Source organism: Vanacampus margaritifer, chromosome 1, assembly GCF_051991255.1.
Source record: "Vanacampus margaritifer isolate UIUO_Vmar chromosome 1, RoL_Vmar_1.0, whole genome shotgun sequence".
Classification (NCBI taxonomy): Eukaryota; Metazoa; Chordata; class Actinopteri; order Syngnathiformes; family Syngnathidae; genus Vanacampus; species Vanacampus margaritifer.
The window spans coordinates 11003196-11122614 of record NC_135432.1 but is presented as its reverse complement, the minus strand read 5'-3'; the positions used below and the strand labels follow the sequence as shown (position 1 = coordinate 11122614).

The 119419-nt window shown below is 42.4% G+C and overlaps 7 protein-coding genes and 1 long non-coding RNA gene across 16 annotated transcripts in view; 4 read left to right on the top strand and 4 right to left on the bottom strand.

The window, feature by feature from the left end:
- Positions 1–21116: 21116 nt before the first annotated feature.
- Positions 21117–44964, bottom strand: LOC144040076 (uncharacterized). Its single transcript, XR_013289629.1, has 3 exons — positions 44807–44964; positions 24411–24535; positions 21117–21216 (listed from the first exon to the last, which is right to left on the bottom strand). It is a non-coding gene; the product is annotated as an uncharacterized LOC144040076 (long non-coding RNA).
- On the top strand, positions 41740–47214 carry LOC144040070 (insulin-like growth factor-binding protein 6). The gene is made up of 4 exons (XM_077553869.1): positions 41740–42240; positions 42655–42689; positions 43234–43353; positions 44828–47214. Exons 1-4 carry the CDS (start codon positions 41910–41912, stop codon positions 44939–44941), a joined length of 600 nt encoding a protein of 199 aa, XP_077409995.1. The 5' UTR covers positions 41740–41909; the 3' UTR covers positions 44942–47214.
- Positions 47215–49921: 2707 nt separating this feature from the next.
- pip4k2ca (phosphatidylinositol-5-phosphate 4-kinase, type II, gamma a) lies at positions 49922–58975 on the bottom strand. Its single transcript, XM_077545698.1, has 10 exons — positions 58578–58975; positions 57741–57838; positions 57572–57668; positions 57065–57214; positions 54478–54624; positions 54079–54117; positions 53860–53973; positions 52452–52719; positions 51315–51418; positions 49922–51189 (listed from the first exon to the last, which is right to left on the bottom strand). Exons 1-10 carry the CDS (start codon positions 58746–58748, stop codon positions 51109–51111), a joined length of 1269 nt encoding a protein of 422 aa, XP_077401824.1. The 5' UTR covers positions 58749–58975; the 3' UTR covers positions 49922–51108.
- A 2621-nt stretch (positions 58976–61596) lies between these two features.
- ackr5 (atypical chemokine receptor 5) lies at positions 61597–64780 on the top strand. The gene is made up of 2 exons (XM_077542671.1): positions 61597–61644; positions 63336–64780. Exon 2 carries the CDS (start codon positions 63359–63361, stop codon positions 64439–64441), a length of 1083 nt encoding a protein of 360 aa, XP_077398797.1. The 5' UTR covers positions 61597–61644; positions 63336–63358; the 3' UTR covers positions 64442–64780.
- A 1882-nt stretch (positions 64781–66662) lies between these two features.
- Positions 66663–73471, bottom strand: zbtb39 (zinc finger and BTB domain containing 39). The gene is made up of 4 exons (XM_077554804.1): positions 73334–73471; positions 71220–72302; positions 70660–70998; positions 66663–69121 (listed from the first exon to the last, which is right to left on the bottom strand). Exons 2-4 carry the CDS (start codon positions 72276–72278, stop codon positions 68183–68185), a joined length of 2337 nt encoding a protein of 778 aa, XP_077410930.1. The 5' UTR covers positions 72279–72302; positions 73334–73471; the 3' UTR covers positions 66663–68182.
- Positions 73472–75879: 2408 nt separating this feature from the next.
- Positions 75880–102431, bottom strand: agap2 (ArfGAP with GTPase domain, ankyrin repeat and PH domain 2). 9 transcript variants are annotated; one of them, XM_077571944.1, is made up of 19 exons: positions 95524–97678; positions 91251–91309; positions 90832–90919; positions 89525–89610; positions 89310–89445; positions 87703–87837; positions 87490–87608; positions 85665–85811; positions 85452–85526; positions 83968–84072; positions 82885–83062; positions 81198–81308; positions 80638–80772; positions 79813–79872; positions 79455–79606; positions 79197–79287; positions 77855–78077; positions 77487–77739; positions 75880–77415 (listed from the first exon to the last, which is right to left on the bottom strand). In XM_077571944.1, exons 1-19 carry the CDS (start codon positions 96626–96628, stop codon positions 77209–77211), a joined length of 3465 nt encoding a protein of 1154 aa, XP_077428070.1. In that variant the 5' UTR covers positions 96629–97678; the 3' UTR covers positions 75880–77208. The 9 variants fall into 9 exon arrangements, with proteins under 9 accessions (XP_077428070.1, XP_077428104.1, XP_077428112.1 ...); XM_077571978.1 differs by lacking the exon at positions 95524–97678 and adding an exon at positions 102392–102431 and having other exon boundaries at positions 85452–85811; XM_077571986.1 differs by lacking the exons at positions 79813–79872; positions 95524–97678 and adding an exon at positions 100636–100957 and having other exon boundaries at positions 81198–81300; positions 82880–83062.
- A 13-nt stretch (positions 102432–102444) lies between these two features.
- On the top strand, positions 102445–110879 carry tspan31 (tetraspanin 31). Its single transcript, XM_077571996.1, has 6 exons — positions 102445–102636; positions 105038–105205; positions 105278–105358; positions 105991–106131; positions 106374–106490; positions 107674–110879. Exons 1-6 carry the CDS (start codon positions 102574–102576, stop codon positions 107746–107748), a joined length of 645 nt encoding a protein of 214 aa, XP_077428122.1. The 5' UTR covers positions 102445–102573; the 3' UTR covers positions 107749–110879.
- Positions 110880–116447: 5568 nt separating this feature from the next.
- Positions 116448–119419, top strand: part of marchf9 (membrane-associated ring finger (C3HC4) 9) — a 21575-nt gene continuing 18603 nt past the window's right edge. Inside the window, exon 1 of the mRNA XM_077571884.1 lies at positions 116448–117746. Within this exon, the coding sequence (XP_077428010.1) occupies positions 117402–117746 (345 nt within the window). The 5' untranslated portion in view covers positions 116448–117401. The remainder of the gene's footprint in view (positions 117747–119419) is intronic.

Below are 119419 nucleotides of genomic sequence, written 5' to 3'. Positions count from 1 at the left end.
ATTTAGTAGCCCAACAAAAAAGCCGCATTTACAGGAAGACGTGAACATTTAGAGCAAAGACTTGATTGGGAAGTCTAGCTGTGCAGAAACCTGCCTGACTGATGTGGCTCCGACTTCAAACCACAACAGCGGAAAGCATTTCCCCATCCAGCAAGCGCCGGAGAGAGGACCACAAGCAAGTCTGTGCTCCGTCACTAGGGGGCGCCCTCTGCCATCCGGAGAGATTGTCAACGCAGTGTGGTTTGAGTGCCACAGAGAACCTTTGCTTATTTTTCTTGGCCAGTGTCAAATGAAATGAAGCAGAGCAAGGGTGTCGGACCTCGGCGGTGACAGCTGACAGAGCGCACTGCGTAGGATTTACAATCTTGTGTTGGCGTCAAGGTCGCCTGATGAGGCGCTTTGATGATGACCATGACATTTACAAGCCAGCGTAAGTCTTGAATTTCGATAGCTCTTGGCCCTCAGTGAGATCTCACGTTGGGACCGAAGACATGTCTAAGGTTTTGCGATGGCCAATCGGGCGAGGTCAATCCCATTGTCAATGTCCATTTTCTAAGAATGAGGAACCGAGGTACTTAAGAGGTGATGTATTCATAGTAGGATTGTTGGTTGTTTACTGGCTGTAATTCGGTCGACATGATGACCTTAGTCTTTGTTCTGATGAAAATGAGTTACTTTGAAAATGTGAGGCCGCAGAGACTTTGCGTGCGGTCGTGTGAATGACTGGCGCCGTTTTATTGGTCAAATGGAGTCAAAAGACACGAGTGAATCCATTAGATTGGCAAATCTGAGTCATGTGGCAAAGACCAAGGTATCGAGTCATTAATAGATTAACGTAATGTGGTTCAGTTAAAGGAGAAGTCACTTCCACCCCCCCCCCCCAAAATATTTTAACAATAGTATGTTTTAAGCAGCACCACTAGTCTAAATACGGTATTCTGGTTAATACTTCATTAGTGGAATATGAGCTAAGCAGCAAAATCCAGCCGTTTTTATCAATATCAAAAGGCGGCCATTTTGCCACACTGTCGCGTGACAATAACGTCACAGTTGCTCACGTCTCAGGTAACAACCAATCACAGCTCAGCTTCAGAAAACAGGTGAGCTGTAATTGGTCGTTGCCCGAGCCCTGAGCAACTGTGATGTCATCTTCACTCGACGGCAAGTGGCAAAATGGCCGCCCCCAAAGGTGGAAATATATCTGTATATGTTCTGTATATCATTCTGTGGGGTGACATTATGGAACAGTCTATGTGAGAACTTAAAAAAATGTACACATATAAATCAATTTAAAACTAAATATAAAAGTTGTGTATTTACGAGATACAGACTTCATATTTATGTTTACTATGGTTTGGGTCTTGTATTTTGTTATTGTTGGCTTTTTGGATCTAGGTTGTACTTTACTATCTTTTCTGTGGATTTATAATGATGAGCTCTCGGAATATTTTATATTAATATTATGGAGTGGTTTATCATTAGTTACTTTTGTTATCCTCAGCAATATATTTTCTATTTATTTACCATTGATGTAAACTAAGAAAATATGGAGAAGGGAGGGGATGTAATAAGTCTTGCGACCCACTTCCTTTTGAACATGGAAAATCATTGTTAGGTGCGCTTTGTTGAATTTTGCTTGTTTTGTAGCTATTTTATTTTGTTGTTGCATGTTATTATTATTGTATTGTAACTCAAAATAAAAATGGCTAGATTTTGCTGCGACTTCCCCCTTTTAAAGGATCTTTGTACAGTTTGTCACTTTTTTACTCGAGACTGCCACCTCTGGCCAAAAGCGTAACTGCAGCATCTGTGTCAGGCTCGTTCATGGTGCGCGTGCGAGTACGTGCACGATCTAAAAGCGACAGCCACAGTTGACAAAGGGAGATATGACTTCAAATGAGGTAAGAAAAACTCCGCCCCTCCCCTCCTTAAAGAAACTGTGGTGTGCAGGCAGGGTCCGCACACTCTACTATAAAGGGAAGAAAAAATCTGATAGATGCAGTCAGAGTAAAATAATCAGGGCTCTTCGGATTTATCTGGGCATTGGTGAAGCATGCATGATGTAGAAAAAGCTTTAACATGACCTTTTTAAACGGCACAATGAACCTTTAAGTAACATTTCTTCTAAACATAAAAACAACTCAAAAGTAGGTTGCATTAAAAATATTTTGACAAATATATTACTTGAAAAATGACTTAAGTAAATGTATCACGTTACCATCCACCTCTGAACACGAGCGTCAGTAATCGAAGGTGGCATTGGCACGTTTTGTGTTGTGTTTGGTGAAAGTAACGGTCTCATTCCATGCGAAAATGCCAAATACGGTTTGTTAGCTTGTGTGTTACGTATTGCCTGGCTGGGCGGCAGCGTTAAATAGATGGCGACAGCGCTGATGTCAGTCAAGTCAATTTGACGCTACGTGTCTCGACTAAGTCGGCCAAGTGATCAAACATTATCCAGCTGTTATGAAAAGAACATCAACGTTCATACAAAAGGGCTTCTTTCCAACTCGGAGAGCAAACACAGACGCGCTAAAACAACAAGTCAAGCGTGTGTCTCACATCTCAACATTTCATGCACCACCCACTTGAAAAGGAGAGGCTTACTTGCTATTGTAAGGCAAAATGTCGTCATGCATTTGCAACAATAACGGCAACGTGGTGCTATGGCACACGAAGGGACTATTAAACACACACACTCGCACTAAATTGTGGCCTGACACACTCTCGACACCCTCGCACACGTGCAGCCCCGCCTCTGATGTATGTCAGGGAACAATGCATTGTGCTGAGTAAATATTGACAAATGGGAAGATTTTTTGTTCTCACCCACTTAGTTTTCAGGAACACATGCGCTCACATCAACTCGATGACCCTCGCGGCCTATGAGCGCCAGCGTGCAGCACCGCTGGCGAGGATATTTAATACTGCCGGGACATATGTGAGTGCCGTGCCGAGTCCTCAGAACGGCATTCAGTTGAACAGAAATGCAATACAATTGAAGACAAACGCATGTCATCGCACTTCAAGCGACACAGAAGCTGAAACAGCCAAAATGAAAAACAAAATATACAACTGAAAAAATCCCAACCGATGAAAGCATGGATAAGAAAGAGCATGGCTGAAATAAAACACTCATATCTCAAATCCTCTTTTCCCACTGAAATGAATGGAAATGCAATCAGACTATTCCAATTCAGTTTTTTCTTTTAAATGTTTTTTTTTCATAAGAAACGTTGCATTCAATAATATCGTACTGTATAAAAACTTGCAGTAATAAATTTGTTCCCGTCCACATAATTTGCAAACACAGAAAATATGAGTGCAAAAACCCACCACAAGTGTACCTAATGTATTGCCCTTCCTTGTTCTTCTTTCTTGCCGGTTGGCAAAGCAAGTCAGAGAGGGGTGTGAAGAAGCACAACTGGCACCATCTAGTTTGGGGACAAGCCACTGGACCAACTTCGAGAAGATCCGCTCTCTTGAACAAAAATCACATTTCTAACTCAACATGCTATTTTTGTAATTCTTACAGATTCTTTGACTGCCAAACGTTTTCAGAAAAGGGATGGCATCAGTGCCAGCCGATTTAAGCATTTTGACTGATCTTTCAAGGTCCACAGAAAATGTTGTGTTTGGACTATGGAAACACACATACTACCAAATGAAAGATTGAACTTTGTTTCTACCTTGTTCCGTTTTTCAGTAATCAACAATAGAAAATGGTTAGTTTCACCCAAATGCTCTGTTTTGAAACAAAAAACGGAGAAATCAAGCTTTTTGTGAAACGATGTTATTTCATGCACTCTAGTGAATTTGACACCTTTTTTTTTCCATGAATGATGCCACAAACACCTAAACAGTGCTTTACTTCTGTAAAACACTACCACCAACAATGAAAAAGTGTTTTTTGATAGCAAAATACATTTATTTACATTCAAAAGTGTAACAATTTGACAAAACAATTTGGCAAACTATTTACAAATGTGTGCAACCAACCGTGGTACTATTTACAATTGTGTGGATGTTTCAAATACAGTTTTTGTTTTTCTAACACTCCCCTGCGTGCAAGTGGACGCAGCAGGATTTGCACAACAGATTCGTTTTACTGCGATGGCCCCTTAGCATGCAGACGCTACACTTTCTTGCTGGCTTTTTGTCCTTTGTCCATTGTCCTTCAGTTCCTATACCGGGTGGTTGATCCATCTTATCCGCTCCATTCATGGTGGCATCGTAGTCCATAACCAGTGTCTTCTCCGTGATCAGACTGTACCCACTCCTCCGATGAATATGCATTGGACTCGGGGCACTCTTCGTCGTCCGATTGAACGTCCGCCTGAGCGTGCTCGGTTGTGCTCCGCGTTTTCCGGCGTTAGCATCGCTAGCCGGTGAGGCTTTATGACGTGATCATAGTCGCCGCGTCAACGCTTCCAACTTCGGCTAGGGGCCAAAAATAGGCATTAGCCTAACTAGATCAGCTTGATACTTTCAGCACAGCTGGCCAAGGCTTTCCTCCACCCGTTTCCCCCGCCAAAAAAAAAAACACTTGGTGAACGTCTTTTAACGTCTTTGGCGCTCCTCCGTAGGATTTTACTAAACGTTATTTAACGTTTTTGGCAGTCAAAGAGTTAAAGTTGAAACCGTTTGGCTTTTTCTATTTATTTTATTTATTTATTTCATTTCAGAAAGCCTACACTACCTATAGATTTAAAAGTGACAACATTTGGTGATTTTCATACCTCAATTAAAAATGACTCACACCGCTACTGTGCTTTTCCCACCCCCGTCCACATAGCAATGTGTAATTTGCGCATACGTAGTCAGTTTCCCAGTAGAAAAGTCATTTACGCAAATAGGCAGATCGCTACGCAGCCTTTTTACGTTGCCGTATTATTCCGATGCAAACGTATGTTCGCACAGTGCATTTGTGAATTCAAAACACACTTAGTGCACAGCAAAGCAGTAAGATGACGCCACTCTGGAGAATAGAAAACTATTTTCACGCCTTCCTTTTGAGGAAAAAACTACCTCTTTTGAAGGATGGGAGACCAAGGCCTTAGCTAGCGGATCGTCAGAAAAGTAAGGGACAAAGAATTATTCGTACTTTTCACAAAGAAAGGTGCAAAAGGAAAGATTGGCTTTGTGGATGTGCTTCGATTAACTAACTGGCTGTTTCACTTGAAATGGTGTTTGGCATTACTAATGCTATTGCTAGCTTGATTTTATGAGGAATTAGGCTGTGTTACAGGAAGATATTCACTTTGTTACATTCTTTCTGGGCGTCCGGGCGGGTTTGAAATTGTCCATTTTTCGTTGTGCGGCAAATGGGAGGCGGAGTGCACCGCAACGTTTACCGTGGCTCGCAGACCGCGCACTGGCTGTGACGGTGGCCCACAACTTTTGAGTGGCAAGTGTTGAGCTGCCGCACCGGAGGCGATGGGTTTGTACCCCGCTTCAAGTAAAAATAAAAATAAAAAAGATTGTGTAGCAAAAAAATGTATGACTTGTTAGATATTATTAACATTTAAATTCTTTATTTCATATATTATACATTATTAACATTTTAATTCTTTATATTAACCATGCCGAAATGTTTTGTAGATGTGAGGTAGTGTAGAACTCAGTATAATTTGACCTTAAGCTGGAACATATTGTTTGGTCTAAAAAATTCCTTTTCAGTGTTCTGTGCGAAAACACACATTTGGTCCTTGAGAACAGAACACACACACCCCTGACCCTGACTCTGTTTTCGCCATCGCTCACGGAAAAGTACCCAGAGAGTATGTTTTTTACTACAAATGAAAGAGAGGCGGTCTGTTTAACTATAAGAAGCCATTTTACACACGGAAGAGACACATTCGGCACTCTGAAATTCCACCTGTTATGTGATGTTTGGAGTCTGTCACGATGTCCAGAGATCTGTTTTTTTTATTAAATCATTTTTGCAAAGGTGTTTTTTCTTACATTAAATCTGTCTTCAAATTTTGGAACACGCAAAGAGGACAAATAATTTTATTCCTCTTCAGACTTCAAAAGAGAGTAATGTTTTTTTGTTTTATTTTCTACCCATAGAGAGGAGGCATATGTTAAAATAGTTTGAATGCATGGCATCTTGTATCTGAGTATCAAGTATCTCGAGGTCAGGCTGAGTGTCCTCTTTTTCTAGGATACGTTGTACACTCGCTTGCCGACACACACATTTGTAATTAGGTGTGTGCGTCTCAATTTGCGACTGCCTGCCTACCAAAACCTAGAGCTCACTGCACGTCACTGTTCCTAGGTAAGTGATAATGTATCGACAAGCAGTGGAGGAATACAAAGCCTATTTTTTTACTTCATTTGCAAGTCAAAGCCCCCCCCCCCCAAAAAAAAATGGACAAATAACAGCTCGTGCCTGTACAAACTCCTAAGCCAAGTCACTCGTATCTGTAGGTAGCATCTAATTATGCACCGTCGCCACTAATTGCCACATTGCTGTTGGACTATGGATTTGTTAGGAAGTGGTGTTAAAATCTCGAAACTGCTGTAGGAACCCGATGTTTCTCACATTCAGGACATTCTAAACACAATGAGTAAAAACACTCCAACAAGAAAGACAGCACAGCAAACTGCAAACAATCAAGCAGACAAAAGAATAGAAACCAAGTGGAAGAGAAAAAACATTTGCAGAGGTAGCCCGCCTGCGGAAATCGGCGCGGTTCCTGCGGGTAAATATTTAGCAAGTTGTCATGGGACCCGTCCCCAGCACAGGATTCTGTTTAAACAATGTGAGCACAAGGAGGTAGACGCAGACACTGTATCATCGTAGCCCTCATGCGGGACCTTGTCACACCACACACTCTGCTAACAGTGTGGAGACACGCCGGATAGGCACAGCTTGGCTAAAAATAGTTGAGCGGGACTTGGAGCATGTCAGTAGCTTATAGTGAAGGTGAGTGGAAAACAAGCTTCACCAAATATATACATCCAAATAATGACAAAACATCCATCCTTCCATTGTCTTCCGCTTATCTGTTAGCCTACCCCAGGGCAGATGTGGCTATTTAAGTAGCTTACCGCCACCCTAGTAATAATGTGTGAGCGCACAAATAATGTATCCATTGTGAAGCGTCTTTGAGTGTCCAAAAAAAGCGCTACATAAATCTGATCCATTATTGCTATTATTATTATACGGGCTCGGGTCGCAGTGGCAGTATAGCTAACGCAGGGAAGCGCAGACTTCCTGCTCCCCAATGTTGTGGAATTTTCAGTAGCTAGGCGAGATGAATGAAACAGTCTGGAAAACAATTTGTCTTTTGGGTTTCTTTATATTTGAAGCTTCAAATATACACAAGTTTAACAGAGCAGCCTACAAGATAGTGGTCTGTCACAGAGTGTGCAGTAAATTATCATGGGAAGATTTTTATGCAGCCTGGTTAGGTTTTGGGAGGAGAAGGGAGGGTCAGCTAGACGGGAAAGCAAGCAGTCTGTTCCGAGCAGGCTTATCAGTCAAGGTCACTTCGATATTGCCTCACAAGATAAGATAAGATTCACTGATTGTCACACCCATCTACTGTAAATGGGCGAAATTCATTCTCCACATTTGACCCATCCCCTTAGGGAGCGGTGAGCAGCAGCAGCAGCCGCGCTCAGGAATCATATGGTGATCTAACCTCCCAATTCCAACCCTTATTGCTGAGTGTCAAGCACAGCGGTAATGGGTCCCATTTTTATAGTCTTTGGTATGACCCGGCCGGGAATTGAACCCACGACCTCCCAGTCTCAGGGCGGACACTGTACCACTAGGCCACTGAGCTGGTCATGTACAAGAAGTGAAAAGCCCATTGTTAAAGAAAATACAGGTGTCCACAACAGTATAAACTTATGTTAATACATGCTAAATAATGATTTTAAACACCAGCCACTTTGTCCAACTCTTCCTGGGGGATCCCAAGGTGTTCCCAGGCCAGCCGGGAGGATTAGTCTCTCTAGTTGTGTCCCAGGTCATCCCCAGGGCGTCGTCTTGGTGCAACATGCCAAGAACACCTCTCCAGGCAGGTGTCCAGTAGGCATCCTAACCACATGCCCAAGTCACCTCTCCTCTACATATCAAAGAACAAGACCCACAGATACTTGAACTCCTCCCCTTGTGGCAGGACCTCATCCCCGACCCGAAGAGGGCACTCCATTCTTTTTCGCATGAGGACCATAGTCTCAGATTTGGAAATTCTGATTCTCATCAAAACCGCTTCGCACTCGACTGCTGACCACTCAAGTGAGAGTTGGAGATTGTGGCTTAAATAAAGCCAACAGTACCACATCATCTGCAAAAAGCAGAGATGCGATGCTGAGGTAACTAAACCAGAACCACTGAACGCCTTGGCTGCGCCTCAAAATTCTGTCCATGGAGGTGATGAACAGAATTGGTGACAAATGGCAGCTTTGAGAAAGTCCAACCCTCATTGGAAACTAATCCGATTTCAAACTCTGACAGTGGTCATACAGGGGGCTGAACAGCACGTAGGGGTCCAATACCCTATACTCCCGGAACACCCCAAGTGTCAGTAAGGTGGGGGCTTTAGGACCCAGATGCGGGAAGGCAGAGGTGCAGTCCAAAAAAGAGGTTTTAATTTCTAATCAAAAAGCTAACTTCAAAGTGCAAAATAAACGGAACTAACAAAACATGAAGCTAAACATGGCAAAACAACTTAGGCAAAACTAACAGCATGACATGGATCCTGATAAGGCAAAGAGGTCAGCGTGACGTGGCGAAAGACTTACGACAGTGGCAACAATGAACCGACACAGACAGGGGGGAGACAACCGACTAAATACACCAACACTAATGACATAACAAGACACACCTGGCTGAGGGCACTGATTGGATGACACATGAGGGTAATGGGGAAAGGTGGACACAATCAGGGATCAGGGTTGACAAAGACACCAAACAAGGAAGGGCAAGTGACCTGAAACGAGAGGAGTCAGACTTTTCACAATAAAACAGGAAATGACAAGACAAGGATTAAGAATTGCCTTTATGATCCTATGTGAAGGATGGATGGAGGTGGGGCACAACCTTCAGCTGCGGGTGTTGAGTCATGGCACATGTGACTCATTGTTGGGGGATCACAGAGGCTGACAGGGTTAATGAGGCTTGCAGAGCATTCAACTCACTGCTTGTTTCTGACAGGGACAAAAAGGTACACATGACCCGTCGAAGAGCAAAACCAAGCCGGCGCGCAAGAAAAATGTCCACACGAGGTACTTGAGGACAAATCACTTAAATACCCGCCATATGAACGGCGGGAAAGTCAATGAGCCACATGACATGTGCTCCGGTACCTTCAAAAATATGCCAGAAATTAGGATAATACAAAAGTGTTAGTCATAATCGAAGATATATCATAATTTATCGTATTTATCATAATCGTTTATCGTGAGGGATACGATCCAGACCAGATCCACAATAAATGAGATCTGTCAAGTAGCAACGAAGTGTTCATTGTATTCGTTAGATAATATATTTTAAAGCTTCATGCCAGCATGTATGCATGTCAGGTGCTAGTATTATTTTGGTCCACTTGGGCTCGTCATCCTCACATTCTGCTGTAGTATCTGTGATGGTGAAAGTGTGTGTGCTGCAGTTTCCCAATCACCTGTTATCGATACCAATTCAGTCTAACGAGCAGGAGCAGGAGCAGGCTATATTCAATTAGATAACTATGTTTACTGCAGATATGCATGCAGTAACTTAAAGACATACTTTGCAAGTAGGCACATTGTACTTTGTTATCTTTTATTTTTAAATGATACCAAAAATTCCCCGTCTTTTATGCAGCCTTGAGCCTTCCTTCTTGGCTCGCACTTATTGCTACGTGAGTCAGCACTAACAGTCCGTGTGGTATAATAATCACAGCAAAATCCCATGAATAATCTGTGATCCAAGTACAATTTTAAAAAAAAATCTGCTTGTACTGAACCCACAAGAAGTGAACCACAATATATTTCGGGTCGACTGCATACAACTGTGAGTGGGGACAATTACTTTGGCCGGAATAACTTGTATTTAGATCATGAGATCAAATTTACAAAAACAAAAAATTAGTGTCAGGCTACAAGGTGTCACAGAAATGCTGCATTGGCTGGAAAACTGGATTTGGACTTTTAAACTCTGTCTGCCTGGGTCATATGAGCAACATATGCATTAGCTGTCACCAATCCAAAGAGCATCTGCATGCACTTCTTAGAATTTCTGAGGACTTCTGTGAAAAGCTCATCTGCGTGGAGGAGCCACGGCTCTTGGTTTTAAGTAGCTGGCTGAGAGCCCACTCTTTAACCCACTCGTGGCAAAGCCGATTTTACAAAAGCCACATGCAACATTCTAGACTCAAACCGATATGATTAATGGAGACCGCGCACACATGGGTACCAAAGCAGACAGACCGCACGCACCACGAGACCTTTGGGAGCAGGCTAGTGACAGCGACAGGCTCGTCCGCAGACCACGGCGGGGCTTGCCGCTCCCGCTGTTTTTATTTTTATTCCTGCCCAAGTGAAATCTGTGTAAGCGTATGGGAATACCAGATTGTAAACATCTTCAAATCATACATGGAACGTATAAAGGAAAATGTGTTTTGATACCAAATGTGGAGGTCAACTACATGAATGTAACGTGATGCCTTGAGATACGAGTTTGAATTCACTCATTGACCATGCTCTTAGATCAAATGATTTTTTTGATGGGGGGAAAAGTTTACTTTAACTAATTTGCTCCCCAAAACATATAAATGCGTTCTATTTTAAATGTTTGAAGTGTCCCAAAGACATATTTAAACGTTTTTCATGTTGTTGTTTTTTATGCTAGCGCATACAGAAGGCTTTGATGCAGCCTTTCAACTGCAAAGAACGGTTGAAGAAATGGTAGTTATTCCACAAACGGCTAGCAGGTGGCAGTAGCGCAAAAGATATCAACCAGGGCCATGTTGAAAAAAAAACTCAATTTCTCATAATTCTACAAACCTAATTCCCAAAAAGTTGGGACACTATACAAATTGTGAATAAAAACTGAATGCAATTATGTGGAAGTGCCAAATTTCAATATTTTGTTCAGAATAAAACATAGATGACAGGTTAAAAGTTTAAACTGAGAAAATGTATGATTTTAAGGGGAAAATATGTTGATTGTAAATTTCATGGTGCCAACAAATCTCCAAAAAGTTGGGACAGGTAGCAATCAGAGGCTGGAAAAGTCAATTGCACTTATAAAAAACAACAACTGGAAGACCAGTTACCACTAATGAGGCCCATTGGCAACTTGATTGGCGTATAAAAAGAGCTTCTCGGAGTGGCAGAGTCTCTCAGAAGCGAAGATGGGTAGAGAATCACTAATTCCTCCAATGTTGCGCAGAAAGATAGTGGAGAAATATCAGAAAGGTGTTTACCAGTGAAAAATTGCAAAAAGGTTGACGTAATCAACATCTACAGTGCATAACATCATCCAAAGATTAAGAGAATCTGGAACAATCTGTGTAAGGGTCAAGGCCGAAAAATCATACTGGATGCCCGTGATCTTCGGGCCCTTAAACGGCACTGCACCGCAAACAGGAATGTTTACTGTAAGGGAAATCACAGAAACGGCTCTGCAATACTTCCAGAAAACATTGTGGGTGAACACAATCCACCGTGCCAGCCGCCGTTGCCAGATGAAACTCGACAGTACAAAGAAGAAGCCATTTCTAAAGCAGACCAAGAAGCGCAGGCGTCATTTAAAATGGAGTGTGGCAAAGTGGAAACCTGTTTTTGTGGTCAGACGAATCACGATTCCAAGTTCATTGTGGAAAACTGGGGCGCTATATCATACTGACGAAAGAGGACAAGGACAACCCAGGTTGTTATCAGCACTAAGTTTATAAGCCCGTATCTGTGATGGGTTGCATGAATGCGTGTGGCGTGGGCGGCTTCCACATCTGGAAAGGCATCATCAATGCAAAAAGGTATATTCAGATTGGAGAACAACTTATGCTCCCATCCAGGCATCATCACTTTCAGACAAGATCTCGCATTTCTCAACACGATAATGCCGGACCACATGCAGCACCAATTACAACATCATGGCTGTGTAGGAAAAGGATCCGGGTATTGAAATGGCCAGCTTGCAGTCCACTTATTTCACTTATCGAGCATATTTGGCGCATCATAAAAGGGAAGGTGCGACAAAGAAAGCCCAAGACAGTTGAACAGTTAGAGAGACGTCTGTTAGACAAGAATGGGACAGCATTCCTATTTCTAAACTTGAGAAACTTGTCTCCTCGATCCACAGACATTTGCAGACTGTTGTGAAAATGGCCTTGTCCCAACTTTTTTGAGATTTTTTGACACCATGGAATTAAAAATCAACAGTTTTTCCTTAAAATGATACCTTTTCTCAGTTTCAACTTTTGACCTGTTCTCTTAAATATTAAAATTTGGCACTTCCACATAATTGCATTCAGTTTTTATTCATAATTTCTATAGTGTCACAACTTTATGGGAATTGGGTTTATAAATAGATTTGTGAATGGTGATTAAACTTAGCTATATCCTAATGCTAATTGCTGCAAAACGGAAACAGATAGAAAAAAGAGACTTTAATCGTTCTTTTGGTTATGATGTTATAGCAATAGTAAAAGCAAAAATAGCAAAAATCTGTGGGCCTTGCAAAATCACTCCAAATCCAGTAAAACAGTCTGGAGTGAAGGGGATTGCTTCTGTGAAAATGACTGGGAATGAATGAGTTAACAACATAATGAAAAAAATAATTCAACAGTTTTTGTCACACTTTGTATCAATTGAATGGCCTTTATGATGCTGACCGCCTTGGCCACAAGGTGGCAGTAAAATATAGACAAGACGTTCACAGACATACTGCACGTGAACGTCTGCACACTACAGACATCTCAGTTCGTCTTAGATCCTAGCAGAGGATAAAGAAAATATGACTGGCAGTAAGGTTAAATATGTTGCTGTAACGACTGTGTTCAAATTTTGGTTGCTTGAAGGGTTAGATGTCACGTGAGCTGCAGAATTTTGAACCCAAACGCAGACAAGACACAGGAGTTGGGAAATAGTGAGTCCGTATGAACAAAAATACAAAGTAACAACAGAGAGCAGGGCTGGTTTCAGAGGGCCTCAACACTTGTTTCCTGGAAAGTACTTGATTTTATAACATCGCCCACAAGACAGTCAATCATGGCTGCAGCTGCTTACGAGAAGTTAACGAGGGCTTGGCCTTGTCAATTTAACAGACATTCGAGAAATGAGAGCAGCCTGCGTGGATTAGAGAAAATCCAAAACAAATTCTAACTTGTGCGCCCACTTCTTGTTTTTAAAACATCATTGAAAGTATGTTGCACAATCATTCCAGTCTGGAAAAGAAACAAATAAATCATCTTAAGTCCCAATTTATTGAGATTAATGTCTGCGAAGATAATTGGACGCTTAAAGCAGTCATGTAGACGTCTTTGCCAGACGACGAATGAAAATAAGTCGACTGTGGTCGGTCGGGTGCCGCGTAGTACTGTTAAGCGTCTGATTAGCTGCTGCTGTTCCCACATGCATGGCGACAGCCGCATTCAAGAGCTCATCTCTTAGCAGCGATAGTGCAGGCGCTGATGGCCAGATTGGCAGGCTGGGTCACTTAGTCAAAGACTGAGCAGATAACGTTGGCGCATCTGCCGTCAAAAACATCCGAGACTTAACACGGGGAAAGATCGTAAAGTGAAGATTAGTCCCAGTCCACTTGTTTTCTCTGCTATTTCTTCACTTGAGAGTTGAAACTGGTACACTAACTTGCAGAAAAATCAAGAGTTTTCTAATGCTTTTGAGTGGCTACAGCTTTTTATTTTAGCTCTTTGATAAGCGCCCTTAAGCCCCCACCCCCAACCAACCCCACCTCGAGATGGTCGAATGTCAACAGATAGAATGATACTGACATTATGTCCCTCATTCCTCTATTTCATTCATTCAGGAGGAATCCCCCACACACAAAAAAGTGCAAAATACTTAAATACAGACCGAAAAATTGGCTAATTGCCAGAGATTGTCTGTGGTTTGAAGGCTACCTTCATTAGAAGCCGACCACTCAAGTCGAGATGCTTGATTCTTGACGTTCCGTCCTCGCTCCCCAGTGAAAATCTAGTTTTAGAGCAAAACCAAAATGCAAAATGAAATGTCATTTTTAAAAGCCCAAATACTAAATCAAAAATACATGCTGGCGTATGATGGGAAACTTTCACAAATTGATGGTATGTCCTGGTACGTAACCCCCAACATAGATAACTAACTATGAAGACTGGATGTCTTGTCCGTGCTGCTGGCCAATGGAATCGAACGTCCGCATGGGGCGGCCATCTTACCACAGTCACCTAGCTCCGCCTCTCTCATTCATTACTATGCGTTTTTAATTGTACATTATTTTAAATAACTCAAAATAGCGTTTGACCAAAAATCTACAAATTATCGAGCAGTTGGGTTTATAAGTGTAGTTATTATACTACAAACTGGTTAATAATTAATAATCCATATAGTTAACTCTTTTACTGCCAAAGACGTTAAATGACGTTCTGCAAAAACCTACGGAGGAGCGCCAAAGACGTTAAAAGACGTCCAACCATTTAAAAAAATAAAATAAAATTGAAACGGGTGCAGGGAAGCCTTGCGGAGCTGTGCTGAAAGTTTCAAGCAGGTCTAGTGAGCCTAATGACTATTTTTGGCCCCTAGAGGGCAGCGATGACTCTCTTTTGACAAGATCGGGTGGGCGTCAGCAGAAGACGTGAGGCAGGGCTAGAGTGTTGAGGGGACAATGGCTGAAGAAGCCATAATGGCGGTTGCAAGCAGCTCACGCTAGAGCCGTTTTTTTCAAAGACGAAAAGCATCGACCAACGATAAAGAGCACATTGATGACGACGATGATCATCATCGATGATGATGATGATGGTGACTCCGTGGTTGGAAGCATTGACGCGGCAGTAGAATACGTTAGGCGGAGCTAGATGGAGGAGGAAGCGGACAATGTTGCAAGCAGCTCGCAGTTGGGAATTTTCAACGCTAAAGAGCACATTGATGACGACGATGATCATCATCGATGATGATGATGATGGTGACTCCGAGGTTGACGGCGAAGTTGGAAGCGTTGACGCGGCGGCTATGACGACGTTATAAAGGTTCACGGGCTCGCGATGCTGACACCGGAAAACGCGGAGCACAACCGACCACGCTCAGGCGGATGTTCAATCGGACGACGAAGAGTGCCCCGAGTCCAATGCATATTCATCGGAGGAGTGGGTACAGTCTGCTACTTGCTATTTATTCCCCGGAAAAAAAGGCCGTCAAGAAAGTGTAACGTCTGCACGCGAAACGGACAATGAAAGTGAAAGTAATCTGTTGTGCAAATCCTGCTCCCTCTCCTTGCACGCAGGAGAGCGTTACAAAAAGAAAAACTGTATTTGAAACATCCACATAATTGTAAGTAGTACCACAGTTGCACACATTTGTAAATAGTTTGCAAAATTGTTTTGTCAAATTGTTACACTGTTGAATGGAAATAAACGTATTTTGCAAACTAAAAACACTTTTTCATTGTTGATGAAAGCGTTTTACAGAAGTAAAGCACTGTTTAGGTGTTTGTGGCATCATTCATGGACAAAAAGAAGTGTAGAATTCACTAGAGTGCATGAAATAACATCGTTTCACAAAAAGCTCTTTTTCTCCGTCTTTTGTTTCAAAACAGAGCATTTCGGTGAAACTAACCATTTTCCATTGTTGATTACTGAAGAACGGAATAAGGTAGAAACAAGAGAGTTCAATCTTTCATTTGGTAGTATGTGTGTTTCCATAGTCCAAACAACATTTTCTGTGGACCTTGAAAGATCAGGCAAAATGCTTAAATCGGCTGGCACTGGCGACATCCCGTTTCTGAAAACGTCTGGCAGTCAAAGAGTTAATAAATATCCATCCAGAATTATTACCATTTCATTAAAGTTTGTGAGAAAGCAAACCGCGTGTTAATCGTCAATTTCGAAGCGAGATAACAGAGTTTATGTTTGTTCAGATCACTCACCTTCGCTCACAGTCAATACAACAGACCAGACTGCCTGCCTGTGACAAGATGGCCGCCACGTCTAGTCTTTATAGATAACTATGACCCCCGAGATGGAGCGGGAATTTCTGTAATGCACATTCAATGATCCACTTTGTCCAAGGCCACGTTATGTTTTAAAAAGAAGATGAGTACAAGCGGTTGGGATGGATGGATGGAATGGAAATCTACATTTGATTTGTTTGACTTTCATTAAGGTGGTTGGTGACTTGATAACCACAAATCACCTAAAATTCTATTCAATGAGCAACGTTGCGGACAAGCACAATGAATGATCAGGTCATGGCATCCAGACGGAGTACAATTTGACATCAAGGAAACATGATCAGTTCAATTACACAAAGAAGGCCATTAGCGAAGAGGAAATGGCGATGGATGTTTGGAAAGCAAGCGGCGTACAAGGACAGATCGAGACGTCAGCAGAGGAAGACATCAAGGCATGAAGCTACCGCTCCAAGCCCCAAACCCTGTTGAGCGGCCAATTTTGTCTTGACCGCAAGCCTAACGATTCATCAGGCTGACTAAAGATTGTCTGATGCCCGACGGATGACTCCGCTCTGTCGCAAATCACAATTTAGACGAAACCACAGTTAAAAGTGCAATCTGACCAACACACTTGCATCTGATCAGGATGAATCAGACTTGGTCATCTTTCAGAGCTGTCTGCTTGGTGTTGTGTCACTCGTCCGATTCGAAGGGCCTCGTTTGGGTGCACTGTCGAGATGATGAAGAGAAACTTACTAGATTTCCAGATATAAGCCATCAGTGGGCCAACATTTTGCTTTGAGTTGCGAGCGCAAAATTCAGATATGACACCCGTATGGTGGCAAGGAACTTTAACTCACTTGACAGTAGCACATATACTTGTATATCACGATATATATTTCAGATCAAACGATAGTTAATTAGTGAATAAAAAATAAACATCCAATGTTAGAATATACACAAAAAACGCTGAATTTAAGTCATTTTATTTTAAAATATAATATTTAACCTTTAATAAGAAGTTACCAAAACTATGAAAAAGTCTAACTGGTCAAATTAAATAAACACCTTTTTAAATATAATGTGCTTAGTAGGGCTGGGTGAATCACCATATGTATTATTCTATTCTATTCTATTCTATTAATTGGATAACATGTAAAAACAATGAAATTGATTCAAATGGAATAAAACAACTATCAAGAGAACGTCTAGTAGTAAAAGCAAACTTCAAGTGTTTTTGTCACAGAATGACGTACACTCATATGTCAAGGCACTGCAATTTCATTTAGTAATGGCAATTGGTCAAACTTTTTTGATTACACCTGTCAATGACAATATGAATTATTAGTTTCAAATCAGATTAGATTTGACTTGACAGTCTAGGGAAATTTTTCTTATTCTCCGTCATCCTGCATACTTTCAGATGAAGTAAGAGACGAGAATGCAATCGAACGTGGCAGTTGACTCCCTCCCCATGAATTACGACGTGTTACGAAAGAAAAGAAAAAAAGTGAGAACAGAGCAACACCGTGAAAATGACGTGCGTTATGGTCAGCTGCGCACGGACGAATGAAAAGAAAACGAAAAGAAAAGTGCCGTCTTGGCAATTAGCTGACTGATGATTGGCTTGTCAAATTGCTTTCTCTGGCGAACGTATTGTCATCTGAAACTCTTTTTCAGAATTCAAAACATGTTCTCACTTTGCAAAAGTTCCTCAAATATGTTTACTCATCTGAAAGAGTGGATATAAAAAGCCTACACATCCTCGAGGCTAAGCCAGGCATTAGTTTCAAACGTTAGACCCATCAAAGTTACACAAGTGTTCGTTCTCACAAAACGCTCCCACTTTACCTTCGCTTGCAGTCTCTATATTGACTGAGGCCTTAAGTGGACCAAAAAGAAACACAGGTTAATCTTTCAAATTAATTCCAGGGATGTGATTTGACCAAAGTGAAATTATCTGAAAATTTAGCCGGGGGTCTGGGGGCCGCTGGCACCCAGCTAGGTCCAGGGCAGTGCCCTGGTGGGGGGACACGGGCCCCCCCGGAGCTCATGGGTTTTCCGTGTTTTCAAGTACTTTCAATGCACTCACATGACAAAGAAATAGACAAAACAACAGCATAAATTTTCTATGTATATTGAACTATCCCATATAAAATGGCAGTTTTGGTCAACTCAAAATCAGTCACATTCAAAAACATTGGACTGCCTTTGCTTTTAAAAACTATCACTGAGAATATCATCATATCTAACTAATGTGATTACTAAGTTAACACATAAATAATGTTGAAGAGTTCAAATTTCATGAACAAATAATTGTATCATGACCAAATGAAAAGTAACTCATATTAGAGCATACCACAAATGTCTTTGTTATAGCAGAAGATGTTATCTGTCGGAGTCATGTGCATACACAATGAACTACTACTAAAAAAATAAATAAATAAATAAATAAATAAATAAATAATTTAATTTTCTTTTGGGGGGGAGATAAAAAAAGCGGAATTCCGCGAATTAGCGGAAAAATCACATCCCTGTAATTCTCAAGGTGGCTCCCGGTCCACTTAAAATGTGATTTTAAGGTTTTGTTACCTACTACTCCTAAAACATCACATAACGTCCAGTGCTATGCCTGCAACATGCTTGTCTTTTGGTGACTCCTAAAACGAAGTCTGCAGGTTCGAGAGTATTCTCGACTTAGGCTCCAGTACTTTGGAATGCCCGACCAGAAGAAAATAGAGAGGCTACCTCTGCAGAAATATCGACTTGGAAAGTTTGGAAAGTCAATCAAATCAAAATTCCGAGTCAGGGAACAGATTGTGGACAAACTCCGTCTCAAGAGCCACTATAAATACTAGAGTAGAAAGGTCGAGTCGACCTCTGAAATTCATCTTCTACACTGCTGTCATCGGAGCAGCTTGCAAGTCCACGCAGAAAAGGTACCAAAAATATCATGTAGGCTGTGAATAATTCCAGATTTAAAAGTTACAAATGCGCTCTGGGCAAAGACAAGCATGGAGAGAAAGTTTTGCGTGTTCTGTTTGTGCGTGCCCACACAACCTCGTGAGTCGGGATTGGGAACCAATGCAGGTCTGTTTTTGTATCACTGGCCTCGAAACTCCAGATGATAACAGAAAGCATCTGACATTAGCTGATGATCAGCCTGCAGTGAGCACAAAACAAAGAATCTATGTGGATGTGTCAGAGCATGCTGGCACAGATACAACCGATAAAGTCGCTTGTTTGTCGCCGGGCAGAATACACAAGCTCGTCTGTGAAGCATGGCGGGGGTCATGTTGTGGCTTGGGCTCGTATGGCTGCTTCAGGAAATGAATTCAGAAGTCGACAAAAACATTTTGTCTGGCAATTAAAGCAGCAACACAAAGGAGTTTTCGGTTTTCATTGATTATGGCGGCAGCATATGGACAAAAGTGGTAGTGTTTTGCCTTGAATGAGGACCACATTTCCCATGAGGACCAGCGCATAGTCTCATGAAATCTGGAGTTGGTTTTACTGTAAATACATTTTTGTTTGCAGTGGCTGTGTGAAGGATAAATAGCAGTGAGACTATTATTATATTTTCTATGTTTTCTTTATACAGTGTGTGTACTGTGTATGTGTGTGCGTGCATGCGCTTGTATTCAGGGCACGGGTCCGAGGGCACAAAAAAATTGTTGCACCGGGGTCTATCCACAAGATGTTACGGGCCACTGCTGCCAACACAACAAAAGACTTCATCGGTGCAAAAAGTGGAAGGTCTTAGACTGGCCAAGTCAATCACCAGACCTTAACTCAATTGAGCATGCATTTTAAACAACAACAGAAAGAGACTGCAGTCGAGGTGTGGAAAAGCTTTTCAACAGAAGAATGCAAGCTTGCAGGCTTGTGGCATTTACTGCAAGTAAGGCTCATGATACCAAATATTCAATGTTATTCACTTGAAGGTGATAAAAGGAGAAGCTGCAATTCTCAACTTTTTATTCATCTTTTAATCTGAAACACAAAAGACTACAGTGTACAACAAAAAAATAATTGACCATGATGTTCCAATAGTTTTGGAGGGAACTACATTTTTATTCGAATTTTGAAGAAATGCGAAAATAAAACGGAATGGAAACGCTAGAAATTCAAAAAGGGGCTAAAAATTACGCTTTTAGAGGGGGTGGATTTTGAAAAGTATCCAAAAAAGGAAAATGCGAATTTTGGCGATGGAAACAGGTTTAGCGAATAACCACTGCCAAGACCGGATACACGTCACACGTTTTGACCGGATATTACGTCACACGTACGTTTGTAGTCCCTAAGCAATGTCGGACGATAAAGTAAGGTATGTTTTGGGGGGGGACGAAACAGAAATCTTTTTGGAATTAATTAAAGAAGCAAATATTAATGTTATTTTAGATGGAAAACAGCAAAGAAACGCAACGGTTTATCAAGAATTACAAAAGTAAACTCATACGCCGTCGTCTTCTTTTACTTTCAAATTACGGGTGGATCACATCTCCATGGTGTATACCGCCACCTACAGCGGCGGAGTCCCCTCTCAATATTCGCAAAAGAAGAACAGATGAAAACAGGCATAGGTCGGATGTCCGTTTTTGCGCATTTTCATTAAATTCGCTTAAAAAAATTCGAAACAATTGGATGGAAACCCGACTTATGTTTAACGTATTTAGAATTTAAATGATCATCATATTGATCCTTATAATTGAGCTATTTTAAAATACTTTAAAATATATATATTTTTTATCTGCACTGTAATTTGCACTGTATGCTGTTTTAGTAATTTTAGTAAGTTGTGTCTTTTTTTTTTTTTTAGCTGTACTTTAAATGTACTTTCGATCACTTTGCATCAGCTCTCGAGAAGTGAAACTGCCTTGCCTTCAATTGACCTAATTTGCTTTTGGTCACAGGATTGTCAGTGTGACAGTGGGAGGACAGGCTGAGTGAGGGCGAACCAGGACCCAGGAAACATCCATTAGTGCTAAGTCTTTAATCCACCAGCACACTCATTTTATTGAACAACTTGAGGGGTTTGTTTGTTTTTGTTACCCCTAAATTCCAGTGCAGAAGTGAGCCTGGATCTCCCTTTGTTCGGTGTCCTGGCAACCGGTCTGTGTACGGAACGGAAAGACAACATATCAAGCAAATGCGCAGTACATTCAAATCCGTAGGGGCTTATCTTTAGACGCATGGAGGTCAAGTAAGGTTTTCATTCTGCACTGGGGTCCAAAGTGGAACTACTAAAAGAGTTTTCACTAACACAGATACAGTACTACGCTTTTTTTTTTCTTTTTAAATAAGGAACACGTGGAAGCCGTTTTCAACTCAGATGAAGATTTCATTTCTTGTTAGAACGAGACAAACAAAACAAAAGAAGCTGCTGATTCAAACTCTGTCAGCGAGCCAGGCCGTGAGAAAGAGAAAACGCAATCTTTCAAACAAAGCCTCCTGTGCATTACATGACACCGCAAGATCGAGTTGCCGTGATGAAATACGGCTTTCTCAGGAGAGCAAAAGACGCAAAAAAGATGCAGAAAATGAAACCTTATCACACCGGGACTTGCTGGTGAAGAAGAAGCAAGAAGGCTTCTTAGGGGACAAACACAAGCAGAGTAGAAAAGTGGGGGAAAGAATAAGAGGCCTCAGGGAACTTGTGGGAGTGGCGACAATTACAATTTTTCCAGTGGTGCCTTGAGATGCGAGTTTACTTTGCCCCCAGACCACGCTCATAACTCAAAACCCTCCAAATCCCATTTCCCCATTCATCTTTTCTACAGCCCGTAATTGCAAACTTAATAACTACAAAGGATTTTGGTGGACATTTTATTAACTCATTCACTGCCATTGACGGCTATAGACGTCAAAAATTCATTTGAACTATTTCTAATAGTTTAACATTTTTTCCACTTTTGCTAACAAGAGTATGAAAACCTAGGAAAAAAAATACTGTACATTTAGAACAGATATAAATTTGTGATTAATCATGAGTTAACTAGTGAAGTCATGCAGTTAATTACAATTAAAAAAAATTAATCGCCTGACGCCCCTAATTTTTAATAATCTTTTCTTCTTTTTTATCGCGTCAGGTGATTAAAATTTTTAATTGTAATTAATCGCATGACTTCAATAGTCAAGTTATGATTAATTACAAATTTTATATCTGTTGAAAATGTATAATAAAACATTTTTCTAGGTTTTTATATTCTTGTTAACAAAAGTGGGACCATTTTTAAACTAATAGAAATAATTCAAATGAATTTTTGACGTCTATAGCCGTCCATGGCAGTGAATGAGTTAAGTCAGTCCACAAGTTGAAGTGGCCACCTTAACCAGACTCAACATTTTTGACCAAAAGATGGTACAAGTGATTGACAAAATGAGTGTTTTAGCTGCCTATATGGTGATGCTTCAAAGCAGTTTGGGGATTAAGCCACATTATGACCCATTTTGTCGACTCCCAGAAAATATTTACGCATTGACGGCCCCGAGCTGCCAGATGAATAACCTGCAAGTATGAACAGCCACAAACTAAATGCATGTGGAATTCATGATCATTATGTCATCATTTGAGGTTGTCATGATGCTTCATCATGTCGGCATGTGAAGATGGGCGGCTACCGTGCAGGTGAGGAGGTGGGCAGCTAAGCAACCACAAACTCGTACAAGTGAGAATCCTTTCAGTGTCATGTGACTGCACGTTTGGGACTGAACATAATGATTAGAAAAATACGCCTCCACTTTAAAAGTGCGGAATGGCAGACACTGTGGGGGTGGAGGGAATTAGCTCTGTATTATGCTTCTTGTTTGCGCACACCTGCACAAGTGTGCGTGTGTTCCAATTTGGGTGTGCGGGGTTTCACTAGCCAACCACTTGAAGGCCACACCTTGTGTGAACACTTTTAACATCATCAATCTTATTAAGAAAAACAACAAAACATTTGATCAAAAAAGGTCAAGTTAAAGATATATTCCACTCAATTTCGCTTTGAAAATCAGTTAATTTGTTATTTAAAATAATAGTTTCTAAGGAGAAGAAAAATCGAATCACACTTAATTCCAAAATGTCTTTACTGTTGTGTGTCCCAAATGCAATTTCAAGATTTGCAGCATGTTTGATGAATAATTCTATCTTTGGATAAAAAAGAAGTTTCTCCTTCCTTTCCCATGAAAACAACCGCAAATGCGTCCTTGTGTCTAAAGCAGTCCTTTTTACTTCTTTTACAAATCGCTGGCGTCGGGTCGAATCCTCGTACCTTCAAAAGTCACTTTTCAGGGGACAACAAAAACTGTAGGTTTGATCAACCATTAACATTGCGTCAGAGAGAGCAAGCCATTTTCAACACATTGGAATGGTCAATAATTTGAAATTTATTATTATTATTATTAATATTGAAAAAAATAGTTTTTGAAAATGAATGTCAGAGAAACGGTCCTTCTACTGTATGTCACGCAAGATATCTTTTTCAGTGTAGGGAGCTTCATGATGTTGTTGCAATGCACCAGAGGGATCTGTGCGCTGACGTGACAAGATGCGGCTGCCATTTTGCATTCGCAAAGAGCAAAATTGTAGCATTATTTCAGAGGTATGTCTGAATTTGCCAACGTGTCAGAACAATTGCATGACTTTCCCGTGAAATGTTGAAAGAGTAGTTGGGATCATTTGTGAGCTTGTGTCGGCAGAGTTTGAAGGACAACACATGAAAATGATGCAACTCGTACGGTTGCTATGAAGTTGTTTGTCTTTACCGTGCCGTGAGAAGTCAAATGTAATTGTGATTTTGGTTTCTCACGATCATGAAAGTATTACAATCAAAGAAAAAACATTCAACGCTCTGCTCTGTGTTGCTTGCAGCAAGTGTGTGCGATGTATATTATTTTGGCCTCCCTGAATGTGCTAGAAATTAATAATTGACAATCCAGTTGGAGTTCTACGTAAAACTAAACACACAATTGGCCTGTATTTATAAATGTCCCCTAAACAAGCAAAATATTTATTATTTTCTCATTTGATCACATTTCTAGTAAGATATCCAAATTGCAAAATATTTGATAACAGTTAATTGACGACATGCTAAAATCAATCGTGAGCGCAAACCTTTGCACACTTTAGTTGTCAGCAAAAATCAGCCAATGTTTTGGATTATTTTTGTTTTGGCTGAACTGCCAACAGTCATCAAGCAGGACAGCATTTGTCACGCCTCTTTCTCGCTTTGTTGCTGCTGAGTAATGGAAGCAGAGCCGAGTGCGAGCGAGACGTAGCCTGGAGCAAAGTGTGCCTCACTCTGATAACTGACAATCTCCTTACCTGGCTGGTCGACTTGACGGGGGCGAGAAACGCCGATGATGGTGCACAAGACTTGTTTTGTTGGGCTGCTGCCTGGGAGACAGATGGAACGTCTCCAGAGCCGCCCCGCCAGCTTCCTGTCACTCCTAATGGAAGACGAGAAAGCAGAATGAGTCTAATGGAGGATTACGGCCGCAGGCTTTCTGCTGAGGGCAAAAACTTCCCCTTCTGATGTCCAACTTTCTTTCAACTTTTAAATCGCATCAAATCATTTGGCTGCGGCCTCTGTAGTTTTCAGTAACTCACATTCTATTATTACAAGTGCTCCTAAAATGCTCATCGAAATTGCAGTTGAGAGAAATGATAAAACCTTGAGATATGAGTTAGTTTTTTTTTCGTACTTGCATCTCAAAGCATCTTTTCCCACTGAAATGAATAGGAATGCAATTAATCCGTTCTCCGCACTCCATAATACTGCACTTAACAAACACATAAAAACTTACATTAATTAACATCAATAAACAGAATTAAAAAGATTTCAACACTTTTTTGTCACACTGTATCGGTTAAATTCTGGCATGCCACCCTCGGCCACCTGGGGGCAGTAAAAGACAGACAGTACTGTTTATTTTGGTGGTATTATGAATTGCGCTAGTCTAGTTTAGTAAATTGCAGCACTGCATGTCCTACCGGTAACTCAAGTGGGATTCATAAACTGGTTCAATTTTTCTCAGTATATTATATTGTCAGTCTACATGTTGCTGAAACATTTGTGTCCGATGTGTTGCCTAGAGGGTTCCAGCACCACAACAGAGCTGTGAAGTGAGTCGACTTCACTGCCACCATAAAGCACTCGCTTCTCAAGTATGTGCTCGTAAGTCAAAAGGAAAAAAAAGGGGTCCAATGATGGTTGGCATCTGAAAAAGCCGGGTCACTCGTATCTCAAGGTAACACAACTGTGCTGTAGGCTAAAGCCTGAAAGCATGAAGGTGAGCTGAGATTTGCACTTCCAAAGCTTGAAAGCGGCAGCTTCCCACAAAGTCAAGTCCAGTTTGGTTTCACTGCATCGCAGGGCCCGACAACCACTGAGAAGTCCTGAAAGAAAAAATCGTCTTCTTATGAAATTAGCTGGCAGTTGAAACAAAAATTAGTCATGGGCACAACTCTGCCAATTGAATTTGGAAAATATGTCAGCTGGATGTGTCGTTTTGAAAAAAGTCCGTCCATTTGTGGCTCAGAAACGACCACTCACTTAACTCGGCTGCCTTGTCCATAATTGTGAAAATACGATCAGTGTTAGAAAGGACGGCGGTGCCAGAAAAAATGACTAACAATCCATCAGTGCTACGTTCTACATGGATTGGGAGGTGTGAAGTGGTTGACAAACACGCTGAATCAATCCAACGGCGCCACTTGACACAGCAAACAGTCCAAAATGACACAAACAAAAGCACAACAAATAGTGAGATCTTCAAAAAACAAATCACGTTCCAAGTGTTTAAAATGGAACAATCCGGGCAAATCGATCACTCTTTCCAAAACTTCAACAACATTCTTGCTCAAATGTGCAACGAATCAATGAAGATGTGCGCTAGCTATATTGTCGCATATTAAGAAACTCGATGGTGATCTGATGAAGTACCAAAGCAGCTCAAAGAAAAAAAACTCAACGGCTCATCGCCATGGCGATAACACTGTGAAGGAAAATCAGTCAGGCGACCGAGTCTCAACAGACTCCGCGTATGAACAAGACAATCAATCACAGGCTTCCTGTGACCAATCACAGCTCGTCGACTAGTCAAGTCAACATCTTCAAGTCTTTCACGATACGCACACACGTGCAGGTGTCATCACTTAGCGATCGCTCTGAGATTTCTGTTGAAAGTTGTGACATCTCCTTTCACTGACACGTCGTCACTCACTGGCTTTTCATTCACTTCGCTTAAAATCAGCGGAAATTTGGAATTGAATTGATAATTCTTCTCCTTAGATACAAAGCACCACAAGGCCGGGCACCATTCGACCTTAAATTAAACTAAAGCTAAGATGGCAAAACATTTTGTTTGACTCAAATGTGCGTATCGTTTCAATCAGATTCTGTTACGTAAATACACTATTGTATATAAAAAAAAAAGTTTAAAACATCACATCTGTTTGCTTAAGTTGGCCGCCATTTTTATGTCTTTTCACTCTCACGAGTGAAAACACACAAATATGATGAAGTTCACCAATTCCTGTCTGCTTTATTCAAAAAGATACTTTACTATTTTTGCAATTATCAGCGGTAAAAAGTTCATATTTCGTATTTGTCTATCATGAATTTGATAACGTCATTTATTGTTCATATACAACTAACTATTCATGATAGACAAAATATTAACTTTTTACGGCTGAAAATTGCAAATGAGTAAAGTATCCCTTAAAGAAAATCACACACTTTGCAGATATTAAGCAATGACAAGCTACATTTTCAATTTCAATAATTTCCAAAAGCATAATCATAAATGTCATCATCTACCGTATTTTCACTACCATAAGGCGCATCGTATTATAAGGCGCAGTCACAGTTACGGGTGCTATTTCTGTGTTTAACACACACATAAGGCGCACCACACTATTGGGCAAAGGCACGGTTAATTAAATATACGCTAGCTCAAAACATATGGTAGCATGCTATTATGCTAAAACATATGCTAGTGCTAGCACATGTTTTTAAAAAGGCAGCGAGCGGAACAAAACTGAGTTCGGTTGAAGTAACAGTGTAAACAGTGAGTTCAGTTGTACTAGAAGTATATAACAATTAGGGGCGTGCCCAAAAAATTGATTCTCATAAGAATCGCGATTCTCATTTAGTATGATTCAGAATAGATTTTATACTTTCTTGCCCTTGTTTGTGTGTGCCTTTATTGGGAGCACTGTTCATATTGTATCCGATTTGACCTCTTAGGGGCAGTGTGGTTGCATGCGGTCTGATACACGGTACACAGATTTTGGACCTTGGCCTTGGACCACCTCACTATTAAGCGCACCTTTGATTTTTTAGAAAATGTAAGACTTTAAAGTGCGCATTATAGTCGTAAAAATACGGTACATGTATTTAGCAGGTTTAGTTCCGTAGCTTGATATACTTAGACATAAAGCGCCTTGAGATGACTTCTCTTGTGAATTGGCCTATGGAAGCAAAACTCACTTGACATGCAAAGGTTTCCTTCCCATAATTCTGATTCTAATCATTGAATTCCTACAAGTCCCACAATACGATACCATACGGTATTTATACGTTACGTGTTTAGGTGTGGCATTGCCTGAAGAAAATCTGGACAAAAACACGTTGAACCAACACTTTGAGTTTCAGTATAACCACCAATATGTTTTTTGGGGGGCGGAAATTCCAAGGGGTTCTCCAAGCCCATGCGTCAAAATGTCCATGACTTTTGAAATTGGTTCACTTAAACTCGCCTAAAAACTCGACTTTAATGAAAGAGTTCTCGCAAAGAGGAGCAGTCTGCGTAGTAGAACTCTCCTCCATACCTTCTGGAACTCTCCATCACTGGATCATTTCCAACAAAAACTGTACAAATTTCATTCGTTTCACACGCTTTTGGATCTACTTTGTATAAAGCAGCCTTGGCTTTCCTGAAAGTCCACGGTAATAGTATTATAATAGATCATGTACTTTAAAATTGAATTGTTTCTTTTCTGAATTTATTTGTCATAGAGGATTTTAGAAGCATCTGAAGTACTACTTTCATGTTTGTTCTAAGATAATTCCACAGACGGTTGTTATTTGTTGCTTCACGTCGGAAACATTTGATTGCTTACCACTGTTGTTGATTTCAAAGTCAATCACGTACATACAAGTTTCAAAGTCAATGAAAAAGAAGGAAAAAAGAAGAGAAAGATGCAAAAACCCAAGAAGCAGGAAAGGAAACGGAATGAGGGTCTGATGATAGTGAAAAGCCATCCGTAATCAGAGAGCCAGCTATCCAAACAGGATGGCAAAAAGTCACTAGCGCCATTGTTCGCCGCGCATTCTGCGGTTTCGCACTTAACGGCGTGGCCTCATCAAACGCATACCAGTCCAAAAAGTCATTTATCTTGCCCAGATATTCTGTCAGTCGTCCCGGTCCGTGTTGACAACAGCAATCAACCGCGACGCTGATTACAACAACTTCATCAAATAGCAACCAGTAAAAAACGACTTTGTTGCTGAGCCGAGCTGCAGCTGAGGTGTTATTTATTTGTGTGGCAACAGAACAATCATGAAGTCATCAGGAAAATACTCGGGCTGGAAAGTATCGGTTGGAAACACGCGCGTGAGGAGAGGAGCCTTAGAACCCGCTTTCACATTGGCTGTTAAGAACCCAGTTCATACTACAAGTGGGTCAATTCCGATTTTTTTCATGTCAATGTAAACAGTGCAATCCTGATTTTCAGATATAAAATCGGGAAAGAATCCGATGCGGCTGAAGTCCAGATGCTCACGTGTACCTGATCAGAAACGTCACAGCTGGTAAACAAAAGGCAAAGGTGGATGAAGGATCAAAAAGCAGTCAGTGGCCAAAAGATGATGACCTGAAAATATTCAGTTAACAAAACGTTGGCTCTGTTTGAGCAAAATTCTTGAAATTGCCACAAATGTGTCAGGACTGAGATCGATACGAGTTTCCTTTAATAGATAAAAGTGAGTTGACAGCATTAGTAGAAGTAGAAATTCATGGATTAATTGACAACTAATCAATTATCAAATTCATGTACGACTGTTTTGGTCAATTTTGAATTGCTGAAAGCTTTGGTCTTGTTTGCCTTCACACGGTGCAAATCCTCTGAATTTCACCCCTGTCAACAGTCAATGAAATCTCAGATTTCTGTGGTCCCTCATGAAACCAGACTGATTATTAGGGGTGTGGCAAAAAAAAAAAATCAATTCTCATAAGAATCCCGATTTTCATTTAGTACGATTCAGAATCGATTTTAAATGCCCCCAAATCGATTTTATTTAAATTATTTCATACTGTCTTGCCTTTGTTTGTGTGTGCCTTTATTGGGAGCGCTGTTCATGTTGTACCCGATTTGGCCACTGAGGGGCAGTGTGGTTCCACACGGTCTGATACACTGTAAAGTTGTAGCCACATTAGAGAGTAGAAGGAAAAAGTCACGATCAAGTTATTCCCCCAAAAGTTTTTCTTTTCAGTGTGGAGCCGTTCTTTTGAGTGATAAAAGTGCCGCCAGTAGAGCACTAATTAGCATTAGCGAGTAAGACTGGAGTAGATCATTACAATTCCTTGCACATCTATAGATTGAAGCAAAAATCATTGTCAATCAAATAATTTTGAATCACAAATCGTTCTTAGTCGAAAATTGATTCTGAATCGAATCGCACACCCAAAAATCGGAATCGAATCGTGAGTCATTCAAAGATTCCCACCCTTACTGATTATCTTTGTGTAGGAACAAAATGAGGCCTTTGCCTTTTCTGAAGGATGGACGACACCGGGAACTGAATTAACAGATTAACGGATGATCAAAACAGTGGCTAGTTGCAGGCTGCAGCCCTAATCTGACGTTTAAAACCTGAGAAAACCATGCTGGCCAAAATCCCGTCAGAGAAAGATATGGGGTTCATTTACAGTCAATTGAAAAAGTATGCAGACACTTTAGCAAAGTTACCACTTCCATCTTGTGAGAATCGACACACTCAGCGTATTGGCTAATACGCAAGAGCGCTAAGAAAGAATAATCTCTTCAGAATTTGAAGAGGATTACTCATAGCAGTGACTGGGAGAGTCATCGTATACATTTATGAGCTGAAAGGAAAAAGAAAATTCCTGTTTAACCTTGACAAAAATGCGCTGTACATTCAGGACTGGGGCCAGGCCTTCTGGGGTGCCATCACTTCATGGGGAGAGCACAAATAGAAAAGTCCGTGTTAAGTTTCTGAAGCGAGAACATTGGGCGGTCCATCCTTCTCCAAATTGAAGTGACATGACAAAACATTGGCTGCCCCCATCCAACAGTTGGTCTACGCTATGTTGCCAGATATGTAAAACCAGCAGAAATACAATATTTTCTTTCTGCTAAAATTAGACAACATAAGATACTCCCCAAGTCTTTCACTGTAACAAAGTGAAAGAAAACACAAGAAGGTTTTCAGAGCATTCGGCAGAAAGCTGCTCAGCTCTTCACTTGCTTTCAGTCCTCATGAAATGAAATGTCAATGCTAACGACAGCCCAGCAAAGCAACATTATAAAAAAAATTCGCACCAATCTAGATTTGAAAAAAAAAGGTCAATGAATTGACAACTAATCCATAATCAAACTGATGGATAATTACCATATTTTTATTTATATCAATTAACAGTTTAGAGAGCTTGTTTGATTTAAATTTTGGAATTTCATCCTCTCAACCGTAAATATTTTCGGTAATCCTTCATGAACGCAAAATTATTATTTTTGTGTCATATCCAAATACCACCTTTGCAAACTAGGGGTGTGCCCAAAAAAAATTGATTCTCATAAGAATCTTGATTCTCATTTAGAACGATTCAGAATCGATTTTAAATGTCCCAAAATCGATTTTGTTTGTGTGTGACTTTATTGGCAGCGCTGTTCATGTTGTCCCCAATTTGGCCACTTAGGGGCAGTGTGGTTCCACACGGTCTGATACACTGTTAAGTTGTAGCCACATTAGAGAGTAGAAAGAAAAAGTCACGATCAAGTTATTCCAATAAAAGTTGGTTTTTTTGCAGCGTGGAGCCGTTCTTTTGAGTGATAAAAGTGTCGCGAGTAGCGCGCTAATTAGCATTAGTGAGCCAGACTGGAGTAGATCATTACGATTCCTTGAACATCTATAAATTGAAGCAAACGTCATTGTCAATCAAATCATTTGGAATCAAAAATCGTTCTTAAGCGAAAATCTAAATCGAATCGAATCAAATCGTGAGACATTCAAAGATTCCCACCCCTATTGCAAACATTTCCCTTGACTTTGGAAAACAGTCAACAGTTTTGTTGATTTCTTTGACGGATGTTACGGAGCAAACCAATAACTGAATCATAATCAATGGATGTTTGTGTATTTTCCTGCACTGTAATTTGACATAAAAATGATCCAATTGATCGATTAATTGAGAAAGTGATAAGTTTGTGGAGCTGTTGTCGTGATATGCTGCTCGCATTGGACGAAATAGTGCAAGTGGTCATAATGTTGCAATTTCTCGCAGCCTACTTCACCATCCAGAATTCCTCTGTATGAAAATATTCCCAAACTGTTGTGCAAAAACACTCGAAAATGTCGTCCCAATCCAACACCGGCAAGATCAGACGCAGGCAGGCGGGCAGGTAGGGATGACATCATTTCAAGCCGAGCCTCCAGCTTCGCCCAAACTTTAAAGGCCATCAAGTGCAAAGTGTGGAAAGGACTGACACCTGGACGATTTTATTAAGCGCAACACAAACAGCCGACCAGCGCACTCATCGCTCTCTGTCAGATGACATTCAACTACAAAACACACAGTACTGTCGCTTTCAAAAGGCATCACTCAGCACCAGCAACACAAAAAAGCTGCTGTGATTCATTTGCTGTATGTACAATATACTCCACTTGTAGATCGCAGCAACAGTTGGGACCGGCCGCGCACACACAGAGCCAACGCAAAAATATTTGATTCAGGCTGCGAGTCTGAAAGAAATTTCATTCGGAAAATCGAGTCACATTACACGTGTCAAACCTGACTAGCCCTCAGTCACATGCTACGCTAGGCTAACAGTATGCCCACAAATGAGGAAAAACAGAAGACAAACTGCATTTAGGAGACAAAAACTGCAGTCTGACTTCAAACGGATTTATTGCGACAGCTAATCCTCACACTAAGCACAGTTCTGTGTAAAAATCACAAACGAAGCATCAAAGCCTTTAAGATTGAACCCATCCAGCCCAATCTTTGTGAGGCGGGATTGAAACCAAAACAAAACGGCCGAGCAGTCGGGTTTACATAGAGCCTTGTCAAGAAAGAAAACACTTCATATACTGTAAATGCCTCAATTGGAATAACGCCAAGTGCATTGAATTGTTTAGCGCTGATGAACTGTCAACCAAGATAGCATTTAGCATCAGCTAAATGCTAAATGCCCCCCGACAAAGATTAACTAGTGATTGCATTTGGTAAGAATTTATTGTATACCTGTCATTGATTTTCTGGTCAATTGTATGAGTGTCCTAGTTTTTTTTATTTTGAAAATCCGGTCACCCAAACTAAACTTCAAGTGGGAGTGGCGATAAAGAGATTTTGACGAGATGTCGACTATTCGCCAAACTGCATCTTATTGTGAAGGGAGTCGAGTTGCTTTTGCTGCCACCATATGGCGCTCATTTCCCAAGTCTGCACTCACATCTCATCAGGCCGGCCGGTCACCTGTCAAGGCGCAGGCGGATTTTGAAAGTCGAAACGTGAAGGAATCCATCTTAAAAGGCACATTTTGCTCTAAAAGGACAGGAATGCGCTCGGCGCTGAGTCTGACAAACGAGATTCTCAAACGAATGCTGCACATGTTTGAAGGAGGTGAAATGGAGTCCACGTGAAAGTCCAGCCAGGAGAAACAGCAGAAAAGCCGCCCATGCATGCTTGGATCGAGGCCTGACCTTTAAGGGAAGAAAAGCTCCCCAATGTTTGACATAAGTGGACAGCGTGTGCGTCACCGCTGGAGAAATTCATAAAATCGTCACATACTTGCGTTGGAGCGGCCTGGCTTAAATGTCAACTGGACCCATCCAGCTCTGGATGTGACATCACATTTCAATACAAATGTGGTTATCTGGAAAACTGAAAAAACGCGTGGGTCGGACGTTGCGTTTTACAGGAAATGTCAGGCACAAATCGGAGACACCTCGCTGCCACCGTCGAGACGATACGAGCGCCGGGTCGAGTGAAGCCCAAGTAAAAGGCTTCTTACGATGCGCTTCATCATTTCACGTATGGCCGCTTGCAGTATGGAAGTTGAATAGTGATATTTGAGGGCGGGGTTTCTCACACCAAAAACTATGCAGTGCAAGGCGATTTCCAAAAGGGAAACCTTACAATTTTTGTCCTGTCGCTGTTGATTAGGGCTGCAAGTGCTAACAATAATTTTAATAATCCATTTATTTAGTGATTGTTTATTCAGCTGATTCATCTGATCTTTGAAAAATATTAGGGGTGTGAATTGCCTAGTACCTGACGATTCGATTCAATACCGATTAATCCCAATGCGTAATCTATAAATTGATTATTGCGATTGTTTTAAAACTCAAATTTAGAAAATACTTATCAGTAAACCTGTACATGTACACTGTAAGATTTGTATGAAAATTTATTTATCTGAAAATTCAGGTTGCAGTCTGAAGCACTGAAATCAAATATTAAGGCTTAATGAGAATCGCGCGCTGTAATATCGCAATATATTGCCGAATCGATTTTTTCTAACACCCCTAAAAAAATGTGTTTTCATTTTCATTCATTCATTCATTCATTGAAAAACATTATTTAAAATTGACATTACAGAAAATGCACCAACATAAAAAAAAAAAAGTCTCCGTTTTGGTTAACTCTTTGACTGCCAGACGTTTTCAGAAACGGGATGTCGCCAGTGCCAGCCGATTTAAGCATTTTGACTGATCTTTCAAGGTCCACAGAAAATGTTGTGTTTGGACTATGGAAACACACATACTACCAAATGAAAGATTGAACTCTCATCTTTCATCAGAAAAAAAAGTTTGTTTCTACCTTATTCCGTTCTTCAGTAATCAACAATAGAAAATGGTTAGTTTCACCGAAATGCTCTGTTTTGAAAAAAAAAACGGAGAAAAAGAGCTTTTTGTGAAACGATGTTATTTCATGCACTCTAGTGAATTGTACACTTCTTTTTGTCCATGAATGATGCCACAAACACCTAAACAGTGCTTTACTTCTGTAAAACGCTTTCACCAACAATGAAAAAGTGTTTTTAGATTGCAAAATACGTTTATTTCCATTCAACAGTGTAACAATTTGACAAAACAATTTCACAAACTATTTACAAATGTGTGCAACTGTGGTACTATTTACAATTATGTGGATGTTTCAAATACAGTTTTTCTTTTTGTAACGCTCTCCTGCGTGCAAGGAGAGGGAGCAGGGTTTGCACAACAGATTACTTTCACTTTCCATTGTCCGTTTCGCGTGCAGACGGCCTTTTTTTCCGGGGAATAGCAAGTAGCAGATTGTACCCACTCCTCCGATGAATATGCATTGGACTCGGGGCACTCTTCGTCGTCCGATTGAACGTCCGCCTGAGCGTGCTCGGTTGTGCTCCGCGTTTTCCGGTGTTGGCATCGCTAGCCCGTGAACCTTTTATGACGTCGTCATAGCCACCGCGTCAACGCTTCCAACTTTGCCGTCAACCTCGGAGTCACCATCATCATCATCGATGATGATCATCGTCGTCATCAATGTGCTCTTTATAGCGTTGGTCGATGCTTTTCGTCTTTGAAAAAAACGGCTCGACCGTGAGCTGCTTGCAACCGGTCGCCATTATGGCTTCTTCAGCCATTGTCCCCCTCAACACTCTAGCCCCGCCTCACGTCTTCTGCTGACGCCTACCCAATCTTGTCAAAAGAGAGTCATTGTTGCCATCTAGGGGCCAAAAATAGTCATTAGGCTCACTAGACCTGCTTGAAACTTTCAACACAGCTGGGGAAGGCTTTCCTCCACCCGTTTAAAAAAAATAAAAATAAAAATTGGATGACGTCTTTTAACGTCATTGGCGGCCCTCCGTAGGTTTTTACTTGACGTCTTTTAACGTCAGTGGCAGTGAAAGAGTTAATAACGTACCAGTTTTCCAAAGTAAAAGCACACACGTTTGCAAGGGTCTCATCTTTACAAGACGGATAACTACAGGAAACAAAGAATGTTTCGTGTTGAAAGGCTGAAATCTTATTTGGTTGTTACTAACATAACTATGAGATTCAAAAATCATTTCCAGTTTAATACATTTTGTAGCAACTTTATTTGGACGTACACCGCCATTGTTATTTACGTCGCAATGCATTCAGTGCTTAGTGACATCCGATCAATGTGAAACGCCTATAAAGAAAGCAAGGTAAGCCTTCGTAGCGTTCCTAAAGGGACGATCAACACTCTTGAATGCGTCTGGTGAATGACGAGAGCACGGCGTGGGGGGAGGGTGACTCTTCCGATCGCATGTTGTTTCTTTAGGAACGCTACAAGGCTTAACTTGCTTTCTTTATAGGCCGCCATTCTACGTCACTACGCATGGAATGCGTTGCGACGTAAATAACAATGGCGGCGTACGTCCAAATAAAGTTTCTACAAAATGTATTAAACAGGAAACGATTTTTGAAAAATGAATCTCAGAGTTATGTTAGTAGCAACCAAATAAATAATATAGAGCAAACTTGTCATGACAGTCAGGGGTTCCTTTTAAATAGGGGTGCACCGATCGATCGGCCCCGATTTTCTTAATTTTGGAAGATCGGTGATCGGCTGATCCCTTAAAAATAAACTGATCTATTCTACCAATCTAATCTCCCTCCTCAGAGGTCTGAAAAAGGCAGCCTCTGTCCTGTTCTGCTGAGATAACGAATGGGATTTTCCTTTTTATTTGAGAGAACTACTTCATGAGCAGTTAAAACAACCCATTTGTATTATTTCACTGATATTGTTCAATGTTTTCCAATAAAATAAGATTGGAACACTGAAGGTATATGTTGCTTGTAATGAAAAAAATAAATAAATCGGTATCGGCAAAAATCAGGATCGTCAGATCAGAATTTTTAAAAGATCGGGGATCGGCCAGAAAATTGTGATCGGTGCACCCCTACTTTTAAATGATTGCCAAAATAGAACAGTGGCAAGCCTCTGCAAAATCCCAAAGTGACAAGAATTTATTCAAGGGATTCTGACAAGGAGAAAACGTGGACTCGTCTGGTAATGTTGATAATTATCAGCATCTGAGCTGCAATGCTAGAAATCGACAGGACAAGCCCTCGATCAAGTGTGGAAGCATCTACGGCTGAGCCTGACTGTACCTCAACGTAGCAATTTCCCTTTGACAAAAGACGGCCGGCTACATAGCAACCCACTTCTTCCGAGTTCCCTTGGTAACTAAAGGGAATAAATTACAGGTTAGCATGGACAGCGCGAGAGTGTGTGTGTGTGTGTGCGTAACTTTTAAGTGAAACTGCATCGGCGTTATCGATTCAAACAGCATCACGCCACTTTCAAGTATGGACTGCATGCTAATTTAAGGGCAAAGAAAGGAAAACATTGTGATCGAGCACAACAGCCTTGCAATGACTCATCAGCCGTTCAGCAGACAGCAAAGTGCATCAATGGGCAGGCTGCAAACAACTTTGACATCGTTTTGCGTGCAATACACGGCAAGCCTATTTTGTACTTCAACATTTATGTCATGATGTCACAACTACAATGTATAAACAATTTTCAAAAATATATATCCACAAAATAGCGGAACACAAACCCAGAGCCCGCTTTATCATTTTTCATTCTTTACTTTTGTTGGATCTAACTTTGGCGCCCCCTAGGCTGGGACAAAAGAACAGCTTCGATCTGACAGGCAATGCATTTTATGCGCCTTGTCTGTGATTTGAATTCTGTTTTGAAAAAAGACGGACTCTTCGGTTGAGGCACTTGAAACTATTATTGCGGTATTTGTGAGTTCACAATTCCTAAAAAAAAAAAAATCTTGTATGGAGCCCACTGATTTTCTCCGAGCTGAAGTGACCAACCACAAAGCAACCGTGTGTTTGGGTGGGATATATGACGAAAAGAAGAAGCGCCGAGGTCATAGGAAACTAACAAACCAAACATGGTTGCACAAATGCATGGCCGCTGCAATTAATTCTGTTCTCGTAGAATTAATTACCCAGTTTCCTTTTCGAAAGAACCGTAAGAGACGCTTTGTACATCTTTTAGCTGGTAAATATGTTAGTGCTTTTTTTTTATTTATTTTTTTACCTTTTTAAGTGATATATAAATAAAATTGAGTTGAGAACTCCTTTGAATCAATCTGGCTCTTGCCAGGTTAGCATCATTGTTCGACGCTCAACTTTGTTGCTTTTACATCAGGCACTTTGTTGGCCAGCAAAGGAGCTAATAGGACACATTTTTGTTTTAATATTGTTTTTGCCCGCTATATTGTATTTCATGCTTTGCACACGGTTATATTGCATATTGTTGTTGTCTTATTACAGTTAATACTCTTTTTTTCTTTTCTTTTTTTTTTTACTGTTTGTACAATATTAAAACGTGCTGTAAATCAGTGGTCCCCAACCTTTTTTTCCACCACGGACCGGTTCATACATGTCCACAACTTTGGCGGACCGGCAACCCAGTGGGTGCTTGGCTGTTCGTCGGCTGATTAATAAAAGGCTACGACAACAAACGCAAGTCCACTACCATCACAAGGGTAACAAAACGCGACTGAGATCATTAGCATCTTGACACGTGTCAAGAGTCCGTCGTAAACAGAGAGAATCTGGTCACTTTTCAAAATAAAATATTTTTAAGCCTTGGCTAATCAATTAACCGGAAGTACAGTAAGTTGTTTTTTTTTTTTCAATTGTGCGGCCCGACGTGGCCCGGTCCAAAGGTGCCCGCGGCCCGGTGGTTGGGGACCACTGCTGTAAATGCTTTAAAAACATGCCTAGTATGTTTTAGAATAGTGTATTTCCATATGGTGAACTTCACTCGCAGCAAGGAATCTGAAATCCAACCCCTGAAATGGCGATGAGCTTACTGCATTGGCAAATTAAGAATGAAAAAAAAAAAATCCTCACTTCCGATGGGCTGCATAACACATGTGACCAGACCATGTTACAGGAAATACTGACCAACTGGCCCACGTCAACAAAATAGTGCAGGATGTGGATGCCAAAGTCACGTGGACAAAACACCAGCTGCCCGGGAATTTGATTTGCGTTAAGCGTGCTAAACAAAAAAAAAAGAGTGGCATGAAGGGCAATTTGTGAAAGGCGTTGATTTCGAAAGCCTTACTTTAAACACAATGCAAGTCAGCGGAATGGAGGCGGTTGGTACTGTGTTGACGCCGGTTGCCATGTTGACAGAAGTACAAAAAAAGAATGATCCTGGGGAATGTGGAAGCAGAGAGCCCCACTTGGTCTGCTGCTTGTCTCGGAATGTTCTCCAAGTATGCCAGATATGCGGACTAATGCTGAAGTCTGCAAACTGATGCGAACGTGTGTCAGCAGGTGATTTCAAGCGCCCTCGCCAAGATCAATACAACCTGCGGGCTGCAGCGAGAGCTGTCATTTTTGGCCCCGCGTTGCCCTGAATTCCAGCCGACCGTTAGGGATATCTGCTCCGCCGCGCCTTGGCGTCCACTCGGACCCCCCGGCATATAGAGAGCAGTGTGTGCGCACACCCCAACGCCTCGTGCCCATATCATGAGCACAAATACAATATGCGGGAAGAAATGGGATAGCGGCCGCATTACAAGCCAGTGTTGACGGATGAAACAAGAACGTCAATGACACGGCTGAAACACTTTCAGTTCACTTGGTAATGGTCAAGCTCGTCCATCTTGGGCAACTCTTCAAAATTTGCAAACACAAAGCAGGGGTGCCTTGACATATGAGCTGAACCAGGGACCTGTGCCTTTAAAGTAGCACTAAGGAACTTTTTTTTTTTTTTTCTGGAGAGCTCAGTATTGTTCAGTTCTGTAATTTTACCGATTTGACATGTCATCATCATTGCTCTCCTTTTTTCTTTTTTTCTTTTTTTGTATGTGGGTGATTATGTGTATGTGCGTGTGTGCGAGAGTGTGTGTATTCATTAGTTCACCTAAAACCTATTAACAAATCCCATATCGTTCACCTAAACCGAACACTTCCAGCCAGAGTCGTGAGGCCGTCAGGAGACCCGAGGAAGGACCAAAGAAAAGAAAGGAAAGTGAAATCCAGCACCGACCATTTTTCAGAATTTCTAAACCAACATGACCCAACTAACTATTTGATAATAATGTTTCTAGAAACAGAAGATCCAACGATTAACACTAAGGAAGGATGTTTATAACTCTTCTGATGAAACATCGACTTAAAACGAGTTGAATGGTAGCTTTGCCATGGCCTGAGGAGGCTAAACAACTTTGAGGAGGATGGTAGGAACACTGCCACACAAAAAACGACAAGCGCTGACTGCTTTATGGCATACGTCAGTTCCCCTTTACCCCATTTGTTACAAAGATGGGAGTCAATTTGAATATCAATGCATGATTACTGCTTTCCTGGCAGAAGCTGCAAAATAACTGAATAGTTTCTCTGAGGAAACAAAAAAAGAAAAAGGGAAGCTACCCGGATAAAAGGACAATCATCAACATTGGCTTTCACTCGCTGGCGTGAGCTAAAAAAACGACATAATGCGCTTGTCCTCATGGGTAATGTGGTCTTCCTTTAGGTATAACATTACCGCTTTTGTCCATATATGGCGCCGCCATAATCAACGCAAACTGAAAGTTACTTAGTGTTGCTTTAAGGGGGAGAAAATTGTATTGTTATATTGACTGTCTCAGGTATTGCTCCACTGTTTGTTTTCAAATTTCTGTTGCTTAAAGGGTTAAAACCCCCGGCTATCTATGCTAATCGTTATCTCTATTGCTTTTTCCCATTTTGTGTTTTAGTATTAAGGTAGCGAGCACATTTCTAAAGCAAAGTTGTTTGTTTTAAATCCATAATGTGTCATTTTCTTTGTTTTATGTTTAGTTTTGAATTCAACTTTGCTTACGTCAAGTGTGGGCTCATAAGTCAAAGCAAAGAAAAAAATTATTTTCCCCAAATTTGCTGAACAATATGGCTCAATCTTGTATCACAAGGCAGCAGGGTACAAAATGCTCTTATAAATTGCCCATGTAGACTTTGGCGAGCAAAAGATTTAGAGCTGCTTCTCCACTGGTGGGTCGCGGACAAAAGGTGAAAAATGACAGGGGTTCCTCGGTTTACGACGGTAGGTTGTCACGCGGTACAAAAGGTATGCTCTGCGTCATCTTTACTGCTTTTCATTGGATCGTTTGATATTTTTGGTCCAGCTTTGTTTTTCATATAAATATTTTCACTAATTATGACTACAATAGTATTGTGCTAGCTAGCATAGCTTCGTGAAAGACAAAGGCGGGTTCCTACTAGCATACGGAGACGTGAAATTACGCACGCGGATTTCGGACTTGCCATTGATTTGGAGACGAACATTCTTTTGACGGTCTTGCATCAGAAACGTTTTGGGTTGGAAAGGCAACTTCCAGTGACAGTTCAACAATCCCCTCACATCACCAAATTCCATCAGTGTTTTGATAGGAGACGTATTCCATTTCCTAAAAAGACGGCTGGTCGCACTTTCCTGAAGGATATCAGTGGCAAGATGTTCTTTTTTGTGAAAAATGTGATCACACACACACACGCTTTCAAAGGCTATTTTTGAACAACAAATGTGCTTAATTTTTTCTCATTTGTGCACAAATGTGTCGCAACTTGCCGGCAAGGGTAAAATGCTGCTCGCAGGGTCACAACGGTGGAAAAGTACGATTGTCGCGTTTGAAGAATGATGCGACGCTTCCATTTGCTTGACTTCTTCTCCAGCCACAAATGTGACATTATCCCACAGCCAAATGATGTGAGTATTGTGATGTCGGGGACAGCTGGAGCAAGCGTTTTGTGCTGGCATTTGGAGGAGAAAGGTGAAGGTGACACGGGTGATCCATGTTTGTCCAAAATAGCTTCTGCTATTTTTAGGCAGCAGATTGTCCATGGAGGAGTGCAAGCTGGCCTTAACAATTCCAATGATTACCCTCCAAGTGCAGCCACGATCCTAGATCTGGACTGGCACTCACTTTTGTGTACCAAATTCTGTTCTGTGTGCTAATTGACCTCATTTGGCGTCTGTCATTTTCTCAAGTGTTGCCACAGGGAAGGTTGCGCCTCTCTCTCGCTCTCTCTCTCCGACTGAGTGATCAGGCAGCTGTGCAACGGTGATGGAAGTGCGTTCAGATTTGTTAGCGTAGCAAATGTTCTTCCAAGAGGGTCCCCGACATTGGAAATAGTGCAGAATGAGATGAGATGAATATTTCATGTGTGGTTATTTGGATCATTTGTGAAAGGGACAGCATCAACCCCCTCTTCCTCTGTCCCTCCCTGCCACCCCCTTCCTTCACTCTCTCTCTCTCTCTCTCTCTCGCTCGCTCACTCTCAGTGAGTACCATCCCCTGAAGGTGTCATAGCTGCGCTCCCCCCTCCCTCCCTCCCTCTCTGTCTCTCGCCGCCTTTCAGATCTTTAAAAGCCGGCGCTGTGCCGAGTCTCTCTCGAGCTCCGTTCGTCTCCTCTGGCACCGCGGGGGACTCAGCCGGCAAAGCACCGAGGATAGCTTCTGTCCTAGAAGCGGTCGGAGAGAGAGCAGAGGGGAGCTCCGAGCTACGGCTTCAGCCACGTTTACCTGTCAGTGTGGACAATCTGAGAAATGCCTTTGCTTTGTAACTTGATTGTCTTATTGCTGATTGTACACTGGGGATCATGGACGGGGGCAAACCGTTTGGGCCCCTTCAAGGTCTGTCCTAGCTGCAGGGATCCTTTGGGGGCGGCCAGGCCCCCCAAGGAGCACAACGTTGCCGGCAGCACCTCGCTGTTGGCCCTGGGGGAGCCCTGTGGCGTGTACACGCTCAGCTGTGCCAAGGGGCTCCGCTGCATCCCCCTGCCCAGGGAGCACAGCCCCCTGCAGGCTCTCTTGCAGGGCAGAGGCGTTTGTGTCAAGCACAGCAGGACCAGTCCCACCGAGAGGCCCCACCCCACAGGTAAGAGACGTGTCATATACATGCATACTGTTCATATACATGACATGCCAAAGGCCATTTGGAGCTGCATGCATCAGAAAAAAAAGCTCCTGACGTCCGTTCCTGCTCTGCAGTGTCTGGCGTACGTTTAACAGACATTGGAGCTGAATGAAGTTTTGACCAAATAATCCGATGAGCCGCATTGACGCGACTTGCATGGCGTTCGGTGTCAAGGCGAAAGTGGCAACGACATCCTGATCGAGGAGACTCTGCCATCTGAGAAAGAAACGCATCGGTGGAAATGATCTTCCTCACTACTGACGGCCATCCATCCGTCTGTGGATCGATATGATTTCTGATAGCGTTTGAATTGTTTTGTGCAGACGGTAACGAGGGCGATGTCTAATATTGTTTCGGTGTCTGGTTTTCTGTCAGGTCCTCATCCTTCGCACAGCGGGGACATTGAAAAAGTAAGTTGTCCTCTTCTACTGCAACGTGTGATAAGTGACGGTGATTGACGGTCCCCAAATGATGCCTGATGAGCTCACACTGATAAATAGCAGAAGGATGGGTCCTTTTTGAAAGCATTGCTAACAAGGGGGTGTCATGTATTCATGCATGGCAATATGGTGTAAGATGATGTCTGCTGCTATGCGGCACAAATAATCACGCATGATGACAATCGGCAAAGTTTTAAGGTCACACAAAATGTAGATCGTTTGACCCCAGAGGCTTTTTGAAGGCGCATACATGATCACTTGGTCTGTTGCGACAAAGTGACACAACAAGCATCCAAACATGACCTGAAAAACGGAAGCATTGTGTAACTATATGATTATATAATATAATAATATAATATCTATATTTATAATAGGATTCATGGCATGTAAACATACTTTGTCTGCCTATGGCTGTCATGCGACGCACGTATGTAAACATGCGAACCCGCGCGCCGAAGCGGCTCTCCCGAGATTTGCCCCCTGGTCTCACTCTCTTGTCTCTTGCGTTTCTCAGGCGCCGTGTCGCAAACTGCTCAACAGCGTCCTGAGAGGCCTGCAGCTGACCATCATCCAGTCGGACCGCGACATATACATACCAAACTGTGACACCCGAGGCTTCTACAGAAAAAAGCAGGTAAAGATGCACGCCGGGATTGCCGGCAATGCTGCAAGTGTGTCGTCCGAACGCCGTGACTCAGCTTTCTCGCTGCCACACTGTGTGGAAGCTGCAGCTGAGAATTAACTGTCAGCTTCCTCCCTCTCACCTCTCAGACAAAATGATCGACCTTTCTTGAACCCAATAGGTGAATTTTGGATGTTGAAAAGATAAGAACAATGATAAATAAATACAATGGAAAGACGTAGGAAACAGTTGGGCCCACCGCACATCGAGTGATGCAGCTAAACTGTGTGCTAAATTGCCATGTCGCCACAAGACCTTTCACAACAACAATTACATTACCCCCGCCAAGTGGTACCAATAATGTATATTGTAAATCAGGGACTTGACTTGCTCCTAAAATCCTGATTCGCTAATCGTGTGCCGATGTCAGCAAATTACCTGAAAACTGAGAGCAACTTCATGGCAACTGATTCATGTGAAGGGAGGGCTACTGGTTTTCACTACGACACTTCTGAGGTTGCTTGAAGTTCAAACTACACGTCAATCGCGGGTTATTCACACTCAGGCTGCAAAGAGACATTATTGTCCTAATAGATTCAACTGACTATTATTTTTCCCATAAAGACATTATGAACCAGTTACCGCTTTGATCCGTAACATCAGTCAGAAAATCGGCCAAACTGTTGATCATTGTTTTCCAAAGTAGAAGCAGCACAAAATTCATTAAATTGCCACCGACTTGTCAGGTCTGAGACTTACACGAGTAAGCGGCCATATTTCCTTCCGTAAACAAACTGCAACGCGTGACTTAGACGTTTCTTGATATATATTCTTGTCTGTTCTTACGTTCTTGTGAAATGGTAAAACGTAATTAGTCGCGACCCAATGGAAAGTTCGCATAAAGCAAGAACGCACGGAAAACCCGCCGGATGTTGTTCTTGTCGACCATCTTAAAGGACACATGAGTTGTTGCTAGTGAATATTAGGCTAAGAAAATTTCCCAAGATACATTTCGTGTTGCTATAAAAGACATACGTCAGCGTGAATAACGTTCTCAAGTGCATTCTAAGGGAGGCTGGTCCAAATCCAGGTCCAGAAAGTAAAAACACTGCCACAGTTTGGCTTTAGCCCCTGATGCTAGCGACCTAGCTCCCTAGCAGGTAAACGAGCACCATGGCAGCTAGCTAGGGAGCTAGCTAGCTAAGGCCAAACTGTGGCAGGGTTTTTACTCTTTGGAACCTGAATTTGCCACCTCTGTTTAGCAAGTACACAAGACCATTCTCTGCGTTCTTCATATTGAAAAACGACCATTGTGTTTTGTGCGCATGCGTGTCACTTCACGGATGCATTCCGTTCCCATTTCAAGTTGCACTTTGTCATGGTACCCTGCAGTATGAATGCAGCCTAATGGTGTTGCGCACAATCACTAATGTGTTTTGGTGACATGTAATTTTCTCTCACCCACCTCTCCGTCCCGTCCTCTCAGTGTCGCTCTTCCAAAGGCATGCAGCGCGGCCACTGCTGGTGTGTTGACGAGCTGGGAACTCCGGTGCCCTCCCGCGCCAGCGAGGACGGCGTTGTACCGTGTGACGGGGAGTGAGAGCTGAGCCTGTGCTATCGTTCTGCGCCTGGAGGAAGACGAGGAGGAGAGGTGCTCAGGGAGACGGGAGCTTTAGCATGGGCTAGACTACATCCACATTGCCCGGACAGGAGGTAGCAAGGGAAAAAATACATTAGTTGTGAAGAAAGGCATATATAAGGTAGACTCGCAGCTCAGGCCTGAAGTCCAACTGCGTTGTCTGTAGATAACACTAGATGTACACGTTCTCCGCGATTCAAACTGTTCTGCCTCTTGTCCCGGCTTTCGGGTTAGATTTCTCTTTTCCTTTCTAATCGGGATGCACCAAAAATGAAAAAAAAGGAAAACCCAATTTTAAAAAACACACAGAAATGAGAATAACTTAAAAGCCTAAAAAAAAATCCTCATCTAGACCATTTTCTGCACTAAATTTGTCAAAGTGTGGGCTGTCTGGTTCCTTCTGACAGATGTGCACGCTTTGATGGCCACCAGAGGCGGTCCTCAACGGCCAGGCAGCCTTCTCGCCCCCAGGCCAATGGTGAAGGAATTTGGGGCTCATTTCTGTGCTCTGTTCAGCAGATGTGTCAGAATACCATGGCCGTCCATGGTGCACCTTGGTCGGCCACGGCGCCGTGACACACCACTACCACCAGCAGGATCTCCGCACCGCTCTTTTTCTTCAAATTTAATTCTAATTCTTCAAATTTTTGTCTAATCTTACCCCCAAAGCTCCAAGTCAGTTTCACACCGGTTAGCGCACCCAGTGCTCAAGCTTTAAAGCTTTTTTGTTTGCGTCACCAAAACATCCTGGTTCAGCCACGTTGTTTCTGTCACAAAAAAACGAAAATGCACTTTTGGGCCATTTTCCGTGACTGGATTTTTGGTGCATCCCTACACAGTACATTTTGTAGATTAAATTTTACTCTGAAAAAGACTATATTCGGCCCCAGTCTAAACAGAGCAAACTTGATACTGGGAAGAGGTAAAATATTCCAAAAATAAAAATCACTCTCAACAGTTGACGAACAATCACAGAACCTTCAGGTTTGGAGACCGCCAATCTAACCACTGACCGATGCCACTCATACTCTGTGTCAATATATTGCAGGTGTCAGGTGGAATTCTCGTACCTCAATTTTTGGTCTCCTTTTGGACACAACAGCAATATGTTAACTAGCAGTAATGCCATAGCTCAAGTGGCAGAGTGGCTGTCTCGCATGCTGAAGGTTGTGGGATCGTTACTCAACCCTTGAGTGTTTTTTTTGTTGTTTTAGTATTTTACACTCTCCCAAGTGTAAAGTGTACTCTGTTTATTTTTTAGAGTAAAATTTACTCTATGAAATTTACTGTGTACTTTCTACTTTAGAATAGCTGACACTGCCTGTGTTTGTTCTGATCTCAGTGGACTTAAATACTGTTACGCAGGTGATGTGACACAAACATTTGAGAATTGTGTCTCCCTCATCATCCTCTCTCCCTCTCTCCAAAGATACACTGATATCAACAATTCCATTCTCTAATAGTAGTAATTTATTTTTGGGTCTGTTCATTGCATACTGCTTTTAGCTTACAACTTTCCTTACCTTCTATATTTGTGTATGTTGAGTCTGAAGAGAAAAAAAAATAGTCCCTTGAAAATGATCCAGGATGCTTTATTTGTCAAGTGGGTGTGGTGAATGCTTGTTGGTTGATTGTTTGTAAATATGTTGAATTTTTGTGCTTGACTGTGTGATGTTCTGAAGTGGCAGACAAAAAATGTACGGCTGTTGTCCTTTTCAAAAAGTTGTAAGGCATATTTTTATACACCTCAATATATTTTAGATATGAATTATTGCTTTATTTAACAAACTGCAGTATATTGCCATGTATTTTTATATTGTTGACTGAGATGATTTTGTTTCATGTTGGTATAAATCTAGTGCAACTAAAGGGCAACTAAATTTATTGGGGGGAAAAAAAAACATCAGAGCTCACTTCAACTACTGTACATGTTTTTCTTTTCACTATTAATTTATGCCTTGTTGATTTTAAAACACAGAATGTCCATGAAGCCATTATGTTCTCTTAGTTACTAATACTCTACTTCTGATTTGAATAAAAGAAAAAAAAAGTCTTGCCAAAGTTACATAAAAAAGAAAAAAAATGGGTGTGTTAAGTGTGATTAGAATTGATCCATTTCTGACCAATCTTGTTGTGCCGATGTGTTACCGTGATGGATTGATGTCTGCACACAAAGGACAGTAAACCTAATGACAATAAGTACTGTATGGAAACAAATAAAACATGCAATCACAGAGTGAGTTTTTGCTTCCTGATACCCAGCCACAGAATGCAGTCGTGAGACATGCAGAAATGAATGACGCATACTGGAAAAGCACATTGATGCGTCATGCTCCACATGTGAAGGATTATTTCCCCTGCTTCTCCATACATGCCTGTTTCCAAGGTAACCCCATCCATGGAATTACCCTATCGGTCCAAGGATAATGCAAGGAAGGCCCTGCAGAAAATGATAAGAATTATTCCACCAGTGTATCTTTTTGTTGATTGCTCATCTCTGGAGTCTCTCTTGCTTATTCTTGCCTTCACATTAAGCACGAATGGGACTTGTTCCATTTAACTTTTGATGCAAAAAAACACTTCCCCCCCCCCCCCCCCCCCCATTATCGCCATTATTATTATTATTATTATTGTGAAGACAACACTGTTGACCCATCAACTGTTTCATATTCTAAAAGAAAAGCATCGCAACATCAAATTTTTATTCAAGCCAATGGTCACATGCATGGTTCTCAAATATTTTACCACAAGAAGCACTGCAGCAAAAAAATAATTAGCTCTTCAAGAACTACAGTGGCATGTGGCGATGTTCACGGCTATTAGTCAGAAAAACAAATTTATGAGCCAAACAGTGGCGTATTTTCCATTCAATTATCAGCAGACATAAATAAAAAGGCAGGGGGGAAATATCAGCATTCTTTTTACACACGTATTTGGTCAAAAAGTAGGTCATTTCTAGTGGTTTAGAGAGAATATTGCAATGTTTTACTGAATCAGAAAGCTACTCATTACATTACTAATTGCTTTGCAAGGCAAGGAGAAAAAAAACATGATTTTTCATAGTCCTATACAGAAATATGTTCATGTTTGAAAATGTCATTACCATACCAACATACTCCATTCAATAAATTTTACATGAAATATTTAAGGTCAAAATCTAGTTTTTAAATGTGATTTTTGGACTTTTTGTTTCATGGACAATTTCGAGGTTATGTCAAGTCAAAAGGGCGGCCTTATTCGGTGAAATGAAGCTCTCTGAAAAACATTGGACCTTCGATCCTTGTAATTTGACCTGTGAAGATTATTTTGATTTCAAAATGTGTTGAAATGTCGTTTGACTAACAATCTGCCTTGTTTGTATGCTAGTCACAGGCAAAAGCAAAGAAGCGGTTTGTTTTGACCGTGCAAAAGAAGCATTGTTGAAAATATCATAAATACCCGGATGTTTGGAATTGTTCATACAGGTACTGTATCTCATTTTATGTTGAATGTAAAATGTTTGATTTGCTTTTACCTTAATTTGTAGATGCCTCTACAATCTTTTTTCTTCTTTTATTTACGTGCCAAGAATGATGAGAATGACACTGTTGTAGCTGGCACAGTGAGCACAAGCTAGAGTAACTTTGCCGCCTGTGGTAGTAAAGCCAAGATCAAATCTTGTTCGGCCGAAAAGTTGTCCGGGAGTTTTGTACTTATTTTTACCCACTGTTGGTGAGCAATAAAGTCCGATGAAACTACAACTTTGGCAAGAGCGCGGCTAGCAGCTAATTGTCTGCCCCACAGAAACATCAACTGGTGTGCTCTCGTACGCCTCCTTCAGTGTGGAAGCGAAAGTTGTTTTGTTGAAATCCTGTCTGCCTCTCCGTGCTTTATCTGCTGTTTTATGCACACAGCAAAACTGAATACAGTATATAACACACAAGTAATTTAATACATTAGACTGACTAATTAGAAGGACAACTATTTAGATTAAGATTACCTGAGGACGTGGAGAGGAAAAAAAAAGAGGCTCCTGCGCTGTAGTACCGTAGTTTTAAATATAGATGGGGGTGTTGCACTCCGCTATTTTCATCTTTTGGCGAGTGGGTTGTGCAAAAAGACTCGGTCCTGTACTTGAACAGGACATACACATTTTCAGCCTATTTTTTTCCTTTTCAACAAAATAAATTATGGACACAATTGAATTCAAAAGGACCATTAATAAAGTCAGTCCTTTCATTGTTCCTAAAATCAATAAATAGGTCACGTCATTCAAATTCCAAGGCACATCTGGTTGGAATAATTCCATTCCTCTTTAAAATAATAATAGTAATAAAATAACAAAAACATCACCTCGCATCTCTGGATCATTTTCCCACTCACAAAGTTAGTTGTTCATGGTGCTTGTTTTGTTTATATGGCAAATAACATTGCTGTGACATTCGGCCTCTGCTGTCGTATTGCATTGCAATGAGCCAAGTACTGCTATGAGAAAGTATTTACCCCCTTTTAAAAATCGCATTTTTTGCAGTTTCCACACTTTAATCTGATTAGGGGGTAAGATTTTCAAATGAATGTGAAGATCAGACAAAAACATAAGTAAGCAAAAAATGTGGTGTTTAAATGGAAAGTGATACATTAAGAGAAACAATTTCCTTACCATTTTATTCCGAAAGTGTTCAAATGAGCATCTCTTGGCGATATATGGTCCAAGTGTGACTTTTCCAAGCTGACAGTGGTGGAGAATTCAGCTCTGCATGGGTGTGGGGAAGAAGTGCGAAGAATGGGGGGTGCAGCCAGACCAAATGCCCGGTGAGCGGTGGGATGCGCGCCGAAAACCCGCACATTTGCCTAAAAATTGAACTTAGCAAGGAAGTTGGCATACAGTACCTGGTAATCAGTCATAATAAGTCAGGACACTTGTGTGTTTTTTGTTAGTAGAATGAAAACCAGTTACAACTCTGACTTTTTTTGTAAAATATATTTTGGTCAAAATGCTGATTTGCAAAAATACATGTGTGCAATGGATGAGGCCTTACACAGAGTGGAGATTTCTGTTCACTTCCATGCCAGGTTTTCGGAATGCTGCATTACGGTAAGGCTAACTGCTAAGCTACTCAACTGCAGAATTAAGACACTCTGCAATCTGGCCCAATACATAACAGGTGTATTGCTAGATTTCTCCCACACAAAACAGCATTACACCATCTTCAATAAACTACCACTACGATATGCTTTTCATTCAAATCACATATATTAAATATTATAAATCAAATATGCATTTATTAACAAGTAGTGTAGTTCTTTCAAACAAATTAATTTCTTGCACTTGTGTCGCAGTCAAGTGCAAATTCTGCATGCACGAGTGAGGAGATGGCACACATTTGGCAATCACTGCTCATCCCTCATGCATGTCATTAGGGCAACTTAAGTCTGCCAAGTGGCCTCCAAAACGGTTCATTAGTCATCATTTGCTTCCAAAAGACAAATGTGACGCTCCGACTTTCTGGAATGTACGCCAGTGTGCCCGCAAACAACACACATGCACATTTTTCTACGAAGTCATTCATATTGTCTTCATCTACGGGCCGGTCGTTCTATTCTCTCTTTCCCACAAGTTTCGTTCATATTCCTTTGCTTCTATTAAGAGCAACCTTCCCAAGTTTGACACCGCTCCTCCTCTTCGCCTCAGTTCCTGGTGAAGCTGAAGATCATGGACTACAGCCGGGTTCAAGTGATGTTTTATTGGCTAGCTAGAAAGTTATTGCCCGGTTCCTTGACTTGAATGCCGGTTTAAGGACAACTACACTAAAAAAAAAAAAAACTAAAAAAAACAGCGACCTCTGGTGCCACAAAGGAAAATTGCCAGAAGGGCCACCTTTGGAGAGGCAATTCCTTTTCAAATGTAAACTAGTCTTTAATTTAAAAGGAAGAAACTGTAATTGAACACTGATCAAGTTCAGTTAAAGGTCAAGATTTTTCCTTTCAGAGGAATAGCGGGAGCAAAACTTGAAAATAAATACACTATATGAAGACGAAGCACGCTATGCTGTCTTATCTACACAATGCAAGTAGTCTTCCTTCATGTAAAAAAAAAAAAAAAAAAATGCCAGTGCACACTAATTTTGGTAGACGGTAAGGCATTCAGTTTAAGCAAAAATGTTGGAGATGAAGTCCCGGAATCGTTTGGCGTACTGCTCGGGGTGTACGGTGGAGATTTCAGCACCCGCCTGTGGCAGAGAGGCACAAGACCAGCAGGTCACAATTCAGCAAGCACAAAGCCTGACAAGCGCAACTGCTCACCCTCCTCCCCCCCTCCTTCACCTTCCTCCCTTCTGTCGCGTGTCATACTCACCCCATGTTTGACGGTCTTGGCTGCGTGAGCTGCTTTCTTCTTGGTGTCATATTGAGTCAAGACATCGATCAGACCCATGAAGTAGACCTCCCTCTGAAGGGCGCCTGCAACAAAAAGACAACATTGTGATAATGCTCATTTGTTTGGGTGGAGCTTCTGTGTTTGATGCGGAAAACTCTGTATCAGGGATAGTGCATATTAATAAACATTTTAGTACATATTAAGAGTTGTCAAACAATTAATTTTTTTTAATCAGATTAATCACATCTTAGAATTTTGATGAATCACGATCAATCGCTTAATAAAAAAGAGACTTTGTTAATCAACATTTTTTCCCCGCCAAATTTGAAGAGCACCAGGTTATGTGTTCATTCTTTTGACATTTAATGTAATGAGGACGTCTTCCACATTTTTTGATCCACTGCATACGCTCCTCCTCTTTTTCTAATCAGTTAATTACTTGCATAATTTAAAATGGAAAAAAAATGACCCCAATATTTTGACATGAACAAATATTCTAAATGTGATACGCAAACATTTATTAAATGCTTTACTTTAATGCATGCAATTATGTTTATTGCTAAAACACAGGTGCTACCTTAAAAGTAGCCACCCGCTGTCACGCTAAAGGATAATCTATGGTCAAAATGAATAGTGCGATTAATCTTATAATTATTTAATTATAAATGTATGATTAATGCAAAAAAAAAAGTTATTAATTAATCAATTAACACTTTAACTTTGACAGCACTAGTACATATGTAAGAATTAGCCAAAAAGCAATTTTTCGTCTGCAGTCCCGAGACAGATCAATCAAGTGTGACTGACTAATCAGCCAGCTGATTATCACGGCCGGTATTTGGCCTTTTCAAAACAATAAATCAGAGTTTTGCTGTTTAAATGCCAATATAATCTTATTTACTCATGAAACAGTTAACGCTGCACAGTATGTATTGGCAGGATGGAAAGAGCATACCTATTTGAATATTTGTTTTTACTAATTGGCTGATTAACTGGGTATATTCCAATAATTTTCTGCCAAATATCAGAATTGGTATCGGCCCCCCAAAAAACTATTATGGTCGGTCACCACTTTAGAATAATGACATACTACATCACATCCACACACGTGCTCACCAGGGCAGCTCCCGACAGCGTAGACATCCACGTAAGGATCAAACTCGCCAGGTCCGAGAGGTTTGCAGCAGGACATGTAACCGGCGATTCCCTCCGGAGACGTGCCGTAAGATCCCACGGCGGGGCCGCCGGGGGCCAAGCCGTTCTCCGCTTCCTGGTCTTCCTCATTAGAAACCTCTTCGCCTTCCTCCTCGTCCCTCTCGGCGCGGCCGACGTCGTGGATGCCGAGCAGCAGGCTGTAGTCCATGATCTTCAGCTTCACCAGGAACTGAGAAGAGAAGCGATGTGAAACTTTGGAAGGTTTCTCTGAACCCATTAAGGCCTAACGCGCCTGCCAAAACATGCCTCTAAAACTTATGGGGGACTTTAGAATCACTCCCGAAAACCTGAAGTTTTCCTGCAAAGTCAACAATATTGTCAATGCCTACTTAATAATTGGTATCTTAGCTCCTGAAACAGATAATTCCAAAAACATTACAGCGCTTGCACCTGTGGTGTTCACACAAAAGTTTAAGTTTATTATTTAAGTTTATTATCACAAACCTTCAATATATGTTTTTTTTAAATCGACAAACAACTATTGCATCTGCAGGTATATTTACTTTCAACACTGGAGCGCAGTTGTAATGTAATGTAATTATTCGTCATCTATTCCGTTACTACAAAGCCGTCGAAAGTTTCAACATCCTCATTGTTTACAAACAAATTTCTTAACAATACGCCACTGTCAACTGGTTACACTGTTTCGAAGTCCTCCCGCCGTCGTCAAACGGCATAATTTATTTCATAACTCCAACGAATCTGCATCAGCCATGAATGCTCCAATACAATTCCAAGACATGCTACGAGGCCCACGTCACCCTCTCGTGTATATTCTGATGCATTTCATCGGCTAAGAGAGCAAGAAGCAATAGAATATGAAAGGGAAGGAAAATTGTGGGGACGCGAGAGTAGAACTTCACACCACATTTTATGAGGCCAAAGATTAGAGCAGCATATTAATTAGGAACTCATTCACTGCCAGATGTTTTAAAAGCAGATTGTCAACAGCCATTCCAGAATATTTTGACTTGATAATTCAAGAGCCACAGAATGGTGTGCTCGGTCACAAATTATAAGCAACAAAACCTACCAAAAGAAGAGTAGACTTTTCTTTCAACCTAGTGTGCTAGTCAATATAGAATAAACTTGTCTTTAAATTGGATATCAAATTGAAATTACAAGAGTGAAGGGGAAAACAATTGCACTTAATACAGTAAACCTCTAGTGACATAAGCAGAACCCTGCTACTAATGGTGAGAAAAAAAACTCACTGCCCCATTTTTTCTCCAATGCTTCAGCTCTAGTCAAAAGTAGCTCAAGGACGCAGAGACGCAGCAAGGCATCACGTTTGCGCTGCTCGGCTCACCTCCACGTCCCGATTAAGTTTCTCCATGAACTTCTCCTTCTGCTCATCTGTGACGTACACCTTCTGCATGTTGTTCCTGAAGTCCATGTCCTTATAGGTGGGAAGCTCTTTACCCTGATGAATTGTACCATTGAAGCACAGTCAAAACATTCCGTGATTCAAACACAGTTCGTGATGATGAGAAAAGAAATGATCAGAAAAGTCAGGGCGGCTTTTTACTCGTTCTTTGTCGCTCGCTTCCCGGTCCACCAGAGAACCCTGCAGAGATAACAAGAATGAATCTCTGCATTGTTTTTAAACGTTTCACACCAAATACCAACAACAACAAAAAAACTGTATCCTATACTAACCTATCTGTTTGACAACTTGATTTATACAGCACTTTCACCAATTCTAGCTTTGTGTTAACTAAATAGACCCACAATTCACATTGAGTGGCACAATTGAGAAAAAAATTAAGATCGCTATTTCAGTATACATACAGCACTTTTGCCACTTTTGTTTGGTGGAAGTGCCGTGAGGTTCTTCTCATTTAAAACGTGTGCCTCGGCTCAACCAATGCTGGGAAAGACGAGCTTGGGGGCGGCAGTGCAAGCGAGAAGCAGAGTGTGTCCTCACCTTTAGGTCGTACTTCCTGTGTACCACCATTCTGTGGCTGAACATGTTCCTCATGACGATCAGGTAGGTCTCTTCGCTCTCCACGCTAACCCGGTACATTCCCAGGAACTGAGGCAGCAGGGTACTCCCGTGACACTTCACTATATGCTTGAGGGGCGCAGACAACAAAATAGGACATTCATTCATATCACAGCAGTTGATATCCTTGACAGGACAACCTCAGAAATTGTTGTTGTAGCCAACCCCCACAAATAAGTGTAAATATAAGCCAGGAAGGGGGAATGACTGCCTCTAAAAAAGCTGAGAGAATACTGACTGAACAAAATGGACTGTACAAAACAACCAAACACTGACAAACAAGATATGCAATTTCTTCTGCCAACTCACCATTATTGTCATGAGATTGTGTTTTGATTCGTTTTTTTGTTTCTATTTTCCGTGTGCGTGTGCGCATGCGTCAGAATATTCCAGTTTGGTCAGCCATCCCAGACAAACGAGTAGGGGGAATTTGCATGTCAACAAATGGCATCATACTCTGAAATAATAGAAGCTAAATGGCTAAATGGATGGAGAATCCAATAAGATGTTTTAAAACAAGCCTGTCTGATTTAACATAAGAAAAGTTGTTGATTTAGGGCACAATGTTAGTGTGTTGTCAAAAAATAAGCTACAGTAAATGTGGTGTGTAACCAATGTAATAATGGTACAGGACATAAACAAGTCACATGCTTTTCATCATGGAAGACAAAAAAGCGGTTCAGTTGTATTAAACTTTAAGTTTCATCTTTAAGAATAATATTTTTTCAGACATTACCTTACTATTTTTTATTTAACGTAACTTAGGCATAGTACATTTTAATTCAAGTAATTTTTGTTTAGTTTTTCTAGTGTTGAAGAGCAGCGTTGATGTTCAAAGTGTGAATAATGTTCCGGTGGATTCAATATATTCTTCAGGTCATGAGACCTCTGTCAGATTTTTGATGAAGACTTCCTTTTAACTATATGACTATACTTTAAATGTTAGTCAAGATGGTAGTCCGTGGAGAATGGAATTTTTTTGAGGTGTTACTTTTTGTAAAAAGTCTGGGAGCCACTATCAAAATGAACAGTGGAAAAAAGTTCCAATCAGGAACATTAAGGTGAACGAGACTTTGTGTATTTAAAAAATAATAATTATAAAAAATAAAAAAAAACAATCTTGGATGTTAAACGTATTATTAGTCACTGCAATCTCCTACAGACTACAACAGTGAATAATATTCAAATATTTAGGACAACTGCTCACACGTGTGGTGTAAAAGTGAAAAATAGCCTCTGGCATGTGCTCATTTGGGAAATTCTTTCACAAAAGTGAAGGTTACAGATGGAATAAGTAGGACATGCAGCCAGCAGGAGACGAGCAACGCTGGGTTCTCCTCACTGGGGAGTTTCAATATAGTGGCACCTTTTGCAATCACAACCAAAATAGGATGCATCGCATGTACAGGATTCATGTCACCTTTCCATCGACATTTACATTGCATGGACACCAGAGGTGGCAGAAGTCCTTGCACACTAAGTAAAACTACAGATACTTATGTCATTTTACATACATACAGTAAGTAAAAGTGAAATAAAGTACATTGACATGTTCTTAAGTAAAAAGCAAAGATGAATTTTTGCTGTCAATTTTATACACAATACCTGCTTTGTTACCTTAGCAAGATGAAATGTACTTTGCCCATTTATTAGCTTCCCTCTTTTATTAACTTACATAATGCACATTATAAGGTGGGATGGGAAAAAAATATGTTACATGTCACATTATTGTTTAAGAGCTAGCCAACAACAACAAAGTTTTTTCAGTAGAATATATATCAGGGATGTGATTTGACCAAAGTGAAATTATCTGAAAATTTAGCCGGGGGTCTGGGGGCCGCTGGCACCCAGCTAGGCTAGCTGGCGAAGCCCCCCGGAGCTCATGGGTTTTCCGTGTTTTTAAGTACTTTCAATGCACTCAACATGACAAAGAAATAGACAAAACAACAGCATAAATTTTCAATGTATATCGAACTATCCCATATAAAATGGCAGTTTTAGTCAACTCAAAATCAGTCACATTCAAAAACATTGGACTGCCTTTGCTTTTAAAAACTATCACTGAGAATATCATCATATCTAACTAATGTGATTACTAAGTTAACACATAAATAATGTTGAAGAGTTCAAATTTCATGATCAAATAATTGTATCATGACCAAATGAAAAGTAACTCATATTAGAGCATACCACAAATGTCTTTGTTATAGCAGAAGATGTTATCTGTCTGAGTCATGTGCATACACAATGAACTACAAAAAAAAAAAAAAAATCGGATTTTTTTTTTGGGGGGGGGGAGATAAAAAAAGCGGAATTCCGCGAATTAGCGGAAAAATCACATCCCTGTATATATATATTTTTTTTACGAGCGTGTGCTTTTCCGGTTGATTCGAGACCTAACCTATATACGCCGAACATCAAACAATTTGCTTACATAAGGCCATGGAAGTATAACAAACCCAATTTATAAGTGCACTGGCTGGTCTCACGGGCGGACATCCCGACTCACCTGGTGATACTCCGACAGGATGTTGTGCATGTCGGCCACGTCCTCGCCAGAGATTTGCTTGACGATCAGCGTGCGGTCGTAGGAGTTCAGGAGTAGCCCTTCTCCTTGGTCGTTGACGCTCCTCGTTGGGGGGCTGCGGGTCAAAGACACCTTGGAAGATTGGGGATAAAGACAGCCAGTTCAAAACTAAGACAAATCCATCTGTACATTTCAACATGTTTTGATGGTGAACCATACATGTCCAAACAGCTTTTAAACATTTTAGTAGACATAATAATTATAAATTGATTAATTTGTGTGTGTGCATGTGCGCGTGTGTGAAAATCCTGCTCGCCTCTTTTGCTGAGAAAAAAAGAAAAAGAAAAAGTAACTAAATGTTGATATCTGCCTGGTTATAAGGAGGAGCTTTTTCCCCTTTGTTTTGGCAAACAATGCTGGTGATAATGTGGAGGTAAAGCAATAACTGATCAGTCTATAAGTACAGAAAACTAACGAGAAGTTACCTACCTGATAATCCAGATCTTCTATACCGAAGCGCTCCCTGAGATTTCTGAAGACTTGAGGACAGTATTCCTTGAATTTAAAATGTCCAGGGAGATTTTCTCTGCGCCAAGAGAGGGAAGCATCATGATGTCATGTAACAAAAAGCATTACGGCCTCCATTGAGACGTCTTACTTGTTGAAGAGGTGGTTGTTCACTTTGATCTTTGTGTTGGCCTTGAAGTCATCAGGGAGCAACATGACAGGCACTGGAACCTGGTTCAGATCGTTAATCTGGAGAAAAATCACACCACTTTTCTAGTAAATTAAATAAAAGTGTTATTTACCTTGAAATTAAAAGCAGGCCTTTTTTTTGGAAGAAGTTTGTCATATACAAATGGGTAGTAACATATCTGATAACATGGCTGGGTTATTATAATCAGAGTTTATTGCTTAGGGTGAATTCATTCACTTTTCCCCCCTCTCTTATTGTTGCTTGAGTATTTAAAAGTGCATCACCTGTGATGTGCACTGCTGATTTTCAGCCTTTAGTCTAAACAGTAAGTGTTGTTTGTGTTGAATCAAATATTACTTTTGTAAACATCTGCGCTTACGTTGAAAAACGATCAACATTTTGAATTATTTCCTGGCATGTGTCGACATCAATTTATGGTTGTGCATTAATGAAATATTAAAGTTTTTCTTTTAACTTATTCATTGGTTAAAAAAATACATCTATCAATCGACCGTGGAATTAATCAAATTAATATCAGCCCTTATCTTTTTTACCCTTTGTTAGCAGATACTTTGTGTAAAATATTCCAGCGTTTTCTTGTGTAATTACATTTGATAATCGGATATTTAAGGAGATATACATTTAATTTTTAATACTTCGTTTAAGACCATAATGTACGACTATGAAGCGACAATGGTGAGCAAGATTTGCTGTGTGTGTGGAGCGCCTGCTAACATCCAAGCTAACAGTGCTAAGCGAGGTAGCAGCCTTAGCATGTTAGCTTAGCTTCCGGCTCACCGAGTGATTGACGCCCCACATGAAGACGCTGAGGACCGGGTCACTGGCTCGAAACACTTTGACCTTCTGCTGGACGAAGTGTTTCTTTTTCGTCTTGGTCTTGGGCGCCAGCACCACCATGGGACTGCTGCTGTTGGACGAAGCGGCCGCCGAGTTCCCCAGCGAAGCCATCACAGCCAGCCGCCGCTCAGCTAAACGAGCGAAGGTCAAAGGGCGAGCAAATGTCAGCCGTCGACCTCCTGACTAGCGTGCCACACGATGGATTTAAGCGACTTGAACGCACTTGAAGCTTCGACACAACTTCAACTACATCAGTCGTCGACATTCGGTCCCAATAAAGTTCAACCTTCTTCGTCTTCTTCATTTAGTTTACTGGTGGATTGCATCGCTTTCCTGCATACCGTCATCTACTGTTCAGGAGTGTGCATGGTGCACTATTGTTCAGGTGTTCCCTAAGGCGAGGATATTATTTCCAATTTCACAAGATTAGTCTGGAAATTCTCATTTATGAATTACAAACAGCTCCTTACTCATCTATAGATGCCAGTAATGTTTAGCATAAATGGTCTAAGGTGGTTGAAGGTCATTTTTTTGCCATTCATACAATAGAATCAGTCATGGTGAATATTTAAACTTTGTGTCCATTCAATTGCGCTAAATAACTATTTATTGCCTATTTAGCACACGTGGGGTGGGGGTGGTGCTCTTTCAAATGTCACTTATATGCAATATTCTCTGTACATTCTAAACACAATGTTTTTTGTCAGTAACATGTTTTTCCTTCTCACATGCTTTATTGTGATACTTGATGCTTTCATAATATTGTACATTGCTTACTACTGTAACCAGTAAGGCGCAGTCATTAAAGCACTGTGGATGTCTCCAACCCCCAGCAAAAAAAATAAATAATATACCTCAATGGGGGCGGAGTGGCTATGCCCATAGATCAAAACAGGATGCCCCTTCAACATGCTCCATCTACTATCGGCAACGCTCATGCCCCAGTTTGAAACCCAAGTCTAAAACTGTAGTTTTAGACCTTAAGAGAGTTTTAGACCTTAGTTTTAACCCTAGTTTTAAATCCTAAGAAGAAGAAAAACTAACCGAGTACTTTGAAACGCTGGCCCTAGTTTAAAACCTTGAACCAAGTTTAAAACCCCTTCTTTGCGACAGTAACTCTACTTTGAAATCTTAACCCGAATTTGGAACCACATAAAAGATCCATAACCTGCATTTTTTTGTGTGTTAGCTGAGTTGTGTTGGAGTTTGGAATGTGGTTGAGGACAAGGATGAAGATGAGGAGGAGGATGCGGAGGTCAAGGACTGTTATTTGTCTCATTTGTGTCAGAAGACGATTTCTGCTGACTGGTTCCTTCCTGTCAAACCAGAGAAGAGAACATGCTGACCGTTGGAAGTCTCTCATCACACACGCACGCACGAGGTTCCAGGCAGGATGAGTGACTGCTGAAGGGTCACCATGCAAGTCCCAAACTGCTGACGATTCCGAGAAGCAATAAGAACACCGCATCCACAGAAGCATCCATAATCTGCGCAAGACCTGGCCAATGTAAATCTTCCTGTGCGCTTTGCTTTATGACCTTTGACCGTCAACCAAAGTGCTACTGCAGTGAAAAACACATGCGTTGACACAACCCTGCTCAATAAGTGAAGCGCACATCTCGGCGGTGCGGTGCATTATGGGTAGCAGCACGGTGCATTATATTCATGGGTAGGCCGGCTACTTCTATATATTCCATGGAAACAATTTCATTTTGTTGACATGGCTTGGCTATGTCCCTATTCAGATTAGATCATTTGTATATTTTAATGGGACAACACTCAAAATCCACTTCAAGCACTTAAAAAAAAAACCTCAAAATGAATGCTGGCAACAAACGTGACCTCGAAGTGAAAATTCCCAAATTGGGTTCAAAGTGGCAATAGTTTGTACTGTGGCTGGCCACCGTTCGTCTCCAGCAATGTCGGGAGTTCACCACAGCTTCTCCTCGTCCACTGGAAAAATGCGAGCAGTGTTCTCACTTGAGCGCGGTACCACAGACAGACAGACAGACAGACAGATAGCTAATGTGATGCTAAGGAAGTGTTTGTGTGCAGGGATGTTAAAAGGGCCCCCTTCCTCAGCTTCCCTTCTCCCCAAACTCTTCTTGTCCCTTTCCTGCTATTGTTGTGCGCTAAGCTACGGCACCTGCGCTTGTGTTTGTCGATCAAATGTAGCTTTATTTCTTACCCTCTCAAATAACCACCGGTGTGCTGCAGGAAATGATTGCATTCTGCTCAAAAAATGATTTATTTACTAGTACAGCAAAAAGTGGTGGTAAAAGTATGTAAGCAGAAGTACGGCGTCAAAAATATTTGGGTTAAAGTAGAATCCGTTGTATGTAAAATTTAAACGCTCTAAAGAGTAGTAAAGTACAAATGTAAAAATTATATTATAGTGTCAATTATATCCTATTTTGATAACTTAGCACAACCAAATTTTTGTACACAAAACTGTTTCCCTTGCTTATTAACGGGATACTTGACTCATTTAGCCATTTTCAGCAATAAAAAGTTCATATTTATTATTATTACTATACCTTATTTGATAACGTCATTTTTAATATATAATCAATACCTTTATAGACACATGTTGACTGAAAATGACATCACAGGTGCTCAGAGCTCCGATTCGAGCAATTACGGCTAGCCTGTTTTCTGGGTTTGGTCATGTGACATTAGCAAACTGAGATTGGTTGTTACCTGAGCTCTGAGCACCTGTGATGTCATTTTTCAGCAGAAATAATGTGATAACTTCCTTATTTTTTCATGCATTATGTTATTCTGTCCTCTCAACCCTGAAGTTGAGTTGAGGGGAATCCACCACTTTGCAATTTACACAGGATGTCCTGTTAGATCTGAGTGTGCGTGTGCCAGTGCGTATGTGCGTGCGCGCGTGAAACTGGGGAGAAGGCCGAGCGGTGCTGGTGGCCAGCTCAGACATTCGACCACATCGGAGGTGCAAGTGTCACCTCAGGTCTGCAGGAGAGGAGGCATCAGGACCGTGCAGGTACGTCATGAACAGTTTCCTCTTGGGTGTGTGACATTAGAGGAGCTTGCAGGTTCAAAAAAAATGAAGGAAAATAATTCAAAACTTTGATTTCTGAATAATAGATATGACTATATTTATGCAGTTTTAACATAAACACTATTGGGATTTGGGGGGGAAATTACATAGATGAATTGCACAATTTTAAAACGATTAAAAGCCAAAGTAGTGCAGTTGGGTCTTTTGATTGTTTATTCTTAATCCAATTTTGCCTGCTGATGTTTTCAAATTACAGGTATGAGTCATTTCTTGCAGCTCTTGCATGTTGTTGCTAATTTGCGCAACGTCATCTGCAAAGTCAAGAACTGTTAGTTTGCTTTCCTTTTTCCAGGTGATAACAATTGTTGTCAATTGCAGTCTTCATTGCAAAATCTTTGGCCGGTGAGAACCGCAAGGGCAGACAGAAGGGGGGGGAAAAAGGAGTATTTTTCCATTTATGCTTTTGATGGGACAACTGGAGTTGGGATATATATTCTTAAAGATGTTGATGAATTTTGTGGGCACTCCATAGGTTACAGCAGTGATTCAAAAGTCTTTCTTGAAGTCGATTCTAGAAATTCTAGACTTTGCTCAATTCAATTTCTCAGTGCGAAAATGTGCTTAGTACAGGATCTGGCTGGCCTGAAGCCTGCTTCCTGTTCTCTCAGTTTTGAGTCAATTACAGGCTTCATTCAGGAAAAAAAAAAAAAAAAACTTTCCCTGACACAGATAGTATCCTAATTCCTCTCCAATTTCCACAATCACTAAGGGGTCCTTTTTTTTTGTGGTATTTTCACTATCGCTCCTTTTCTACATTGTTTGGGTACACATTCTTCCATCCATCATTTATTTGTCCATGTAGTGAGCTCTTTTACAATGGTTTTGCCACCAGCCTTTAGCGGCTCAGCTGGGACTCCATCCAGGCCTGGCGCTTTGTTATTCTTCAGCTTTGAGATGGCGGCCTTTACCTCGTCTTCTGTGATTGCCTTTGTGTTAATCGTTGGATCTTCTTTTTCTAGAAACATTATGATCGAATAGTTAGTTGGGTCATGTTGGTTTAGAAATTTAGAAAAATGGTCGGTGCTGGATTTCACTTTCCTTTCTTTTCTTTGATCCTTCCTCGGGTCTCCTGACAACCTCACGACTCTAGCTGGATTCTGAAGTATTCGGTTTAGGTGAATGGTATGGGTTTTTTTAATAGGTTTTAGGTGATCTAATGAGTACACACTCACACACACGCACATACAAAATTAAAATTAAAAATAAATGAATAAATAAAAGGAGAGCAATGATGATATGTCAAATCGGTAAAATTACCGAATGAACAATACTGAGTTCAAAAGAAAAAAAGGAAAGAAAAAAAAAGAAATTCAGAAAAATGTTCAGTCCATCTTCTATTTTGTGGCTCTTCAGTTGTTAGTATTTTTTTCATCTTTGCCTTTGTTTGGCACACTATTCTGACTTGATCTTTTTGATCCAGATGTTTCTTTGGCTGGTCTGGGAAGACTTTGAGATTCTGGCAAAGGAAAGTCTGAGCTTCCCTGCTAAAGTTGCTGCCCTGAAGAAACGGGATGGATGGATGGCGCTTTGACAACCACTAACAGACGTTTCCAGAAAACGACAAATGCTTCTCAGCGAAGATTCATAAAGGTCGGATTTTTTTGTTTCCACAGCCACTCACACGCATACGTCCACGATGAGCGGCCACGAGCACAACGCCTCGCAGCTCCCAGCCAACAACACACCATGGTTCGTGCTGGAGTGCACCCTGGAGCTGAACGCCGAGTACCGCCGCATCTGCCTCTTCCTGCTCTACCTGTTTGTGTTCGTGGTGGGCCTGCTGGAGAACGTGCTGGTGCTGTGGGTCAACTGGCGGCGGCGCCACTCGGCCAACGGCGTCCTCTTCTGCGTGCTCAACGTCAGCCTGTCGGACATGATGATGATCTCCGTGCTGCCCTTTTTCATGATGGAGGTGACGGTGGACCGCGTGTGGCTGTGGGGCCGCTTCCTCTGCAAGCTCACCAGTCTGGTGTACGGCATCAACTTCTACAGCAGCTCCTTCTTCCTGGCCGCCATGACCTTGGAGCGCTACCTGTCACTGAGCTGGCAGTCGGCGCCCGCCTTGTTCTCGGCGGCGGGCCGGCGCCGTTGGGTTCTCTGCGGAGGCGTCTGGCTCTTCTCGCTGTTCCTGGCACTACTGGAGAATATCCACGTGGACCTTCTGGAGTGGGACGAGCCGGGCTGCTACATGATGCCCGAGGCCAACTTCGTGGAGTGGTTTGTGTCGCTGTCCTTCCTGTGCCTGATCTTCCAGTTCCTGGTGCCCGCCTCGGTCATCATCACCTGCAACGTGTTGATCGCTCGCGCTGTGCGAGCGACGCCCGACGTGCAGGGCCGTCGGGACGTGTGGCTGGTGCACGTCTACTCCCTGGTGTTCATGGCGTGCTGGCTGCCCTACCACTTGGTCATGACGATGATGATCATCAGCGACATGGCACCCGGGCTGTTCAGCTGCAACGTGATCGAGTTTGTCTACTTCTCCTTCAGCGTGGTGCAGAGCCTGTCGCTCTTCCACTGCGTGGCCAATCCAGTCCTCTACAACTTCCTGAGTAAGAGCTTCCGCGACAACTTCATCAACGCCGTGGTCAGCCACCTTCCCCCGCAGCCGCACACGGGGACCACGCCCAACGGGGCACGGGGAGGAGAAACAACCGACGACAAGGGCCCGCGGCGTAAATTGAGTGACGTCAGCACCAGCCAGTCTGAAGTCGGGTCGTGATTGAAAAATGCTTGTCGCAAGTGGATTTTTGTCTCTTCAGTGGCTGATCAAACAAGTGATCGATAGATTCCCTCATGAAGGCTTGTTTGGTTATTCGAAGGCTCACGAATGACAAATTGTGGCCATGATATAGACAGAACGGCGCACAAAAAGCTTATTTTTGACCACAAAATACACTCACAAGTTTGAAATATTGGTGACTTTTGGGATGAACCTAAAATGCATGAAAGTGGACCGCTGTCATTTGTGGAGGTTCACAGCCTGACCACAAATAGCAAAAATCCATGAATCATTGACCCTCATTTTAACTGCCAGAATTGTTTTGTTTATATTTTCACGTTTCTATTTTACGTGAATAAAAATTGGAATAGGTTCAAAAAATATATATATTTGTTTTCAATTGTTATTTTGGGGGGTGGGGGGCAAAGAGGTGGTTTAAAAAAACATGACAAAGTAGCGGATTAAAAACAAAAAATTCATGAGCAGGGAAGGGGTTTCCAGGGAAAATCTCATTTTTGTCCTCTAAATTTTGTTTCTCAAAGATAAATAAACAAATAAGGCAAACGCGCAGAGAATCTGGAAAAAAAAATTAATAAATGGGACATTGTGGAAAATGGGGGAATGGGTTCCAAGAAAAAAAAACTGCAAACACGTGAATAAACGAATTTGCGGGCTTCAATATACTGTACGTATGTAAACCTTAATTTGGCCTTCTTGAAACTTGTGAATGCACATTTACAAGAATTCAATTCAGCACAAGTTGCTGTTGTCTAATATTTGAATGGCAGAATCATTTCAGTATTTTTAGTATTTCATAAGTTTTGCTTCCACCATATCGTTTTTAATGTGTAAGCCTAGTTACTTTTACTTAATGTGTAAATCTCGCTTCTTTAATTGGATGAAATAAAATTACATTTTAGGTTCATCTTGAAATTGCCAATGCCCAATATCACAAACGTTTTGGGAGGAATTTAACGATTGCTGAGAATTCAAACTTGTGACCACAGATGAGTGCCGACAAGCAAATAGAGCTCACCTAAATGCCATGCCTTAGTGGTAAAGCAAGCTGGCACTGAAAAGTCCATTCAAATGTCTCTCGCTTAAAAACGTTCTTTGCAATGTCAGCATTTTCCCCAACATGTTTATTCCTCCACGTTTCCATTCCTCCAGAAGGTGTGCTCCATTTGCTGACCCAAATGTCCAGTACAGACCCATTCCAACTTTGGAACCACAAATGAGCATTTCATGCGCATATTAGCATTTTGTCTGCAAGTTATCCCCATGTTGTATATTCAATTAGTGGTTAGCAAGGTTGGAATCGGGCTTTCCTGTAAGGAGTCGTCATGATTGTGATAAATGTCACGTCATAACATGATAGATTTCACATTATAAAATGATAGATTATAACAACGGGGGATTTTTTTTCCCTTTTAACATGACAAACGGTTTAACGTGATAAATTTAGGTTTTAAAATAGATCAATGTCACACTTCTGAGTGATAAATTTCACATTTTTCATATGGTCTGTTCCAAGTTCAAACATGATACATTTAACATTTTATCAATATTCGCATTAAAACATAACTTCAGATTTTAACTAAGTTATCGCAATATAATGTCGAACTTAACACGGTTAAAACAAGAGTTTTATCAAATTTTAATGTTAAAGTAAAACTTAGTATTTTGGTGTAGCAGCAATACACTTCCATAATAACGTTTTTTTTTTTTTACATTATAAAGGGAATAAAGTTGTTTTTTAACTCGATGATTCTACTGTGTAATGTATGTTTCCTGTCACATGGCCAGCCTCCTCCCTCCTGTAATGTATTTTCTTCTTATCCAAGCCATAAATTTGTATCATTTTGTCAATGCTTATTGAATGTAACAACAAAAAAGAAGTCCACATATTTTGCGGAAATCAGAACTTCTTTCTTCACTATTTTGGTCAAACGTAGCAAAGGTGTTATTTTACCAAGTTTTCTTCTGGTGCTGTTTTTTTGTTTTGTTTTGTTTTTTGTGACTTGCAAATGCGGAATTTGCCCCAGTTGACAGTTTAAAGGATAATCAAGAGGAAGATCTGGTGTTAGTACAAAAGCAGGAAGAGGATGACGGGATTTTACGAGGGCCAGGGGTCGCAGAAATGTGCCAAGTCATGCACTTGTTTAGCGGTGTCACACGATACGGTATTAGGAGCCAATCATTCCATGCATGACGACACTACTTCCTTGGTGCGTTGGTTCTCTTGTTGGCAATAAAAAAAAGGCATTTACAAAGAGACAATATATGTATAAAGGCATACAAAGTCATAAACAATGGTCACAGTATCATAAATATGAGGTAAGACTAATTACAAAGTGAACATGAAACATTCCAAAGATTTTTCATTCTTTGGGTACTTCTCAGGTATTATGCACACCAAATAGAAACAAATCATAATAATGTCATTCGTGGTGAGTTGGGTAAGAAAATGGAGCGCAGCGTCGCTCGAAAGAGAAGATACGTACAAGCAGAGGACAAGGGCAGTATCTCCAAAAGGTGCGTTCCATTTACTTACTCGGACGTCCAACTTGTTCTCAATGGGAACTACTGCATGTTAAGGGCAAAATTAGTATTTTGTGCGCACAATTTAGCTACACCGTGGCCACAAATTAATATATTGGGAGAAAAAAAGCTATTTTGAAGCCACAAATGAGTAGTTGGTCACCATATGGACACAAGATGCTCACCAAATGTTCACTTGTCATGAAGTTGCTGTGGCTCCATACTGAACAGTTGAGTGAGCGAATGGAGCGCACCTTCTCTACAAATGGGGGCGGAGCTACACAATGGGCACATTGGGCAGGGATTGTGATAGAATTTGATTTTGGACTGGCGATGAGTTACACAGACATTCGGAAAAGCAATCATTATAACCCAGATGCAGTAAGGGAGAATACGAAAGTACTACAGGCAAGTTGCCACAAACACATTGAAGTTTCTGTCAAAGGTGCGCTCCATTTGTCAACCCACACATCCAAGTCGTTTACGGATAAAACATTACCCTACAATTTTGTGTTTCACACACGTTATGCCAATTTTGTGGCCATAAGTGATTATTTAGTCAAATCCAACAGTGTGCTTGGTTTGGCTACTTCAACTTGTGGACCAAGATAGTAGATGAACATTCCCTTTTCCCATTCCTGTATCACTATCAAGGTTGAGTAAACATATAATCCTCACTTCAGCCGCCATCGTGTTTGAATGTGTCAGGCCACAATAAAAAAATTAAAAAAAAAACTTAATAAATGAAGTCAATAAACAAGATGGAGTCTAATCATTGATTCATTCTCTCGTCCTTAATCTAGGGATGCCCCTGAAACGTTTTCCATTGAGGGCCACATATGGAAAATGGACAGGGGAGGGAGATTTTTATATAGCGAAATCCAAATAGTTCTTAAAAGTCATTTAAAATCCATTTGTAGTGATTAGTTAGCCACATTTTATTTGCACAAATTAGTATTTTGTGGCCGTAATTTAGTATTTTGTGCCCACGTAATACTCCGTGGCCACAAAAAAAGTATTTGGACTACGTCATACTTAATCTGTCACCATAGCTAGATTAGCATTTGTACCTAATCAAGTGGCCACATTTTGTGCCCATTACATCTACATAGAGGCCACAACTGAGTATTTTGTGTCACATGACACCTCATGAAATGCAATTTCCCGAACGATGCCGACCCTTGCGTTGGGAGGAGTCTCTCAGGTCTCCCCAGATGGCAGCACTTCCTTGGAGTGGTCGTTGTACATGAATGTCTGCTCGATGTTGAAGTCGGGCGGCAGCCGGTCCTTGTGGAGCTCCATGTGCGCCGCCATCATCTTGAGCGTAGAGCAGTAGAGGCCGCAGACGGTGCAGCGGTACATAAGCGCGCCGGCGTGCGTCTTGAGGTGGCAGATCATGGTGGAGCGGCCCCGGAAGAAGCGCAGGCACACCTTGCACTGGTACGGCTTCTCCCCCGTGTGGATGCGCAGGTGGTACGTGAACTCCCCAGAGTGTGCAAAGCGCTTCCCGCAGTAGCGGCAGCGGTACCATTTCCCCCGTGCGCCCGCCGTAGCGGGAACTCCGTCCTGTCCCGCGTTCCCATTGGACAAACCGTGCATGGGTGCCGGGAAATATGAATCGGGAAAGGCGAGGCCTGTTGCGCTCCCCGAGGCTGAACTGGCGCTCATCTTTCCCAGACCTCTCATCTCCCGGGGTGAGGAGGACGATGAGGGCGGACCCTCCGGAAGCTGCTTGGCCTTACGCTTGCCTAACCGACCGAGACCCCCTCCTCCTCCCCCTTCCCCCAAAGACTCGGACGTGTGCTGGCTGAGGTGGCACAGGAAAGCGGATGGGGTGGCTAATGTCTGCGGGCACAGGAAGCAATTGAGCTCGTCCGTTCCCGAAAGATTTTCTCCCCCGACCGTCACCACTCGAATGTCCTCTCGCTCCCTGGCGTCCTCGGCGTGCGCGGCGAGGTGCGCATCCAGCAGGGGGCGCTCCACGAAGCAGCGGGCGCAAAGCGGGCAGGAGTAGACGGGCAGAGAGAGGTGGGCCAGGACGTGCCACAGCAGGGAGCAGAGTGAACGAAGGGGGAGCTGGCAAACGCCGCAGCTCAGGCTTTGGGCGCACACGTGGCTCAGCGCGTGTTCTCTCACCGTCTGGAAGCAGAAAAAACAAAAAAAGTCACATTGCTGGTGCGTATAGCAGTTTTCTAAGATGTTTGTAAGCATTTGAAATTGAGTTGTATGCTAAAAAAGTACCAACATACCTCGCCTCAAACAGACCACTTTTTTTTTTTGTACTGGTGTTTAACTCATTCACTCGCAGCCATTTTCACTGAAGCAATCCCCTTCGCTCCCGGCTATTTTACTGGATTTTGACGGATTTTGCAAGGCCCACAGAATATTTTGCTATATTGCTATAAAAACACGGGAACTACCAAAAGAAAGATTAGAGTCTCTTCTTTCATCCGGAAAAAAGTATATTTCTATCTGTTTCTGTTTTGCAGCAATTAGCATTAGCATAGAATACAGCTAAGTTTCATTATTATTCACAAATCTGTTTAGAACTGTGGATAAATTAGCTCTTTTCAACATGGCCCTGGTTAATCTCGTTTGCGCTGCTGCCACCTGCTGGCCGTTTTTGCGATAATTACTAGTGATGGCAAAATGAAGCTTCATGAAGCACTTGTGATTTTTTTTAAGTCCCCTAGATGGTGCTCTTGGTTGGAAGATGCAGTGGAAATTTAATACATTTCCATTGCACTAGGCTTTATATTTAAACCAAGAGCACCATCTAGGGGACTTAAAAAAAATCACAAGTGCTTCATGAAGCTTCATTTTGCCATCACTAGTAATTACCATTTCTTCAACCATTCTCTGCAGTTGAGAGGCTGCATCAAAGCTTTCCAGGCTCGGACTGACAAGGTAGGAGCAGCGGGATTTTTCCCGGTTGGCCGCCAGGGGGCGCTGTTTATTCCGGCCCGCAAGTTCGTTTCAAAAGCAGCAATTAAATTATGGACCTTTTGGCCGCTATTTTATGCAGAATGGACAAAACGCATTTTTTAAGCAAGCGTCACGCTTTTTCTCTCTTTCTCCTACCCTCGCCAGCGCCCGCTGGCCGACACTGCAGCCAAACAAGACACTCATGTAAAAAAGTAAAGTCAGATAGCAGAAAAGACTGAGAAAAGGCAATATTAAAGAAAAGGAGTGGACCTGACGTGCCAAATGCGTCCTAACTAGACATCGCAGAGCCCTGAAGTGCATGTGCCTGGAAAAGACAGCGTGCCTGCTGTGACTGGTTGTTACCTGAGCAACCGTGATGTCAATTTCACTTGACAGCAAGTACCAAAATGGCCGCCTTCTGATATTAACCAGAATACCATATTTAGACTAGTGGGGCTGCATAGAACATATTATTGTCAAGATTTTTATTTTACATAAATAAAATGAGTAATTATCCATCCAAACAATTAGTAAACTTTTTTTAGCCTTATTTAACCCCCCCCAAAAAAAATTTACGACCTCTACTTTTTGGAAATTCATCTCTTGTGGGTAAACATAAAAAATAAAAAAAAAACACTGTATAATTATAATGAAAATGTATTTTGTTTTTATCTTCATCTTTGGTAATTAATAATTTTCACTCAGCAGTTAATGCAGGCCATTCTAAACATTTTAGGAGAAGCAGAAATCACCTGGAAGTCCGTGCTGAGGCCTTTTGCGCACACGGCGCAGCGTAGCTGGCAGCCACGGCCGAGCTGCGCCGAGGCGCGGGCTGACCCGCCACGCCGCTGGTGGCGCAGCAGCTTCTTTTGGCTGCAGAAGTCCAGGCGGCACATGTCGCAGGAAAAAAGCCGCACGCCAACGTGGGCGAGGGTGTGGGAGACCCCGGCGGCGCGGTCCGAGAAGGAGGCGCCGCACAGCCCGCACTGGCCCGTCGGGTTCACGTGGCTCTCGGCGTGTCTTCGCAGGGCGGACGCCTCTGCAGGCAGAGGAGCCGCGCAGGCTTGACATGTCAGAACGTCTGCCGGAACCTGCACGGGGACACAAAGACATCACAAGTAGCGGCGGTCGTATGAGCACTTCCGACTGGGGCTGGGCCATACATATTGCGGAGGTTACGGTCCGAGTCGCCACCGTAATGGGCCAGCCCAATGAGTAGGGAGGGGGGAAATACGTTTTTTTCCTTTCTTTACTGTTCTAATGTTCCTTTTGACAAAATGTTTATGTAAAGATTGGCCAATCCAAATATTACCTGCTGGCTTGATTTGCTTCCATGGCCGTTTTCCACACAGACAAGGTCGTCTTCATCATCGTCATCGTCGTCCTCATCTCCCTCCTCCGTGAAGTTGTCATCATCGCTCACTTCGATGATCTCGCCTGCCAGCCGCCGCCACTGCTCCTCCTCCGTCTGACCGTTGCACGGCTCGGCCCGCCGTTCCTCGTTTCCCTGCCAAACCGCCAACTCTTCCGTGCCGCTCACTAGCACCTCCGAGGGCGAGGAGGTCCCCGCGCTGAGCCTAGTGAGAGAATCCGGGAAAGGGCGACAAGCGGATGGCTCCGGGTCGCTCGTCTTCTCAGAAACTGTCGGCCCACCTTTTACCGCCTCCTCAACTGTCTGCTCTTTCTTGGTTAGGAGTTCAGAACCCGCAGGGAGCACATCACTGCTTAAAAGGCAGTGTTCCGCTCTTTCGGAAGCCACTTGCCCATACCCTATAAGAGACTGAATGTCTTCAATTTTCAAGTCCGTGGACGCGGTCCCAGTGGGAGACTGGTGGTCGGCCGTGGCCGCGCCAGCTTGGACGTGAGGCGACGGTGCGGCGGCGGGAGTCGGAGCAGCTGACGAAGACAGAGACGAGCAGGACGCGGCCGAGGAACATACGGAGGAGCCCGCCGGAAGGTCTCCGGGGCTGCTGGTCTTGGCGTTTGTGGACACGGATCCCTGCAGATCCGGGAAAGTGGCGTGACACGCCTTCGCCAGCTCTCTCACACCCAACCTCTCAGCCAGCTCGTAAAGAACACCGACATCTATGAGATCCGTCAAGATCTCACCGGTGTACATGAAGCTCAGCACTTTCTCGAAGTTGGCCGGGGTAATAAATTCCAGCAAGACGGCGTCGGCGGGCACAGATGGAGTCTGGCCGAACAGGTTGTGAAAGTACGTGCCGGCGCAGGCCAGCACGGCGCGGTGCGCCGCAAACGTGCGCTTGCCCACTTGCAGGAACACGTCGCAGTAGCGGCCCGACTGGCGGCATTGGTTGAGCTCGGCGAGGAGGCAGCCGGCGTGGCCGGGACCCTGGAGGCGGATCCTCATCCCTGCTGCTGGTTTACAGGCCACCTGAAGGAAAGCAGATTATTTGCACAAAAATTCGTTTTTATTCAGTCGACTCCTTATTCACATTTAAATCCAGCATATCATGGGAATGTATAAAAAACGTTTGCGTTTTGTGCATAATTTCATCCCTCCCGCATACTTCAGCCCAGGGTTCTTAAACTGAGTTCCACGATCTGTAGCTTGGGGGTCAGCAAACTCATTTGCAATAAATTGTATCGCATCATTAAAAAAGTTTTTACCTATTACATATCGGGATTTATAGTTTTTGTGGACGACTACAAAAAAATGAGGATATTTACTGTTGAGACGTTGAAATTGACAACTTGTAGTTAAACAACGTCTCTAAATGATTAATCAATTATCACAATAGTTTTTGATAATTTGATAATCGATTTGTTGTCAAGTAATTTAACTGTTGCACCTCTAGAGTCAAAATCACTTTTCTGTCTGACGTTTCTTTCTTTTTTTTACAAAAAAACTTTTTGGTCAGAACCTAGTGATTATGGTGAAAAGAACCCTTGTTCTAGTGATGATTACTAAGAACGGGGGGCGGGGGGGCAGAGAACTGTAAAAGCAAGAAACAAACTTCCTAGTAAAACGAGGAGATCTACTCTGTTGGTAGATTTGGCGCCTATATTGTCACAGTCTTGAAAGAAGAGTCACAATGCTTTAAAAGGTCGGCAGAGAAGAATACTATTGAATAATTGTAAGAAATGCAAGGTGCTTTAAAGAGAACAATTGCATTTCAATGCATCTCAAAGGGGAAAATTTGATTCGCTGACGTGACGTCAGTGTGCTGCCGGCTGGTCCTCGTCGTCGTGCCGCTTCACAACGTCAACTCATTCACGTGCTAGCTTCAGTAGTTCACGTTAGATCATATCACAAACAAGACAGCAACGTGAATTCATGCGTGCAAGTGGGAAAACGCCGAAAGGTTACGCGTCATTACGTCACTTGCAGCGGGCGTGACTTCCATGGAGAGCAAATGTTTGTTACGCACGCAAACGGCAGCTTGTGTGCTTGCAAAAGCTTACCCAGTTGAGCAGCCATAGCGTTGTCGCTTGCTCGCTCCTCGATTGTGTTTACAAGACGCGCTAAAGCGCTGTGACGTCATCAACATTTTTACAATCTGTCTTCTCAACCGTGAGTCTCATGTTGATGACGTCAGCAGATGAACCACTCAGTGGACGAGCGTCCTCTTTAGGCATAACGAAAAATGGCACGATAAAATACAGCAGCGCCTCGCCTGGCATGTTTGTTGTTGCTGTTGTTATTTTTAAATTGAGATTTGACTTATTTCCTCGCCTGGAATGTTTCATTCCATGTCAGACGTTGCTTGGTCATGGGGCTGGCAATTAGCCAGTATTTGTACTGTTATTACCATTTATTACAATTCATTACAGCCACAATCTATTTTATTATAGTTAATAAAACTATCAAAATAACAAAAATTTAAGAAAACATTTTAGTTAACCAAATAAAATATAAACAAACAGTGCTTAAAAAAAAACATAACTTATTGCAACTGCATTTTATATTTAATTTTGCTGAAAATGTCCTTCATTTTCATGTTTGTGAAGTAATTTCATCGATGCACTTTCGGGGTTTATCCATCCATCCATCTTCTGTGGGCAGCAGCTTTAGCAGGGAAGCTCAGACTTCCCTCTATCCAGCCACTTCGACAAGCTACTCCGACGGAACTCCAAGGCGTTCCCAGGCCAGCCGAGAGACTTAGTCTCTCCAGCGTGTCCTGGGTCGTCTCCGGGGCCTGCCGCCGGTGGAACATGCCCGGAACACTTCTCCAGGGAGGCGTTCAGGAGGCTTCCGAACCAAAAGCCCAAGCCACCTCAACTGGCTCCTCTCACCGTGGAGGAACAGCGGCTCTACTCCGAGTCCCTCCCGGATGACCAAGCTTCTCATCCTATTTCTAAGGGAGAGCCCGGACACCCTGCGGAGGAAACTCATTTCAGCCACTTGTATCCAGGATCTTGTTCTTTCGGTCACGACCCACAGCTCGTGACCATAGGTGAGGGTAGGAACGTCGATCGACGAGTAAATCGAGAGCTTCGCCATTCGACTCAGCTCCTTCTTTACCACAACGGACCGATACAGAGTCCGCAGCACTGCAGACTCTGCACCGATCCGCCTGTCGATCTCCCGCTCCATCCAACAAGACCCCAAGATACTTGAACTCCTCCACTTGGGGCAGGATCTCCTCCCCGACCCGGAGAAGGCACGCCACCCTTTTCCGACTGAGGACCATGGTCTCGGATTTGGAGGTGCTGATCTTCATCCCAACCGATTCACACTCGGATGCGAATCGCTCCAGTGGGAGTCGGAAATCACGGCTTGATGAAGCCAACAGCACGACATCATCTGTAAAAAGCAGAGATGCAATGCTGAGGCCACCAAATTGGACCCCATAAACGCCAAGAAATTCTGTCCATAAAAGTTATGAACAGAATCGGTGATAAAGGGCAGCCTTGGCGTAGTCCAACCCTTACTAGAAACAAATCAGACTTACTGCCGGTAATGCGGACCAAATTCTGACACCGCTTGTACAGGGACCGAACAGCCCGTATCAAGGGACTCGGCACCCCGTACTCCCGAAGCACCCCCCACAGGGCTCCCCGAGAGACACAGTCGAATGCTTTCTCCAAATCTACAAAACACATGTAGACTGGTTGGGCGAACTCCCTTGCACCCTCGAGGACCCCGCCGAGGGTGAAGAGTCGGTCCACTGTTCCACGGCTGGGACAAAAACCGCACTGTTCCAAGATTTGACTTCCCGACGGACCTTCCTCTACAGCACCCCTGAATAGACCTTACCAGGGAGGCTGAGGACCCCGGTCTACCAATCCAGAGGCATTGTCCTGGATGTCCATGCGATGTTGTAGAGGCGTGTCAACCACGACAGCCCTTACCACATCCAGAGCCTATAGGAACACCGGGCGGCTCTCATCCACCCCCGGGGCACTGCCACCGAGGAGCTTTCCAACCACCTCAGTGACTTTGAATCCCGAGGTAGGAGAGCCCACCTCGAGAGTCCACAGACTCAATCAATCTGTCTGTTGCTCGGCCAATCAGTCGGTGGATCAATCTGGGAGCATGGAAGCGGTATCTTGCTCCCATTTTGTAGCGGGCCCAAATCCCCATTGTACGTTTGTTAGTTTTTTTCCTCAGAGGGCCATTTTGTGTCATAATGAGTCAATTTAGTTATTCAGTATGGCCATTGCACCAAATGAATCCAAATGTAACAGAAGTTACCAATACAACATTTTTGGGGGAAAAAAAGTTTATTTAATACTGAATACTGGGATTCGCACAACCCACAAAGTGTCCGAAATAACAAGGCTTCATTCGTCACAGTAAACTGGTGGAGTAGATCTACACAACAGGAACAGGATATCAATCATGGAATGGCTTCTCCTCATCTTCAGTCATTTTTGGATGTCCAAAATGACATTTCATGACGTAACATGGATGTTGTCATGAAATTATAATAAGACAATGAAAACAAAACAAGTGAGCAATTGCTTTAAAGAACAGCATTTAAGAAATCATTTACAAAACGGATTGATTGGTTTCCATTGTGTCTTTGTTACAGCGAATGTAGTACAGATTAATTTACAGTATATTCAAACACCTCACCTTAGACACCTTGGAGCAGTAACAGAAACATACATTGACACATTTCATGTTCCAAAGTATTCCGTCTTGGAGAACAACTTGTCCCAGCTGACCCCTGGCACTTCTTAAGCCAAGGTCACCGTCAACGGGTGGCAACAGGCACACGACGCCAGGCAGACATCTCGTAGCTTGGCGTCTTATTTGTCTAAACAAACTAAGAAAGACTTCCTCAGCGGACATGAACACATGAACAGATCCTCTCCTCAGCACGAGCATTCACCGCCAGCCGTATTATTGCACTTGTTCAAGAGGAAGTCCAACACAAGTAGGTCGTCGGCTTCAAAAAGTCGGGAATGAGGTCGACCGCGACCATTTCCGCGATATGGGCGCGTTCATCGACGCATGGAATGAATATTGCTTCAAGTGGTTTGATATGTTGCTCAGTCTTCCGAAACGTACTTCATTTGACTTCAATCAGTGGCGGGAGCAGGTCACAAATGTGCAAGTCAAAAGTAAGTCGCAAGTTTTAGCCTTCAAGTTTCAAGCAAGGCGAGGGTGGCCAGCTATTCCGCTTTGAAGCCCTGGCGGATTTCACCAACTCCATCGTTTCATCCCGCTGTCTCGATTTTTGCCAATCACACAGTTGTCATAGCGATTCATACAATAATTCAATTAAAAGGGAATTAAATGGTTAAATTCCTTCGTACTTTCTTATTCACATTTGCATTCTCACTCTCATCCACAACTAATCATGAGTAAGCGTGTTTTGTCTTCATACCGGAACTAGAACTACTTCCTGCCTCAGTGTAAAAGAATCATGGGAAATGTAGTCCTACTAGCTTAATACAGCGGTCACCCGTCAGACCCGACGCAAGCCCAGCTTTTCTGGCGGTATATTTGCAATGTTACAATAGGGGACCTTTGAGTTGCTAAATTTGCATGTTGCCATCCTATTTTTCCAGATTTTACCCAAAACATAATCTTTGAATCCAAACGTAAGAATCTTGGGTGCTCACTACGTTATACTTGCCGCATTACAGCATAACTTTCCTTCAAGAACAAAAAAAAATGGCAAACTATCTTGAAAATGTGCATTTACGTAAACACTTCAAACTGTCAAGGCATGTAGTTCAAGTCGAGTCAAAGTCGAGTTTTAGCCAAGATCAAGTCCTAAAACTGGTGATTTCAATCCGACTTGAGTCAAGTCATGTGACTTGCACCCCCACCTCCGCTTAATACTCCATCAGGGTTTTCAGTCACGGGGACGGCGATGGCGAGGCTACGGGACGAGTTTCCTGGAGCTGCTGCGGCCCAGGCTGGCCGTGCTGGAGCGGCGGGAGAGGACCGGCGTGGCCACGGCGGGGGAAGTCTCATTGGAGCAGCCGTGTTGGAGCAAAATATCAATGCAGCCTTTGCTCCCGCCTTTCCTGGCCATCATCATGGCCGTCCGGCCTTGGTGGTCCCTCGCTTTCACGTCGATTCCGTACTGCAGGTGGACAAATGACATAGCATGAAGTCTGTCCAGCAAAAGAAGAAGAAGAAGAGGATGAAACGCACCCAGATGAGGAGTTGCGTCATGACCGCGTCACCCAGCTGACAGGCGGCGTGCAGGGCCGTGCCCCCGGTGGGCGTCTGAGAGTTGATGAGCTCCTTGCTGCTGTGGGCGAGCAGCAGCAGGAGGCGCGGCAGGTCTCGCTCGGTCACCGCCGACAGCAGCCGCGCCGGCATGCCGTCGCCCGCCTGCGGCTGGAGTGGCGGCACGAACGCCCGTTGTTCGTATTTGGCACGAATCCACGACTCTCTCTCCTCACTTTAAAATACACAATAAAGACCAAATGCGCATCAATACACACAAAACAAGAAATATGGAAAAAGGGAAATACAGTATGCCACTTCTAGCGTCGGGCGCGAGCTCGGGCGCCTACCGCGAAGCAGCAGGCGTGGGCTTGGCCCTGCCCAGTGTGCGGCCCTCCCAGATGCTGTTGGCCGTGTGGTTCCCGATGGCGGACAGCACTTGCGTGAGCTCTCCGGGCCAGTCGTCCAGGTCCAGCGAGCGCACCCGAGACAGGTGAGTGCCCAGGTTCCGATGGATTCCCGAGCACTCTATGCAGATCAGCGCGCCCAGGTTGAGACTGGCCCAAGTGGGGTCTTTAGGGACAAAACAACATCAAAGTGTGCTAGTCGGCTTTTTATCATACAAATCAAATACATTCAACATGAATATATGAAATACAAGTAACTCTGCCTCACTTTCGATGAAAACTCAGACGAGCATTATGATAGTAACCTAATTGGAGAGCTGATTATTTTTTTGAGGTAGTACATGGTGTAAAAAGTTCCGTAACTCTTGCTAGGGCAATGCTCAATTCTATCACAGAATAAAGGCCTATTAACTCATTTGCTCCCAAAAACGTATACATATGTTCGATTATAAATGTTTTAAGTGTCCCAAAGACGTATTTATAAGTTTTTTTTAAGCTAGAGCATACAGAAGGCTTTGATGCAGCCTGCAGAGAACGGTTGAAGAAATGGTAGTTATTACAAAAAACGCCATCAGGTGGCAGCAGAGCAAAAGAGATCAACCAGGGCCATGTTGAAAAAGCGCATTTACCCACAGTTCTAAACAGATTTGTGAATAATGATGAAACTTAGCTATATTCTAATGCTAATTGCTGCAAAACGGAAACAGATAGAAATCTAGAGACTCTAATCTTTCTTTTGGTAGGTTCCATGTTTTTATAGCAATAGATGACGACATTCTGTGGGCCTTGCAAAATCTGTCAAAATCCACTAAAACAGTAGGGAGTTAAGGGGAGTTAAGCTTCAGTGAAAATGGCTGGGAATGAATGAGTTCAACAAGAGTGATTGGATGAACTAAGATATGCACATGACATAACAACTGCTTAGCAACTGACTACATTATCACATTGTCATCTTAAGGATCATAATAACTACATAAAACCCAAGAGTGACTAATATGGCTAAAACATCTCCACCATCACACTATAATCAAATGTGACATAGTAACCGCATAAGCATAATTACTGAACACGCATAATACACCAACATCATAACACAATGTTGTTCTCAGTCATGACGCTTTTATCTGGAATACATTCATCAATCCTTTTGCAATGTGCCTGTAGTACATTCTGGGATTTTTGGACGTACAGTTGTTGCATCACAAGCACTAAAGCATTTTGTGGTTGGATTGTGCACTTATCTAACTGAATGTTGGATTCAAGTGGACAATAAAGCTGCACTCACTCTGTGCTTCACAGTCCACACACAGATTGTTTCCTTTGGTGTTACGGATGGCCTGCAGTGCCACCGCCTCGCTCTGGCTGCTGCGTCGTGCCTACACGTGCACAAAAATACACACATCTAAATTAAATGTCAAATAATCACTACCTTTATGATTATATATTTTTGCTCAGTCATTATATAACTTCGAAAAATGTATGGACTGAGCATTGCTGGAAGTGTGTTTTCTTCCGCCACTGTACAAACAACTAGCAAGTGTACCTTGTTTCTGCCACTCTCACACGATTGCAGGCTGGCCAAGATCTGACTCTCGATGGCCGACACCCACGAGTCCCTCTCCTCCAAACTGGGAGCCTCAAAGTGCCACGTTTGTCCAGTAAACGACACAATGATAAAGTCGGCGTTTTCTTCGTCTGAAAGACAAACAATGGCAACGTCAATGAGCGATAGCCTGCGCGAATTCGTTTCGAGTGGGCCAGGCAGAGAGAAATGGCATGCGGGCAAGTCAAACGGAGGCAAGAAAGCCCACGTTGCTGTGACAAACGAGACAAATGAAGACATCGGGATCGGCGATGAAGATGTCAGTCAAACAGAGGGCAAATGTGAGCGCAAAGGTTACCTGTCCTGTTAATGTTTCTCAAGCTACCGAAGCTTTTTAGCTTCCACATTTTGCGCTTGGCTGCAGAGCGAGAGACCAGCACAGAGGCAGAAGACAAAGCAAAGAGAGAAAGCGCAGATGTTAAAAATAGAAGTCTTCAGAGAAAGTCACATTTAATTCAAGAAAAAGAGACACAGAAGTATTTTTTTTTTGTTTTTTTTTTTTAAGGATCATCTACATTTTCCAGCTAAATTTTCAGCTGGAGTTAGAGTACACCTGGATTGGTTGCCAGCCAATCTCATGGCACAGATAAGACAGCCACACATGAACAACTATAGGCAATTTAGAGAATAAGTGCGAAACTCATGACAGTTTCAAGGTATACTGCGGTTGAACTTTCCATCAGTTGTCAGTTCGGGCCACAGTGACATGAAGGAAGGAGGAAGGAGTTCCAAGTACGCCATGCATCACTCTAATTCAAAGGCAATGTTAATATATTATGCTGTGCTGAAATCAAGGTTTGCAATCAGGCATGTCTACAATTTGTCAAGTAAATTAACATGACTTTGTCTCCACCTTTAACGGTCCTCGGAAGAAAATCTGGGCCTGCCGTTCAAAATGAATTTGCTGCCACTCCTTCACAGCCTTCCATGAAGTTAACATGAATGTTTTGTAACGTGAGAGGAAGCTGGAGCATCCGCAGAAAACAAACGCAAGAATTGTGAAGAGCATACAAGTTGTTAAGAACTGTCAAGCAGACGTGCTAAGCATTCGAATTCCCTGCTGCTGCTAATTCGCGTCAACATATTTCCATTCATTGAGAGCTTTCGAAGTGCGCCGAATTACCTTCAGCCTGCCCGACGGCTGCGTCCCCTTTTTGATTCATGCTTTTCTTCCTCCTGTTCTTCTTGCGGTCACTCATGGGTGATGATTGGCCAGCATCTTTTCCGGAAAACGGTCCCGACGCCGCTTCCAGAGCATCTGACAGTTTGGGCATTCAAAACTTTAATCATTTACAGTTGTGGGAAATAAGAAAGTACAAATACTCAGACGCCTTTTTATTTTTACTCCCTACATTTGAAGACAGATTTCTGTACTTTCTACTGCTTGTGTTGTCAAAATAGTCTTATTTTTTTTTTTTGTCAACCTCTGCGGCCAGCTGTCTATCCTCCCCTGGCTAGCTCGCCAAATATTTTGCATAGATGGCTAAATAAGACAGAACCGGTTGGAGGTGGTGATCTGAACTTTCCTGAACATAAGAGACTATTTATACACGCTCAAAAACATATCTTGAAAACCGTGTGCTCCATCATCCTGCATGACAAAAATGTGGCATTTGAACACGTTTCGCCAGCTGTGCTTATTCGTGACCTCAGAGCAGATCTAGAATGAGTCCGTAGTCGTACCGACGCTTTGTGCTTTGGTGGATAAAGACGAGGGGCAGCGCTGAAGGCCTCGCTCTCCTCCAGCAGAGCGGTCATCCAGCACAGAGAGGGTGGAAGGACACAACTGAGGAACTGACAGACAGAAAGGAAGCGTCTTTACACTTGGACGGATTTCTGCAACGAGGGTTCTCAAAGGAGGAAGCGGTTGCTCGGGAGTTTGCAAAATCATTTGCAATAAATGCATCACTTCAAAAAAAAGTGCATGTCTACGAACATGGGCCAATAAAGCAAACAATCAAGCAATGTCTACTCTTTGCTGCTACTTTTCAGCCCGCGTTAGCATAGCGGCACAGGCTGGCTGGGGCGCGCGAATGGTGTTGACATTGCAGCTCCTCGCAGAGGATTAAGAATCCATGACTGTAAGTATGCTTAGAATGAATGTCTAAATGTGTTGTGTGTTCACGCATCAGATACTTAAAGGGATAAATATTGGTTTTCCATTATGTGTTAGGACAGGGGTCAGTTTTAGGCCAAATAATACATCATAATAATACATAGACGTTTACTTTCTTCTACTTTTCCTCTTCCTTTTTTGGATTTTTTTTGTGGTCATTTTTCATTTGTAGACTTTTATGCCTTTATGTCAAATTTCTGACATTTTTGGCAATTTTATGGACATTATAGTCATTTTTAGCCTTTCTTTCTTTTTTGAACATCCATCCATCCATTTTCATAACCGCTTATTCCTCACAAGGGTGCTGGAGCCTACCGCAGCTGGTTTCGGCCAGAAGGTGCCTAGGCGGTGTACACCCTGAAATGGTTGCCAGCCAATTGCAGGGCACACAGAGACGAACAACCATACACACTCAAAATCACACAGGGACAATTCAGAGCGCCCAATTAACCTGCCATGCATGTCTTTGGAATGTGGGAGGAGATCGGAATACCCGGAGAAGACCCACGCAGGCAAGGGGAGAACATACAAACTCCACCCAGGAAGGCTGAAGCCCGGAGTCGATTTTACGCCCTCGGCACTGGGAGGGGAACGTGCTAACCAGTCACCCACCGTGCCATCTTTTTGGGACATTTTATGGCTTTTTTTCCCTGCAATTTTTATCTATTAATTTTCTGACATTTTGTGGCTATTTTGTGGTAATTTTGCGGATTTCTTCTTTTGTTTTTGGACATTTTATGGTTACTTTTTGAACATGTCAATTTTTTGACGTTTTGGGCAATTCCAAAGACATTTTATGGTCATTTTTAGGGTTACTTTTTGAACATTTTCTTTTCTGCCTTTTTTCTCCCCATTTCTCTGACATTTTTTGGAAATTTTATGGACATTTTAAGGCAATATTCTGCTTGTCCTTTTTAGGTAATTCTAAAACTTTTCCATCTACCTTTTGTGTCTCTTTTTCTGACAATTGAACAATTTGGATGACATTTTTTGAACATTTCATTATTGTAAAAAAATAAAAATAAAAATAAAAACTAATTTAATCATTCATTTAAAGAATATTTTATCTAAAAATAACAATGAATATGTAAAAAAAAAAAAAAAAATGATAATTTCTACTTTCTTTTTTTTTAGCGATCCACAGGGAGCCGCGGGCTGCAGACCCCTGTGTTAGGATTAACATTAAGATAGCACACAAAAGGCGAAACAATGTACACTATTTGTTTAAAATACGGTAATTAAATGTGACGTTACCTGTACTGGTGCTCTCAGCAGCTGCCAGCTCCTTGCTTAGCCCATTGACGCCGGATGAAGCGGGGGGCACAGGAGAGGGTCCGGCGGGCGCCACGGCTCTTGGAGGACGTTTGCCGGGAACCTTCACCGTCACGCGCAGCAGATCGATTTCCTTTCCGTGCACATTCTGCATGTAGTCCTGAAATTCGCAATGTATTACTCAGCCGATCCACTTGTTCTTGGTGTGGTTTTGCAATATACACGTGTAAGTAGTATTGAGCTGTCTCTATATAAAGCAATATTTGGGGCTGAAAATGCAGGAAAATTCCCACAGTCTATTCACATCATTTAATCGTGTTTCTCTAGGCTGCACTGCTTCCGGTATGTGTTTTATGGATGTTGTATTTTTTATTTTTTTGTCCAATCATATTTCAGCCTCTACATGTTGGCATATCAATCTAATCTGCCCAAGGCTTTCACAGTCAGTAGGCCTGGCTGACGGAACATAAACTACATACTGGTACCAAGTTGTTGTTTTTTTGTAACCAATCAGATTTCAATTTCGCCACAAAGTTGCAGCAGCATTTTTCTGTCCTATGATTGGTTGGTCCATCGCCATCTACACTCATTACTACATTTATTTATCAGCACCTTTGGTTTTCCATTTGTATTGCTTGTTAAGTGCTCCAAATTTTTTCGTCATGGTTTCTTGAATTGTGCCGTGATGGTGGAATTAAGTCTGATTGGTCCCCCATAAAAAGGCACAGGATGTGTGTATTTATAACTTGGCTTAAGGGGGAATAATTCGACACTCCTTAGCAGCAGCCATCTTGGATGTATTTGAACTTTCTCCTTGTTATTCTCAAAGTCTTGTTTTGTCTCTTAAAGGGCTCATGACAATATTGCTTTACATGAAACCTATACAGTATAGCAAAAAATATAAATATAAATACAAACAAAAATATAAATATAAAGTTTGGGAACACAATACAGTTGACGATGACTTGATAAGTACAAAGCAACGTATCCAGGATGGAAACGTATTAAAGGTGAAGCAAAATCTGAGCGAAATGTCGATGCAATGTCTGGGTGGTGTCTTCTTACGCTGGAGCTGGAATGGTAGCACAGCGTGCCATTCTTGGACAGGGTGACGTATTTCTTCTTCCACTCCTTGTTCAGAGAGCTGCCGCTTCTCTTCCACAGGATGCTCTGTGGAAACACAACGTCTCTTCAGTGTCCCGCAGCAACAGCACAAAGCTCGTTATTAATAGAAAAGCCAGCGTGACAAGTTGATTTCATCTGCTTTTGTCAGATAAACGCCCCGATCGGTCTCGTCTTGTGAGACATCTTCACACAGTCCCTCGCGTTGCATTGCACAATGGTGGTAAAGAAGAACAAAAATAACATTGTTGTTCTTCCAAAAAAAGGTTTTGGACAAGTCACGTACGTGATATGTAAAGTTCGCCTTTCAGTCGTACGGTACACCCAAACACAAAAGTTTCATTTTTGTTTTCCTCCTAATGTATATTTATAACCTAACCAGAAAGCTGAATTCTCGCGGTCTTTGTTCATACATACTACGAGATTGGTCAAAACAAAACGTGCACAAAAGATGCCGCATCATCCAATCAGCTCGAAGTATTGTACAGAATGTCCCGCCTTTGCCGAGGAAATCACCGTGGAGCAGTCCCAGATTGATAACGTGACGAACTCCCTTGAGTGAATCACAATTATCAATCTGGCTACTGCCAGGTTAGTATATTTATGCACAGTGTTAATGTTGAAAACGTGCATTATATTACATCTGCACTTTAGTTTGTTAAAAAAAAATTTTACTTTATTTTTTTTTTAAAAACTGTTCTGTTGCATTTCATTTTTGAGTACAAATCATTTGCGTTTGATATTTAAGAACTGCTTTAAAAAACCTGCTTGATTTGGAACAATTTTTTTTGGGCTTTTTAGCTTATTGTAAGTGGCTTACACTGTTAAATGTACTTTTTAGGAATTTTCACTATTACATGTACTCTTTAGGAATAAAACTTTAATCTTCAGTGGGTCACGCAAACCCCATCAATTCAATATTCAAAATTTGGCCTATTTCTTCAGTTTGTATTTTTGATCCTATCCTAAAATTGAAAGATGAAAATGAGGCATTTTTCAAATTTGTATCCACTCATCCATCCATTTTGCGGGAGTGCTGGAGCCTATCCCAGCTAGCTTTGGGCAAGAGTTCGGTCGGGTACACCCTGGACTGGTCACCAGCCAATCACACACACTCACGTTCACACTTAAGAACAATTTAGAGTCCTCAGTTAACACTTTGAATTTCCGTTTTTTTGAAACGTGGGAGCAAACCGGAGTACCCGGAGAAAACCCACACAGGCAGGGGGAGAACATGCAAAGTCCACATTGGAAAGCTGGAGTTTGGATTCAAACCCACGATCTCTGAACTGGGAAACGAACGTGCTAAGCAGTCAGTCAGTTATCGTGCGTTCTTCATGTCAGAATACAAAACTTAACAATCAGTCACTTTTTGTGATTTGGAAACAGATAGCGCTAGCGATACATGTATGGAGTTTGGCACCAACCTGTTTGATGGGAATAGCCCGAGTGCTACTGGTGTCTCCTTTGGAATCAGCGGCTCTCTTGTCCGAGTCCCGGTTCTGAAAATAAAACCCAACAGCGGGAGTATGCGTGATGTCCTCAAAACATGCCAAAAGGTCAACAAGTAGAGCGCGGTGGCGTGAAATGACGACAGGTGTGAGATGGCAGCGGGCGCTAACGGCTAACAGCGGACTGACCTTGAAGAGCGAGGGTCTTCGGGGGATGCTCTTCAGGGAACGGGAGCTGCCGCCCCCCTCCCCGTGCGCCACCCTCAGCTCCCTGTGAGAGAGCACGGGGGTGGAGGGGAGGGAGCAGGCATACCCGCCGCTCACGCCGTTACTGACCTGAGAGGAAAAGTGGCAGGGTGCGGCAGGAGACGACATGATGAGAATGGAGGAAGACGCTGAAGGTGAAATGTGAAAGACAACTCCGGCGCCTCGGACGGCAGGAAGGCGGCGTGGAAGGCACCAATGACCTTCGTGGTTAGCCAAACTGCACAGTGGAAACTGGATGGCAATTTCCACCCGGACGATCGACACCCATAACACACGTGGTTGCCCCAAAGGACCAAGTGAGCAGCCTGAAGGCCACTTCTAAAAATAACTCATCAGTGACAAGACATAGTGATTTCCTACGAATGTTGATCATTTGACAATAGAAACACTTGCAAAGTTTTGCAGAAACAAAGTATCACATATTTCCTACCTTGGCAAATCACTGTTGGTAAATATTGTGACAAATTATTAACATGATCAGTGTTTTCACATAGATGAATATCACTTATTATTAATCAAATAGCAAGCGATAGGGACCCAACCGCCAATAGCTAAAATTCACAAATACTTAATGCTTATTATTAGGAATGCACCGAAATGAAAATTTGTGGTCGTAACCAAAAAACGAAAATGAAAAATGCTTAGCCGAAAACCGAAACGCAAAAAAAATTATACAAATTTTTTAATATATCGTTGCATTTATTATAATTAATTAAAATTATAATATTATTATAAAATATTTATTTAGAACTGGCATTTTAATTACACAATATAAATTGAAAATGCAATTACACCACAGACAATGGTAGCCTACATTAAACACCAAATGCAGGGTGACCATTTTCTGGCGGTGCGATTGAACTTTATAGTCAGTGTACAGTAGTTCGCACGGGCGGGCACGGATGTGTGCGGTGCTAATGACGTGTTTGTATTTGGAGCGGTGCGGTGCGGCTCACTTAAAAGCTGCACATTCACATATTCACCAAGGTTTAAAAATACGGTAAATAAATAAATTTCTTCGCACCAGCCAATCGGCTTCAGGAACGGACTGCAAAGTCACATACAGGGCGGCAGAATATTCAGTGCATCACTATGGATGGAAACATTACTTTTTTTCCCAAACAAAATGTGAATTAAGTGTAATCATCGATAACTGGGTCAGTACCAACTGTAATTTAGCAACGATGGAAGCCCGGTTAAAATAACGTTGACAGATTGACAATTACAGTTTGGTTCAGCTTGAAACAGATTGATAATGACGGAAGGGTGTACGACTGTCGACGATTGCCAAATGATGGACGTTAAAAATTAATCGACTCGTCCACCCGTTTTATTTTAGTGTTATTTTTTTTCTACTTTCTAATAGTGTTTACTGTATTTTAAATGAATGCGACCTGAGCTGGATACCTCCATATTTATTGTTTTAGTTATATATTTTTCTTTTCTATTATTTTTGTGAGTGTTTTTTTTTAATGGGCAGTGTTTACTGTATTCTAGATGTGCTATGTAAGTAAACCAAGTTGATCTTAACCTTTGGGGGAAATTTTCCCAAAAAAAACACACACAACTAGGTGAGTTTGTGAATGTACAGTACACGCCAAAAGTTTAGACACAACTCATTCAATGTATTAAAACTAGTTGCCGAAGATTGTACAAATGAGTTGCAGAACCCTGTGAACTGTGCTGAAGCAGTTTGGGTAACCACAAAAATGAGTGCACAGAACACGGTGCCGTTGGTGTTTCCAACCTGGCCAGGGAAGGAGGCCGATCCCGGCGTGGAGCTTCCGGAGTGAGTAGGAGAGTTGGGGAGTGACTTGCAAGCCTGCAGAGCCGCCTGCTTCTTCTGGGTGACAATTTTCTGGGCAGCTGGAGAAAAAAAAAGCGGGTGACGTGATTGGTTGCGATGACTCAAGCTGCTTTTGCGTACTCGTCGTCACCGCGTACCGGCGGCCCGACTCACCCTCTGAGAACACTCGATCGACGTTGAAGCCGTAGGTGGCGCAGGTCTCGTAGAAGAGCGAGTGACGCACGTCGATACACAGCTGGCGGGCTCTTTGGTCTTCGATCACACGGGGGTTGCTGCTGCTGATTTTATCTGAACAAGGAGAGACATTGACATCCGCAAAAAAATCAGATTTGTCCAAACAACAGTGCTAGGAGCAGGGTTATTATAGTTTTGGAATTTTCATTTTAGTTTCGTTTTGAGTTTTGTTTTTTAATTTAAATTAGTTTTAATTAGTTTTCAGGGTGGTTGTTAGTTTTTTATTAGTTTTAGTTATTTAAAAAATGCTTAGTTTTAGTTAAGTTTTAGTATTAGTTTTTGTTTATTCAATTAATTTATTTATTTATGTATTTTTTTTATTTAATGTGTATTACTTGTGCGCAGAGGTGGCAAATCCAGGTCCAGAGAGTAAAAACCCTGCCACAGTATGGTTTTAGCCATTGATGCTAGCTAGCTATTTAGCTAGCTCCCTAGCATGTAAACGAGCACCATGGGAGCTAGCCAGGGAACTAGCTAGCTAGCTAGCTAGCAAGCACCTGGGGTTAAAGCCAAACTTTTTGGACCTGGATTTGCCACCTCTGCTTGTGCGCAATATTTAACAAACACCATGGTAAAATGAAAAAAGTAGCTAATTTCTTACCTAGCGTTGCATTTCGTTGTCGCCTCAGAGCGACGTCATCTGAAGGTGCTTTTCTATTGGCTGCTGCTAGATGACGTCACTTCTGTGTGACACTTTCAAAAGTCCTTATTCCAGTTAAATAAATATACTTAAAGTTACATATAAAATTATCCCCAAAGGTGCATTAAATTAATTACCAAAGACTAAAATGAAGGACATTTTTGCTATAGTTTAAGTTAGCTTTGCAAACATAAAATGCAGTTTCAGTTTGTTTGTATTTCATTTTGTTAACACCTTGTTTTTTGAATTTTAGTTTTAGTTTTTTTGTTAGTTTTCGTTAACTAAAATAACCATGGCTAGGATGCGCCCAGGTTTCCATATGATGAGATGCATTGAATCCATATGCTTATACGTTTCAAAAATGACATGATGAAACCCATTTTGAAGTAGAAAGATGAAAGAAACAGTACAGAGGGGGGGTGGGGGGGTAAGTGTTTTTGCTTCACAGTCAAGAGGTTCTGAGTTTGAAGGACAGGAAAGGAAAGGACAGGTGGCAAAAGTCCGCCTCTTGGCCAAAATAAGCTTGGATGAGGTCCAGCTCACCGGAATGAGGGCAAGCACTAAAGAAAATGGATGCATGGGAGAAAAAAGGCAAACTATCGGCTATCTGGTGAGATAATGGCCTCTCTGTCAAATGGACTGACAAAAGAGGAGAGAACAAACATCATAAATAAACCAAGTGGTCCAGCAGCGGTTGCCCTCAAGATGCAAATACGTCCCCATTGAGTTGCATGACGAAACATGCTAATCAGGAAACATTCACCTCATGAATATTCATATCCTCCCTGCTGATCTCATTGAGCGGCAACGTAGAGAACACGCCAAACATGTTCTGCCCTTACTTGCGAAGCAACACGCCAGTGAGTCATGGGAGCGATTCTCTCACCTTGAGTGCCAACGACGATGACGGGGACGTCGGCGCGCAGCGAGCCGAGCTGGCTGTACAGCTGGTAGAGCTCCTGGAAGCTGCATTCGTTTTCCAGACTGAAGACCAGGATCACCGCGTCCACCCAGCCGCTGAACTGGAGAGGGCAGATGATGAGGTGAGGGAGTCTGCGCCCGTCACACCCCGTGCATACCAATTCCTATCGGCCCACAAACCTGCGCATCGGGTGGCCCAGATTCCTCTCGGATCAGTAATAAATAACTCTGCCCGTCCACCAGCACCTCCTTCTTGTATCTGCCGCCTGACCAAGACAAGTCGTAAAGCAGCATACCGCACACACTGATTCACAACACATCCTTTTTTATGCAATCCATTCTAACCACAAAACAAAGGCAAGGTAGGTAGTAGTTACACATGGAAGGGTTTTCTCAGAAATCAGGGTCCAGGAGTGTGACATATGAGACCAAAATTGAACTTGTGCAAAACCAGGTCAAAATGATGCATGCTTTAAATCAAACCTTCCTGGAATAGTCAATCAGACATTTGTTCGCAGAAGATTGTTGAATGTTATGGTCTCCTCTGTGTTAAAATGTACATTTTCAGAACTTTTGGACGGTATTTGGCCCCAACTAAAAGTAGCAACAAAATCCAAGAAATCCATGAACGCTAACGTCATATGATATCAATACAGATAAAAAGATGTATTCAATTGCTTCAATTGCAGGAAAGTACTAGAAATACTGCACATCGAAAATGGCACCTGAATGGTTGACACACGGCTAGCATATGCGCTCTTTGCTTTCGAGGATCACGGTGGACGCCACCAACTGGTCAGTTATTCGCTTTGCAAAATTCAAAATGCCTACAGTTTTGAATTGCGCGCCTTTCAAATCCAGTTGACTCATACTCACATATTACACTCAAAAAATAGTTCAGGCAACTAGCATGAAGAGATGTGTCCAACTATTTTACTGTACGGTTGTGACCAATTAAACTGGACACCACACTTCATGCGTAAATTGCTTCTTCGTCGTGGAATAAACAAAAAAACATTAAACATATTAACATTGTACTTTAAATGAAACTATTAAATTTGTGGTTTTAGTTTCTGAAGTCATTCCAGCAAATTTCAAATCTTTAAAGGGAAGTCAAGTCCAAAATGTTCTTGGTAATATTATGTTCTATGCGCCCCCACTAGACTATTGCATATTTTGCATTACTCAGCAAAATCCAACCGTTTGTGTCCATCTCAGAGGGCAGCCATTTTGCCACTTGCTGTCAACTGAAAATGACATCACGGTGCCGGGTGGGCACATAAAACGACCAAATCCGGCTTACCTGTTTTGGGTGCGCCTGTTTTACATTTCCCAATTTCTAGAAATATGTATTTTTAAAAATTCACTTTCACAACTTACACAACATCATTTCTGGATTCACAAAAGCAAAATGTCATTCGATTTCGGAATTGGAAGCCTTGAAATAGTTCTGTTTTGTTTTCTTTTTTAACACAAGTTGCTCTTACCATCGGGTTTCTCAAGCGCAATATAACTGCCGGTGATGTATTTGGTTACCAGCGCCGACTTGCCGCTTTTCACACTTCCCAGAATGCCCTGAACAGATACAGAAGAATGGTACAATACATTTGACATTTGTTTGTAAATGTCTGTTACCCAATATGTTGTTTGCTCAGTATGCGCTCGTTATCCACTTTCTGCAGTTTCTGGTTCATTTTCTTTACATCCATCCACCTTTCTTTGTTCTTTTTTATTCATAGGTTTTCTCTTCATTACTTTTTGATGTCATACATTTCTTAAGCTCACTGTCTAGTGCTCTTTGTGTTCAACAAAGTCTGTATAATTGCCCATATTTGTCTGCCTGCTTTGGGGTCCCATTTTTTGCTAAGGTACGCCATCATCACAGCATGCAGCCATGAAGCCTCACCAGTCTGAGCTCCGGGATGGATCTGCTCAGGCTCCATTCCTGGCTGTTGGCGATGTTTACTGCAGACAAACACAGAGACAAAAACCGTCAGTGAGGCAGTGACCTGACGAAGGCTTCATCAGTTTCATCATGAGCATTAAAGGGCAGCCATCACGACGGCCTGCGGTGAGCAATAAATCACAGCTCCCTGACTGGGCGTCATCAGCACACGTGTGGCCCGGCCAGCTGCATTAATGAATGTGACCTTTCTGCCTCCGCGGGGGAACTGACGCGCTGCAGCCACAATGCTCGTTAGCCACTCTGCTCCCCTCGTGCTGAGAAGGACTGACAAAAGCTTGAGGAGGAACTCTGTTTTCTAACAGCTTAATGGCAACCTCAGCAAGTGCCTGGAAAACGAAACTAGAATACTGCTCCAAAGTTGAACTGCTAAGATTAGTGAAATAATCAAAGTTGCTTTTTTTGTGGTGAGGTGAGGGCCAACGCCTGCAAAAAATGCATTTCAATGGGTGTCAATTATACGCAATTGTTCAATATTCCTGGCTCAGCCCGTTCCTAATAATCCGAGTGTAGCTTGGCGTCCACGCTACAGAATGTCAGAAAACTAAGTACTTCACACCCCTCATTTTTAAGTGGAAGTCAACTTTAAACTTTTCTTGACAATAATACGTCATAAGTGACCTCACTTGTCTAAACATGACATTCTGGTTAACATTACATTTGTGGAATATTAGTGATGCAACAAAATCCAGCCGTTTGTATCCATTTCAGGGGGCGGACATTTTGTTACCTGCTGTCGACTGAAGATGACATCACAGTTGCTCAGGGCTCAGGCAACGACCAATCACAGCTCACCTGTTTTCTGAAGCGGCGCTGTGATTGGCTGTTACATGAAACCTGAGCAACAATGATGTCATCTTCAGTCGACAGCAAGTGGCTCAATGGCCGCCCCCTAAGATGAATAAAAGCGGCTGGATTTTGCTGCTTAACTAATTCCACGAATGCAATATTGACCAAAATACTGTTTTTAGACTAGTGAGGCTGCATAGAACATTATTGTCAAAACATGTTTTGGGGTTTAGTTCCTCTTTAAAAGCTTTGATCTTAACATAGTACAACATGGAAGAAACAATTGCTACAGTGTAATAAAGTAGCCCGTGTACAAGATGTGCAGTACTTTAACTGTAAAATAACTCAACTCAACATATTGAATGTCTAAACTGCTGGCAATAAATGTGAGAACACCTCTAAGTGACAACATTGAAACTGGGCCCAATTATTCATTTCCTGATGTCATGTGACTCATTAGTGTTTTAAACGGTCTCGGGGGAGCAGATGTGTTAAATTTAGTATTATTGCTCTCACACTCTCTCATACTGGTCACTGAGAGGTCAATATGGCACCTCTTGGGAAAGACTCTGAGGATCTGACAAAAAATAAATTCTCTTCATAAGGAAGGCCTAGGTCAGAGGTCACCAACATGTTGAATGTAGCCAATCAAAGAAGCACAGTGACTGACAAACAAGGAAACAGGAGTAAATAAAAGAAAATATGTCCTACCCGATACAGTTTTTGCATAAAAGTGCATTCCCAAGAAGTATTTTACAAAGCAAGACTTTTCTTGATGATAACGCCATTTTTCACCTCCACCACCTTTTCACCACCTATTACTCTTCAGAATCACTCAACTAAAATCGACACATATCCGGAATTCAGGGTCTGTTCTTATTTGTTTTTTAGCTTTCTGCCTCAGAGGATTTCGTTATGAGATCAATGGTGATGGGACAAAACCTCAGGGCCTAAAGAGGGAGACCAACATCAATTCCATCCCAAAAAAAGACCCAGCAGAAGATTACTTCCTGCAGCTGCTGAGGAGCGGTTAAGGCCGTTCTATATGGCAGTCGTTGCTCAGTCCTGTGTTCTTCCATCACAGTCTGGTTTGGTGCTGCCACGAAAAAGGAGCAAATGTGACTGCAATGCAGAGTTAAGACTGCTGAGAAAAAAAAAATCAGCACTGTGTCCCTACCCACCTTTGAGGACTTGCACCCTGCAGGAACTAAGACAAAGGTAGGCAAAAGCCTCTCACACCCTCCACATCCGGGTCACTACCTTTTCCCGCAGCTAACTACGTACACTAAAACCAGCAGACATTCCAATAGCTTCTTACCTAAAAAAAGCAACAACAAAAAACACACGCAAAAAGACCACAACTCAACAATTTGAGCAATCTTGTTATGACACGTCACTTTTTTTTTGTTTGCGACAATGTCCACGTGTCGATCTCCTGCTACATTCACACCAAAGGCGATCTGGAACGCTTCCTTTGCTAGCGTTTCACCGCATAGAGCAGACCAATTATGGTCCTGGTCTTAAATGTTTCTGCCCACTAGCACACCTGATACATATAATCAGCTCATCAGCAGGCCTGATAACGATCATGGTCTTTAGTATCAGGTGTGTTGGTAGGCGGAAACATCTCAAACCTGCAGGACTCTGGACCTCGGGGACCGGAATTGGTGAACCCTGGCATAGAGTCAACAAAAGAGCACCGCTGACGACTTCCACTTCTTCCTTTGGACTATACAACCAGGGCACTATTTTCTCCAGCAGCGCCTTTTTTTGAGGTATGTGATTTAGCACTTTTTTAGCTTAACTTTTTAGCAGTTTTTTAGTGGCAATCCGGCGGCTGGTAGTTGCGCTACATAGCTTTGGCATGGATGATAAACACTACTGCTACCTCGGTACAGTTCAACAGGAAGTAAATACCAGCACTTGTATGTACTTCCTTGCTCACCATCCGATCCCGGCTGGCTGTGTTGTGTTGTTGCACTCTGGGTGACAACAGACAAACAGCTGTTTGTGACGTAGCCGATTGGCTACCGCGAGGCGAAATGCGGAAAAAGTTCACATTTTTCAACTTTAGTGAATATGCAAGTGTGTGGATTTTCGTCACAAATGTGTGGATTTCGCATCCTCCGCGCCGCCCCACGCACTTTGTACATTGACTACAATGCAACCACGCCGCCCCCGTTTTTGGTGTGAATGCAGCCAAATAGCAAGAACCTATAGAAAATCTTCTTCGATTTCTAGTGCTAAACACGACTCAGTGGCCAAAGCACACCATGCATCAATAGTTTGCTGCTTCAGATGAGAGAAAACATATTTGTGGACATTGGCTTCATCGCTGTCTTTCTTCTGGGGCCAAAACTGATCAGACGTTGTGATTCTTCAGCTGCTCCGCCACCCAGATTTCCACAGAAAGCCAATTATCCACGCTCTGTGCCCCAAAGCAGCTGCGTGGGATCCACTTAGCAGCCACACGGAGCTGCCAGTCAAACCAATCTTTCCATTTCACTGTTTTTGGGAGGGATTTTGTGACAAACCTCTGTCGCTCACACACACAAACACACACACACCAACAAAAAAAGCCGCCTCCACCTCCACCCTTCTGTTTCATCAGACTCTGCCGCTGTAGCAGCAGCAGCAGTCGTCCTGCCGGTTGCCATGGCAACACTTCCTCCTGCCCTGGTTGAAACTGAGTGTGTGTGTGTGTGTAGTCTGACTACTTGAGTGAATCCACAATGTGCCCGTGTAACCGTGTGAATGCACAATGAGTGAATGAACAGACACGCTCACACAAACACAACTGTGAAAGGGATCTCAACGTTAAAATACTACTGACTAATTTGGTGTTACTGAATGAAAGTGAACATGTGGCAGAGGGAGGGAAATACATTTGGTGCACATGAAGTGGGTGGATTATGGAAGAAACGCTTTTGACAACGGTTAATTCCCCTCTTGAGGTGGGTGAGGGGATATCACCTCGTGCCTTTCGTCGATGCGACCGTTTCAGCTTTATGAGCTAAAAATCACCCCAAGCAGTGAAACCCATCTGTGCCACCAGCGTGGGGTCGCAGCCCCCTGGAATCATTATAAGATTTAGAGCTATGCTGGGAACGCTGGGTGTGTGTGTGTGTGTGTGTGTGTGTGTGTGTACAGATTATCCCTCCAGTGGCGTGAAATCAGCCCATACTCAGAGGGGAATAAGATTAAGACTGTCCAAGAGGATCATATTGTGTGCTCTCAGATGAAAGAAGTTCATCTGTCATCGGTGTGTTTTGCACATTCACAAGCACATGTTGGTAGTAAACACATTCCGCGAGTACTGTAGACACAGCAACCCCACCCTGATAAAGAAGGGCCTCTGCCTCTGGACAGACAAGAGTTTCTCTTATCATGAATGGTGAGGACCAGTGAGAGTCTGTGGACCACATACCTTCCTCCTCACTGGAGTCCCTCTGAATGAAGACAGGAGCAGCTGACGTCGACGACCCCGCCACACCTGAATTGCTCTTTGTGAAAATGCCACTGATGAATTTCAACATCTTCCTATCTTTCGAGGCACCCCGCTGGCCCTGCTGGGCCTCCCTGCTCAGCGCCAGGTCTTCAGAAAGGCTATTCAGGTCGCTGTTGTCCAGCGTGCGGCTTTTCCCCTTGCGTGGAGGTTTGCTTGCCTGGGTAGCCGGCGCAGGTAGGGAGGTCGAACCCGACTTAAGCCTGTCCTTGCGAGGCATGTCTCTGAGCATGGCAGCCACCCCACCTCCAATCTCCAGCTGTATCCCAGCTTGCACCTCATCCCGCAGGTCCCTCCAAACGTCGGTCCTACTCGCCTCAGCCCATGAGGCCCTGCAGGGGCCCGGTGAGCGCGTGGGCATCCGGCAATCCTTGCGATCAAGACTCTGGGCCGAGGTTGGACTGCGATCTCGACCCTCCCTGGAGTCCCGGCCGCGGGGTGCCACGCTGCTGTGAGATTTTAGGAGACTCACGGGCCTCTGGCCTACAGGGCGGATAGGAAGGCTGGTTCTGGTTGGGGTACGGACAGGTTCAACTGTTTCTGTTGGGGGTGTACTTGTCAAAAAGGGCCAGGATTGCTTAGCTTCAGGGGTGCAATATATCTTCTCTGCTTGAGTTATGTCTGTGTCTGCAGACTGTAAGGGGATAGAAAGTTTGCACGGTGGTTTCTCACAGATAACTCTGGGCGCATCAACAGTACAGGCGGGTTGATCTTTCAACTTGCTCAGAGATTTCCTTTCTTCATCTTTGACTTCATTTGATTTGATCCCTTTAACAAAAACAGGACCCTCAGCCCCCAGTGGTTGGGGCTGGGTTTCTCCAGCTCCACTCTGTGCTTCAGTCTCCGCCTTCACCCCGGCTTCTTCTTTCCAGCTCTCTCCTGACTGGGTCCCCAATCCAGCTGAGGCTTCCATCCTTGAGGCGCTGCTCTGGACCTCCCCTCCATTCTCCTCCACTGCCTCTACCTTGACCAAGGTTAGGGAGATGAGGTAGGTGGTGCGTTGCTGCAGGGCGCCGCTTTCGCTCATGAGGTCGAGCTTCACTTGACACACAGCAGATGAATGAAAGCGGACACAGGTAAGTGAACTACTAACAGTTGGTCAGCGTGCTGGGATGCAGAAGAATCCAATGGTGCAAATGAGACAAAAAGCTTGCACAGGAGCTGAAGTTTCTCCTTACGTCAGAGGGACCGGTGGCTTCATCCATCCCCCAAATCTCCCTTTTCTTTATTTGGGGTTTTAATTGAAGTCATAGAAAATCAATACATTCCATTGCTTTCGCACACAAGTCACTGAAACTCTTTTGTTCCTGGAAAACACGCCACTGCATATGTGTGGCTGCTACTGAGGTTGATAAATCTTCATTAATGAGCGCAATGCCTCATTCCTGTTGGACATTATTTGTAGCACCCTCCATATTATATCTTGCTCATCCCTTTCTTGTGCAAAAAAAAGATTCTGTTCACGACAACAACTGCCCTGCATCGTATATGTCATCAAACACGGGATCAGTGGCAGCTGTAAAGTGACAAGGTAAAGTCTTGAAATATTCAGTTAGAGTCACCTCAAAGCAGCATGGTCGAGTGGAGTCAGGGATCCGGATCATGAGCTTTCATTGCCATTCCTCAAGCCTCACATGCGTGTTGACAGCAGCGTCTATTCAGCAGGAAGGCACACAGGAAGGACATTGTCGAGGGCTGAGGTGGACCGGGAGGAGATGCCATCAGAATCCCTGGCGGATATGCGGGAGGGTACATGAAGGAGTCAGGGCGCGTTTGGCCATCACGACCATCTCGTCGTCTCCCAGGTTGCCCGAGTCCCCTGAGCGCAGGAGGCGATCAGCATGACAACACGTAGACGGCGAATCACGGCTTAGAATAACAGACACGCCGTCGCACAGGTCCAACGAGTCCGAGGCACGTTATGAGCTCAGAGCTCGTCTCTCAAGCGCGCTGTTAGCAATCTCCATCTGCACGCCCCTCCTTGTTGCAATCCACACAATCCTGTTCCTTTGCCTCTTCCTCTTGCAGAGCGTGCTCGCTCTCTGCTCTTTATTGCTCATCCCTCCTCTCCTCTCCCCTCCTCCCTTCCATCTTTCTCCCAGTTTGCCGACGAGGCGGGGGTGGGGTGTCTGGGGTGGGGTGGTGGGGGGCTAGAACTGTTGGACTCGCTAAATGAGCGGAGACAGTGGAAAATATCAGTGAAAAAGAGGAGGGGCTGTTAACCAAGAATGTGAATAAAGGATGGATAGGGTGAAAGAGGACACTCAAGATGCCCCCCCAAGAAACAATTTTATCTGGATCATCCATCTGTCCTCAACTGTCTGTCGTTGTGTGTGTGGCTCCGCGTAGCTCCTCCTCAGCGGGAGGCTTGGCTTGTTTGTTGCTAAGGTGTTACAATCTTCCTGGCGATGATGGCACAATCATCTCCTCCGTGTCCTTCCTCCTCTGTTGGTACATCCTGCATCGTTGCCTCAAAATGTTTCCCTCTACGTGCGTGCATGTGTAGTAGATGTGGGCAAAAGAGCTTTCCTGTGAGTGTATTGATCTGTAGCCTATTGCCTGCTACGGCATGTGTTCATTAGCAGAAGTGGGAAAGCTCTGGCCTCAGCAGGAGGATGGGAACATATTGGACATCAATAGCTGGGTCACAGAATAATATCTGTCACCACACATATTTGTGTGTAAATCACACCAATTTGGTGGAAGACAGACAATGGATGTTTCTGGCCATTTTAGTGTGACCTGCACTTCCTCACTCATTTGTGACCAATCCCGGATTCTTAGGTGATCCGATAACATTCAAGATTGTGCCTGTATGAGAAGTTTTACAACCATGCATGTGTTAGTAGGATCATGCCAAAAATAGAAGATTATTTTTGGTGGCTGGGTGTGGCATGGGATTAGCAGCATTTATCATTTTGCAGTACAATTCCTGGCGTAAATTCATATACAATATTTAACCTATCAATCACAGGCCTAAAAAACAAACAGACATGATGTCGAATTGCCGGCGTGCAGTATAATAATCATATGATGATGCTTTGCTTTACAAATTATAACATAACTATAAATTACATAATTATAAAAATAACAAAGACAAAACCCAGAGAGAAAATTACGTATATATCTTTAGTCATGGTGTTTGGAGATGAGCATATTAGCAACATTACTCAGCAAAAGCATTTGCCCTTCCAACAACATGTACACGTCCACCTCCTTGACGCTTGCCGCACAAAATTTCATGTTAATTGCTCTCACCAAAATGTGACATCTGAGGATATGTGCAACATCCCATAATCACAATCAGGCCATCCACCTGCTCTGCCTGCATGCTTCTCGCGCCCTCCCTCCCGCAGTCCACCCAATAACGACTCGTGATGAATACAAAAGAGCCAACAACTGCCTTTGGCTCAAGGGGACAGACGCGACGTTCAAAGGAACAGCAGCCACAGTCTACTAAATTATTTCGTAAGCCTCCATGTCGGCAATATTACAAGCAGAAACCTGTCAGTAAAACCCATTTGACGAGAGTCACATATCCAGAGCACGGCTGCTGTTAAATGAGCAGTGGTCAAAGTCAGCGGCCATGTTGGGTGATCTCTCCTTTCTCTTTCACTCCTCTCTCACATAGTTTTACATCCGAAGTGCTCACAAACTCTAGCAGACATCTCAACGTCTTCATTTCACTCCCTGGAGTAGCCTCGTCGTCCTTTCCATGTCCCTCCGCCAAAAGGAGAAGCGTCTCTCTTTCTAGCACCAGTCAACTCTGAACTCACACATCAAGGCCCCGCAGAGGATACGCTGGCTTTGATCCTCACTCCAGAGTCGACGCTCCAGCCTAATTATACAAAAATTCACTTGAATGTTGTCGAACACGCATGCAGAGGGGAATTGTTTCAACATGAGCCAGGCCCTAAAAAGACCTCAAAGCTCAGCAAAACCCCACCGGGCAGCTAATTGGCCTTGGAACAAATAAGAGAAAGGTTATATGGCGGATGAAATCAAAAACAAGTTGATTTGTTTGACCTCAGAGAAGACGGAAAGTATATCAATCTCGAAACATAATTTACAGAAACAAAGCAAACATTTATGCGGTCGAGCTGTATGTGCAGTTTGGGTTGAATTTGATAAGTGCAAATTTTGTTTCCTCTCAGGCAAGACCCAGGACACTTTGGAGTAAGTAGATGAGGGCTGGTGGATAAGCGGAAGAAAAAGGATGGATGGATTTATTTACGTTTTTAAAAGTGATTGATGTTTTGCTAAATGACTCAAAGACAATCCAAGCAAACCTTTTCTAGATTCCTGTGAGAAAATGACTTCCACAAACTTGATGATCGATTGTCCTTAACTGCAACCGTTATAATAACGTGGCAGCATTATGAGTTGATATAGCTCCTCTTAGAAATATTTTGTTGACATTTTCAGGTTTAATTTTACATCACTTGACACCGCAAAAGTTAAAATACAGCCAACTTGCTGGTGTCAAATTTGCGAGAGGCGACAATAAGTGAAGTTTGTGCGGAAACGAACGTCGCACGAAAAGGCCCGTTTATGTGAAAGGAAGTGGCTTCAAGAGCGGTTGCACACAAGCAGACAGGAAGTAAGACGTTTATCACCGTTCTCCTGCTACTGGCGCCATCATTTGCCGTGTCCATCGGCCCATTCAAACATAAACGCCACAAGATGACCTAAGTGGTACATACAGTAGATTGAGGATGACACAGGAAACGCCGCAGATCTCCACGGCCTCTGCTGTCACGAGCGCAAAAAAACACATGAATCTTCAACAGATAAAGGTTTTTAATTGACATACTGATGATGGAGTCCTCCAGATTGTGAATGCTATATTTTTGCCTAGTATGATGGTTTCTATAATTGCATTGATGCAATACTACTCCTATGAAAGGGTAGATTAGGTTCCCACTGAAACACGGTCAATGCACGGCTCGTCATTGCATTTGAATGAGCCACCAGACAGACATACACGTTACTCACCCAAAAACAAACAAATAATTGTATTCAAGAGCGGCTTACCTTCTATACTGCGGAGGTAAACTTTAAGGCCCGAGCGCAGCTGCGGATCAGCAACTCGTTCCAGCTGTTTGGAAAGTCTGTTGATGCCCCCATAGAGCGCTTGAAACCTCTTGACCTCCGCTTTGATCACGGCCGAGTTTAGCGATTTGCTGCTACCGCTCATGGTTACACGTGCCGCAAACACAAGCAACAACGCTCGCTTGGGCCCATCGGACCGCTTGCCTCCGCATCGGCTCAAGTGACAAAGGTGGCGGAAAAGGAAAGAGAGTCGATTTCTCTCTGCAGTCCGCTAAAGTCAGCGCCCGCCAAACCTTCCTGCAGATTTGAGCTCAACTGAACTTACTTCCTTTGCACTAGCCGATTTTAAAGCCCTCAAGGCTGCTGCGGTTGAAAGTGTGACTCTCACAGATCGCAGCAGTCACTTCCTTTGTCATCAAATATCGACAGGAAATTTGCTCTGCATGTACTTGTTTACGGCTCGGCGCTTAGTGTATATTAGAGTAGCGGTGGGAGGAAACCGCATACTGTGACATTTGAAGGGGCAGAAACAAGCCTAAAACAAATGAAACCCATCGTCAAAATTGTTCATACAATTAAGAAAAAAACTGTAGTATATATTAATTATGTATTTATTTCTGTTAACACAATTATGTAACCGGATACAATTACTAACAAAGGTGGTGCCGAGGAGCTACATTGAATAGAAAAAGTCGTGACCTCCACTTTTTAAAGGATGATGCTGGTGAACATTTCAGTGTGTACCATGCCTCTTGCCCCAAGACCGTTGGGATAGGCTACAGCACACCCGCGACCCTAGTGAGGGAAGGCTGTTCAGACAATGCACGAATGAATGAATGAATGCATTCATTCAGTCATGACAGGGAATATGTGCTGCAAAAATGGCACTTTTTCATCGTGGGCAAAAGGGCAGGTGCTTGAGCACCAACTAGCATCAATGTGTGCACGTTCCTAGTGTAAGTCATAAGTGCTGAGCCTTCTTAACTTCGTTCCCAAGTTACTGTGGTACAAAGTATGTAAGTCGAGTCAAGTCAGAAGTTTGGTTAAGTGACTCATTAATCACAACAATCTTGCTCAGTTAAAACATTTGTCTTGAAGCCTTTCTTTAAAACCTTAACACTTGTCTTGAAACCTTAATTTGAACTCTTAACACTTGTCTTGAAACCTTAACCCTGGATTAAATCCCTAATGCTGGCTTTAAACCACAGTTTGAAACCTTAACTCCAAACCGTGGCTATAAACCCAAGCTTGAAATCCTACTTTGAAAATCTAACCTTGTCTTAAAATCTTACTTTGTAAACCTTCCATGAAACCCCAACTATTGCCTCAAAACCCCAAGTTGAAACATTATTCGTTGTTTAAATCCCTACCCTGGCTTGAAACCTTGATTTTTTTTCATTATATCTGCATGCTGTGCCACTTGCAGTTTGTTGTCTGTGGTTCGTTTATGTTTATAGTGTTGCAGCATGTAAAGATACTTTTCCTCCTGAGTTCATTTTGATTTCAAACCATAAATATAAAACCCTAACGCCCAGAATCCTTGTTTTTAAAGCTAACTTTAAAAACTAAACATTACATGAAAAACTTGCCTTGCAGGTGGCAATTCTGTATTAAACTGTGTGTACATGTAATAAACCGAAAAACAATTAAATGTATACCTATTTTTGGGACACAATATATTTCGTGCCTTTCTTCTGAAAATAGAATAAAAACACTAAACGTGAAGAGCGCGTCGTACCTGAACAGGAAGAGGAAGTTTGCATATGGTCACGTGTTGACGTCACGCTGGGGCCTACGTCATGTTCCCCCACATACGCCCTCTTGTCTGGCATCTGAAGAGGAGCTGAAAACAAAACAGCCGTCGTTTGCTTCTTCCATTTAGAATTTAATCGGTCCCCCGGCCGAGCCAAGAGAGTCACGATGGTTTGCGGTGGCTTCACGTGTTCCAAAAATGCGCTGTGCTCCTTGAACGTTGTCTACATGGTGAGTGTTGCGAATCAATCACGCCACTAACTTTCTCATTGCTAGCTTACTTAGCATCTAGCCTAGCCTAGCTTAGCCTAGCATAGCCCGGCTAGCAGTTTCGCCGCAACTCAGAAGAAATATTCTGATTTAACATTTTTGTTTCTACACGCCTCCGGTTCTCAGGCCAACACGGGTATGTGCGCTCTCCCGACAACTATATATTCCAAGTAGATATGTTAGTAGCAAGTCCTGAATGTATGTAGATAGCCGGGTAGCAAGTAGCCACTTTGTGGATGACGTCATCGTGACAAATCAAGAGACCAACGCACCCCACAGGCCCTTGTTCGTCTTCTTCGATTAGGCCACAGCTGTTTCATCAGTCCTGTACACTTTTAGCTCAATATTCTTAGTAGTATGTTCATTATTGGACAACTATTGCTGTTCAGTGTGTTACATTGATTTAATCATTTGAAAATGTAATACTGTACTGACTTTAGGGCCACATCTAACCAGCGGATAGGATAGGAATGGAAAGCACCAAAATACAGATGTGGACATACATAAAACCTATTATAAACATTGAGTAAAATTGGAAATAATGTATAGATAAGTGCAATTAATTTAATTTTAATTGTGGTCACAATTTTGACTGCCACTATTAAATTAAACTGATCGTTGGTATTTTCTGTATTTGTTAGTCATTTATTGTTTTAACTGTACAGTACTTTTTATGCATATAAATAAAGTTGAGTTGGCCGCGGCGGTATTGACATTTAAACTGTGGGCTCTGCCACATATCTAATGGGGCAATTATCTCAACCAGACTTCATTGAACTGCCACCAGTAAGATACCAGCGTATTTATTCAATTAGCAGTTGGTACATTTTAAATTATTTATTTTTTTAATTAACGTTTATTCTGAAATGTAATCCATTTTTTTTTAAAGTTTCATTTTGCCCTGAAAACTGTTCACATGTTGAAAAGTAGTGCCATTAAAATGCAGATGTTTTTTAATTATGGAGCACAAACTCGCACATACACACACACAAGAAAAAGGAGCGATGATGATGACATGCTGATTCAGGAAGGCTACTGTATGAATAATACTGAGCTCTCAGGAAAAAAATGCAGATGTTTTCCCTAACATAACGAATAATTGTGTGTGGAAAAGTTACGCCGTTTAGGATCACAATGTCATTTTGTATAAAAAAAACAAAACAAAAAAAATGTATGGCCAGAGGAGGTAAGGTCTGAGAAGCTCAAACTGGAAGGAGAGAGGATGAGAGTCATCTGCCAGGATTGTGTTAGCTTTCCACCTCATCAGCCGTGTTTCCACCACAGGACGTTCGGGTATGGGGATGGGGGTGGGGATGGGGGTAGGGACTTTCACAGGAACCTTCCTCTCAGCCGGCCCGCTTGTGGCTGTGTCTCCACTGCGTAGTACGACCCAAGTACCGCACGACAATAATCACAACGAGGAAAAAGAAAAACTTTAGGTGGTTGCTGTTTTTCTCAGCTTTTTTTTTTTATGTACTTGGGATTGATGGTTTGAGTGAGAGGAGACTGCGTCTAGATAAAGAAATTTGAAAAGGCTAACAGTAGAGTGGAACAAAAATAGGCAAAGGATTATTAAGAGAATTGTTTTGGTGGAAGAGACCTAAGGCGAGAATGCATCATCATCGCGCATGAAGGTAAGATCATTTTTTATGCTAAATCATTTTTAGCCAATCAGCACAAAAGCTCGATCGAGAGTTTATCGGTCCGGCGGAGTACCTACCCTCGAGTTGGACCTCTGCTCGTCCCCGTAAATTCCTGTAAATGTGGCCCGGTTGGGAAGGCTCCTGCAGTGGAGACGCGCACATTTTACCCCGAAATTCCTGCGGTGGAAACGCAGCTATCATGCTGCCAGAAGTTGCTCTTGTTTTCCCACAATTTTACCTACCGGCATCCCAACAATACTGTTTCGCTTGACCTCACACGTACACAGATTAAATCCAATGTTAAAGACTCTTCAGTATGTGCTGAATACACACACTGTAAAATCTGCAGCTTGACACTAAAACAGCTTTATCTTCCAAAAAGACTGAGTCAGTGTGAAGGTCAAATCTGTATTTACAGAGACGTTCACCTAACTGTCAAATATTTGAAGGTTTGCACTATTTCAACAACCTACAAGGATAAATACATAGCCAATTATACAGAGCAACTGCAATAAAACAGCCATGGTCAACTTTGCGGAAAAAATTGCAAGGATGGATATAACAGAAAATGTTATCTCCAAAATGTATGGTTGATTATTTGCTTAAACTGTTGACCGTCTGTTTGAAAGTGTCAGTATTGACTAACTGATGAAGTGGCTGAGCGTCCCATCTTCGTAATCGTCGCTGTTGCTAAGTTGCTCCCTTCATGTGATGTCCAGCTGGTGGGCCTGCTGCTGATCGGCGTGGCGGCGTGGGGGAAGGGATTCGGACTGGTGTCCAGCATCCACATCATCGGCGGTGTGATCGCCGTGGGCGTGTTCCTCCTGCTCATCGCCATCGTGGGCCTCGTCGGAGCCATGCACCACCACCAAGTCATGCTTTTCTTTGTATCCTCTGCAAATTTAAATCAGCCTCAATGTAGTCATGTACTGTACTTTCTTTAACGCCCGGCTTGCTAGTACATGGTCATTCTTTTCATCGTCTTCCTCTTTCAATTCGGAGTGTCCTGTTCCTGCCTGGCGATGAACCGTGGCCAGCAGGTGGGTTCCGTCTTTACTATCAATACGTCTTTTTGCCCACGCGTCTTTTCGTCTCTCTCGTTTTGGCTTAACCTAAAATCCACGATAACATTTACAGGTCAACTTCATTACTTAATAATTATAATTGGACCATTGTGGAAATATTCATGGATCCACCTTGCATTTGAGGTTCGTTCTGAAATTTCTCCAAAAAGCCAAACATCCCCAACTTTTTTGTCAAGCTTTGTTCCTCTTGACTTGGGAATTTTGCCTTAGCTTCCATGCTAATTTCTTCTTTTTGTAATATCAAGAAATATGAATATTACATACACAATCAAAATGGTCACTGCTACAGAAATTGATCTTATGAAAAGTGTTTTTGTGTGTTTAATTAATCTGTCACCTATACAGTATATGAATGGTATTCACTTTTCTAATTGAATAACAGAATATTCAAATTTAGTGATGATACTTGCATGAATGGTGGAAATTTGAAAATGGAAACCATTTTAGTGTGTTCTTACCATTTTTCATTTTAGTACTGCTCTCCCAGTTGTACAAAAATATTAAGTTGAAGACACTATGAATGAATTCTTCTACGACTGTCAGGAGGCACAAGCACGTGGCTGAGAATCCTTGATGTGCTTTTACAGGAAGGACTTCTGAATTCCACATGGGGAATGTTGGAAATAAACACCAAGATGGACTTGGAGAGTCAGCTCAACTGCTGCGGGCTGTTCAACGTCACCGGCAACCGAGAGCAGTTTGATCAGGATTGGAATGACTGTCCTGCCGTAAGTCACCCTCGACTCGCCTGAACGCACAACTTGAACGTGGTATCGTTGGTTGATGAATAGTGTTCAGCTGAAGACCATGCGTGTCCATGCTTTTAGTTAAGTCAGTTTGTCCCAATAGTTTGAGCCGAGTAAGTAGGCCACATTTGAGCTCAGCTGACAGCTTGCGGATTCGCAGCACTGCAGACCAAAGACCTGATATGCTTCTTTTTTTTTTTGTGCGTGTGTGTCTTGGACTGCAGTTATGCGCGAAGACAAAGCCGAATTCATGCTACTCCTGCGGGGATATGATGCTGCACCACGCCAGCGAGGCACTCAAGATTCTCGGAGGCGTCGGGCTCTTCTTCAGCTTCACTGAGGTGAGCGGCGCCGAATCTCTCGCCGACTCTAGCATGCTTAAAATGTGCCGTCATTCCTTTTGTTTCAAATGAATATGTTTGGGCCTGGTACTCACAAAAAGATAGTTATGTTTTTGTTTAGTTTTTTCTTTTTGTTAGTATGGGATTTTTGTACTTAAAAAAAAAAAAAAAAGAGAAACATTCTGACCATAAACCAGCATCACTGCCTCCTCTTGTGTACTCTTCCATGATGCGTTCTTTGTCGGTCGTTCCTTTTCTTCTTCTTCATATTATATTCAATTTAAAATCTGTAAAGTGGGCGTGGCTCAATGGTTGAGTGGTCATCTCCCATCTGTAAGGTTGCGGGTTCGATCCTCACCCCTGGTGACCATGTCGAAGTGTCCTTGAACAGTGATTTGCTCCCAGTGGACCTGGCAGTGCTTTGCATGGCAGCAGTCGAACACTAGTGTATGAATGTGTTTGTGAATGGGTGAATGTGAGGCTTAACTCATTCACTGCCATTGACGGCTATAGACGTCAAAAATTCACTTGAACTATTTCTATTAGTTTAACATTTTTTCCCACTTTTGTTAAAACATTTTAAAATTGTATTAGAACAGATATAAAATTTGTGATTAATTGTGAGTTAACTTATAAAGAAAAAGATTATTAAAAATTAGGGGCGTCAGGCGATAAAAATTTGTAATCGTAATTAGTCGCATGACTTCACTAGTTAACTCACGATTAATCACAAATTTTATATCTGTTCTAAATGTACAAAAAAATATTTCTAGGTGTTTATAGTCTTGTTAACAAAAATGGAAAAAAAATGTTAAACTAATAGAAATAGTTAAAAAAAAAAAATTGACATCTATAGCTGTCAATGGCAATGTTAATTGTGAAGTGCTTTGGGGCACCATATGGTGTTTTTAAGGTGCTATATAAATGCAGTCCATTTACCATTTGACCGTGAGAAGACTGAGAGAAGTTGACACACTCGTGATGTCACTTTTGTGATTAGCAGCCAAGCTGGATGCGGCCGTTCCATCAAATAGTCCAATTAACTAATATGGAGGTGCATTTTTTCAGCATTTAAACAGTTTAACAGCAAAAATAAATCCAGAACCCCCCATCCCCAAACGACAGTTGTACTTTGGCTGTATGGCTTAAACCTCCCGTCACTTTGATGAATGTGCTCCTCCAGATTTTGGGAGTTTGGCTGGCAGTGCGCTACAGGAACCAGAAGGACCCGCGGGCAAACCCGAGCGCTTTCCTATAGTCTGTCCCTGCGCTTGATGGCGCAGTGCAGGCCCGTGCCCTCTCTGACCCTCCGGTACACGACGCGCAACGGACGTGCCCCCACCGACACCAGAACATGCCGCACGCCTTCTTCACCCAAGAACTGAGAAGATACTTTAGCCCACGCTCGACGGCCCGGGCGCTCAGCATGACAGGATGACTCGTAATACCGGTGAGGCCCGCTCGCCCGTATTGCGACCCAGCCTTGATTTGAGGGCCCTGGCCGACTTGGACCCGCCGATTGCACGCCACGCAGACAAGAAGAGCCGCAGCCGCCGCCCAACCCAAGTGAGAGACTTCTCACAAATTAGCCCACGATGCTCACCTTCAAATGTTCTCATGTAAAGCAAACGAAAAGACGGGTCGAGTGGCGCAAAAGTAGCTTTTATGTCAATTGTATCACAAACATCTTGGAATTAGCAACCTGACAAGTGGCCGACATCTTTAAGGAGTCTTCTAAAAAAAAAAAAAAAAAAAAGGAAAGAGAAAAAAAAGTTTTTTTAAAACGCGGAATGGTCACTTAAAACTCCACTCAAGTCATAACAAATGAATTCACAACTATGTGTGCTGCTCTGCTTTTCTCACCAATAATGTTCCTTTTTTGCTAGAGGTGCAACAATTAATTGTATCGTTCAGAGCCATTTACTTAACCTTGTCCAAGTCCTTCAAAATTCAGCTTTTCAAGCCATAGATTTTCTCTCATTTGTCGTCTTTCATGAAAGCAGACTGATCATCTTTTCTATTTAATCAAAATGTATTTAATCAAAATGAGACCGTTGCAAACAGCTGGTTTACATTTACTATCAATATTTTTGCCCATTTTTTTTGACAGATGTTAGACTAAGCCAGTAACTGAATCTTCATCAATTTGTGCAATTTGAAATAATGTAGTTTTCATTTTTAAATATATATATATATATATATATATATATATATATATACACACAAATTGAAACATTATTATTATTATTATTATTATTACTATTAGATCAGATTCATCCGGGTTTGAGTTAAGTTTATTAAAAGGACGTGTGCAGTAACATTTAAAAAGATTTAGCACAATGCTTCTACATTAGGAGTGACCCGGACAGTGTTGAGCCACCCGAAGTGCTTTGGATCTGGCCTAACCAGGCCATTGCAAATTTCAGAAATGAATGAGGAAAACGACACCTTTTTGTTTTGTTTTTGCTTGTCATGTTGCTAATTCCAGTAAGTAAGTAAAGGAATGACAAAAGATTGCAAAGGCAGTTAATCAGTTAGCAATCTTCCGCACATTCCCGAATCTCTCCAAAGGGATTTTGAATGGTTATTTTTGCAAACTCCCCAAGTTGAAGTGGCCAAGCCGATTTTCCTTTTTTTTTTTTTTGAAATGTTGCTATTGAACTAGAGTTTCGACAATGCACCAATCTCGTGGAACTATTTATGAACTGTAACTGAGCCAGCTGTCATGTTGGAGCGCCAACGGACTGCAGACTTGCTGTTGTACATAATAACTGATGTTGCGTGTAGTTTCTGCACTAGCTGCTCCTCCCCCTCGCGTCCTTTTGTGTTGTGCAGTGACGTTGCTTGGTATACTGTCAGGAACGTAGTCAGCTCCTAACCGATTTATGATTTTAGCCCGTCTCTGAATAATCATAACCGCCCAGAGTTTTGACAAGTAAACGCCGATGCATTCAGAATTTCTCATCGAACAGTAAATGCTGTTAAGTGTCATGCGGAATCACGACGTCCGTGTATGTATCTAGTTGCCATGTGACTGAGCGCCAACATTTATAACAACAATGGCGGACTACCGTGTTACACTGGCGCTGCGCAAGCTCCTGAGCGTGATACTGCTTTGACAGCAACATTTTCTGCAGCAACTCTCTCTGTACATCATACATTTCAAATGTGACTCGCTTTAAAATAGCATATTTCACCACGTGTGAAAAACAGGTCCGTTTTTTTTTAAGTCATTATTTCAAGGTACAGAAAATAATGGAGTATGTTAGGGCTGGTCGATATGGCCCAAAAATAAAATCTTTACAATTTTTTTTTTTATCTTAGTTGATTTCGATTTTAATCTAATAAACCCAACAAACATTTATTTAAAGGTATAATTTATTCAAAAATAATTCCTGATTCTACATCAGTTTAAACATAAATTTAACATTCGTAATTTTGTAAACATGTCTCGTAAACCACCCATCCAGAGTTCCTGCCACTTGTGCAAAATTACAACTCACAAAAACATTTGGATGGAACAGAACATAAGAACAACAGCCTTTGATAATCCAAAGCAAAACTCGATTCGATTTTTAAAATGACGATGTATCGAATTAATTTGATTTATTGCCCGGACCTAGAGTAACGTAGAAGAAATCAAAAGTGATTTTTAAACTTCAAGGGCTCTTTGGTTGCTTATGTACTGCCTGTGTTGATGGCCTGACTCAAAAGCTAATTTAATTAGTTTGTGCTTTTTGCATGATTTTGGACTTGGAAATTCTACGGTTTCAAATTAAACAAATACTAAAAGACAGTCAAATGTTCTGCCTGTACAGTCATTTGTTTTAAACATTAAGGGACCCCAAAATAAGTTTCATTCAATTAATCAGCCAGTTAGTCAGTTGTCAGATTTTTTTTTTCCTGCCAAATTGGAATCTGCATCGGCCTAAATAAATAAATGTATCAGTCAGTTCACTGGAACATTTCTACAGCGAGAGAAATATATCACAACAGCATCACGTACCCAATGGAGCTTTTATTAGTGTTTGTGATGAAATGTGGTTTGGCCTCACTTTTGAATCGTAATGTTGTCAATAATTGCTAGCAGTCCTTTCCATTCATCAGTGTTATTCAATAAATGCTTTGTACAAATGTGTGAAATATGATTTTAAGTTATCTTTTGACAGGTGTTTGAGATTTCCTGTCGTTCTTTTACAAGCTTTGAACTCATGAGCGCGTACATGTCCAACTTGTCATCTAACAGCCAGTGCACATTTTGCTACTGCTGGTGAGTCTGTTCAATATTGATGCCACACCCTTAATTTCTGTGCACTTGTGGTTGAGTTGTATTTTTCCCCTAATTTGGGGACCTCATTTTACAATAATAAAATCTCAAATTGGACCATACTTTATTTTGTCTTTGTTGTTTTGTGTTTTTATTGGCTGCAAACAAACAATTTAAAATGCTAGCAAAATTCCTGTGTTTACAGTAAGGTAAGAACCTTTGTTAGTTCCACAATGATAACATTTGCAAAACAGATTTATATTTTTTTTTTTGGGGGGGGGGGGGTCATATATTCGATGATTTTGCATTAGTTTATTCCCAGCAGTTAGTCTGCATTTGGTCGTGTTAAACAAGTCGGAATTCAAAATGGCCGACTGCCCCACAGTCATATTTTTCTGCCCTCCGATTGGTTGGTAGCAAAAGTCTTTCTCGATGTGCATATTTAAATAATCAGCAAATCAGTGGGCGGGGTCTATTCAGTTGAAGTTGAGATGCAGCATTTAATTGACAACTATTCGGTTATCAAATTAGAATATTCAGTAATTGTTGAAAGATTGTGTTCAAATTGAAATCGTCCAAAATCATCTCACCGACTGATCGGTTTGTTGAATATAAATTATTAATTTGCAAACGGCTGCTGTTATTTTGGAAAAATATTCTATTTAGGAAAAAAAATATTTTTACCAATTTTCTGATATGTTATGGACTAAACCAGTAACTGAATCAGGATCCGTTTTTTTTTTTTTTTAATTTATCTGCATTTTCTGCACTGCCAATATGAAGTCTTTGAGCAAAGGGATGGAAAATATTTTTGGGGGGCTATTCATTGAAAAATCCACAGATTCATGTATTACTGTAAAACAATTGTTAAGTGCTGGCTGCCCCCTTTACTAAAGGTTTTGTTGGATAAATATTGGTTGTGAACTGCTCCGGATGTACGCGTCGCAGCATGCTTAAAAAATTTTAGCAGTCAAAAATACTGTAAATGCCCTGATCATGTGTATGAGCGCTATGAATTTGTACCACCTTCCACCACATGGGGGCGGTAAGGACAGAGCTGCCAATTACATTTGCTATTTCTACCCTCTTGGTGGAAGAGTCGTCTGTAAACAAGCACACATATGGAAGGGAGGTGCGGATGGAATGGAATTGGAACGTCATATTCCTTCAGATGGTTGTTAATTCCGCAACTGAGTGTGACTAATTTTACACAGTCTGCTTGGGGAGTCGAGAGTAAAATGATGACGGACCCTCTAGTTTACTCGCTGTGAAGGCTGTGACAAACTTTATACGCTGGGAAGAGAAGCGAAGAATAAGACATTGTTCTCATCTTGGACTTCCTTGTTTTCTACCAATCACGTCGTTTGTTAGCTTTCTGCTCGGTGTCAAACACGGTTCAATACACAATGCTCTTGTTTTGGTTGTGAATGTGGAAATGGGATTTCGCTGATGCTCTAGAGGAGCAGATACGATGGGTACAGGGACGGTGGCCTCCCAAAATACTCAACTTTTTTTTTTCCCGCCTAGCTTTATTTTTATTTATTTTTTCTTAAATCATTGTAATCAGACCAGGGTTATTATAGTTTTGGAAGTTTCACTATAGTTCGTTTTTATTTCGTTTTGAGTTTTGTTTAAATGTAGTTATTTTTTACTAGTTTTCAGGGTGGCTCTGTTATTTATTCATTTTTTATTTTTTTTATTTAAAAAATGCTTAGGTTTTAATTTAGTTTTAGCATTAGTTTTAGTTAAAAAAAAAAAAAAAAAAACTTCTTACATAGTGTTGCGTTTCGGCAGAATTAAATGAAAAAACAGGCAAGGCAAGCCATTGGAGCCAAAAGTCAAACACGCAAAATTGTCAGCTAGGAGCGACGTCACCTGAAGGGGCTTTTGTATTGGCTGCTGCTAGATGACGTCACTTCCGCGCGACACACTTTCAAACGTCCTTATTACGGTTAATATTTAAATAAATATACCTAAATCATATTTAAAATCAACCCAAATGCTCATGTATTAAATTAAATTAATAGTTTTGTAAATGTGAAATGTAGTTTGTTAGTTTTTTTTTTTTTTTTAAAACAATATTTTTTTTTTTTTCGTTTTTGTTTTTTGTTTTAGTTATTTCGTTGGTTTTAGTTAACTAAAATAACCTTGACTCAGACAAAAATTTAGTATTTCCAAAAGCATCACATTGCAGGAAACCAAAACGAGTGGCATTTTTTGGGAGAGCCATAAACATGAGATGGTCAAGGATTGCAAGCCATTTTCAACACTTGAGTGGTCAATAATTTGAAAAATTAACATACCCGTCGTGGGAACTGACCAATAGTATTGATTTCTGAAAAGATAGTCTGATGTAGGAATATTCTTCCAGATAACAAAATAGTGTATTGTATGCGCCTACAAAACCAGTTTGGATCCTTCTGACCTCCAAGTTTGTTTTCGGACACCCAAGACTGTCGCTGGAAGTCAAATATGCCTGCTAAGGTTTTTTTTTTGGGCTATAGAGAATATTTCCGGTGGCAGCGAAGCTCGCTATCCTCCTGAGGGCCCGATGCCAGTCCCCGCCCTGCGATGCGGGCCCATATGCCGGCCGGGCGCTTGAGTTGGCAGAAGCTGTGGAGGATCGCACCGAGAGAGAAAGAAATGGCCATCTGTCCTCTCAAAGCTTTACAAGACGCTCTCCAGGCATGACGACGATGCGTCTGCAAGAGCGTCGTCCAGATCTGGCCCGTCCGCATCACTTTGTGCCTCCAAACTAGCCCTAACAAGCAAATGTGGCACCGCCGGATGAAGAGAACGCCGTTCAATCGCAGCAGCTGCTAAAGCAAAATGTCTGACATGTATTGTAGCGTCGGAGTAGACGTTGAAAGGAGGTTGTCGATCAATAATCTCTTAAACGCACACCGGACGGGTCTGGGTCGGCTGTAACCACGACAATATAACCACCGGCTCAACCTTCTTAGGAATCATGGATGCATGAGTATGCACAAAATGGTCTGCTTTTACTCTTAGGTCTGTACAAGGATCCTGATTGTTCTCTCAGCTCGGCCAGGACAAACAGGAAGACAAATCATTCTCTTCAGTGAGGAAAGACAAACGGGTCAATAAGGCCTATCAATAATGAAACAGAGCAGGAATGCTGTTTGCTTGCCTGTCAGAGAGAAGACCAACACTCCTGTGTGTGTGTTTGTGTGGTGCAGGTCAGTTTGGAAATGTGGCAGACAACTTCATGTCACCTGTTTTCGAAGAGTGTCATTAAATAAATGATCAGAATCATACTGAGGAGCTAACATTTATCTAGCTACACTGTGGTGTCACACTCAACTCGATGCTTTCGTCTCCATCGCCATACCAGATCGTGTTTCACGTTTTTATGCATGTGAGGTTTAAGTTACATAAACATTGGCTTTTGCCGTGAAATTTTGGCTAGTGTTTCAGTCAATCCGAATAAATCTCAAATAGCTTTGATCATTAACTCATTCACTGCCATTGACAGCTCTAGACGTCAAAAATTCATTTTAACTATTTGTATTAGTTTAACATTTTTTCCCATTTTTGTTAACAAGTATGAAAACCTATAAATTATTTTTTTGTACATTTAGAACAGACATAAAATTTGTGATTAATCGTGAGTTAACTAGTGAAGTCATGCGACTAATTACGATTACAAATTGTAATCGCCTAATGCCCCTAATTTTAATATTTTCTTTTTTTCTTCTTTTTAATAATCGTTTTTTTTTTTTTTTTTAGAAAAGATTATTAAAAATTAGGGGCGTCAGGCGATTACAATTTTTTATCGTAATTAATCGCATGACTTCACTAGTTAACTCACGATTAATCACAAATTTTATATCTCCTTAAAAACAATTTAAAAAATCGAGGTTTTCATAGTCTTGTTAACAAAAGTGGGGAAAAAATGTTAAACTAATAGAAATAGTTTAAAATGAATTTTTGACATCTATAGTCGTCAATGGCAGTGAATGAGTTAATTTCCCAAATGAGCCTAATGAAACGAAAACAACGTAGTGAGGCGGTTCCACATTATTCGGCCTGGAAGGGGTCAACATCAGACACCCACCTCACAGCGATACTAAGGTCCATTGCTATCATTTAACACTCTACCAGTGCCTGATGTGACCTCAAACTTTGTGAGATAAGATCCACGCTCCTAAAGACGGATGATGACATTCGCGACTGCTAGAAGCTAAGGGTTAACCTACCGTCGTCGTAATGCAGCACGGCCGTACGTGCGTCTTCTGTTCGATTCTGTGCTGAGGGGTGATGTTAGGATGCAATTTTAACTTTTAATGCTTGCTAGGCACATTTATGTCAATCATTTGTCAAGTGACGTTAGATGCGAAGAACTGTAGGCTATTTGGAGGCAAGACGTGCTAGCTACAAGTTGGCTAAAAACGCACTAGCTAATGGTGCACATTGTGTACTAATCACTGATTTTCATACACTTTGACTACAGTTTACATACCTCAAGGAGGATATATTTGGTGAAGGCTCAAAATGGAAATTTTTTACCTGTTCTATTTTGTTTTGGTCAATTAACTCAAAACTATAATGTTCACATTTTTCGATATTATTGGTTGTGTTTGTGTGTGTGCGCGTGTGTTTTTTTACACAAATTATTGACAAATCTAAAATGTTCAAAATGTCTCTCTTTTTGACATGAATTTTTAATCAGTCAATAAACATGCTGTTTATGTTTTTTCTGAATGATGGTTGCTGTCGCCAGGGAATTATATTCAAATTAGTTCAATTCAAAGGCCTGTTTTTCCAGTGTTAGATCTTTACAACCTGAACGATTGTGCATTATGATTTGGAACAATGTATTTTGATTAATGTTGATTACAAAAATAGTGCATGTCATCATGGTGGTGCTTCCAACAAAATCTGCATTGGTTTCAACAATGTTGCACATTATAAGTAATTCATGTTGGCTTTATGGGAAAACAAAAACACGATTTGAAGCCGTCATGTATGGATTTGTCCTCACTATGGCTGCCCATGATTTTCTGGCAGTACTGTAAGGCGACGTCCATATTTGCAACAAGCGGAGTGTGAAAAACACATGCCATCAACGTGTCAGGGCATTTTGTGCGAACGGTTGCCATGGAGCAAAATGCCGAGTGTTGAAGAGGTGCCGACGGCAGTGTCTTCTTTGTAAACTGCAGATGAAAGTGACCTCTGTCCTCGCGCCGCTGATGTTTTTCTAATTAACTTGTCTCACAGTCCTGACAAATGACAGCGAGACGCTTTCACTTCTCAAGCTCCTGCCACCTTCAAACTTGAGCAGGAAAATTGGCCAAACTGTTTAGCAATTTACAGCTGAAAATGTAAACGCCACACGGGAAGTGAAATTCAAACCCGGAACCTCTCTGCCGTGTAGCCATTTTTTTCTTTTGTTCAAAAACAACAAATAAACTTATACGCAGCTTCATTTCTGTCATTTAAGGATATCAAAAGGATAAATCATGTGCATAACAAAAAAAAAATCCAACCTTGATTAAAAAAAAAGAAATGGAGGAGATCGGCAGTAAAACAGGCCAATTAATTTATTTGACGTTCGGCATTTCACAATTTGACGGCACCTGACACTAGCTGGCTGTGACCCACATGAGAGGGGCGAAGAAGGAGGGCAGACCCCGCTTCGTAATTGACGAGGATCCGCGAGGGAGGGGCGGGGGCGACATCAGCACCCCGGACAGCGCCTGGTCAACAAGCCGACCGCCCCTCGGATGACTTCAGTCGCCCGCACTCCATCAAGCCTCGTCAGAAAATCAAAATCGAAAAGCAAAACGTGTGTGCGCGCGGCCGGGATGGCGGCAGGCTCGTTCCGGAAGTAGCTGCATGGGCGAGCGAGCGAGCATTTGGAGGAGGGGAAAGGAGCGAGCAGCATCCTGAATTCAGGAGCATCGACGCGCTCCACTAATCGAAGCCGCCGCTGCTGGCGTGTCATTGTTGCCGTGGGACGTCGACTTGAAGCCCAAATCAAACCGCAGGGTGCCTTCAGAGGTTTTTTTTGTTGTGTTTGTTTTTGTATTTCAATTTTTCCTCCCGCCTGCCTCCAGCTTTGGCGAGGATGGCAGACAAGGAACACTCGGCCGTTTTTGCCGGAAAATGCAAATGATTGCCTTTTCGGGAGGAGATGGACTGAGCAAGTAATTGATGGCGGACGCTGTGACTCTTTTGTTGTCTTGAAGGCGCCACGCAGCTTTCGGCCCGCTCGGCTCTTTTTGTCGGATGATGATCGCGGCCCAGCGAGCGGATGGCGTGTCGTGGTCGCGGTGGTGGTGCCGCACAGCCCGCGTCGAGTCGCCCCCGTCGGCGTCGCTCCGTCTCGTGCTTGGGCTAGCCAACATGCTGCCTCGTCGTCCTGTCGTCTCGCCGAGCTACACATGAACGGCCGCCGGCTCTTTTGTTTTTTTGGGGATTTGTTTGGCCGACGCGAGACAAATGAGAGCGCAAGTGAATTTGTGAGGAACGGACGCTGGCTTTTGGCACGCATGCCATCAGTGGCTGCTTTTTCGGCCGACAGCGAGCGCGTGAATCGTCCGAGCGGGGAGCGTCAACACGCATCCAGGCGCACTTGGTGTTTCGGCGTGCGTGTGCGCGTGTGTATGTAGCCGCCCAACATGTTCAAGTATCGGATCCGCATGTTTCTCAACGAACTGAAAGTGCTGGTGTTGATGCGATCCGAATCGAGCCCGCCCGGTGGCGGCTCCTCCTCCGAGCGCTCGGCCGCCGCCATGCGGGGCTTGGGCATGGGCGGCTGCGGCTGGCCGCCCTTCGTCGACTGCCGCTCGCGCAACGACGACGAGGACTACTACGGCAGCAGCGACCCGCGGCCGCGCAGCCTGCAGGCCTTCGATGACAAGGAGCCCAAGCTGCAAGGCGGCCTGGACGCCGTCTCGCTCGCCAGCACCGCCAGCAGCCTGCGGAGCCCCCAGTGCAGGATCTGCTTCCAAGGCCTCGAGCAGGTACAGTACTGCGTGCGTGCGTGCGTGCGTGCGTGCGTCCGTGCGTGAGCGCGCTTTACAGCCGCTTCCCTACTCGTGTACGCGCAGGGGGAGCCGCTTGACAACAAAAACAACGACAGTTTGTCGGGCTATTCTCCTGCAAGCTGACGAGACGCGGAAGCGACACACCTGGGTGAAAAAAACCCCCAAAGTTTATATCACGTTATCGTGTGTTAAGTTTCACATTGTAACGTGATGTGCTGTCGCGTTAAAACGTGATAGTTCGACTTCCGCATTGGGCAAAACAGAACTTAGAACAAAACGAGTTGTTTCTGGGTCAAGTGACTGGCCAGTCATTTTTTAGGTCTTCCAAATCAAAGGTCGGCCTACTAGCTACACAACTATTGCTGCTTTTCTACAACATTGTAAAAAAAAAAAAATAATACATATAATAATAAAAGTGTTTTAAAAGATTTCAGATTTAAAAAGAAGACTTATTACGTGATAATAAGATGACTTTTTTCCAGGGGAGGGATGAAATGCTGTTGTAGAAAAACTAAAAAAGAAAGAAAAAAAAGGACAATTTTAATATGGGAATTGGTTTGAATATTTCTCTTGAGAGCAAGGGGCCATATACTAGTTTGCTCTTTGTTGTCATAAGTGAGAGAACTTCATCGGTCTTGCAATGGGGAAATGCGCAAGTAATACAATTCAGCATACGGTAGAAAGAGTATCTTACTAGTATTGCTTGTTTTTTTGCGCTAGTACCTCTTTTTGACCTATTATTAGTACATGTCCACATTATATCCAGCAATAACATACGAGTACGCTCTTTGTTTTCATTTGTAAGTCAATTCAACGCACTAGCTGAACTGTCACTAGTGGTACTAGCAGCAAGCTGTTGTCTAGTGCAATTTTGCCTCACTAGTAACATGTAGTTGCCATACTAGTGAGGATAAAGAGCGTACTAGTAGAGTGTGGACTGTGGACCATAATAAGCCGTTTGAGCATTTGTTTTGTATCCATCTTAAAATCCATGATCTAGTATGCTATTTGTCTTCATTTTTAAGACAATGGGACACTAGTAGAACCACTGTATCTTATTAGTAAAAAAAAACAATCACTTCTTGTGCCATTTTTGGCATACTAGCACATGGACTCTTTGTCTGTTCTCTGTGCTTTGAAATCCAGTTTAAGGTCCATGCACTAGTATACTCTTTGTCTCATAACTAGTAAAATATAATTTAGGGGACTAGTAGAACAGTCATTAGTAGTACTATTAGCATGCAGTTGTCAACTGTTTGAACCAAGTTTAGCATGTAATTGTCCTACTTGGTAGGATCCAATGAATGTTCACTAATGGCTTGACATCTGGCTATAGGCACACGTAGCCTACTAGTACAGTCTTTGTCCTTACTAGTAGTAGACACTTCAGCGCACTTGTCGAACAAGTGTTTTAATAGTCATTCCACCCCCCCCCCCTCCCCCACTACTAGTACTAGCACATGGACCTTAAAGTAGATATGCCCTTAGTCCTCACTTGCAAGGCAGTCAGCACACTGGTACAATAACTAGGTTTCACTAGTAGAATTATTGTCTTACTAGTATCATATAATTTTATTACACACCCCTGTTCAAATAGCAATATTTTTTTTCTTCCTTTTTTTTTTTGCACTGTGGAGCGGCGAGGGCAC

Bases quoted from the DNA above. Each gene is read 5' to 3' on its own strand.
- LOC144040070 (XM_077553869.1), top strand. From the start codon at position 41,910: ATGCCTTTGCTTTGTAACTTGATTGTCTTATTGCTGATTGTACACTGG. The intron at 42,690-43,233 runs GTAAGTTGTCCT...TGCGTTTCTCAG, and splicing joins ACAGCGGGGACATTGAAAAA to GCGCCGTGTCGCAAACTGCT. The intron at 43,354-44,827 runs GTAAAGATGCAC...CCGTCCTCTCAG, and splicing joins GCTTCTACAGAAAAAAGCAG to TGTCGCTCTTCCAAAGGCAT.
- pip4k2ca (XM_077545698.1), bottom strand. From the start codon at position 58,748: ATGGCTTCGCTGGGGAACTCGGCGGCCGCTTCGTCCAACAGCAGCAGT. The intron at 57,839-58,577 runs GTGAGCCGGAAG...ATTTTTCTCCAG, and splicing joins TGTGGGGCGTCAATCACTCG to ATTAACGATCTGAACCAGGT. The intron at 54,625-57,064 runs GTGAGTCGGGAT...GCGCCCCTCAAG, and splicing joins TCCTGTCGGAGTATCACCAG to CATATAGTGAAGTGTCACGG.
- ackr5 (XM_077542671.1), top strand. From the start codon at position 63,359: ATGAGCGGCCACGAGCACAACGCCTCGCAGCTCCCAGCCAACAACACA.
- zbtb39 (XM_077554804.1), bottom strand. From the start codon at position 72,278: ATGAGGATCCGCCTCCAGGGTCCCGGCCACGCCGGCTGCCTCCTCGCC. The intron at 70,999-71,219 runs GTAATATTTGGA...GTCCCCGTGCAG, and splicing joins GAAGCAAATCAAGCCAGCAG to GTTCCGGCAGACGTTCTGAC. The intron at 69,122-70,659 runs GTGATTTCTGCT...TTCTGCTTCCAG, and splicing joins GCCTCAGCACGGACTTCCAG to ACGGTGAGAGAACACGCGCT.
- agap2 (XM_077571918.1), bottom strand. From the start codon at position 96,628: ATGAGCGAAAGCGGCGCCCTGCAGCAACGCACCACCTACCTCATCTCC. The intron at 83,063-83,967 runs GTAAGAAGACAC...TGCGAATTTCAG, and splicing joins GCTACCATTCCAGCTCCAGC to GACTACATGCAGAATGTGCA. The intron at 81,309-82,884 runs GTAACGTCACAT...TCTGTCTGTCAG, and splicing joins TGCTGAGAGCACCAGTACAG to TTCCTCAGTTGTGTCCTTCC.
- tspan31 (XM_077571996.1), top strand. From the start codon at position 102,574: ATGGTTTGCGGTGGCTTCACGTGTTCCAAAAATGCGCTGTGCTCCTTG. The intron at 105,359-105,990 runs GTGGGTTCCGTC...GTGCTTTTACAG, and splicing joins CGATGAACCGTGGCCAGCAG to GAAGGACTTCTGAATTCCAC. The intron at 106,132-106,373 runs GTAAGTCACCCT...CTTGGACTGCAG, and splicing joins ATTGGAATGACTGTCCTGCC to TTATGCGCGAAGACAAAGCC.